The sequence below is a fragment of the Centropristis striata genome, chromosome 2 (genome assembly GCF_030273125.1).
Source record: "Centropristis striata isolate RG_2023a ecotype Rhode Island chromosome 2, C.striata_1.0, whole genome shotgun sequence".
Classification (NCBI taxonomy): domain Eukaryota; kingdom Metazoa; phylum Chordata; class Actinopteri; order Perciformes; family Serranidae; genus Centropristis; species Centropristis striata.
In genome coordinates, this window is record NC_081518.1 from 34,126,562 (window position 1) to 34,229,589 (window position 103,028).

A 103,028-nucleotide genomic window follows, 5' to 3' on the forward strand; every position below is an offset into this window, starting at 1 on the left:
GGAAATGTCTTAATTGTTTTATTTCTCTTCTACAAGAAGAACCACATGATGTTTTCCTGCAGTTTTGGTCGGGTGATTTTATGGACTGTCTGGCAAATTAAATAAGCTAGATGACTAAGTCATGTCTGTGTAAAGCTGAACTTCTACACAGATGCTGAAACTGTGAAGAGAAAACAGCTTACTGTGTGCAGCTGAACCTGCATGTGTCTAATGTATGATAGGTCATGCCAAAGCCAAACAACTGCATCAGGAGTATTTTCCAAGTTAGCACATCTGGTTCATCTCAAGGGAAACTTGTGGTTGTCTGCAGTTACATTTAGTTAAATAAAAAATACATTATTAAGTATTAAAAATACATTTAATCAGCAAAAAATTTTAACAAATTTAATTTTTCAAAGTCGAGGATAAGTAGGTTCAAGGTTTTAAAGATGATAACTGCTATACAGTCTGCACTTCATCTTGAATAGGAATCTTAAAACAGAGCATGAAGACAGGGCTGCTTTCTTGCTGAAAGATGAATACTGTATTTTAAGGACATAATTACTGTTTGAATACAATAAGCCATCAAACTACTGCTGTGATTGTCTAGCCAATGGTCTATTTGGGTGAAGAATAAGGCCTTTGAATCAAATTGTATGCTGTAAGTTTGTTCTGGTCTGCAGTCATATGAGTATATTTTTTGTAGTCTGGACTGATAAAGATTTTGACCAGATGGTGACGCAATGTAAAAATGAAGAGATCACCAATATTACAATTTATCCTAAATGGATCACAGATATGTGTATTTAAAAAATGACAATCCATCTGACCAATGTTAGATGAAAAAGCTTTTTAGTTAGTTATTTAAAAATATTTTATTTTCGCAAAAGTTGTGACCATCAAACAACTATGGAATTAGAAATTAGCATAAATATTGGCATTAGGCATAATCCCTTCCTTACTGATCTGATTGTCAGGACATTATTGATTCCATTTGTTCAATACATTTTATATGCTTACATACCATTTTATATGATTTATTCATTACTAATATTATTTAACAGTATTTCTGTTAACAAGTCCTCCAGATCATACGACCACATAGGCCGTTTGTTCCTACCTTCTTACGATGTTTGTGATGTTTGTTGTTATGTTTAGGAGAAGATCATTGTGTGGGTCAAAAAAGTATGACATTTTTTTTGTTTTGTTTTGTTTTGTTTTGTTTCTTTTTACCTTTGTCAATTCTGTATTTTATTGCACTTTTTGCACTTTTATGTGAAGCACTTTGGTGCGGCTCAGCCGTCTGTAAATGCGCTATATAAATAAATTTGACTTTGACTTGACTTAAACATACATAATGTTACTTCACCCACAATTTAACTTAAAATAACTGTGTTGACTCTTGGTTTCACATGGGACACAAACAGTGGTCTTGTGGGTCATAGTCTTCTGTTTGCCCCATCTATCTACCCCGACCGTGTGGACTTTTTCACTCTTTGTACTACATTACCTGATGTCGTCCTTTTCTATTGTCATCATTTCCACAGCTAGAAGGAATTTAAAGAGGAGTTGTTATCGCTGTTTATACAACATGGAGTCCTTTCTTCAGGGGAGGACAGTCTTATTTCTGTGCATTCACACAGAGACATCATATCATTCCATTTCTAGTTGCAGTCCCTCATAAGGTTCAGCTCAGTCTTGACCGCCTTGTAATTTTTTGCGCATTAAGTTAAATCGTCTCCCTGCAGATTAACAATGTTTCCAGCACTGGACACAGAGGAAATATGTTGTTTTGTATCCTGGGACTGAGACTGTTTATGGATGGACCCATGAAAATTGCCTAGTTTTGCCCCCCACCCCCACAGCAGAAAACCTAACGGAACAAGTAAACCTACAGAGGATTGAGGGGCTACAGAGCAGTGGCTTTTTCATGCCACTTGCGTGCTGGAGCATGAAAACTTTAACAGGGTGTAGAACAGCATGTCGAACACTGTGGTCAGTTTATTGGGCTGCTGGCGACACAGGACGGCCCAGGATGTCTGCCTTTGACTTGTTTTCCCCGCAGCTGCTTACAGTGACAGCATCCTGCTTAAAGCAAACTATTTTTGTCTCCCAGTGCAATTATCACCACCTGGTAATTTTGACAATGTTGACTGCTTCTGGTTTTACAAAGCCTCTAAATGTTAATGCTGTCCTTGTGTGACTGCTGGTGCAGCTGCAGCTGTGTCTGTAATTTAATCAAATGGAGATGATGGGGAGGAAAAACTTTGTTTTCCAATAATTTCATACTAAATTTAACAGGGGGGATTTTATCTGAACACTACAAGTCACCCCCTCATTACCTCCAGCCCTTTACCATACTAAATACTGACAGATGAACACATGATCACATGCAACTTAGCTATTCTGTTTGAGCCTACAACATGTGTGTGCATGTTTGACTATTAAGTATATGCTGTGGGATAATTATATAGATGTACTGTATAAGTAGTATTATAGAAATGCTACATTTAAATACTGTTGTGTTTGGGTTTGGCAGAAGATTTTTATTATTCAGCCCAAACAGGTGATCGATGATTCATGAAATCATAGAGTTGTGGGGTACATATGACGTGATGACAGGACAACCACCAGTAATCCTCCTCCAGCATTTGATTGGAGCATCTTCATGCATAGGCTTCACTGTTTGGAGCGTTTTTTTCCAAACGCTGATCATGAAGTGGTGGAGGCACTGATGTGTGGCAGTATAAACTTGGTGTGACAAGCTGGACGTATGGTGCATTCCTCTCTGTCTCATTTCACCGCTGTCATCCATCACACTGCCAGCGTCCTGCCTGTTGTCATGAATGATTGATGGGACTTGCTGATCCCGTCTTCTGCATCGTCTTAATGTCCCTCGTGTCCTGATTGTTAGAGCTAATTTTGACATGAGCCTGTGAAATTATGATGTGTTCCATGCAGTATTTCCAAAATACCATACATGTATTTTTCTTCTCTACTTGAAACCTTTATTTTATATGTAGAGCTATATTTGTCATTTCTTAACCAAGCTAATTTGTTATTTACTGACATTTTAAAGCATTTTACTTTGTTCTCAGAATTTTGATTTTTGTAAACCAATGAGCATTGAAAATGTTTTTAATGTTAACATTTCCTTTAAATTGGTGATAAATGATCTGCATATAAATGCAAAATCTGCAGGCAGGGGCCATATCTTTATATCGAAAGTGTTCTGGTTCCTGTTTGGAGTCAAAGCAGTATTGACCAATCATGTCTGAGGGGGCTTTGGTTGCATGCAGGCAATCAGTTCATGTGGAGAGCAAAGAGTGGAGCTCATTGGCCGAAATGCAATTTTAGACATCATCACCTATGATCGGAAAAATCAGCTAAATAATAGCCAAGCCTCTTTAGCTAAACTGGTTTGTTGTGAAAGAATCCAAGCGCAGAAGTTGCCACTCAACTCCAACTCTACGCTTGCTTCTCGACTTGCTTATCAGTCTATAAATAATAACCAGGATACAGAAGACAAACTCTCAGCCTGCTGGCTAGACCGGAACAACAGAAATATCGTCCCTTGCCTCCAGAGGCTAAAACGTTGTCAGATGATAGCCGATAGGGATGCTGGCAGCACTGATAATAATGATAATAATATGATAATAATAATAATTTATTTATAATTTTAAAATTGTGAAAAAAGTTTTGTTTTCACTGTAAATTGTTTATTTAAAGTACAACTTAAAAAGTTTTTATGATGGGCAGCTATCCAGGGTTAATCGTTTTTCAATGTTGCACACACAGAGGGCTACTGTGCATTATTGCATAGTTCTGAGTTGTCTAATTACTGGCGTAGGTCATGCTAGCTTTCTTTCCCAGTAATCAAGCTGTAGATACACACATATATGACCTCATGATGAAACAAAATACAAAAGTAACATACAACCTATTGTGAGTTCAATCTCTGCAAAGAGGTTTTCAAACTGTTATATATGCAGCTCTCATGAGTATCACCCTCTGTGTTATGTAACGCAGTGATTCTTTTCACCTGTGTCTTTGTCCTCCTCACACGGAACATAAAGCTCCCAACAATGTAAACAAGGTTTACAATCTTGAAAAGGAAAGGAAAGTGGGTTAATGTATTATATTGTTGGGAGAATTAGGACATGTTGCCATGAGATTTGGCTTTTCTGCTGCCAAAATAGAGATTGGCAGGTGAATTTGCTCACAGCCTGAAGGGAAAGAGTTATTGATGATATATAAGAATGTCTCTAACGTTCTCATACTTCAGTTTCATCATGTGAGATACTTGTTTTTTGTTGTTGTTTTGTTTTTGGCTTTTACAGTCCTTTCCTTTTCTTCTTATTACTGCCAAGACAAGAAAAATCACTGTTTATGACAAAAAAATATATACATTTTCACAATAAAAGTTTGGTGAGTCAGAAACACAAAGAGACTTTAGATTCCACCTGTTTCTTGCACTGATTAAAATAAAGGTGGAGGAGGGAGGTTTTGCTGTTTTTGAGGCGATGGAGTGACCTTCTCTCAGTATTTCCACTCCCTCTCTCACCTTATTTAGAGGCCATTTCATTTTAGTAGTCCCATTGTTTCACTTTTTATTGGAAGTCACACAGCCTTGCCTGAGGAGAAATAGTTGTTACAAAAGTTGATCAAAATGTATTCGGGGACAAAGAAGACACGTGAGCGTCAAGGTAATTTCTCCTGGAGTACAGATGTTGCACTGGTTGACCCCGTACCGTGGAAACACTAAGCATAAGCCAGCAGGGTGGAGATTAGGCTGGGTTGAATTTCACTGACAGGACTCTGGATGTACTGAAAGTACAAAGACAATTTCAGTCAGGTACATGAGAACAAAGTACTTATAACAACAGCAAAAAGCCAAAGAGCCCAATTTGCACCATACCAACCTGTCAGCTTGATACTGTCTGATTTAGCTGCAACACAATAATCATCAATATTTTGAATGGAGATGATTTTTGGTGTCTCTGTGAGTGGGCACCTTACCCTTTCACTCCTCGCTGTGAATCAGAGCTGTCACAAACACTGTGCCTACAATAGGAGCTGTGACACGAACTGAACATTGAGATATTGCCAGAAAAAGAATAACAAATTCAGTTTCCTCTGATGATTCACAAATCTGCATGTTAAAGTCAGATGGTTACACTGCTACGTTGCAGTGTGCAGCTGAATGTGACAACCTGTCCTTTGATACAGCTTAATTGAATGTTCTTTTACTTGGAGCAGAACAATAGCAGTCAACCAAGGAGTAAATGATGGCTTTATTTTTCTAAATTTGCACCAGACATACACTGTGTCTTCTTCTGTTTTTGTATCCTGGTTCACTTGTATCCTCTATTTCACAGCAGAAAACAAGATATTGGGCTAAATCAACTTTAAATTCAACAGGCTGTTGTTAAACAAGTCTTCACCATTGCTACTTTGCTTCTGTACAACATATTAAGCATTTGACTGAAAACAACAAAGCCTCCACATGAATCCATAATGCTTTTTTATAGATTTTCCTTGCTCACACTGTCAAAATGGGCGTCCGGCAAGACTGGTCTCATTAAGTTAATGAAATAAAATCATGACATTGTCCAGATGATGTGTTTTCAAATGGTTGCCAAGGTAACAGCCTTTTCTCTGCTAATGCATGATGTCCAGAATATAGGGAAGAAGACCTGATAACAATAGCTGGTGTGCTGGGTTATACCAAGTGCCTCTGACAAGGTTGCCTGCTCCAAATTTAAAATGATTTGGGAAATGGGATAATTGCACCACAGTGAACATTAATGTACACACACACACACACACACACACACACACACACACATCCTTAACTGTCAAAATACACATACAAACAAACATATTTGCTTGTACTTTTTAAGATTTTTCTGTTATCATCTCCATCTCTTCTGCCTCCTGCTGTGCTGAGCTCACTACCGTCTCCTGGCTGACTCATCTTGGTTGGTTCCAGCGACAGACGATCTAATTCAGCTCTGTCCTCGGCATTTAAAGTACAGAGAATTATTCCATCTCTGTGAAATCTCGAGACGAGGAGTGACGACTTACTGAAAATGCTCTGTACGCATTTGACGTGACTGATTCCACTCAGCTCATCAGTGTGTCTCTCACAACAATTTTCTATGACTGACACAGTGTTCAGTACATCCTGTACAACACATACTGGAAAGGATGTGATGTGACAGAAAGTAACATATAGGAAGACATAATAAAATGTGCTGTTCAGTGCAATATATGTCGCTACAGAAGCAGTGCAGGCTGAGCAGTGGAAGTGGAACTAGTACCAGGTAGCTCGAATTAAGGTAGAAACCTAGAATCCACAGGATAAATCATTATTCACTGGTAGATAAATTACCATGAAATTTTGTACAGATGTTCATGTAATGTGTGTTCAATTAATAAATCTCTATGACTGACGTGTTCCCCCCCATATTTCCTCTGGTGCCACTATGGCTTTGACTATTAGGATCTTTAGCTGCTCAACAACTATTCAATGATTGCTGTGACATTTGATCAATCATGTCAAAAAGGTTTGTTCAGGGTTATGACCATAGACTGTACAATAAAAGAGGACACAATCACCATGACACCATGACGCACTGGGAGCCAGAATGATGCTACATCATCAGCTAACGCTAGCACGCTTGGTTAGCAATCCTTCTTCTAAATGAACAGCCGACTTCTCAGAGTGTCTTTTAGTCCAACTGAGCACTGAAAAAGATATTTTTAAGTGACCAAAATGTTTAAAGTTAATTTATGATAAAACATTTTTTTAAAACACATTGTGAAAGGGTTAAAGTTCTAAGATGAAAACACAGTGCACTTTGATAGCAGCCTGTCAATTGGGTAGCTACGCCCTAAAGCATAGGCTACTCTGCATTGTCTTTTATTTTGCTCTAAACATCATTTACAAAATGAACATCATGCTGTAATGGAGAAGATTGAAGTCATAAAGCTCTGATTAACAAAATATTCTTTGTCTGTGATTACAGTTGACAGTTTTGTTTGGTTGTATTTAGTTTTAACAGCTAGCACCTGGGCGTTGTCCAATGAGCTCCAGGCACTGTGGGTTTTTTTATGTGTTCTGACACTTTCTCTCTCCCCATGACCTGCCAGAACAGCAACATGTCTGTGTTGTGGGACCTTCACTGAATATAAAACATAAGTTCTACCAGAGACAGACTGAAATGAAAATACCATTCCCAAGTCTCAAATTTTCTTTTTCTCTTTTTCATGTTTTTTTCTCCATAACCATCTTGCGACACCAAGGTCAAGAACCACTTCTTTATGTATCGTCCAAAATAACCCAGTACCAAGTGGTATCCAAACTTCTCTGTACCTGCATCCTATCCCTTTATTTATTTAGTTTTACCCCAAACTAGAATAAAATGACAATCACTGCAAATGTCCTTCAGTTTAATGCAACATGTGATTGGCCCATGACCACAGCAGCTACAACCCATACAGACTTTGGTGCGGTGAAGTTGAGTATGCCGTATTTAACGTAGTTGGCAGTTCACAGCATGTCATTTGGATGGGGAGGAGTTTTATGTGTTTTTACCCAACTGAATGCTTCAATTCACATGATGGGTGTTGAATTCATCGCAATGATTGTTTAAATATGTGGATAACGGTGCATATTTTTGGACAGTCTCTCCTGGAAGATTCTCCTATTAAAACACAGTGACAGAAGTAGTATTGTTAAACATAAAGGAGAGCTTGAAAGAAACACCCTATTTAGGCCAGTCACTGTTTGAGAGTTAAAGAAGCAACATGTTGTATTCTATTTCCATAATTTGTCTTAACGTCAATGCCTTTCTCTGTATGTATTAAGAAAATGTGGTTGATATGAAGGAAATCATGCAAACAAGAAATGGAAAGTTTCTACCTTTTCTCTATGCGCAAAATATAAATAAAATGCTCAGCTTTAACTCACCAGTGTTCCCAAAAGAGTGAGACTAAAAGTAGCATCCCATATGTGGGAGTCTCCTCCATGGCAACTCGCCTTTACCAGGCCTCAATTAGCTGAGTGGCAGGACACATGGGAACCCTTACCCATCTCGAGAGAGGACTCCTGAGACCAGAGCAGAGGGTGAAGTGAGTACAGCAGACGGGCTCTGTATGGTGAAGCCCATTATTGGCGGTGAGAGAAGTAACAAATATCCACAGCGCCTTTTCCCACAGAGGACAAGTGAGACAAATATTATGAAGGGTGGAATTAGACAGTAGCTTGCTCCTTTAGTCATGCTCCTGCTCCCAGCACTATCTAAAAGTGTGTATACTGTTGATAATGATGAATACTTAGCACAGTCTGTGTTGTGTGGGAGTTCATTATTTTTGTGCTATTTCAACCATCATCATTTGAATTCTTCAAAGCAGATGTAAAACATGAAAAGCTAATAGCATTTTAAGCATGTAAAGTGCATGTTGTTGTAAATTGTTTAAGGATAACTGCACATAGTAATTTTAACTGTGAACTTTAATCTGCAAACTCAAACTGCACACAAAACACTGACATATTATCACAGTTTAGTTGATAATGGTAATGTGAGTTTAATATGTAATACTCTCCTTTTAGCTCTGTTTTGGTCTTCACCAACTCCTAGGAAAAATATAATGCTCCTCTTTGTGCACCAGCGAGTTGTTAACTTGTTATATAATATATTGTAATAACACTGCAAGCCATAAAACTAAAACAATGAGCTGACGGGCAAAAACGCTCTGAAACGCTGAAACTCTAACAAATGTGTGTTTCAAGCTAAAACTATTAGATTTAAGCAGATCATATTATTATTTTAGTACTCTATGTCTACCAAAAAGGACAACTTTGCTGTTTACACGCTAACGTTAGCTATATGTTAGCAAGTTTAGGCACTTTATACTGCATAACTTTCTGAATTATCAACATTCTACTTGCCTAAAACTGACTTTGGATATGACTTAGTGACAAAATTCACTGCATACGTAAATAACGTTAAATATACTGAGTTTCAGGATCACACAGTTTTCCCCATTGTAACTGTTGATGTATCCACTTTTGCCCTGTTAAAAGTTCAGTTTTTCGGTTTGTCAGATTTTAAAAACTTAGTTCTCTCTTAGTTATCCTGTTGGTAGTGCATTTTACCACGTGTTTTGCTAACAGACAGAATCATCAAGGAGGAGACTCCTTCATTGAATACAAAGTCAATAGAGAGAAATGGATTGTTTTCCCCTCACTCTGTATTGGAGGGAGGGTGGAGTTGGAAGGGAGAAGTTATCTAATAACGCTAGTCAAAGCTAGCTACCTTAGTTATCATAAAATAAATAAAAAGGGTAAAAATTCTTGACAAACACACAGTGCACCGTGGTAGAGATCTACCACCTCTAAATGGGACCATACCTTATAAATGATCATGCTGTATTCCGGACTTGAAACTAGGGATTGAGTCCATAAACTCATCAGGAAAATGTTTATTAGGGAATAAATCAAGTAAGAAGTTGGGTCATTTTCTCATAGGCTTGCTGACTTTTTTTTGTATCTGGCGGTGACACTCCCCACTGGCAATTTGGAAGAATGTAGGTGTAAGTCATTTCCACATTTGCTTCACTTTTTAGACACAGAAATTGACCCTAAAGATGTATCATTTTAAACTTGAATCCTGACGTTACCATTCACTGTCTTCAGCTGAACTGATGTCAGTCTGAAATTGTAACTCATAAAAAGCAAGTTGACCTTAACTGATTCTGCTCATTTTTGTCCCAGACTGACAGGAAGAAAAGGTTGTTACTGTGCAGGATAATGTGTTCTCCATCCAGGCTCAAAAATGCACATTCAATCTATCCTTCTTCAGTCTCTCTCTCTCACTCCTTTCTGGAATTGTCGTGCAGCTGTGACAATATGAAGGCACCTGCCCTGAACAAGATGACGTCTGTGGCCCGAGTGAATCATCGAGACCCTAAAGAGCTGCAGGGAAACTATAGTGGGCTGAATGACTGTAACCCCCGCCCCCCTAAAGCTCAGGATGAGGCAGCTCCAATCATCAAGCTGAACAACAGTCACAGAGAAGAGTTAAACTCTGATATAAGACACTGCACAACTCTTTTGTATGTTTCTGGTCCTTTGACTTTCAAGTGTGATTACCTGGTTGTAATACATAATACAGCAGCTGTTGAGAAGGCAACGACTTTAATCAAGCTTCAAAGGGAACGGCATCATGTGGTGGGAACACACACATGCGCACACACACGCGCGCACACACACACACACAAGCACATTAGGAGCACACTGATCTGTTTTTTTCTTGTTCTTAAAAACACAGAAATGTGTGACTCAGAAGTTTTACATATTGACAGCCTTGTAACTGTTGGGAACCATGGAGTGCATTACCTACTAACGTGTATGTTAGCATCGTTATTATGAACCTGTTATTAGCACTTAGCTGTACAGCCTCACAGAGCTGTTTGATCCCAATCACAATGTGTACAAATAAGATTTAATTGTGGCTTAGACCAGTTCATTCATTCATCTGAGACAACTAATGCAGTGCAAGTTTGAAACATGTAGTTGCAATCACATGCATTCACACTCAAAATGACATTGTTGTGTCCCCTAACGATGCTAGAGTATACCTGTCATTTACTATAGGCTATTTGCGAGGGGAGGAAGATGGATCAAACAAACCGAGGACTTTGACCCAGGAGATCAGGTCTCATGTCCCATGTAAAACCAAAAGTCAGTGTTATTTAGAGTCAACCCGTGTAACTGCGTCCAGTAGTTAAGTGTGGTTGTGTTTATGCCCAACCCCGTTCTTTCACCCTAACTTTAGTCAAGTTTTATTGCACAAAGTAAACCGCCTCCTGTAAATCGGAAAGAGACACAACGTCCCCAACACAAGTTGAAAAAAACTGAAGCAAAGAGGTTCCATGTGCATCCAAATCACAAGCGTGATACACACACACAGAGGGCTGCGACAACAATACAAATGCCAAGTGCGAAAAATCAACGGTTGTTGAGAAAATTGAGGGACAAGGTCAAGCCATTTTAGTTAAATAAAATATCCAAAACAATATTGCAGAAGCCTTTAAAGTTACTTAACCTACACCCTAATTGGATTTAAAGGGCATTAGAGTGTAAAAGTCTGGCCACTACATTACCCCGCTCCGTCAAAACATAGTCTCAAAGACACAGCCCCTTCCTGGTCCCTTGATATAAATGCTTCACTAGTCTGCAGTCTGACTTTTATTGGATCGCTCTGTCACTGTGCCCCTGTGGTTATGGGAAATTGTCTCCTGCTCACAATTACCCAATCTTGTTCAAGTGGCAGGCGCCATTTATTGTTGTCTATTGTGGGTGGTGGCAGAGAGCTGGTTATACCAGACCAGACTGATATTTTAATCAGAAATTGTCCAATTATGCCAATTATGCTGTAAAGACACAGACATCAACCATCCCGCCACTTCTGAGATTTTGCTGTAAGCAAAGTGTGGTTGGTGTTCACTGCTGGAGCACTTGCGCAGAATTCTTTGAAGATGGGGAAGCAAACAAAAACAGAAGACATGAATTGGTAGATATTATGAATCTTAATATCTGTTTCATTTAAACCTAAGCAATTAACAATACCTTGATGCCAAATCATCTCTGATTACTTTAAAGACTTTATGGGCACACACAAAGTCTGCACAGCGCTGATGTTGTGAGGATGTTTTCCAACATAGAGCAGCTCTTGTTTGACTGCTGTCTCTTCTCATGCGTGAAATGATCAGTCACACCTGTACAGTCACAGTAAAAGTGGTGGTTGTAAAGGTCCTGTGATCTCAATAAAAACACCAAACACCTGGGTCTGCTTAGCAACGAGTGTATGTGCGTGAGTGATCACACAGTCACAGAGGTTTAAACACACACACACATTCAGAGGGAATGGAAAGCTGAAAGTCTGATTGTGTTTCTTTGTGGGAAAGTTTGCACCAACCTTCACTTCGAAGACAGTGAAAACAAATGTGCAAATCTCCGATGGGAACATAATCCACAGACTTTGCTGACTAAACCCATGCAGCTTTTGTCCTTGGACCTAAGATGAAGAAAACATAATACAAATTTTGTTATGCTTAACAGAGCAAAAGATAAGGTCTCATCACATTCCTTGAAGACGGTAACTTGTTCTTTGTAAATATGAAGCTGGAGCAAGCAGCTAGTTAGCTTAGCTTAGCATAAAGACAGTAAGATATGGGGAAACAGGCACAGTTGGGACATAACCTACGGTAAAACAAAAAATTGTTTTTCCACTATATTCTCTCCTTCTATATTAGGGATTATCGATAACCTTTAACCGTGCTTTTAATTGGAGTATCTTATTGGACAATTCTGAACACCTTGTACAAACCAAATATGTGAGAAATAAACAGTTAATGACACCAGACAGACAGATGCTTGCTAGGGATGCTAGCAAGTTGTGTTTAGGCTGTTTTAGCTGTGTCTATCTCAGTTTTCCATTGAAATCTCGGATACTCTGCTGAACTAGCATCCCTATTTTATACGTTAGCCTAAACAAGAAAGATATAATGATAATTGGTGAGATTTAGAGGCAGAACTGATAGGCGGATTTGTTTCCCTGTTTCCAATCTTTATGCTAAGCTCAGTTAGCCGCATGCGCTTTCATACATACTGTAGGCTACAGACATGCGTTTGCAGTCAGTTTTCTCATGTCGTGCTAAAAGCAAATATAGGTATTTTTCACAATGTCAACAATTCTTTCAAGATAACAGACATGATTCACTGTTTTCTTCCTGTTTGTTCTGTGGGCTTAACAGATCACACAGAGAGACATCTTGACTACTAGCTTTAGTGACATGGGCAAGTCTACTGCCAACATGCTTTGCAAGTAACACACAGCATTGAAATTCCTCTGAAACACAGAAGCCTTGAGTATGGCATTATGCAACAGTGTTAGGATTCCTTAGGGTACTATATAGTATTTGCATCTCGCACAGTCATCAGTCAGCTTTTTCTTGTTCAGCACAAAATTAATCATGAAACATTGATTTACAGGTTTTAGACTGTTTTCTTGTTTTGTTTTTATCTTAAACAAACATTTCACTTTGGGTGTCACCTTAGAGGGGAACATTCCTGTGCATGGGGACATGAAGAGTAAGCCAACAGTGTTAGCCAGTCTCATGACTCGTACCTACTGACAATTCCTGAAAACTCATGAAAAACTACTTCAATATGTAACATACATAACGTAGAAACACAACAAGACACATTGCTGACTCTGTTAAGCAAGTATTTGTATAGGTGAAGAGGTGCTATTAAAAGTAATCAGAGTAAATAGACTCTCAGAGATAAAGTTTTTGAAAATATTTGAACTACATCTTCACATCTTTGAAATAAATCACAACTTAAACCATTGGGCAAAACTTTTATGATATAAAGTTTATTCCACAAATAAAAAAAATTGATATGGCAGCAAACTTGATTATATAACTGGTTTTGAATACTGTGGACGATTGACTTAATGTCCCTCTGTGTAATTTGCTGAATGAAAGTTGGTGTTAAACACACCTTCCGAAAAAGGGTGTGTCATGTGTCTTGAAACAGTTAAAGTGTCTCAGCTAAACTTGGCTAGACAACATTTCAGTGGTTTGTATTGATAGTCAGATATGCCAAAGAGGTTGAGTGAGCCAGCAGGATCTGTCTTTTGAAGTATCAGAGTACACAATGATATTATCTATAATTTAGAGATCATGCTCATCACATGTACTGCTGGGAAAGGTCAATTAACTGATCTCTATTACAGACTCAGCCAGCATCTAGTTCTCTCACAGTGCATCCTTTTAAACCAGGGAGAACAAGCAAAAGTACATAATCATTTCATGACGTCTGTCAACTAAAGAGGCCATTAATTAATTATTTGCAGATGCTGAAGGTCACTATAATACAAATAATTTGTGAACTCATCTAATACCATCTAATGCGATGGTTGTATTGTTGAATTGTATAATTTCTAAATGTTATATTTATTGAAATGTTTTGATATTCTTATTTTGAATGCAATCAGTGTTGGTGTAACAAAATGTGTATTTTCTGGACTTTTGAAAGTTGGCCCTTGTATTGCCTAACTAAAAACAATTATTTCTTCTCTCAACAAAAAAAAATCTAAATCTTCAGCCTGTGAAAGTTTGACACCAGGCAAAGTGTTAGTCTCACACAAAAGGCGTTAGTGTGTCTAACCCGATACTTTTCCCAAATTCATAAGCACTTTCTCGCTCTGCCAGATACACCACCTCTGCCGGCTGAAATAACAATGTACGTGTGTGTGTGTGTGTGTGTGTGTGTGTGTGTGTGTGTGTGTGTGTGTGTATGTGTGTATACATGCACGCTGGAATACAAATGTGCACACACCCTCTCTAAGCCTCAGCCTTTGAGTCATTTGCACCGTCTTTGTGAAAATGTAACTGGATTTTCACAGTGAAATGTGCAGTGATGCCTGTTTGTGCATCTCTTTATGTGTATCATCAAATGCAGAAAAACATATGCCATATGTGTTTACATATGTGTGTGTGTGTGTGTGTGTGTGTGTGTGTGTGTGTGTGTGTGTGTGTGAAGGTAGCATATTCTATTCTACACAATCTAAGGTTACCCCTGTCAATGATACCTAACAGATGAAGCAAATTACTTCAGTAACTAGCTTTAACTTTAGTAACTAACTTTACCAGTCAAAATGGAGTAGACATACTGCAGATAAGCTGCAGATGTGTAATAGTAGTCTGTTAAACATTGGACAACTAACATGTAGATTCTGCAAAATGTGCTGATGTTCGACGTCTTAAAGCCCTGAATTCACACATCAAACTCTTTCCACAGGTCTTGAGTAGAACTTGTGTATGTGTGAAAAAAGTTGTATAACGCCTGGCACGAAGGTTGATCATTTGCCTCAAATAATGTCACTTGAGTCTGCATCAGTTGGAGCTAAAGACTTGATGAACAAACAAAAAAAGAACTAGGGGTGTGAAGTTACAAAAAAGTGAGTTTATAGTAGATCTTTGTTGCTCCTAATTTTTTTTTCAGGCTAGAGCCTTGAGGATAAATTAGCCGCTACGAGCATAACACACATGACTGAGCTGTTATCAATGGCACTGCATTGTGTTTAACCCTTAATAGGGCACTCATTGAAATACTTGCAAATTCCAAATTTCAACCCTAGAGAATATTGGACGATATTAAAAAGTTTACGAGATTAATGTGGCAAATCTACGAGAAAAAAAATGTGCAGATTTATGAGATTCAAAGCTCGTAGCTTTTTTACCCACTTTTTTCTCGTAAATCTGTGACTTTTTTCACGCAGATTTGCCACTTTAAATCTCTTAAATGTGCAACTTTTTTTCTTGTAGATTTGCCACTTTAATCTAGTAAATTTGCAACTTTTTTCTCGAAATATTACCTGAAGTTACCAAATATAGTTCTTTGCCCGATAAAGGGTTAATGAAGGCTCCAGGCTTTGACAATGAAGAAGTTCTTATGCCCTGAAAGGCATTATATCTCAATGTCACTGATGACTCAAACAGTACATGAGTACAGACGAAGCACACTGCTAAATGATGCAGATCCAACCTGGAGACACTGAGATGGGCTAAAAGTCAACATACTGAGTAATAAAAAGGGTTTCTATATGTACACTTATTATATATTCAATTGGCTCTGCATGTCTTAAAACTAATAATTTACTACACATTCTCCTCACATCTCAGTTACATATGTAGTCTTATGCACACTAAATGTCTCATTCTCTTTGCCAAATCACAACAGAACCATATGTATACACTTCATATCATCTTTCATTATCTCCTCATGAGGTTGTTATGTAATCTGTATATTTCAACCTGATATTATGCATGGATAACAGTTTTTTAACACACACTGCTCTGTACTACAAAATGAGAAACAGAACAATGTGAACAAGCTGCCTCTTACCAGTCACAGGTGTCCTGGGAGTCACTGACCTCAGGTGTGAAACGTCACTCCCAGGGGAGTGCATTAGCAGTTTCCCATGCAGCAGATGGCAAGCCACAGACAATGAGTGGATGAGACAGATGAGCCAGGTAAAGAAGAGGGAGGGGCTGTCATAGGTTAATCTTGCACTGCTTGGTTGTTGGAGGAGCGATTTCAAACCTACATGCATGGGTGTGGGGAAGACTGCTGTTTTGAACACCATTACACAGTGTGCAGTACTTCTGGAGCTGAATTTATATATATATATATATATATATATATATTTTTTTTTTTTTTTTTTTTATTTTATTTAATTTTTTTTTTGTTAGATTGTAAAACTACATGTTGTTCAGAAGCTAAAAGGTTTCTCCAAATCTCCAATTCATGGAAGTGCAAGACTTGAAGAATCAGCACCACCTGTTCTCTGTTGACCTGCAGTGACCCCTCCCCCTCCTGTTATGTACTTTCATTCAGCGAGTAGCTTAGCAATTTAGCTAAATAGGCTTACATGTCAGACTCATCTGCTTCGCCAACCTCCACGTTCACTTGTGCGCTTTCTCACAGTTATGCAAACACTTAAGTTGCTTAGATTTTATGTCATTCAGCTTGGTCATGTTTGTTGAGCTGTAAACCACATACATTCTACATGTGGATTATTTTCTAACAGATAACAAGCTTACTCAGGCGAGGACTCAGTATCTGTTTTAGGTACTCCTGTTTCTCTTGGTCTTCATCTAGCATGAGAAATTATAGTTGGACAGGCTGTCAAAAATTAAGATAACTAAGCCCATTACCTTCTCAGGATAAGCACCTTTGGTGTCCAGAGTTATTTGCAACCTGACCCACATTTTGATTTAATTTACATTTACATTTAGTCATTTAGCAGACACTTTTATCCAAAGTAACTTACAGGAAATTGACAGTTGATTTTTCTTTTTCTTATGCCACCACACAATTTACAATTTCATTGAAAAATTAAAAACAACATATATTGTGTACATTTGATTTAAACAGTTAACATGGCTGCCCCCAGTTAAATCTGTGCAAAAACCCCACATAATTAAACATTCATCACCAACAGTTTGTATCAGAGGTCATTGTTTTACAAGCCACGATTTAGTCTCAAGTCTTTACGCACAAGTCCCAAGAAAATGCAAATCTTGAGTCCTAAACTTTTATTTTCGAGTCCTAAACCTACAAATGTATGTTTGGGGATCAATGTAAAAACTAAATTAAACTTCTAATACTATTGATACTGGCTTTTAATAGTGTCTTTCTTTTCCTGGAAACATTTTATAAGGATTACAGTGTAGCTATGGCAGTAAATTCGCTTTACTGAGTAACTGATGACAACATATGCTCATGAACTGGTCCGTATGATTTCTTACAAAAACGTGTGTTATGTATGATATCCTCTGAAATATGAGCGGTCGCTGTTTTAAAAAGTTTCTCAATGTTTTGAAACAGAACGACTTGGTTGGATTTAGGCACCTAAAACTACTTGGTTATGGTTAGGGAAAAACAAAAACATGGTTAGGGTTAAAATAACTACTCCTGCACATGAACACTCATCACCTGGATAAAGGCCTGGAGTTTTGTTCTCACCAACAGGCCACATTTGAAAGTTAGCCTAGCCTTAATTTATAAATCATAATCCAATTATGTGTTGGCCTATATCATTAAACACTCAAGCTGGCACAATTATTCTAGTTGGCACATTTAACATGCACAACTATTGAGTAAACAAATGTTGATCAGCTTGTTAGGTTGCACCTAATCTAGTAGTCACTTCAAACCATGCAGTGTCTGCACAATGCATTACATTACATTTTCCAGTTTGCACAAGAAGAAGCTCAATATTTGATCTCCCTTTAGCTTTGTTTTAGTCTACTAAGTAAAAAATAAATGCTCCACTATATTCACCAGCCACTCTCTAGCCATTACCTTTGTCTGCCGGCTTTAAGCTCTTTTCAATTAAAAGCAGCTGCCTGCTGCTGCTGGATATGAGGTTAATGAGATTGGTGAGATAACACATTTCTGCCTCACTGCTGTGACATTAAAGTGAAGATGGAAATGTCTACATCATTTAAAACGCTCTGACAGAAAACAATAATTGTTAAATATAAAGTTTACTTGTACTGCATTGGTGGTTGAAGCTAACAACCTGATGTCATGTAAACGGGGTAATTTGAGTGACACTCCGCCACAGCCTAACATCATCTGAACAAAAGTCAACTTTGAGGAAGTTAACTTAACATACTTAACTTATGTCATGTACATATCATAGGCAACTGACACACAAAAGATACCTAACAAACATATTTTACCAAAAATCCGAAACCTAACCAAATTTTTTTGGTACCTAAACCTAACCAACTGCAGCCATTTCACAACATTAACCACTTGGTAAAAACTGCAACTGTTTCATGTGAGTGTGAACTTGTTGGTCTCATGGCACCAATAGAGATCAAACAAAATTGTGTATTTTTGTAGGCCAACCAGAAGTAGCATCGCCTATGGGATTTCTGCATTGGATTTTGGATCATTGCAGAAAATAAGCTCTGTGGCAAACACTGGTATCTGATGCTTATGTGTTTTATCCAGCAATTTATGATGTTTGAAGCATTAATGCAGCCGCAAAAGTAAAACGCTAACGATATGCTATCGCAAACTACACCATGGTCACATGATTAAAACGTCATAGCTGATATCCTCAAGAGGGTCTCTGACAAACTAACCAATGGTTTTGACAAGCTAGCGAATCTGTAGCTAATAAATTGTTTATTTACATAATTAACAATCTGCAAGAGTTTGCAAGAGCACTGAAAAACTAGAGGCTGGAGGCTGTAAGGCGGACTACTGATAGAGTTTGGCGTGATGACGTTTAATGTGCCCAACAATCACTGTAGTCTAATTTAGCCACTTGTTAGCAACCTCCTTTTTAAGGACACACAAAAACTTAAAAATTCACAAGTGGGGGTATTTGTTCACAAATTTTATATCGTACAACAAAACGCAAACATCTCTTGTGTTGACCACAGAACTCATCCTGTTGAGACATAAAGGAGCATGTATTTAGGAAACACTCATGTGTATTAGAGGAACAAACAACCTATGTGGTTGTAAAGAGACATAGCGCATTTCAGCCCTGCCCCCAATGGAGTGGAAAACAATCCATCTCTCTCCATTGACTTTGTATTGAATGAAGGCGCCTCCTTGTCAATTCAGTCTACTAGCAAACCACAGAAAAATGTCTAAAAGATGAAGTGTGGTGAAATGCACTACCAACAGGGTAAAGAACTCATAACTAAGTTTTTACAAGCTGACAAACTGAAAAAAAATTTTTTTTTAAGAGGACAAAAGTGGCTACAGACGGATACAGATGTGAAAAATGACAACTGTGCGATCCTGAAACTCAGTATACTTAACATTAACTTACATATGCAGTGCATTCTGTCGCTAAATCTTACATTCAAAGTCTGCTTGAGGCTAATTTCATTTTTCCATTTGCTCCATTGTATTAAAAAAATGGCGCTGCTTTAACATGAAAGAAGGTAAATATGAATCCTATATAACAATCCTAGAGACGACCGATGCCGGCTCTACGCAGGGGCAAGAGGGGGCCGAGCCCCCTTAAATAAATGTCTTGCCCCCTCAAATCAAAATTTTAGAAGTTGAGAAAGCACATTTTAATATACTCACAAAATTAATATACATTACAATTTGACAAAATTATCTGCAATAGCGGAAAAATCCGCCGAAAAAGGGACACACGATACACGATTGTTGGTTGAAATCTGAATGAAGGATGTTTTATTTTATTAATTTATTTTATTTTTTATTTTTCAGTTTCCCCCCCTGAGGGATTGCTACCTTATTGTGGTCAGGGGGTTTGCGTCCCTCAGTGACCTTAAGAGCTAAACCAGCAGGAGCTTAGTCTTCAGATGGGCATGATGTGTACACATGATGCCCCCTTCACATTTCTGACTGCCCCCTCATATATGCCTGCCTTTAGCTCTCAGTGCCACATACAGGGAGCAACCAAGAAACATATACAACATACAACATATATATATATATATATATATATATATATATATATATATATATATATATATTTAAGTAAGAATGTATTATCTGGACATTACATAGGCTATAACAATAATAAGAGTAAATCTCATGCAGGAACGTGCAGTCTCTGCTGTGCTCACATAGCCTTCAGTTCACGTTGCTGTTGTCGCCGTGGCTCCGCCCACACTGTGACGTCACAGGGAGAGAGTTGAGCCGAGAGAGGAAAGCAGCTTTAATTGCAGGGCAGAGAGAAAAGCCAGCGATGGCTTCGCTCAAGCAGGAGCACCACTACGGGCTCTCCTGTGGAAAAAACAACAAAAACAGCCCCAACAGGACGCTGTACCATGTCAAGCTCACGGACACGGCTATCAGAGCGCTGGAGGCTTACCAAAACCTTAAGGTACCTTTTCTTCCGCCAGTGTGTGTTTGTATGTGTGCGCGTGTGTTTGGATGAATTGTTAAAGTTGTCGGTCTGAGCTTTTTTTGTTTATCAAAATTGTTTTACCATCGCATATTGTTAAATTAGTTTATAATAACTTGTTTATTTTTAGAATTATGTGTCGTACGTTAATTTGCAGTACAAATTAAAAAAAAATGAGAGTTGCTCAAACTAGTTTACAGTCAGCTCTGAATCAGTTAGCTGGGTAGCATTTCCAGGACTGAAGCCTGTGATTGTCGGGAAAGAGGAGCCTGTCAGATGTTTGCTGGGAAAGCTTCCTTCTGCTTCAAAGTAACGCAAAGAGTCTGCCAAGTTATCTAATTGGCAACTAGGCTAATAATTATCTCCAGTGGAGGCCAATAACAGCACACAGGCATTATTGATTGTGCAACAGGACTAATTTAAATATGAATACAGAGCTACCTGAATATGTGCAAGTGTGTGCCAATATATGCTTCTGTCCTTCTCTCACTGCAGGGTTCTTTACCAAGTGAACCAGCAATTTGTTTTAAAGGAAACCAAGGGGTAAGTAGCATTTTTACAACTTTAGCTCATCATGCACAGTAAGTGCAATCTTGTTAAATCTAATCGAGCAATAAAGAACCAGCAGATTACTTTTGAACCCAGGTGATATTCATCTGCTTATACCAAGGCCTGAGCTCGGCTGTTTAAATGGATGATTTTGTTCAGGAGGTAACACATCACTGTGACATTTTTCTAACAGCAGAATCATGCCAAATCATTTCTTAAATTCTACGACCTCAAAGAAGCTTTTGTTAGTCACCTATTGCTGTTGACTCACACGTCCCACCGTACTGAGGCAGTGACCGCTCAGATGGGAGCTATTGCTGGACGTCTCCAGCAGATAGGAGCCATGCAGGTTACTGGGTCAAGCTGGTGACTGTGGAGAGGCTTTGTTAGGTCAGCGAGCAGTGCTGGGAAAATGACGGGAGGGTGGGAGGGAGAAGTGTACACACACACTAACAGAGTTCAGAGTCTGAAGTCAGGAGAGGAGTTGTCATAAGTCAAATAAGGAGCCTTCAGTTCTCATTTGGGAAAATTCATGTTAATTCTATATATGTGTGACGGTATATCCACTGTATATAATGTGCAACACTCAGTAATCACAGTAATAGTCTTGTGCTCTTGAAACTGAATCGTAATCTGCAGTGTGTAGCCTGAACTCCGTGTGTTTTGACTAAAGAGCAGCTGTGTCCTTGGGGAATACTTTACTTTTCAGTCTTTTCTAATTGCATGGGCTCTTTGGAAAGAGTTGCAACCCCCTTCCTGTCATGACAAGATGAGCTAAGTGGTGGTAAGTTTTGTAAGGGGGCAGGGGCTTGTGTGGTTAACAGACTGGATTGAACCTGCAAGTGTGTGTGGTGGTGGAATGTCTCAGTTGCAGCGTTTTAAAACAAAAACTATCTCTGTTCACACAAGCGTTTCAGCACCCTATCAGAAATAGTCCCTGTCTATATTATCATGCTTGAAAACGCATATCACATGACCATTCGCTTGCCAGTGTAAACAGGAAGCAGATTGTCTACTTTGAATTGGTTTGGCTGAAAAAATGCAACAGAACAGCAATAGCGCAAAGCAAGACCTTTGCTTGGACAGACGTCGAGGTGGAACTTTAACTGAATGTAACAAATTATTATAAGGCGGTTAAAGTATCAAACATAGATTGGGAGCCGTTACATAAGAAATAAGGAAACATATTTAAATGTTATTAGGATCTTTATCCATTGTCAGAGGAAGTCATGGCAATGGGATGTGCCCACACAAGAAGGATTAAATCACAAAAGTTATGTAGGCCTAGCTATAAGGCTTTGACACATTGTGACTGATAATGTGGGTGTCTGTGTCATTGTTTCCAAAAGTTTCAGTTTTGACCCATCAAGACTAAAACGCAACCCTGGGGTTTGGGAATGCCAGAGTAGTGATATAGATCTATTCATTTAACACTGAGGTATGTTTACAAGTTAGTTTTATCTGCTACGACAATCTGTTGCACAGAAATCTTTATCTTTCCTCAAGATATTGAGAGCAGTCAAATTCACTTTTTTTCCCCTGTCCATCATTTTTATGATGATGATCTGGTGGGTGGGGCTTTCTAATTATTCCAAATAGTTTCAGTTAAGTCTCCAAACTGGCTTCTGCACAAACTGTCACGATACCAGACCACAGCACAGGACTGTCTGTCTGAGAAGCAGTTCTCTTCTTGGGGTCAAGTGTTGGAGGTTAGAGGTCAGTTGATCAGCTGCTTGTTTTCTTCTCTCTCTATTGCTCTATGGATTCCAACTGCAAAGGCATGGGGCTTGGGCAGGAATATGTGTGGCTTTAAATTAGAAGAAAAGCTGCAAATCCAATCCACAGCTTCATGGCTCACACACTAAGCTGTGGGAGTGTATGCTAAGAAGTATTCAGCCATAAAACTTTGGATTCAGTCCCATTTTATCAAATAAATGAATGTACCTGGAGAATAAAGTGTTTTCAAATAGACCCATACAATAGAATTTACTGCACCCCATGCAAGAGTGAAATTAGAATCAAAAGAAAAGACATTTAACAGATGACGTTGATTATATGGTGTTTTTTTCTCAACAATATATAGCACAGGGCTATATTAAATACTGTATCTGAGGTTTTCAACGACAGTCCGTCTTTGCACCACTGCTGTCATCCTGATGGCTGAGGAACCACAGGGAATTTCACACCGCTCCCTGTATGTGGCACTGAGAGCTAAAGTTATTAGCCAAATGAATGTTTAGAGGTAATTACAGGAGCCATAATGCTTCTGATTACAGCGTGAGGCATCATGACTTCAGTTTGCATTAGCTTTTCCTGTCTGCCTGACTCAGACATTCATGAAAGTGTGTTTTTGTACGTGGAGTGTGTGTAGCGCTGACACACTTTTGCTGCAGTAATAGCAAGGCAGATGACATGAACTGTAACCTGCTAATTTTCCTGTCCCATTCCCAGGATGGAGTCCTACTTTTTCTCTGCGTGTGTGCAAGGAAAGAGAGTGTGCACACCATGCAGAAGTGGTGTGCACGTGCATGAGTGACGTACTGTATTCTGTGCACATATGTATACATTTTTATGCATAAAAACTTGCATTTGTTTGCTATAACGTGGGTGTGGCTTGTTGTTTTTGTATGTGTGTGTTTATTCTATGCCCTGTGTGGCCTAAAGGCATGATTTATTCATGTCCCACCTCCCTTTTTCCTGTCCGGCCCCCTCTGCCCATTGTGTGGCAGTCTTTAGCCTGGCAAGACCAGAGTGCATCCCCCAAGGACCCTGTGTGTGTGTGGTGTGTATTCGTTTGGTGTGTATGTGAGACAATTTTTGGCATTTGCTTTTCTATAAGTATCTGTGTATTTGACAGTAGAGTTTCTTTTGTCTGTGTGTTGACGCTGCCTTTGCTGAGATCCCCAGAGACCCCCTCTGATTGTGTGTTGTCTCCTCTGATTTGAATAAGAATGAGCAGGAGAATGCAGGCTGTGTGTTGTCAACCTCTCTAGATCACCCATATTGAATCGAGTACAGTCAGCCCAGATGTGTTCTGGCCTGCCCTCAGGGTTGTTTGTGCACGACATGATAGAAACTTCCCTGCTGTGAATCTAGTGGAGTGGGGACAACAATGGAGAACACTGTAAACATCTTCCATTGTAAACATATAGTTATTTACCCATGACCAAAGTTTGATGTCTAGACTTTCTTCTGACGTCTGTGGGGGGTTTTACCATGATAAACACTGATACTAGTTCCATTTCTGAATTTTTAAAGACATATGGATAGAAAGTGGCCTATTATCTACATGACTACATTATAAAGCGAAGTAAAGGTGCTCTTTTAAAAGTATAATATGCAACATTTCCACAATAAAATCCGTTGTTTGGATATTTTGTTTAGCTGCCTAGTTGCATTATCCAGAAAGTTTCAAATAATGTCAAACCTAAAGAAATGTATTTTAATCAAGGTAATGATCCGTGTCATGTGGTTGCCATCGGCAGTCAATGGCGTCATATACCATTTGCGCATCAGTCAAAGATGTGGCTGTCTGCCAGGAGCTGTTATAAGCCACTTTTCTATCCAGTGTTAAAAGTTGCTATAGATTACAATCAGAACATTTATTTTTATCATTGGTCCTGACCAAAAGAATTAAACCGCGCTCTCTTCGTCCAAGCTTCTCTGTTCTTTGTTGACAACAAACAACAACCACATTTATGTGGATGCATATGAGTCCCTGTGTGTGTCCCACTTGTCAACACTCTCCACTGCTCTTATGCAATGGTTATCGCTGGTAATGTCTTCCCGGCACCTGACCACCCGTTGGTTCCTCCCTTAGGATACACTAGACCCTTTCATAGTGCCGTTTCATGCCGGGACATTTATGGCTCTGTGACATCTCGCCTGCACTATGAATGTGGCAGAAGCGGATCCTGTTGGAAGCGGGACCATTATGAACGGGCCATCCCAGCAAGGCGGAATATTTGTCGTCGTACGTGACGTCTAACACACACCTCCCACTTGGTCCAACAGTCTTTGATCGCTAACTGTGCGCAGCGTCTGCCGCTGATCATAAACAAACAGGCATACTTACAGTGCACAGAGTGTCCGTCGCTGATTGTGAACAAACCAGCATCGCTAACTGTACACAAAGTGTCTGCAACTGATCGTAAACAAACCAGCATCATTAAAAGTGCACAGTGTCCAGTGCTTGTTGTAAACAAACGGAGATTGCTAACTGAACAAATACTGCTGCAGCAAATACACATTGTACTGCAACAGAGCGAACTGTGCAGCATATTAGCACTGTGCTACTGTGCAGCACTGCTGCTGCTCTGTCGCACGTCACTATGTCTCCTCCCACCTCGTTCCGCGACACCGGACTGCACACTGATAGCTCTGTCCCCACTATTTCTCGGCGCCTCCAGGCCACTGTTAGCGGCTAGGCGCCAGCTCGGCTACTGACTTGTTGCTGTATGCAGGCAATCTTTATGCTCTGAATTCCATTTACACCCTTGGAACCCTTTGACCGTTTTGATATATATTCATATTTAAACCGGGTTAAGGATTTTGCTCATTGGATACGATCTTAAGTTATCAGATAAACAAGCTGGGAAGACTTGGCCGCAGCTTGGCTCCAGTCCCTTAGCTAGTGTGCTGAATAGCATCTGAAACTGCTTTATTCAGTGTTTCTACCAGCCTAAATCCCCGGGTCAGTTTCTTATGGAGAGGAAGAGACCTTCTAAATCATGAACTCTGAAGGAATCCTAACCTGCAATGACGGCATTGCTCCATCTTTTGTTATTGTTTTGATTGAGACACTCCTAGCAGCATAAAATTACATATTGCACGTTTAAGTCACACATACATCATCTTGACATATACAATTAAAGAAGTAGTTAACATGTGGAAAAAATGTAGGGCAATTAAGAAAGTAAGCATTCTTTCACATCACAAAAGTGCTTTCACTGCATTTCAGCAATCTCTTTAGTGTACTGTATACGTACATGTGTGTTGTTTTCTCTCTGATCACATTAATCTTATGCCCACAAATGGCCAAACGGTTGAGGGATTATGATGTTTTAAACACTGGTGGTTATAACTTGCTCCTTTTTCTAAAAAAGCCAAGAATGAAAATCTTGTGCACCAGACGGATTACACATTTATTCAGCAAACTAGTGTGTGTGCAAGGCAAAGACAAGCAACCCTCTGAGGTCCAGCAGCAGAAAAATGTGCTCTCTGTCCGATTAAGCAGCTTGGAGATATGGAGCACATCTTGGCTCGCTGAGGAACGTGTCCCGTCTAATTCCCTCATGTGAAAATCCACACTGTGGGCTAATGAGGCATAAAAGGGCACTTGTCCCCCCACCCCTCACACGTGTGTCATGGTATGGCCCTGCATGTGTGGAAACATAGCACTATGTGGAAGAACCCACCTAGCTTTGGAGGAGAGAAGGAGGGGCTTTTTGTCAGACACAGTGACCCACAATTTGTTGAAGTTGACAGTTTGGCCCTCAGGCACCTGCCAGAGACGTATCGTTCTTGGCATCGGAGGGTTGAAACCTTGGGGGATGCTTGTGGCGCAGCACCCTTCCTCCCCTATCCTCCCTCCTCCTCCTTCATGCCCAACCTCCTCTCCCCCAAATACTGGAGCTTGCAGCACTGGTAGCAGCCCTGTCCCTCTGTGAAATTGCAAATGAAAAGAAATGGAAGGCGATTACAGGCTGGGGCTTGATTACATGCACTGTCTCCCACTCAAGGCAGCAACATTAATCACCCAGTGCCAGCATGTGGAACTCAGCTAGAGAGAAGACACTGCATAGCTCCAAGCATTGACTGATTGACTGTGGGATTGTAAACACACACATGAAAAAACGCAAAAAAAAATCTCTCTTTGTATGTGTTTTTCCTTCTCTTCTGCTCCCCCCTGTCCCTTGTTCCTCCACTCGGCCAGAGACACAGACACACATTGTGTATCGCTGTCCTCCATTGTGGAGGGGACTCTTCTTAAATGGCATGTGTCAACTTGTGGCCCTGGGAACGATTCGTCTCTTTTGTTTGTGATGAGATGATGAGAAGTAGTGTTTAGTGAGGATGAGGGTAGTGGCTGGCTGTCTGTCTGAGCGTGTGTGTGTGTGTGTGTGTGTGTGTGTGTGTGTGTGTCTCTAAGCCAGTGGCGGAGATGTTTGGCTGATAGCTAGACTTTGGCCTTTCTCCCTCCTCAGCCTCATGAGTGGCAGTAATGCTGATTACACCCCGGTGAGAGGAGCTGGAGCTGAGCCTCTTTGCTCACGCCGGCTTAACAGAAACACACACACGCACACACACACATGCACAGAGTTTGCATTAGAGTGACTTGCCTCCTGCTGATAACAGACAGCGGTGGTGGCGACAGGTTTCACTGCCTCCTCCTCCTGCACCTCCTCCCGCTCCTCCTATCAACCAGAAAGGGGAAGCAGTGCCATGGCATCCCACTCTGGAGCCGAGGAGGCCAGAACAAAAGACGGCCTGTTTTCAGAAGGCCATTACTCAGGCTGCAGAGGATGTGGAAACAATAGCCTGCATGAGATCTACACCCAGACCCCACATTCAACCAAAGCTAGCAGGAAACATAAGCCCTGTGCACCGACAGCAGTCTCTCACAGTTTTTGTTCAATTGACTTTATAGTTTGATAAAGCCAGGAAAATGAGCCTCTCCCGTCCTGCGTCTTCAACGTGTGGAGACATTTATGACTCATTAAGATACTGTCGCCACACATGCTGACACTCCTTTACTTTTATTATGTCAAAATGGTAGTTGCTCTAGAAATGGCAGGGGGGTTTTCTGTATAACGTTCTGTGGTATTTGTCAAATAGAAATGTCAAACTTAATGCAGGTCAATGGAGTAGTCTTGTGATTATTGACCACAGAAAGTCATATGTTGTCTTTACAGGCTTGTGTATCTGTGAAACAGTAATAATATATATTTTTTTTATTAAATGAGAAATAAAGACCGAAAATAGGATCAAAAGAAAACAATCCATCAAAACCAAAATGAAAGTTTTATGTAAAAGGATTTTTAAAATAAAATTAATTGTACAGGCCTACTGTTGAGAAAGACACTCTCGTCTTCTCTCACTTAGTGTGTGTATATTCAAAGTAATAATTAGATATGAACCATAAAAAAAGAGTAAAAACTTTCATGGGGTAAGAGTAATAAGTAATAAGGGTTATTTTTCAATTAAGTAGCCATAACCCACTTGACAATTTACCAACCAAGTGATTATTTGTCTTTCAAATGATTGTTGCACATTTAGGCTGCTTTCTGCTTTGTCTTGCTTTTATTAAATATAACAGAGGCCAAAGTGAGGCAGAAGCAAAGGCAATAGTTACATGATAATCATCAAAGATGAACTGAGATTTCCATATATATATATATATATATATATATATATATATATTTCATTAGTGTTGTTAACATGTGCAGTGATATGAATACCACATAAGTCCTTTTAGAAATTCTCAGATACACACCCACATGCAGGCACACAGCTGCAGAATTAAGTGTAAACAATCACAGTTATCACTGTACATACTAGTATTTCTGGTTTATGCAGAGAGGTACCTTTCAGAGCGGGAGGTAAAACTCACCCAACCTTTAACTGCTTCTGCTGTTGTCTTACATAAATTGGTGGGGTGAAAAGTTCACATTTCTTCATAGTTTTAATCTAACTAGATAAATATAGCAAGATAATGACTGAAAGGCCTGAGGTATTGAATGTGTGATTATTTATGCATGTGTGAAATGGAGGTAGCATCATTATCAGTTTAGTTCAGTCAGTATAGAGAGATAAGGAAGTTAAGAAAGTGACATTCAGGTGAACACTGTACATGAAAATTGCAGCCCATTTGTTATGGCAGGGCAGTATGGTTTTGTTTGGTTTGTAGTTGCCTCTGTGAACTGTGGATACTGAGAAACTTTGCTGATATTAAACCAGCTCTGTGTCACTGCAGCATTCTAGCTTAAAACAAAGGATAACATGTGTTAATAAGATTGTAATCACCGTCTATAGCATTAAACACGAGCAGCACAAATCTGTTGCAGTCGCGTTTGGATGCTAATATAGGCCTAGCCAGGAACAACTATTTTAAAGAGACAGTGTTGTTGTTTTTATAATGCTTTTGCAGAGCGGAGACGTTTCAGATGTATACAGTGATGTAATAACGTGGCTCTCTGTGGAAAAGCAAACAGGTTCTGAGACGGTTTGCCAGTTGAACCAACTGCAAACCAGCACCTACTCAGCCCAGCACTAGAACTAGGTTTGTGTTGGTCGAAAACGGGTAAGTGTCATCCAGGTGTAGCATGGAGGAATGACCAAGCTAACTAGCCTGTTGCAAATTAAGTAAAAGTTAACAAATGACTGCTTCAACTCCACACTCTTGTGACCGTGTTGTAAAGCACATTGCTATAGCCAGATAAGTGACAACTTTGTTTGTCTAATGTTCTGTAACCAGGGTAGCATTAAAAACCTGGGGGAAGTAGCAAGCTAGCTAACAAGCTAGCCATCTGCTAGTAAGTTTGGAAGACTACAGAGAGAGGAGAGTGGATGACACCTGCGGAGACAGACAGGTTTTTAGCTTGCTAAATGGCAAGTAGACCGTATCAACACAGCCACCAATGCTGCGTCGAGGCCTTTGACGCCGAAGTGGCCTTGGTTTCTTCAAGTGGTTTGGGAAAATAACACAGCATCTCACCATCAAAGAGGAATGTCTATTTTTGATGGTATTGAAAGTTACACTCAATACCCTGATTTACTGTGATACCACACATCTACAGATTAGGTGTCCTCACAGGACTGTATTTGATTGATTTGACATCTTTCTCCTGTAAGCTTGGTCACACCACCATTTCAAACTGTGAAATTTTAATTGCATCTATGTGATATGCTTGAATATTTATGTGCCCCACCAACATCTGCATATAGAAGTAGCCTTCAGATAATTTTCCTTTGCTCAAAATGCTGATGTTGATGGAAATTCCAAAACTTGAAAGGAACCTGTCAGACACTCTGAAACAAGTAAACAGCTGCATTGAAGCAAAAAGTTGTGGAGCTTGAAGACAGAGAAAACAGATGGACACACAGGCATACGCCAGGAGTAATGCCTCCTAGAGAGATTGATGGTACTGAATGTAGCACAGAACAAAATGGGAAAGGCTTGATATATTCTGTTGACGAAGGCAGAGGATGAAAAACAGAACAACCAGGAATGAAAATTGGGAATGTGAAGAGGTAGGTTCAGGGATAAAACTGTCATGTCTGTGGGTGAAATTATAAAATGATCAGGCACCAGAGACCATGGTTTGGGTTTAAAGAATGTATTGAAACACACATCCCAAGGTTCGCCTCTTTGCCTTTTGGTCCCATGAGGTCACTGAGCATTACAGAGGTCACAAGTCTATCTCAAGTTTATGGCAGTTTCTTGCTTGCAAGTGTTTTGGCTCTTAACCATCTCTTGATAACTTTATTTATGCTTGTTTTGTCTCTCCATTATATTTCTTGCTCCATTTAAGAATCACAAAGTTCAGAAACAACCCACGGATTCCCTGAATATTTCACTTGAAAGAAAGACAATAAATATTTCATTATTCATGGTCAGATGAATTCTTAAAGTGCCAAGCCTTTGTAAGAGTGCCTCTCTGTGTTTGAATTGCCATGTGTGCCTCTCAGAGAATGCACCGGGCTCTGTGCGGGCCCCAGCGGCTGGGAACGAGAGTGCTTGTTGTAGTTTGCACAGTGGGGGTCTTGAATTCCGCCCACAGAGGTCGTACGAGCAGCCACCACTGGATTAATGCCAGTCATGGCTCCTGAGTGCGTTGCATAACTGGGTATTTGTAACGGATTCTGTTACGGCAACCCAGTGAACACAGAGTCAATAAATTTGCAATTGTTGTTACTGTGGAGGAAGATGGAGGAATAATCCCCTCACTGACTGAGCGACACAGTATTTTCACCTAGAAGTGCTTTTCATATGCAGCTCTTCCAGGCATCCTCGATTAGGAATGTGTGAAAACTCACAGGTTTTCCAGCCCTGTCAAAAACGAATGTTGCTAAAAATAAAAAAAACTTTGAGTAAAGATTGGCTCCCATACTGTGCCTGTGAAATGGCAAGTGTCCAGATTATTCAACCATACTTAACCTTTCTGCTGTCCCAATACCTCCCAGGAAATGCTAATCACACTTAATGTGAAAGTTGGATTTCACTGGAATTGGAATTCACAACAAGCAAGCTTCATCATCTGTCTGGGTTGTTCAAAGTAAGCACTGCTGCATCTGCCAGCTGGACAGTGAACCTTTCATTTGGAAATTGTATTTTCTCAGTACAGCAGCCAAATGGACACTGACCTCAGCCTCATTCTCATTTGTCCTGCATCTAACAATTGTTATAATAGAATGATAAAGGTGCCATAAATTGGACCTCAGTCAGAGTCACCAAAAGCAATGCCATGATGGGGACTGTACATTTTACAAGATATTGGTCGATTGGAATGAAATCAGAAAAAAATTGCCAAATAGGCACTTTTTCTTTTCACTTTGACATATCATCTGTCATCATAATGTTGGTCCACTCTCCATCTAAACCAGGAACTTGATAAGTGAAGTTTGACTCCTAATACTGATTCCCGCGACTCACTGCTGCTGCACTACGGAGCATGTAGTATATAGGAGCTATCAGGCTGCGACGTGGCCTCCTGCACCTCTAGACAGGCAAAACGCTCCCAGTGTGGTATGAACAAAACCCAGCCAAAAAGCAGGGCAGTTGTACCCGGAGGAATCAATTATCAACTGAAAGTGTCTGCTCTGTACAGCAGTAGAGTCCCAATGCAGGGTAGCAGGAGTCAGATTTAACTGTGTTGGGTTCAGACGGAGAGTTGATAACATGCTTGTATTTTACAAATTAGAGTTTTTTATTTGGTCAAAGTGGGTGCAAATGCACAAAAAATAACTTAATTTGTTTAAATTTGATAACAGATTAAAATGTGTAGAACTGGTAACACAGGACTGCTGTGGTAAACCTAATCATCAACAGTCCAAAACCTAGAGATTGCAGTTTTATATTACATAGAAGGCAATACAATTTCACACATGAGAAGCTAGAATGAGTGACAGTTTGGCATTTTTGCTTTATAAACAACTCAAAGCTGTATTAAATATTTCTCTTGACCATCTCGGGGCAGCACAAAAGCTGTACAGGCAACATGGATATATGGCAAATGGTAGCCTACACATCGAGTGACATTAGCATTCAGTCGTATTTGAGTCCATTTGACTAATATAAGTTCAATATTCTCCCTCCTCTTAGTTTTGTTTTTTGTCTCTATGTTCTTGCTAATTTATAAGCACTGAACTGTAAAAGTAATCTAAAGCAGCTCAGGTGCTGTGCCTGGGCACATGCTTACAATGACAATATCCTGATGTTAAACCGGTTTGTTTATAATGTTCTCTGTGTTAGTCTGGCTTGTTAGCATGCTAACACTCTGCTGTCACTTCTATAGACTGCATAGAAGAACCCACAAGTACCTTAAACCTGAATACTTTCTAATGGCCACCAGCAGGAGGCGACTCCACCGGTTGCAGGAAGTTAATGAGGAAATAATCCCACTAAAAAATACAATAAAGTAGGAATGCTTTAGGGCCAGGCTACTGTGCAATTAAGAAGTGACTACTACGGTGACTTGTCAGTCAGGATAGAGGTACAGTGATGTGTATCCATAGCACTGTGTATAAGTAGCCATGAATATAGAAGTTAACTTTGTTAGCAGCGACTTAACAAGGTGCAGTCAGATTACTGGTGTGCATATGTCCTCAGGTTCTCAGTCAGAAACACTCTCTCGTCCAAATGTGGTGACTTATGGCACATAAAAAACAAGATGGCATTGGCCAAAATGCCAAACACTAGGCATTTAAACAGTTGTGTTGTTAAGCCAACTTTAGAGGTTACTAATTTAATTTTCTGGTGGATCAGCTTTTTGACTTATTGGCTAATCATTCTAGCACTTGTAGCAAATTGATTGTGTTAAACGTTAGTTTATTCAAACTGAAACTCTTGGTGCATGAAGCTCTCACTATCAGCTGGTTCTGTGGTTCCACAATCAGAGATAACTTTAACAAGTTTGTATGTGTAAGATGGCTTAGACTGATTAAAGAGGAGCAAGAAGTTTGCAGACATTTGTATATATAACAACATCTTTGTTTGTATCACCACCAACCAACTTTATTACAACGTAGTTAGTGGATATGACTAAGTGCTCATTAAGTGCTTTTATCATCCTGTAAAATGTTAACAAAATTGTCTCATTGTAATCCCTCTGGAGAGCTCTCCACTGTGATCACAACATGTTTTTTGACCTCTTACAAACAATGTATACCCAGTATCAGTCTCCAGGCTTTAAATGTACACTATGAAAGGGATACCCACAGGTAAATATTACATAACCTGAACTAGACATGTTGAAACATAAATTATGTCCAACAAAAAAAGTAAACTGGTCTGGTGTGTATCTTTCAGTGCTTTCAGTGCTCAGCTGTATGTAGTTTGTATAAATTCCTGTGGTGAAAGCTTACAGGTATCAACATGTGCAGCAGGGCTGATAAGAGAATAGAGCCAACGTCTGTGTTGCTTTGTTGCACACTTGCGTAAAAACATCTGATGTGACTTTTAAAGATAACAGGAGCAAAGGGCCACCCTGCTGAATGTGGGCTGTGCAGCCATCACTGAATCATTAGTTGAGATCGAGTTCACAGTCTTTTGAAACACTATTTGTAAGCAGAAATGGAATTCAACAACACCTCTAAAAGTAGCAACAAGTTTACCTGGCAAGGTAAATGAGAGCAGTTAACAAAGACATATTGATGATGGTAGAAAAGTCAGTGGTGATATTGATACTGCACATGGTATAAATAAATACCTTCCATTTTAGAGCCTTGTGCTTAATTTAAACTGCACTGTATTGAAAAAAACATCCTAATGTGTTTTAATTATTCAACTGTTTTACACTGAATATTAAATGTACTTTATGAAGTCAATTTGAGGTCATGTATGCCTGAATCACATATAGGTGGACTTGGTTGACTGAGTGGTTTGGCATCATGTGGGAGAAGAGGGACACAACAGGAGAAAGTAGAGGAAATCCCCCGTGATAACGCTTAAAGCTGCCACCAACCCCCAAAAAGATGGCACAGCTGCCCGCAGCATGAAGAATGGGATTGCTGGGAAACTGCTGACCTCACCGCCACAGTTAGGAGGCAGTGAAGAATACTTGTGATGACAGTGTGGATCTCCTCTTCACGGGGACCTTTTTACTTTTGAGATTTAACTCACTTACTCGATAAACTGCAGGTCCTCATGTGCCCCCAGAAACGCCTGTAGTGCCTCGGTAGTGTAGTGCTGCAAATTTCCCATAAAGCTAAATGAAAACACCAGAGAAGAAGTGCAGTATTTCAGAATTGTCCTTTCACAAGCGTGCAATTACATCTTTTTTAGTGGTCAAATCAGAGCAGATTCTTCCTTTTTTTTCTGATCCTCATTTTTCCTCATCTGTTATTATATGTCTCTGTGTGTGTTCGTGTGTGCATTTGTGTGCCCCGGAGGTTGCAGCCTTGGCTCTGCTGCGCTCCACTGAGTCTGCCAGGAGATCTCATGGACGCCTCAGTGGAGCGGACTCTTAAAAACACTGTTTACCCAAGGAGATTTATTTAAAGTTACAGAGCGGCACAAAGTCTCACTCTAGATCCTGTGTGTGTGTGTGTGTGTGTGTGTGTGTGTGTGTGTGTGTGTGTGTGTGTGTGTGTGTGTGTGTGTGTGTGTGTGTGTGTGTGTGTGTGTGTGTGTGTGTGTGTGTGTGTGTGTGTGTGTGTGTGTGTGTGTGTGTGTGTGTGTGTGTGTGTGTGTGTGTGTGTGTGTGTGTGTGTGTGTGTGTGTGTGTGTGTGTGTGTGTGTGTGTCGGTATTTACACCTGCAAGTCTGCGTTGATATGCGATGAAAACAAGATGCACAATGCTTGGATTGCCATTAGTTTTTTCCAACAAATGTATGAGATTTTATTGGAATATTTTCTACACAGTTCATACATTACAAACCAAGTGCTTTGTAGTCAAAACTGTGGTACTAAGTTCTAATTATTTCCCAGATTTTCTCCAGTGACAATGATCACATCATGTGTGTACTTCTTCCTGAACTCTGACAGAAGGCTCACATGCGTGTCATCTGGATTTAATATGCTTTTCCCGACCTCTGAGGAGCATTTATCAGACAGTGCTCGTCTTTGATTGATGAACAAACAATAAGGGGATTTTATGTTTTTTAAATGACGTAGAGTATAAATTACATGGCAGCACCGTGTCGAAAGTTCTCTTTAGGTTTTGTTCCTCAGCAAAAGGAGGCTAATGTGTTGGTGAAACCAACTTTCTCATATGTTACAGACCAGACCAAACTTTCCACCCAAGGAATCTCTACATATGATGATGATGTCAGATTGCTGTAGAAAAAATCACAGAGCACATCCATGCTCTGTAGAGATCTTTTTGGAAACTTCTCATAATCTACTTCTACAGTCATTGAATTTGTTGAGTACTTTTATGGAGGATAAATTAATTCAATTTTAATGGCCACATCATGTTTTTCTTTTCTTTTTTTTTACAAGCTACGTGTTTGAAAGCCCAACTATTGGTAGGGCTCTATACATTCAAATTTAAATTCAAAAACAAATGATCACGCAAACAAGCCAAACTTAAAATTTTAAGTTATCTCTTTGCAGTCTGTCCCATTCAACAGTGCAGCATCAAGTACTAGCAGGCTTTTAGATTTTTTGTGTTATTTTAGGATAAACTATTTATTTAGGACCTTTAAACTACATTTGTCTCTGCAGTGGGCTGTTAAGAAAAAAACTTTGAGTTGAATTATGTTGATTGCACAAACCTTGAGTTTGGATGGCCCTGTGCTCTTGGCACAATGCATTTGGCAGCAGAGTTTGACTCCTTAAATCTGCTGAGTAGATAATTGCTTTTCACGACAATAAGTTGACAGTTTGAAAGATAATAAAAGATCCATGAACTCAAGAGGTCTTATGAAAACACTGGCAAGTTAAAATAACTGTCTAGTACCAGGGCTGTGAAACAATATAACCATTATCTTCAGTGTGGACACATATACACACAACCTGATTATAGAGACAAGAGTCTTACAAACAGGAAAGCAGACAGGAAAACCTGGCATATGGCTTACTTTACTGTTTTTTTTTTTACAGATCATCTGCCTATATGTTTGTTGCCCTGTGTGTTTTTAGTGAAACTGACCATTTTCTGTTTTTCCGTGTAGTACGTCAAGATCCCAGCTCCCACACCAGAGTCACCTTCTGCTCTCCGCGTCTTCTCCTTCTACTTATCCAGTGACAGCAAAGACCAACCTCAAGCCAGCTTTGACTGCATCCATCAATATGTTTCAAGGTATGGAGTTAATCAGCATATCGTACTGTTGTAGCATACTTTATGACTTAAATTAAAGTGCAAATCAAGTAGCCTACTATTTAATTAGTTTCTTCTGAAAATGTTCCCCTACTTTTTCCTGATTCACAGTGCTGTCTTGAACAGTGGGTTTTCTTTCTGTAGCTTCCAAGTAGTGTTGCATAATCAAACATTCACATTTTGGTCAAAGTATGTATGTCGTAGCATTAAAATGCTATTTTTAAAAACTTTTTCTAAACTTACCGGATGTAGGTTTCTGGATGGTGACGTTGCTACATGTATATCTTATCCAGAACCAGTGTGTGGTGTACGGTATCAAATGCCTTCAGCATGCTACCAGTTTGGAGAAGGAGAGTCACGCTACTGGCTGGAAGCTGAGCACTGTACTGCTGTGGATGCCACGTTAACTCATATTCAAGGCTAAAAAAGTCACACAAGGACACAAACCAAATAACAGATCAAGGCAGCAGTATCAGTTTAATAAATGTGCTATTTTCACGTTATTCTTACTGATTTACTTTTAGGGTTACAAAGGGGCGGAACATTTCCAGTAAATTTCCAGGAATTTTAGAAATATTCCTTTTCATTAAACGACAAAAACATGAATGTTGAGTTAAACATTACACATGTTAAATGTCAAAATGTTAAATGAAAAGATACCCTCTCCATTTATTTACCCCACAATATCAGCAAAACTTACTTTACTTTCTGTAGTCCATGGGTTTAAATGTGTGGCTTCTATAGGGCGCCACAGGAATGAGTTCTGAAACCTGGAAGTAAGGTAGCATTTTAGTCTATCCTCTAAAACTCAGTGAGGATTTTTGAATTGTTTTTCTTGTGTAGATGCCCGAAATAAGGTTTGTGGTTAACACAAGCTGAAGAGGTGTTCGGGTTTTGTTGTAAGAGATGAAATACGTGAGCAAATACCCCCACTTGTGAATTTCTAAGTTTTTACATGTCCTTAAAAAGGCGGTTGCTAACAAACAGTGGTTGTCGGGGACATTAAACTTCATCACACCGGACATGGATGGGAACTCTCACTAGTTTGCCTCACAGCCTCTAGTCGTGTTTTTCAGTGCTCTTGCAAACTCTTGTAGATTGTAAATTATGTAAATAAACAATTTTATTATGCTATAAATTAGCTAGCTTGTCAAAACTGCTAGTTAGCTTGTCAGAGACCACGGCTGTGACGTTCAAGTCATGCGACCATAAAGCATAAGGTTAGCCTTTTACTTCTGTCAGCTGCATTAACACTTCAAATATAACATAAGTGGTGTTCATTTATGAAGATTATCCTGCTGAACAAAATGCATAAGCATCAGAAACATGTATTTGCCACAGAGCTTATTTTCTGCAACGATCCAAAATCCAATGAAAAAAATCAAAAAATCCCATAAGCTAATTCTCCATAGACCCCATAGAGATGCTACTTCCCTGGGTGGCCTAGAACAATACATAATTTTGTTTGCTCTCTTTAGTCTTGTGCTCTGGGCTCAAAAGTGTGGTCCAGGGTTCTCTTCCCATGTGATGGACGAATGTACAGTGCATGTGCGATCAGTGTGCTGTGTGCATGTGATTGAGGAATAGCAGATATTCAAGTGGACTTGCATAAAACTGGTTGTTTTAGTCAAGATTATTCTAAAATATATTTTCCCCAACTATATTTAAGTTCCCTGTTAAGAGGCCAACCTTCAATTTTGTAAATTCACTTCTATTCCCGTTTATACCCCAAAATTCCTGTTAATTCCCATAAATTCCTGTTAATTCCCGTGGAATGTTTCCAACTTTGACAACAAGGTAAAAGGGTTGCAAAATCCCGGAATTTTTTTTTCTTGACAGAACACAGGAGTTGCTGGTCCACTACTGATCTGATAGGTTACTATTGAGCCATCCACAACAGGATAATGCTTAGCTTCTGTGCCGTGATTTCTAAACTTGGCACAGGTAACACTGACTCAGCTAGTGCTCGTGTTCACATTATTCATCACCTTATTTATTAGCTTACTGTGGTATCCTACGTTACTGGCCTTGGCTAACGGATGAGTTGGCCTTTCCATTTGAAAAGGACGCAGATTGCGTTGGCTTTTAAGCTTCAGGGGAAACATCCAGAAATCTTTTTTTTCTCATAGATCTGCAAAGGCAAATATTTCCTGCAAACACCACGAGAATTTTAGAAGCAAGTGATCTAATCCACTGGTCTTGACACATGTGACCCCAGAAGATACTGTTTGTCATCCTCATAGGGCATCAGGCTTTTAGCTGTCTGTGTGCCCACGTCCCTGAAGGCATCGTGAGAAACAGTTAGCACACTGCTTGCTGTACACAGGATGGGGCAATTGTAATTTCCTGTATATGTCTGGACTGACCCTCTCATTACTGAGACCTGTGATGCCTTGTTTATGGAGTGGATATGCTTGGAAACTGAGGGTTATTCTCTGTTGCGGACTCCTGCTGCCAGATGGCTAACTGTGGTCTGAACTCAAAACTTGCTCTGGCTCCAGTCAGCTTCTGGAGCCAAGACAAACTGTGCAACAGTGTGAGGATAGGATCCTGCTCTCTCTGTCCTTTGTTTTTATTATTAAAGGATAAAGAGAAGAACTGATTTATTTACAGCTTTAATGCGGCCTAGGTTCATGTATTAAACTGCTTTACTTTTGTCCAAGATGAACTTGGTTTTGCAAGTGTGCTGGCAGGAGCCAAGCTAATCCTGGTGGTTTTCCACAGGCTCTGTCCTTCTTTGAACCAGGATATGTGTCTTTCTCACATGCATCAGACAGCAGAGCTATATCTAGCATGTGACATAACATACAGTAACCATAGACCTGTCTTAGCCAGCTTCCACCACAAAGCCACTTTATTCTGTATGGCGTCCATTATGGTATGCGACTCTAAGACAGCTTATAGGCCCATGTCTTTACAGTGTTTACTGTACAGCCAGCAGAAAGCCCTGTGGTTCAATGCTTCTGTGTTTTTGTTTTGCAGTGACGGCCGCGAGCAGCTGGAAGGTCAAGGCATCATCCAGGACAAGATAACAGTGTGTGCCACAGACGACTCCTACCAGATGACCCGTGAGAGGATGTCCCAGGTGGAGAAAGACAGCTGGAGTCGCTCTGCCATCGAGATCAAACCTGGAGCCACACATCCAAGTAAGAACAGACCAGAGGCCTGTATGGAGCAAAAACAGATGATCCAAGGATGATACATCTGCAGAGCTTCATGGGGAAAGGCCAGCTTTCAGCTTAGAGAGGGATCAGCAAATTGAATGTGAATACAATGATGGCATATAAAAACAAAAATAGAAATATAATAGTACCAATAAAAGTAATGGGAGCATTTGCGTCACATGAGAAAATATTGACGTATCCATTGCTTTAAGATGAAAAACAGATATTTTCCTATTTTAATGTGTAATGAAACCAGATGTGTGGCCCGCCTTTTCAGTTCACTTTTCACTTTTGTCACTCATTCTTATTATTTGTGTCTTATTTTTTATTATTTAGTACGTTTTTTTTAGTTTGTTGTTAAGTCCTATTAAGTCTGTCCTCTGACATCTGGCTTTTAAAAGAGGGTATGCCAAATGAAAGTTCAGTATTGGTCAAAGTCTTTAACCATCACATCAGAAGAGAAAAGCCATTTCAAAGATTCAAAGCCAGGTTCTTCCTATTTATACTGATGAAAAGTGAAGTATTTTGGAAGAAGTCATTGGGGCGAGGTGTCTCTAAAACTTGGCCCTCCATCGGGCTGTAGCTAGTTTATTTCTCCAGCCGCAACTTAATTCTCCTGCAGTGTGTGGTGACAAAAGTTTGTGCTGAAATGTCTCTGTTATTCTCTGTCAAGTCACAATATGTGTTAAAATATCTATCTGAATAAAGAATACTTATGCAGAAATTATCATTCCCTCCTATTAGGTGTTGGCATATTATTATTGTATCGATATCGTGATATGAAAATAGATAGTCTTTGATTTTGTATAGTATAATTAGGGCCGGGACTTTAATGCGTTAATTAAGATTAATGAATTACACAAAAATTAACGTGTTAAAAAAAATTGAGACACTTTAATCGCACTTATTTTTGCACCGCGGAACGTTTCTCACTGGATGAGTTTCAGGCGGACCGATTATACTGGAGCACCAACTAGCGTTCATGAGTTCAGAGAACAACAAACCACAGTGAACATGAAGGAAGAAGCTGATGAGACGCTTTGGTTGGCCCCGTGGATGATGGGACATTTTGTTACAAAAAACGAACGGATGGAAGCGTCGATAAGAGCATGGTTGTGTTGCTATGCAACAAGGAATTCACATATCACCGCAGCACATCGAGCCTCAAGTATCACCTCAATGCAAAACATATAGCAGCTAGCGGCTAGTGTGGTAGCTAGCGTGGATTGTGTTTTACTTAAAAACCAAAGTATTATAGTTTACAGAAGGTCTACCTACCTATAGGCTACCTGAATTTCTGAAATGTACTACATTTCTGAATATGCTATTGCTACACTTAATGGCAAAAATTCCACTGGCCTGTTGGACTTGAGCAAAAATAAACAATATTTTTGTTACAGAAGCTTATGTATTCAGTCATTATTCAATGGTCAAAAAAAATTACTTCTCACTATTCTGAGGTCAAATATTTATATGCGATTAAAATGCGATTAATTTCGATTAATTAATTACGAAGCCTCTAATTAGTTAGATTAATTTTTTTAATCGAGTCCCGGCCCTAAATATAATATAATGTTATCTTTTCCTGGTTTTAGAGGTTGCATTTCAGTAAAATCATATTTCTGAACTTGCCAGACCATCAGTTTTTTTTTAATTTGATTTCACTTACTGAGTCATTATATCAACATTACAAAATCTCATTTTGAAAATATTTCACAAATATTGCGATATTACCCTACCTCCCATGTTGTGAATTATTAAAATTGCAATTGCAATATCCATCAAAATAACCAAAATAATGATTTTTTTCCAAATCATGCAGCCCTACTTACCTGCAACTAACTGAAAAGCAGAAATTCACAGGTGACAAGTTGTTACTGAAAAGTATAAATGTTGACAACCATCAAATTTCATGTAGCGTTTGCCAGACTTTGTGTGTTGTGCATTTGTGTCTTCTCAGATCGTAATCAGCAGTTTTACCACAACATATAATTAATACAAAAAAAGGCATGAACTGGCAAGCTACTTTCTATTCTCTTTTCCCTCTTCTCCAACCTTTGCCGTCATTATGCAACATTACTTTGTGGTGTGATTCTGGGGCCCCGTGTCAGTGCTGGTGCTCTGGGTGGTTTAGACCAAATATAGACTGTGTGGATTGTGTAACATCAGGTCTTCAGGTGAAGATGACTGAGCAACATATTTACCCAAAAGGAAACCTTTAATAACTGCACGTTAAATTCTCCTCTCTGCCCCAGGGGGTGCTCATAAACACTGTGCATGCCTAAACCTATACACCAAGCATCTGACACCCCATGCATCACACACCATAATTATTACATAACTCAGTGTATTTTTATCAGGGTTAATAGCTGCTTATATAGTAATGAACGTCATGCAAAGAGTTATTATCACTTGGCAGGGCATACTTTGTGGTTGAAAGGAAAGCCTTCTTTTCATGTACCTCTGCCCCCACTCTGACCTTCAAAGCACAGATTAACCTGTAATGGGATTAGCACAGAGAGATGGCTTTCACTGCCCTGTCTGTCTGCAGCAGAGATGTAAGCAATGATCAATGGGGGGGCTAACATTTGAAGACAAATACCTGCAGGCAGACATGCACATGTGAGCTACAGATAAAGGTTAGCAGAGGAGATTTGAATGAAAGTAACCCCATTAGTCAACAAGTACTGTGTTGAGACAGTGCAGGCCAGAGGGCATGTACACATGTTGAACAGGTAAAAGCAGAGGTGAGAGTTGTAAAATCTGGCTGCCTCTAACTCTTGTTTGTTACATCTCTGCTTTTGTTTGATCTCCAACAAAAAATGTTATGCTTGCATGACATATTTCAGTGAAGTTGTGTTTACAAATCAACAAGAATTTAGGTCTCTCTAAATGTCAAAGCATTCCCAAGATTTAATTTCTTGTGACTTACTGAGACATATTTCAAAGAGAAGAATTGTTTTGAATGTAAAGGGCATCGCAGCAATTTCTTTTCCTGATTTGTGTGTTATTTACAACTAAGAATTACATTGCATAAATGAGTATTACTTACGCATAAATCTACTTTGTTGTGTGTTCAGGTAAATGTGTGAAGTTCCACAAGAAACCAGCCCCTCTTTCTGCATCAGACAGCAGCTTCTCTAAGCAGTCTACCAATAACCGAAGGAACGGCAGTATGGCCGCCCCGACCCAGAAGCCCTTGAGGGAGCGCATCATCCACCTCCTCGCTCTCAAACCCTACAGGAAACCAGAGCTGCTGCTGTGGCTGGAAAGAGAACGAGCCGGCCCCAAGGACAAGGCTGAGCTGGGTGCCATCCTGGAGGAGGTACACAAAAATAATTTGTGTGCATGCATTCATGCACATATATATATATATAAACGTATATAAACACTTACACACACTCATAATTGGTTTGCACACAGACGTGTCCTAAACACTCTTGTACATGTCTGAAAAAAACATTTTGCCTCGTGTTTGCACGCAAGCAAATTTGACCTAAACATTTTCCATTGTATATGACATAAATAAACACTTAAGTATTGCAGCCTGCCATTTACACATTGTAAAACGCATTTCACACAATTAAAAACACCTTTTTATTCAAAACAATGACCATAAAAAGGGGCTACCTTTTTGCATTTTATCAGGGTTGAATATGACTATTTTGTGACCCAGGAACTGAAAAGTAGAGATCTGTGTTCCAGCTAGCTAACATATAATTGTACACTGAAAGAAACCAGGAGCCAGCTGTGCTTTAATTCAACTTTTGATCTAATTTAGAAACATTTATTTTGTGACTTTCCTGTATACATTTTTGAGTAATTCCTAAATTATGTTTGCAGTCAGCATATGTGTGTGTTTGTGTGCGCCCGTCTGTGTATTTACTGCCCGTGTGCTTGTTGATGTGTGTGCACGCATGTGGGTTTTTTGTGTCCGTGCATGTATGTAATTAGGTCGATGCTGTAATTGTCTCTGCAGAGATTGTGTTTGCAGAGGGGCGGGCCGCTCTGTCAGGAGGCCCCAGAAAGATAGATGTCCTCTGAGAAAGTCAGTCTGATGAGATTAGAGAGGAGGTTAAAACCTGAGACTCTCAGATGGGAACAGAATCTCAGAAAAAGGCTTTTGCTTTTCAGGAATGTAGATGTGCCACTTTTAGCACATCCATAACTCCAGTTAGAAACAGTGTTTGACTCACTTATTACTGTTAACATTCTGTTGGTTTTTAAAAAAATAAATAAAGACAGAACTATGGTTTCTGTAATTGTGGCTGAATATTTATCCTGATACCACAAGTTTGGAACAAGGGGCAACCAAGCTAGAGCACGCTTGATTCAAATCATTCAATCACCTGAACTGTCTTCACTGAGTTGATTTGTTGGTCAGGTGTGCTCCTGCTTGGTATGAACAAAAACCTGCAGCCACATGGTCTGTCATCATTCAGTTTGACACTCCTGTTTCATAACATGGCTACCTTGCAATTGACAAGTCGCTACCAGTAGCAGTGTCCTCGAGTTCTCAGTTAGACCCATCCTTTGCTCCTTCCCAGTGCCACCCTCTGATCCAGATTTTGACAGATCCCAGGTTATTCTTCATAATTTAGGACATTAATTCACATCAAAGCAACAGATTTTAAATATTTCATCACACAAAGTGATGAAAAGTGATAAAAGCTTTTTATGGGACTACAAAGTAACATGTGATATATTGTATTTTAGGTAGCAAAAGTGAATCCTAAAGACAGCAGCTACCTGCTGAGGGATGACTTCTACAAACACGTGCAGAGGGACTGGCCCACCTACAGTGAGGAGGAGAGGCAGTCGATCAGCAGGCTGCTGGCCAGGTGAGTCAGGGATTCAAGCTGAACCAAACAGACATGTCTTCTCTGTTGTTACAGTAAACTGATCATTTAATGCCTCAGATCACACAGCCTATTTTTATTACTTTGGGTGCACAAACAAGTGCCTCTTTACTTTTTAGTATGTTCAGGTGTAATTTTTGGTGTTTATTGTTGCCAACAAAATCTTAATTGGACATAAAAACTTTTCTTTTTTTAAACTGCTTTTTAACAGGTTTTTTTCACAGCTCGAGGTACTTTTTTAAATCTGTCCTCTCTTTCTATCTTCCACGTCTCCTCCACTCAGTCCCACACATTTATGTACAAGTGCTAATCAACAATCTGTTTCATTTTCATGCTTAACTTTATTTGTTCACCTGGGATTCCAAATGACTGCAGTGATCAGTGATTCCAGTTAAAGTTTAATCTTTCTTAATACCACATTAGTATTTCATTTGTGTATGTATGAATGTATGTATGTGTGTATGTTTATATTGTCATTTCCTTCCTTTCTCTTAAACAGAAAGTTGCAGCCACACATTAACCACCAATCAAGAAATCTTCAGACCTTGAAGACCTCAGAGGATACAACATTACATCACAGCACAGCAAAAAATCCTGCAGTGGTAAATGAACATTATATTTATTGATACCATGCCATGTTCAAAGTCACTTAAATCACCTTTTTTCCACATTCTGATGCTCGCATTGAACTTCATCACCTCCTCTTCATGTCTACATGCTTAAATGCATTGAATTGCTGCTATGTGATTGGCTGATGAGATATATATTTTACTTATATATAACAAGCAGTTGCACAGGTGTACCTAATAAAGTGGCCGGTGAGGGTATATCAGTGTAGTACCTATTTTGGATGTTGCCATTTGTAACACATGCCCATTTAGAGCTGGGCAACGTTTAGTGTTGTTGAGAACTTTACTATGGCTGCTTGTGTTTTTGAGAAACTAATGCACACTCAGTAGTGCACTATTGCACAATCCTCTGAGATACACTTGATAAGTGGAAAGTCAATCAGATTACTTAAAATTCTGAGAAAGACAGTCATACATACCCAGAAAGACAGACACATTCCATCCTCTATTGTTTAGTTGCTGCTGCTGCAGGGCCACCTATTATCCAAATAGCAGGAAATTTGTCATGATCACTCATACATCATATCCTCAACTCCACCAATCGTGGTTGCATAAATGTATGGAACGTCAAAATTCGAACTGCTTTGGACACGTTTCAAAATGACATTGATAAATTTGAGTGGACCCACAAAATCCAGTAAAAAATGTTACTGACACTGAAAGTTCATAAATTTGGTTAAGACCAAAATGTAAAGCTTGCTGTTATAGCGCCACCATCTGGCAGAATTGCAACACATTCAACATTGTTGACCCTTCGGTCCCCAGAATAACAGCTATTTGACTCAATCACAGACACATATATTCCTTGCTTTATAGTTAAATATGGAAATTATATACAATAGAATAAGGATACAATATAATAAGATATTGAACACTATTTTGGCTCTTTGGATTTTGTTGATTGCTGACTCTGTAAAGATGAAGTCAGTTAATGTAAAGGGTATTTTAGATGTCATTTCACAGTCAGTTTGACATCAGATTAACAAATTAAGTTGCAGGTTGTTTTGTGGTTTTGTTCGAAAATATTGAGGTTTCTGTCTTTTTCTTCTTCCTTTCCCAGAAACGTCCCGTGCCTTTTGACTCGTTGGAAAGGCTCGCTGTTAAGAGACAGAAACTTGCGGACCAGAGGTTGCAGCAGCAGCCCACAGTAAACGGACTCTTAAATAATAAAGTTCATGACAGTGCAGCTCCTACCCTCAACCTCAATTTCCACACAAAGACTGAGTTTCAACGGACAAGTAACCATAGTGGTAACCAAAATGGCTTACCAGGGGGCCACAGTGGCTTTCCTCTAATGCACAAACTGTCTAGCACCTCTGACACACCTGTCTCAGAGAGCAGAGAGCAAGAACCCAAAGTAAGCAGCTGCCAGCCACCACAGGTTGACTCTGACTGCACTCACCAGCAGCTCACCAACAGCCAGCACAAGAAGAAGAAATCTAAAAAGCACAAAGACAAGGAGCGGGAGTGGTTAAAAGACAGCAAGGGCAGTGAATGGTTGGAAACCAGCCCTGATCTCAAGCAGAACATGGACAAACTTGATAGTAAGGCACTTTTTTGGTCAATATTTATCTATGATATATCTATGATATGGCAGGGGGCCTATCTCCAAAGCACTGTTGAACTGTTGTTTCTTCCTTACAGCTGCCTACAAAGTAACAGGTTAACCAGAGCGTCTGAGCTGATGACCAATGGTGTTTGTGTGTGAGGTCTCTCTGAGCCCACTGGTGCATTTATACAATATTATCTCATAAGCATGGCTGTGTTTGCTCCCTTAAGCCCATTCTCTTGAGTCCTCAGTGTGTTATGTGGCTGATGGACTCAACAACAGCCCAAGCAGTGCTTTGCGTCTCTAAGCTGACATGTCTCCTGATACCCACAAGCTCTTAGTTAGTCTGCACAGAGGCAGACACACACACACACACACACACACACACACACACTGCGATGTGTTTTGAAAAACAAAAACACATTGCTTAACATGACTGTTTTGACTCAACTGGCGCTAATGTTTTTTTCTCTATCCTGTGTTTTTATTCCAGATCCTGACATCACAAATGCTGTGGCCTCTGAGGAAAAGCCGGATTATGTGCTGTGAGTGTAAACATTTTTATTATAATTTTGTTTTGATAACCTGGCATAGTGTAATTTTGAATGCTTTATTTCTAATTGATCAGACAAAACGTGAACATAAGCTATTATCTATAGGAAATAAATAAACAAAATCAAAAATATTAAAAACTGACTGATGTGTTAAGCATACGGGGATAAACATAGGACTGACCTGCTGTAGTGTGTAAATTTTATAAATTCAGTCCAGGAAGACTAGTCCCATAGTGTAGTAATAAAAAATCTCTTAATGGAACCATTAAGAGTGCATCTGATTTTTTTCCGGCTTGATTTTGTGGATTACAACTTAGATCCAATCGTTGTGTAATGGAGGAGTTACATCCTTCTTTTTTAAATAGAATTTGGCATCGGAAGGAAAAGGAAATAATCTTTTTGTAAGTGAGTAAGGAGATAAGAATTATCTGTCAAATATACCAAAAATAGCAATTTTAGGAGATTGCATTATATTATAGCCATAATTCTTGGAAATTGTGTCAAAAAAGGGAAACGATTTGATCAAGACCACAACATACAGTAGATGGTCCCCGGGCCTGTTGTGACATATAGGGCTTAGGTTTGGGAATATTCTCCCAAGTTCAGCTTTTAAGAAGTGTAGCTGAGTTGGCACTGTATTAAGGCATGTTATAGAGAGTATAGAAAAGAAATTGAGTCTATAAAGAGCCCAACCCATTTCTCATCTGACAGCAGGGCCAATAGATAATTTTCCCATTGTTCTCAAATACATGATGGGGAGATTATGTCACTGTTTCACTTTTAACGCATTCTAGATACGTTTGCTATTAAAATATGTGATTGAAACAGACAGCTGGATGTTTGCTATCCACAAGAGGAATTATCTTCAGCTGTCAGAACTTATAGTGATCAGTCCTGTTACATGATAGCAGACTGACATTACTTGTCTTCTTTTTATTTATTGCTGTTGTAAACGTAAATAATTGATTCTACTAAAACATATAATATGTAATTGTCTCCAGTGGTGCTGAATAAGTATATTTATCCCCATCTGTATCCTTATGCTGCTCTCTTGTGTCCAAAAGAGGTACTACACAAAATAGAATTTGAGGAAATGGCCCTGTTATTTGTGAACATTAATAATGTAAATTAAAATGCAATGTCTTTGTGTGTCTTTGTAGCACATACAGCACCATTATGAGTTTGGAGCAGCGGAAGACATACCAGGAGGATTTCTGTGCAGAGTATGATGAATACAAGGACCTCCACTCCCGGATCGCCACTATTACTCACATGTTTGTTCAGCTAGGATCCAAGATCAAAAGCTTGTCCCCTGGCACACAAGAATATAAGGTACATACTGTACATTATATACAACCTGGTGTGATCTGATACATGGCATATGTGTAATAAATGCTACAGTATTGTTTTATGAAGCTAAATTAATATATTAAAACAAATTAATGATTTGTGTTCTGTATCATTTAGATAATGGAAGACCAAATTTTAGAAAAGTACAACAAGTATCGAAAGGTAAGTGAAGCATTTAAATGGTTATTTTGTTGGAATTAAAGAAATCAACAAGAAAACAACTTTTTTTTCATGCAGTCGCTCCATATCACATTTATGAAATGGTGGAACACATAACTTTTAAGATCCTAACTGTCAGTACAGTGCATGGTAAAAACAGCAAAATAAAATTTCAATGAATCGTAATCTTGCTGAACACAGATCTGATTGGTGCAGACTTTCTTTTTCATTGTCATGTGCGCCATGTAGCTGGAGCCTCACACAGCTCAGCGTATGTTGCGGTAGATCTACAGTCTGTTGTATTAGTAACTGGACTTTCAAGTTGCAGACAATGGACTTGAAAGAGGTCAAAGTAAATTCAAGGTAGTTTTATGAAAAGTAACCTTATGTAAAGTAGGCAGGTCCATCAAACTATTAAATATTCAGCTATACAAGCATGTTCAATTTAAGATAATCACAACATTATACAGTATACGTGACAATATAAGTGAAATCAGAATATTTGGACTAATATTGTGCGTTATGGCTGTGACGCTTTGTGGCAGGAGACCCGGCATAGACAGCAGCTTTGGAGTTCGAGACAATAACACAAATTCATGAAAACATAGAACAAATACATTAACATATCAAAAGGTTACAAATAGTATCAACCAAGTCATTCATCATAGTACTTTGTGCTTAAAACCAGGGAGGGGGACCAAGTCTCCAAGTTTCAAATCATGATCACGTAGCGCAATGTAGACCTTTTCTTTAAATTCTGCAATTGTCCTGAATTCAGATATTTCCTATCCTCCGGTCTTATCCACAACTGTTTTTTTGCTGGTTGAGAATAAAGACAAATTATTTTGCAAGTGTGAAAACATTTTTTTTTATAACGCTGTCTCCTCTCCACAGAAGTTCCCAGGTTACCGGGAAGAGAAGAAACGCTGCGAATATCTCCATGAGAAACTGTCCTATATCAAACAGCTCATCATAGACTACGACATCTCTCAGGCTTCCTCATAGCATCGGCTCTCCTCTTTGTCAATTTTGATCCCTTCTTTGCATAAACAACGTAGGTGTCAAACTGTCAAACAAAGCGTTTTTACATGAGAGTGATGAAACTGCAGTGATTGGCGGCCTGTGCTGGGACCACGGATGATGCTGTGAGCATTAATCGGTAGCATCTGTCACTCTTAAGTCTATTTGTTTTGAAGGTTTCATTTCTTAAGAGATGTTTTGTTGATGTGAAACGTTCAAGGGCGAGGCAAAAAATGTGATCTTAGAAAGCATCTGTGTACATCAAATTGCCATGACGGACAATTTCCAAAAAAGTTTTAGCCAGCCTTGTTGAAACCAGTGTCAGTTTAAGCCATTTTGATGGAAGGTTGCTATTATGAATTTAACTTATTCACTTTATTGATGACACTTGTTCAATCACACATTGCTCTAGGCAGGTTTCCCCTTTCCCTTTTCATGAATTTAACGACTTCAATATGCAGCGTACACTTCAATTCCACATCAAAGTTGCTTCATGATACATGATTGAAGTAGCTCAGGGAAATAAAAATTAAATGTTTGAAGTCATTTTATCTCAGATTCATCCTTCAGCTCTTATTATGTAAATGTTGTGAGATAATTCCACTTGTTCCCAGTGCAGTTTCCTTCAATGTTTCATTTGTCTTGAAGTGAGACTCGTTCAAAGCAGCTGCTGCATTAGCATCAGCTTGAAGTTTTTGGGGTTTTTTTTTTATTGGAAACAAGTGAAATAATCTCACCCCTTGGCGGAAAATAATATTTTTAGGATTATATATAAAGTGACGTATTAAAATGAACATGTGATTTTGCAATACTGCCAGTGAGGGGGTCTTGATGTTCACCTGGATTCATCTGATTGGCTTGTTTCCTAGGTGGTGCTTTTAAATACTGCTTACATTTTGAACGGAGCTGATTCCAATTAGTAAATACTATAAAATATTAAGAGGATTTGACATGGTAAAATAATAATGTTTTACCCTTAAAATGATAATTTGTATATTAATTACTCACCCGATGTTACCTTGAAGTCTCCACACTGATGAATCATCCAAAAACTGAGTGAAACAGTGATATTTTAAAGTTTAAAGGAGGCTTGCATAGAAATGGTCATTTTAAGGGTAAAATATTCCGTTGAGGAGGTTTATCCCCCAAATGCACTTGTGGTAAAGTATTTATTCACCTCCCCTTTCTTTTGAATGACTGGTAAAGGGACCAAAACGCTTGGCCTTGATGGCTGTTGCAATAATTTGTTGAGGAAGAACGATTTTCCTCCCCAAAGCCATTACTGACATTGTTAATCAGGAACAAAGTCTAATTTAAAGTATTCTAACCGACTGGAAAGAAATGTCTTTCTCTCTTTTTTTCTTCCTTAGAACTACTGATGTATTTATTTTAAGCCACCTTCCTCCATTCTGCGTTGTTTGTCTTCGTTTTATTTGAGGAGTCAGGTCTTGTTAGATCAAAGTGTTTGTTTGAAGCAGCTCGGAGAGGTTGTGAGCAGATGAAAGATACCTTAATCCATGTCTGTCTGACCTGACACAGTTGTGGTAACTGAATGGGTTACAGCTTCCCCCGAAGTCCTCTAAATTAGAGATGGGAATTGAAGATCTTATTGATACCAATGCCATTATTGATTATGCTTATCGCTCTGATCCTTTATCGATTCCTTTTTTGATTCCTGATCAAATTGGTGTGGGGAAAAAAATAGTCCTACACAGGTTTTCAGCATTATTGCTGGTCAATCTGTGTAGAAACAGAAGAGTACAGGCATTCATGTGAAAAAAATCACTAATAATATAACAAGATATTTATCCTCTGTGACAGACTGCTTGGTTGTGAAGCATTATTGCGTAAATTGCATTCTGGAATTCTAGCCAATGCTGATCCAAAAGATGTTTTCACATTTTCTAGTTTTTTCCACCCTTATTGTAAATGAACATTTTACAGATAACTTTTAATGTGCAACTGTCCGAAAAGCACGGCAGCATTGTTAAAAAGAGTTGATAAGCTTAATGGGCATTTGATTCTGATGATCAGACAATTTGGAACTGGTTCTCAACTGGAATGGGTTCTCGATTCCTATCCCTGATCTATATATTAATTCTGAAATGGAGATTAGCAGCCACTTCACCGATAACTCTTCAGCTGTGTCTAATATTGTTTCACTTATTTGTGGTAAAGAAAAAGTATTTAATTCATGTGTTGCATTCTTGGGTTATTTAATTATTCAGACTGCACCACACAAAATAGTGGACAACACTATATTGTGAACTTTGTAGTTTAAGGTGATTTATTTCAGCCCTAAATATTTGGTTTTCAGGAAAATGTGGAGCCATATTTAAAAAAAGGTGTGGATTTGCTACTTCATTACAAGTTGTGGTACTATTTAAACACTAGCCTGGAGGGTGATGTCCTCAGTCAGTGCCCATTCCATTTTGTTTGCACTAAACTAAAAAAAGATCACAGCAGGCTAGTAACATTTCTAATCAGATTGTTGTTCTTCATGGTTCAAGTTTTTGTACTGAATGTTCTCATACTGTCAATGACGTAGAAGCCTTAAGATGACACTTTTATAGGTTCAAATATTCAAACTGCCAGTTTCATCAAGGAGTCATTATCCACCCACATCTGTTATCTGCCTTATATTGTTGTTAGCTGTTACAAACCTGTCTGATCAAATGAATGCCAACAGTGGCTTTCTCACATGTTTCAATATTACTTTTTGAAGGAAATGTTTCATAATGTAATTTTTAAAAAGATGCACAGTTTGATGATGGCATAGCTTACTCACCAGTTGCATTTGTAGTAACTCTGGTACATCATTGTATATTTGTATTAGAAATACATTTTGGTGTATACTGAGTCTGATCTGTCTTAGCTCAGATTACCTTGACATTTCAAGCACAAAAAAATCTATTGTTAAAATAACAATATTCAATCACATGAAGGTAATTGGCAGTTATTTTTAGAAGGTTTCAGGGAGTGAAAGGTATAATTTCACCTAAGTGTTTTTTGATTGAAGACCATAATTATCAGTGGGTGATCAGAATATGACTACAGAATTATTGCTCTCAAAGACAGAACATTTCACTATCACAATATGAATTTTATTTATCTGTGCAAGTCTTAATCACAAGCTACAAACATGTTCATAAGGTGTTTTTGTGGGGTTTCTTTTGTGGCGCCGTGCTGAATATTTACAAGGCACGGCTACACAGTAGGTGTTTTTTATGTACTGCATACTGTACCAACTGAAGGCTAAGCTTCATCTTAGTCACAGATGATTCAGAGAAGTATGCATTATGAACTGCATTTTACAAATGTATAGTATACTTTCTCTTTTCCTGTTGTGCAAAAGATCAAAAGAATAAAAACATCAAAGTAATTTTTTGTGTTACAGACCTTGCTCTTTGGATTTGGATTTTGGATTTTCAGGTAATCTGCATCTTTCATTGATCATCATTATTCACGTTTTCTTTAGTAAATGCATTGTTCAGCTATGTCGTTGTTTGCAAATCTGCTTGACTCAAAAGAACATACATTATTGCATTAATTTGTAAACAAAATGGTACTGCTAATAAGTCACCATATAAGTCAAGAAGGGTTCGTACATTGTAAATAAAGACTTTAATAAGGGTTGGTACATCTCTTACTAATGCTTTATAGATCCGTTATTAGCCATTCACAAGAGCAACTTTTTGGTTGCCAGGTTGTGGGAAAAAAAATTATATCGTCACACTGTTAAAATAATTGCCTAAGTAATTTTTTGTCAAAATTGGGTTTTTTTTCCCTAAATCATCTCCACATGATGCAGGCCACCTATGGTAAAATCGCCTACATCCTCAGTTGATCAGATCATGTGATTTTACCCCTTTAAGATCATCACTTCTTTGACAATTTTGCCACATTCATAGGCATCAGATAAGAACCCAGCAAAGAAGAGCTGGAGGGAGATTGTTTAGTTATCAGTTTAGTTTATCAGTGTTTTATTTTTGACACTAATATTGGTAACACTTTACATAAGAGTGACATGAGCATGTCATAAACATGACATGGGATGTGTCATGAACATTAATGACACTTTGAAGTAACATTAATGCTCGTGATACTTGTCATGTTTCTGACAGGCTTGTGTGACTCTTATGTAGACACCTTCAAAATAAAGTGTTACCATATCTTGCTTAAGTCACAAAGGCATCTTCAAAAAAATGCCTAAGTCATTTATTTCTCTTAAGTTATATAATTTACACACAGTGTTATTACTATGCCAATAGCCATCCTGTGTTACATCCTTTTTGAGTAAAATGATCAATAAATGTCATATGTTACACTTTTGGTGAAGTTTTTTGTGTTTCCTGCAAAACTTGAAAAAATGAGTTAGGCGATTATTTTAACAGGGTGACGATATATAAACAACAGACGCCACTACGTATCAATTCCACTGAATTATAAGGGTTGCTATGTGAGAAAACAAAGCCTCAAATTGTATCTAAATTACATATCGATCTTGCAAGAAGATACGCAGCTGAGTTTTGACAGTTTCGACGTTCCGTGAAATAAGAAACGATTATGGAGAATGAAGAGTATGCTTTTCTTAAGAGGAACTGAAGACTGTTGATGGTAGCTGCTGACAGTTGTCATGACGACCGTGATACACTTAACGTTAGCATTCTCTGAGGTTTCCTGTGTGACAAATTAAGGTAAGAGCGCTGGTTTAGGAGGTGAAATGAAGTGACATTTCGAGGTGTTACAATTTAAAATTCACAGCTAACCAAAGGTCACTATGACCACTTATTTCCGTTCTCCTCTGTGGGTGCTGTAGCTATAATTAGCAATAGCTGGACCGGGTGTTAGCGCGAAATTGGCTAATAAGCCTACGTTAGCATGCCTCCTTGTCAACCAGGCTTAACGTTAGTTCGATATATTACGCCGTCATAAGTGTGTATGTATGGGTCAATGACGAGATCTAACCCAGTGTCAGTTGTTGTAACCAGTAATAAATATATATAATATAATAATATATATATATAATATATATATATATAATATATATATATATATATATATATATATATATATATATATATATATATTACATCTAAGCTACATCTGTTGTAACCTAAAGTTACTTACTTGGGTAAATTGGTATCAATTTAATGCTACTTTTAACTTCTTACTACGCTGAAGAGGCAGTTGTACTTTTTAATCCACTACATTCACAATATACTAAATACAAATAATTACTATGCAAATTCTCACTTTAGAAAATATTATGCATTGTGTCAAAATACACAATTAACTCATCTTTAATATCAAAATACTTCCTACACATTAATGCACCATTAGTAATAATTCAATATATAATCTAAGACTCTTAAAAGGGCAGTTCTGTATGCTGAAATGTTAAATTCGTTTGGATGATACTGACTCATTCTGTCTCTATGAATGCCGAGCCTTTACTAGTGACGGGGTATATTTTACCATGTGAGACTGATCCTTTACTGAACTAAAATATCAAAGTAGCCTTCTTCCACCACTACATGTACACTCACCGGCCACCTGTTGTGTAAACCCTTAGAGATGGTTGTGTGCGAAAATCCCTGTGGATCAGCAGTTTGTGAAATACTCAGATCAGCTCGTCTTGCACCAACAACCATGGCACGTTCAAATTCACTTAAATCTCCTTTGGTTTGAACTTCAGCAGCTAGTCTTCACCATGTCTACAGGTCTACATGCCTAAATGCACTGTGTTGCTGACATGTGTTTGGCTGATTAGATATTTGCGTTAAGGAGCAATGGACCAGGTGTACCTAATGAAGTGGCCAGTGACTGTAAATATATATGGTAAGACACAATTTGGAACAAAAGGAGAAAGTGTGCTAACTCTTTTCCAGCAATATTACAATAAAGACGGTATTACTGATAACACTTTTAGATGAACTACCCATGATCTCTTGTTAACCTATTATTAACGCATCAGGTTACAGAAAACATCAGGGGGAAAACAATAACTTTATTTATTTATTTTATTTGTATTATTATTCATAGGATAAACACCGGAGAAAGTACTCCAGACTGAGATATGGAAGCAGCTTACAAAACAGAGACTCTCAGAAAGAAGATACCGACTCTGGAACTGTCTGGTGAAACACAGGTACAGATGGGGAGTTTAAAGTTATTGGACTATTTCTGGAAATTAATTCATTTTAAATCTGACATACTTGACAAACCGTCAGCCAAAACCCTTCCTCCACTGTGTATTGATTGTGACCGTTAGATCAATAACAAATGTTCCTAAACCCCTTCTCAGGCGCACAGAGCCCTTTTCTGTTAATAAAAATAGATAGGTAATTTAAATAATAATAATAATAATAATTTAATAAAAAGATCAGTGTTTTTCAAAGGAAATGTGCATCTTAATTTTCTCTGTTGTGTCCCACCTGTTAGCTTCCAGAGAGTACCAATTGCATGGCATGTTCAGAAGATGGCAGGTACCTCAGCCTGGGTCATTCACAGGGCCTGTCTGTGTGGTGTGCATCTTCTCTGATCTGTATTGCAGAGTGGCTGCAGGACAGATTGGAAGTTACATCCATTCAAATAACCAGCATGGCTGAGAAAGTCTATCTGCTTGGCACTGTGGATGATATGGGTGAGTAGTATGCCTCCTGCATAATTGTGTAGATGGTTGGATTTTCACATACATACTGAGGCAATAAGAGCTGTAAATCAGAAGGACAGACAGGTTGTCAGACAGTATCGACATACTGACAGCAGCTGCTTTCATCTTCCACTGCAGGTGTTGCCAGAGTCTTTGCATATCACTGTGAACGCATTCACCTCCTCAGTGTTATTAACATCATGGTGGGTGGCAATGTCATTTCTTGAGAGATATACCCTGTATTTTGTTGTTACTTCCGGTTTTGTTTTATCTTGATAAGGGTACATATAGAATGTTGACGATAAATCAAGCTGTTTTTGTCTTTTTTTTAAATGATTGTTTCACAATATGTCCTGTATATTTATTGGATATAATTTTCTTTTTTTTTTTGTATTTATGTGATGCAGAAAAAATTCCATTAAAAATATTTTTTATTTTCAGGAAAACATCAACACAAGGATCATTTGCTTGACATTTGAACTGTCTGAAGGAGGCGGTTATGGAGCTGCATCATTTAGCTGTAAGTAAGGATTTCACTTTGTGTGAGCCATTTTTATTACATTAATATTAATATGGACATAGGCTCAACATAAAAATATTGATTCCCGGTGGCACACCTGGTAGAGCGCATACCACAGACCCGGGTTCAAATCTGACTCGAAGCCCTTTCCCGCATGTCTTCCCCTCTGTCTCCCCCTTTCACACTGTCTCTCAATAAAGCCTTAAAAATGTCTAAAAAAAACTAAAAAAAATATTGATTCACCACTTTTTTTTTCATCTCTATCAGGTAATGGTTCTGTCTGGCTCGAGGTCTGTCACTTCCCCTCAGAAGCATGGCTGAAAGAGTTAGAGATAGCCGAATCAAAAAAACAGGTATTGTACTGAAATTTAATTAGTAGCCTTCAAATATGATTGTGTATTAGGCTTCAGACAAGGCATGTCACTATTAGTGAAAATTGATTGTTGACTATGACTTAACTTAGTGACTTAGTGAACTTAGTCATTACATTTAAATTAAACACAGAGACAAAAAGGAGGCATTAAAATCTGAAAGAGTGAGACCATTCTAAATATGAGCACAAACACAGGCACATAATGGCATAAAGAACATAGAAAGGCTTGGACTCATGCCGCCTGAGGAAGAACCCCAACCTTAAAAAAGCCATTACCGTCCAGAGTGGCTGCCATTTGATATTTATTTATAAAGAGAAAAGTATGTAGCACAAACCAATGCCACACACGCACATTAATAGCTAAGTTAATTTGCAATGCCTATTCCAAGATGAGCCATTAAATAGGTAAACTGTACAAAACACAAACTCAGAAGTAGGGGCATGCATTAAAAACACAAAACTCAGAATTCAACAAGAAAATACAGACATAATAGACAATACAAGACACAAACTAGTACAATGCACCTTAACATTGTGCACATATATAGCACAATACACAATAATAATTGTTCTTCTCTGTTATTTCAGACATGGTGAGGAACACATTTTCCTCTTTTTTGGGGGGGGATTTCTAGTTTTAAATAGAACCTCGCTGAATGTCACTGTTTTAAGTTCAATATAATTTTAAAACAAAAAACAACATTTTTTTAATCCTCAGGAGCCAAACTCATCTGAAGATGTGGATGTGAACTGGTCTCCGGTTGCAGTTGTGATTAAAATCAAGCCACCTAGAATTCCAGGTATATCTAGAGCAACAGTCTATTACAACTATAATGTGTTATAATTAGAACATACATAAACATAAACAGAACAGAGATCCATTTTGTGCATTTGCGGGTGTGTTTAAGTGATGCTGTGAATGCAGAATGGTGTATGCCTGTACTTATGTGTCTCTGTTGGTGGTTATAAACTGTATGTTGTTTTAATGACTGACATGTCTTAACAGTTATAAGCATGAGCGCACATTCAAATTAAGCATCAGTATCCCAGCATGTTTCTGCTGTTTTGCAGGGACGACTCTGGATGACCCCCTTGAGGTGTTGCAGATGCCGGCCTTTTTTACAAACTGTTTGGCTCTGGATGTAATCACCAGCAGCAGTCATCAATGGGATGAACAGTCTTCTGATACAGATGTAGGAAAAACAAATGAAAGCCCAAGGTATGATAAACTAAACAAATACAATAGCTCTGTTGTAGATTGCATACATGTGGTACTTACATGGTCTTTGATTGAAGTATTATTTGATATTTGATGGTTGGCCTTAGAACCCCCTGACTTCATCCCCACTTCTAAAGCCAAAACTAATAATGGTGCCTGTAAATGCATGCCCAGTGCTCTTTTTGTCTCATATCAGTACTCTTTTTCAGACGTTGCACCCAGCACTTTCTTCTGCCTTGTGGTTTTATTAAACCAAATTCTCAACCAGGTTTGTATTGGAGGGGGGAGGGGAGAGTTAGCTTGCTTCTCCTGTGTTTGAAATGTGAGTGTTTAAATATGTGAATTTCTACGATTGGCTAGTAATATTTCAGAGCCCTTTCCACTGAAAACCTTTACCAAAAGTACACAGTCGCCCATAAAGTTGGAATAAAATATATTTTTCCTCTTTCCATGAAATGATTGTGACAATGTGATTTATTCTCGACAGATAAAGTGTATATCTTCTGAAAACTTTATTAATCAATCTCTTCCAAATATATCAGAATGAAAATGAAACCACAGTGAACAGAGGATTGTGTCTGAAAACAAAATTATTCCAACTTTATGGGCGACCGTGTAGTTGCCAGGTGATTAATCCCTATTGATTTCATCCCTCATATCCATTCACTCAAGCTATTTACACGTCTGCAGAGGCAGGCCTTGCTCCTATTAATGTCATCTTTAATCTCCGACCTTTTCAAAGCAGGATTTCCTATTGCTGTCGGTGTGTGGTGGAGTGGCAGCCATAATCTTTTTCAGTATTTGCTGCAAAAAAACCCAAAGAACAAAGCAGGTAGGATATAACTGTGCTGGGTTCTACCACATTTAAAACAACTCACCTGTTGCTAATAAGTCATGTCTTTTTCTATGTTCTATGGAGGGTCATAGGCATACATTTCTCGTTTTGAACCTTCTCTTTTTGAAGCAGATGTGGAGCCTGTACCAGATGTGTTGTGGCCAAATGCAAAGGAAATCCTCTGCTCTGCTGTTAGTAGATGCACCCGTTACGTAGCTCTTGGGCTCGAGGATGGTTTGGTGTGTGTGTGGGACAGACAGTCTGGTGAGCTTAAATTTGATCAAATATGACCCCAGTGCCATTAAGCTGTAGTAATACTGTATCAACAGTGTACAGCATCTACTGCAATATATTTATTAGATTTGTCTTAATATTGGAAACCCTTGATAGTTATTTTGTAGAAAACAGCCATATTAACATTTTTCTTTTCAAATAATCTGCAACCACCATATTCTTACTTAGTTTAGTATATATATATATATATATATATATATATATATGGAAGAAAACACAAATGTTTTAAATGTTTTTAGTTCCTTTTAGAACATAGGGTAATGATGCACTTCAGCCTCTTGTGGCTATTGTGCTATTACAATAACCAATACAAACAATTTTAAAAGCGAACATGAGGCTAAATTACTTTCTTTGTCACCTGTCTTGCCCTCAGCGTCTCCTTTGCCTGTTGTCTCAGTGTCAGCCGCAGACAGTGCCTTCTGCAGGATGCAGATTGTGGACTACTGCCCTAAATCTGCTGATGATTCTCAGACTTTTACTGCAGCAAAAGTCTCCCTTTTGGTGTTGTGCAAAAGTGGAGTAATTCATACAGTCACCACAGGACGAGGGGGACAGCCCTGCACAGCCCAGCTCAATGAAAGGTTACCTGACTTTTACATATTTCTATATTTGATGTATTAGTAACTTTTTTTTTCTTGTCGGTTAAAATGCAATCATATTGTATCAAACAAAAACATTTCCACACTTTTTTTCGTGTATCTCTACAGACCGAATGACAGCGGTGAACTCCAAACTGTCACTGCGTCAGTGCGGTTCCTGCAGAGTTTGGTAGAAACACTCAGTTGTGGATTAACAAAATTAATTTCTTCAGAACGGTGTTATATTTACTTTTGGTCCCGTTGTCTTATTTTTTTGCCTCAACTAGTTGCTTGTTGTGCAAAGAAATGGAAAAATTTTCCTCCAAGATGTCATCAAGAAAACCATTGTGTGCTTCTTGATTCTGCCAGCAACTCATCTGATCGCCTCTCCCTGCACTCCTGTTTATGTTCTCGACACCAAACAGCAAACTCTGTTCATAAAAGGTAAACCCTAAGCCAGACCTTTGTTACATTGTGAATTACACCATAGGAGTAGAAACGTTTAGGTCACTGGTGACATTCTAGAGAGAGATGATGACTTTCAGGTTGCATTAAATTTAGCTATTGTAAGTGAAGGCTTTCATGTCTTATGCAGGTGACCCAGAATTGAGCTGCAATGCATCTTCTAAAGGAGGAAGCCAGAGTCAGCTTTTCATCTTCCATTTCGGAGAGCCTGACATCTTCAAGAAGAATATAGTTTCGCTTCCAGACTCTCCAGGACAGCAAAACACACCAAGCTGTGCCACTTTAGAGGAATCCTGCAGCCTCTACCTCCAGCAAAGGTTGCATTCTTTGTGTCTTTATGCAGCTACAGTATAACCTGAATATATGGTATGCAACTGTATTTGAAAATGTACTCCAAGATAGTGATATGTGAATAAGGACAAAGAAGTTCTAGTTGAATGTTAAAGTGGAGTCTTGTGGTGTGTTTTCTGTTTTCATGTGAAGAGCACTGTCTGTGGATGAAAGGCACAAAGCTATAACACAGACATGGAAGCAGCTACAGGAAACAGCAGTGGCGGTCGAACAAAGACACAGCAGAGCTGCAGCCAGCTGAGGAACTGAGGCGAGTGATGTTTTGCAGAGGTACTTTCCCTGCACTATTCTTCTCCACATGCTGTGCTCATTTTTCTGTATCAAATTGCCACAATTAATATAATGTAGTATATATTCTGCATTTTTGTTTCTTGACCAAAAAATGTATGAAGTAAGTGAAAAGATGCAATTAAATGTGTCTGAATCATCTCAGGACATTGTTATGAAAATAATTTTGATATGCTTTTTTTAAATATTAGTTAAGAAAAATATATAAATTCAAGTTTCAGGCAGACCTATTTTCCAATAAACCATAGATGTTTTAGTGTTTGGAGTGGCATTCAACCCAGTAACTGATGTTTAATAAATGCTTATGAATAAATAAATGCTGGGTGGATTGCAGGTTGCAGGGTTTTGTCCATTATTTATAATTTGATTTGGAATAAGTTCTCACAGGTCCAAATATGACCATACATTACCATCAAAACTTAAGTTTCCTTTGCCTTTACGACAAATCAAACTGATTTGAGGCTTTGATCCTGATTTCATCCTGCCATACTAAAAGGATTGGCATTGTTTCCTGTGTTTAATTTGGTATTTTCTAATATCTGTGGTGCTGGAAGGCTGCCCCTGATATGAATTTTAAAAGGATGAGTGTATTCAGGCTGATTATGACTGGGTCCTATTCAGTCATGGCACGTAGGCTTTTTGTTGCCTTCAGGGTATTTGAATGTTTCATATGTCAAGTTTTTAATGTCAGAAGAGACAGAGTGCAGATAGTTTGCTGAATTCAATTAATTTTTTCAGTATTTTATAATTTGTCATGCAACAATCAACATTTAGGGCTTTGACTGTCTGTTGTGTGAAGGTTTAGTTTAGGTTCAGGCTTGAATAACAGAAGAGTTGTGTTCTTGTCCAGTAAACGGTCTCCTGCTACAGATTTAATTGGATTGAAAGAGAAAAAATGTTCAATTCAATTCAGATTTAAAGACAGAAAGAATCATGCAGACATAAGATAAATAGAGAGTAGGTGGCAGCAATCATAGTTTTATTCATCATTCAATTTGAAAGAATCATAAACAGCAACTAAATACTGTCCATATTTATGGAGGCTGAGGGTAACATCAAAAAGGTAAGATGGGCTCACAGAGTAAACACTAAGATCTTAATCTGTCAGAGAAAATATTGTTGTCTATAACCAATCAGGTGTGACTGTTTGAGTTATTCCTGATTGGCTTTCTGTTTGAGTTTAGATTGACAGCAGATCAATAATGGGAATTATCGTGCCAGAATATACCCGTGGTGTTTATTTGACCGAGCTCTTTTTGGATCATTTGCATGACGTCCATCTTATTGTTGACATGGAGATGTGGCATCATTTGTACTCCATTTTCAGCAGTCATATCAGATCATACTGTGGTGTCTCTTTGTGAAAAAAGATTTAAATATATTCACTTGAAGGGCTCATTTGAATTTCTAAAAAGTTGATGGCAAAGGGCCAAACGTCATTGTGAGCCTAATGAAAGCGCAGGTGCTCTATTCAAAGAGCCTGCATTGTTTTTGTTGACATTAGATTTGTACCGGGAGGAATAAAAGTCTGACGGTAAAAAAAACATGCAGCAAAGGCCTCTAAAATTAAACTAAGCGTTGAAGTTTCTCAATCATTCTTGGTTCTGAACAAAAGAAAAATCCATGTTTTTTTTCCATAGATCTGAAGATTCTGTTCAAATGTATCTGCCACATATCAATGTTTTAAGATTAGAGGGTAGAAATGAGCTTTCCCTTTGGACACTGTGACTCATCACTGTTGAGCAGCAGCCATCCCCTCAGGGATCCTACTGCTACACATCACTACAGACATACAACGTGTTTGCATGAGACATCTGCCCTGAAATTTCATGGCGTTGCTGTGCAACAGGAATTTGTGTGCTTGCGTTTTCAGCTTTGAGAATTCTTTCTCTCTGCACATGTTGTTATAATTTTACCTCTGAAAACATTTCCTACAGCAATGGATTTACAGTAGACACTCCAATTCCCAGAAAATACATTTATTTCAAGATGACCACAAGTTACACTGTACAGAGCACTAAACATTCATTTTTAACAGAAGCTTGTTACTGTAGGTTAGTGTGCTGTGATTTATGTAATCATTTTGTCAAGCTTTCCCCATTAAAGGAAAGATAAAGTTCCATCCAATGGCAGTTTTGATTTTTGTCCTTTGTGGTTTATCCAGAATCATGTTACAATTTGTGTAGTAAATCAAACTGACGCATAGTATTCAAGGAATACAGGACCCCACACATTAGACACTGAAAAAATCAGAATAAATAAATAAAACAGCAGTACATTTGTCATATGAAGCTCTCTGGGCTGGACTGATTTGGATCTCTCTCTGCATCATTGTCTGCTGTTAAAAAGCTGCTTCTTGGTGACATTGACTCATCTCTGCTGTGGTCATAGATGCACAACATAAACCTCTCCTGGCTCGCTGGGCTGACCTCTCTTTTCAGTGGCAAAGAGTTGGCAGCACAAATGAAAGACCCAGTTAAAACCGTGTTATTCTCCAGGTCAGGCTGCGTGGTGGTGGAATCGCAGCAAAACCTCCGGAGCCCCTTTCTGAAGTGAATGGTGAACAGGCCATAGATGACCGGGTCCAGGCAGGCGTTGAAGAGCCCAAAGACGAACAGCATGTGGGTCAGTGAGTGGGAGACCTTCCCCTCCAGGTCATCAGGGAAGAACCAGTACCACAGGCCCAGTAGGTAGTACGGAGTCCAGCAGATGATGAAAGACGAGACGATCACAATACTCATTTTTAGAGTTTTCATCCGGGCTCTGGGGATGTTATTCTTCGAACACCTTAAATGCACTTCATTGGAGGGCACTGGGAGCAGAACAGATGAGACACTTGAATGCACACAAATAGTAAATATGCTGTTTCAAATATGCAAACTGCAGTGCTAGTATTAGTGTACTTTAGTAAGCTTATCATTTTTAACAGTTAGGGGTGGTTCACTTAAAGACAAATGCGGCAGAGAAAAGACAGTGGTACAACTAGCTGCATGATATCAGGTTTAAGTATAGGACAAATAATGCGTAATTTTGTGTAATGTAAAAGTTTTATTCACCCATATTACAAGTTTCTCAGTCATTTTAGTTTTTTTGGGTCAGGTTTTAAGGCATTATGAAATTGAGTATTAAAAATGACCTTCAAACAACAACAAGACTGCTAGTCCACTGTCACACGAGCAACACTTTGATCTAAATGCTAACAATCTCTCAATTTCAATTTCAATTGTCACATGCAAATGTTCAGCAGGTGCACAATGTGTTGGCATGCTAAATTTGGCCTATGAGCACTAAACACAAAGTACAGCTGTAGCAGAGAGGAAAATCAGTCAGAAATTAAGTATAATATATGTTAAGGGACCAGCAGTGTTATAGAATCATGCTCCGACCCATGTGGATATCTGCACCAAATGTCATATCAACTAATCCGAATGTAGTTAAGATTTGCCACTAAAAACCCAAAAGTGTAAACCTCATGGTGACACTAGATGAAAAGTCAGGGGATCATCCTCTGGGGATCATGAATTTAAATGCAAACCATCAGACAGTTATTTAGCTATTTCAGTCTGGACCAAAGTGGTGGACCTACTTCCTTCCTACATTAGAAAGCATTTCTGAGCTGTTGTCCCTGGAACTCTGAATACCCCACAGAATACAGTGTTAACATCTAAATTTAACCACTGCTTCCCGGCTTAACAAATGTGCCAGTAAACCCCAGATTCACTCCCTGTTTGGAATAAGCCTTAATTGACTGGTGTTTTGCCTCACTACATTTGCACTGTTTCTGTCTATTTTCAAAGCTTTGTGTCCAAAGGGTGACACCAAGAAATATCTCAAACACAGTGAGGAAAGGACCAAAGGAAAGGAGAAAACACCAAAAACACAATCCAGCTTTGATCAGTGTGCTTCTACTAATAAAACCCAACCTAACTGCAGTAGCAGTTACATTATATAAGATCTCACAAATGCAGTGAACTAATCCACAAAGTTTCAGTCTCCATTTGAACTCACAGTTGTCCTTGTTCAGTCGTTTGGAAATCTCACAGAAGATCCTGGTGTAGCAGGTGATCATGATGACCAGCGGCAGCAGGAACAGGCAAGAAAATGTGAACATGTTGTAGGCCGTTTCATGCCAGTGAGTGATGAAACTTCCACGCGTGGTACACTGAGTGAAGTCCTCGGGATGGATGATGGTCACATTGTGAAAAAGGAACAGCTAAGGAGGGAAAGGAATATTAAGGGAATTATTAGTAGGTCATGGAGATAACAGCCATGTGTTTGGTGGCCATATCATTCCGTGGTGACTTTGCATGCTCTTGTTGATCTGCTTTGAAGAGGCTGTCTCAGGACATAAAATATAGTATGCAGTCTGATTTTCCAGGTTTACATATCTGATTCTGATATTGGTTAGGAAGGTTCAGGTGTAGATCTGTTTGTTGGCTGCACTACAAAATATGTCCAAAAATCTATTGATCATTAATAAATCAATAGATGTCAGTCTAAATAATCCAGCCTAGTGTGCTCGTTATCATTCTGCTATAAGGGAAAAATGCTCCAGCTTATTTGTATTTCTTTAAACCAATCACAATCATCTTGGGCAACACTTGGCTCAGGATGCAGCAACAGTTCAAAATAGAAAGTTGATAGCAAATGAGATTAAATACATGGCCAAAGACTCAGACTGTCTTTATGGTAAATGTGCGACAGATGGCGCACAGATAATAAACTACCGGCCATGCTCGTTGGAATGAAGTAAAAAGTAACCAAAAAACATTTGGATAACAAACCATAGAGGCACGAGCTATATCACACTGTGGTTGCACATAGCAATAGCTTTTAACAGGATACGTTCATTGTTGCTTGTATTTTTTACATTTTTTTTGTGGAATCTGATCACAATAATAAACAGATTATTTAATGTCTGTATGGGCCTATATATTCACAGGAAATGGCAATGGCAAAGAATTCCAATATGTTATTTCTGTGACCTCGGAAAGTATAATAATTTCAATATTTATGAGCATGTGCTACTCTCTCTCAAAGCCAGAAGCTAGAGAAGTAAGTCTCAAAATGTCATACTAACAAAACATTTCATCATTTATTTCAGAGTGACGTTGGGTTGGCAACAGGCAGCCACTGATGTGATATCTTTTCAGAGTTCTGGTTAAAAATGATTATTATGGAACATCAACATCATGTGCCTTAGTGTATGTAAACGCAGCTACTTTTTTGGATAGGACATATTTCTATTTAACTTGTTCTCATGACCTCAGCTGGCACACCTGACCTTACCTGAGGGACTGACAGCACAACACTCATGCCCCACGCCACAGTCAGCATGACTCTGTTCCTCTTCCTGGCTTTACTGATGGCCAGAGGGTTAAGAATGGCTGACTGTCTATCCAGACTGATCACCACTGTGACAAAGGCGCAGGAGTACATCGCCTGCAGCTTAAGAAACATCAGTAGTCTGCAGGCAAAGTCCCCCGCAAGCCACTGGACTGTGATGTTCCACACGGCGTCCACAGGCATCACGATGAAGGTCACCAGCAGATCAGCCACCGTCAGGTTGATTATCAGCACCCTGACGTGGGATTTGCGTTTCCCATCGCTGTGCGCCGCCCACAGCACTGCCAGGTTGCAAAAGGCAGAGATGCCACAGAGAATGCAGGTAATAATCACTCTGACTTTGGCTGCTGTGGTGAAGGTGGGCAGCTGCAGGCCATCATCCCCCACCGTCCAGTTGGAAGAGGGCGAGGAGAAGTTGCAGCTGGCGTTCAGTTGGCAGTCTGTCGTCAGGTGGTACATGGTCGCTGAAGAGTCACACTGAGTGGTGTTCATTTTCTGACAATTGCAGAGGAAGCACCATTCTGCTCATCCACCATGAAGATCAGTGCTGGTAACAAGTGGAGAGAAAAAGAGGTCATCAATGTTCCAGATGGATGAGTCATGGGCCATGAAGTGGGCGTAGGTTATCTAAACACATTTATAGTAACTTTACATCAACGAATCATACAGCTCCAATACATCTTACAAAAAGGAAAGATAAAAAGTGTCATTTGCATTGTAAATCAGTCAGAGGTCACAAACTGATGGAAAACTTGTGATACAGTTTATTTAGCTTACATTACAGTATAAACTTCACAAGTACATGTTTCCCTACAGTGCAATAGTGCTAATGTACAAGTACCATTTACAAATGGCATGTACTGTTCAGAATCACTTAGCATTGATTAAAAAAAACATGGGAACTGTATTTATTATGTATATATTTATATTTATATTGTATATTTTATTTTCATTTAATAAACAAATCATTATAACAACAATATGCATTTCTCAAGCAGCAATATGGAAACTAAAAACATCAAAGCTTTAGGTGTTTGTTTTGTGATTTGAATCCTCTGGGCCTCTCAGTGTAGCAGCTGGTGCATTTAATAAGTGTCACTGTGTTATCACTGAGAATATGTGGCACCCACGCCACAGCAGCAACACAGCTGCATCACAGACATCACATTGATGCTGTGAATACTAAAACCACAAGTGTTTCAGATTGATTCCTACTGAAAGAAAAAGAAAACTTACAACCATTTTGAAACAAAAAAAACATAGGATCATGAACTTCCATTTTTATTGGCCTATAAAATGCCACAAATAGTCGAAAAATGTCCAACGTGACGTCTCTAAATGTCTTGTTTTGACAGTCAAAACATTAAAATATATTCAGTTTAATATCATAAGTTATAAAACTGAGAATCGATGAAAATCTCTCATCTGAGAGTGTGAAAAATGATATAATCGCTTATTAAAATAGCTAGAGATTATTTTTTGTCAACTAATCGTTGCAGGTCTGATTATGAATGTGATGTCTGTCCTAAATCAGAGTGATTGTTTACAACAATGGGACTGTTTTATTATTTTTATTATTTAATTATTATTCATACAGAGGAGCAATGCTCATATACAATGAATGACATGTTGATAGAATAGGTTACACATAACGTAAATAATTAAAACATAATTACGCGCTCTCTCTCCCTCTCTTTCCTGTTACTATCGAGGTGAAAAAAATATTTTCTGTTAAAAATCTAGCCCAAGAAATGGTTACCACTTTCATACTGATATTTAGCCTAAATGTAACAAATATGTGGATAACTTGTGTCAGAATCTGAATCACTGAAGACACATGATGCTGAATATCACAACTCACTACTTAAAAACATTTTGACTCTGAATTATTTAAAATAAAATAATGAATTCAATATAATATATGTTGTTGTCTGAGAAAATAAAAAGTAAAAAAATAATCTTTAATTAAAATGTGTGAATACTGCGCGCAGATCCCCCCTCACATTTGACATGAAGTGCAAGTTTAGCCTAAAACCACATTAAAAACAAAAACACTTCATGCCCCCTCTCTATGAAAACTCAAACTACAAGAAGCTCAATGCAAACTTACGTGCTTCTGCAGCGAGGAGAGGACCACAAATATATGATAATCACAGCAGGACGGAAGCCTTTAGTCTCGGTTAGTGCGCGTTTGTTTTCCATATGCTGGAAGTTCACTGACAGCCACTCCAGCTGCCCAGCTCCGCTCAGATCCGCTGCGGCCACTGCGCTTCAGCCGCTCCACCTTTATATCACAGATGTGCAACACAAACCCCGGGGTGTGGCCAGAATTGGTTGGAAATAAAAAAAAATAATGATTAAAAAAACCCTTTAACGATTCAATTACTCAAGGCAAACAAAAAAAAAACGCACCAACAACCATTTAAATAAAAGCAGGAAGAAATAAGACATCATATTTTGGTGTAAAATGTGTCTGTGCTGTGTGAAATCATCCAGTAAAATGTATACTCTTATATAAGAAGTGATTCACGAGAGGACACAGGCAGCTGAGACTCTGCTGCTTTCAAATACAATATTCTCTTTAAGAAACATGTCAGCAAATAAGTTTCTCTTTTGATTTACAAAGACCATAAATCAAAGATAATCATCATCACAACCAGCAAGGGGGTGGGTCCTACAGGCTACTCAGAAAAATGACATTCCAAGCTGGTCATGAGACTGCAGTGACAGGCAAGTTTTCACACAAATGTCCACATTTGCACATGGACAGTATTTTGATGGACACTATTTGCACATACTGTACATGTTTACATTCATACATATGCTGCTGTTTGTGTTGCTGCTTTGTAGATATATATATAAATATTTATTTTTTACCTTTAGTATCTTAGTCTATTTATGGTAAATGGACCTGCACTTATATAGCGCTTTTCTAGTCGCTTTGCGACCACTCAAAGCGCTTTACACTACAGACTGTGCTCATTCACCCTTTCACACACATTCATACTGGTGGCAGAGGCTACCCTAAACGGTGCCATCTGCCACCATTGGGAATTCATTCACACATCGAACACAGCATCGGGAGCAATTTGGGGTTCAGTATCTTGCTCAAGGATACTTCGGCATGTAGGCTGCGACGGTCAGGGATCGAACCATTTGATTTTATTGCTCTTTAGCTTTTATTATATTTTATATTTGGGCTTAGCCGGGACCTGAATACGAATATTCATTTCCATGCCATGTAACATGTGATGGTAATGACAATAAACACTCCTTGAACCTTGATTTGAACATATAAACATGAATATAAACATACTGTTTCTTTTGGGACATTATCATTTTTGTTTATTATTTATATCTGCAACATGTTGGTTGGTTGTATTATAATTAAACTGAAGCATGTCATTGCTGTGACCTCTTGCTTTTAGGGGTCAGCTTCCTGTTTGATGCTGGAGGAAGGCATTATATCATGTGATCAGGGCCATCGAAGCACATGACAGAAGTTAACCTGCAGAGCTTTCCTCCAGAAATCTGGTTAGTTTTAGGCAACAAAAATATTGCTTTAGGAAAAAGAGCATTGCACAAAATTGGACCGTGAAGGCATTCTCTGTGGGCTCCCGTCACATGAGAGACCATTTCCTGTTCAGATGTAAGAGTAGCGTCTAACTTTAAGCAAGAAAGCCTGTTTTCCAGCTTAAACTATTGAAACTATTGTTACTAAAACTATTGCTTTAACAATTTCAAACTTTAGTTGCAAAATAATATAATAATAATAAGTGATGAAACAATGTCAAACTTTAGAGATCTTAATGGAAAAATAGAAGAAAAAAACAAACCCTTAAACCAGTATTTTGTAGTGTTGTAGTCAAGTCACTGATTCTCAAGTCTGAGTCCGTCTAGAGTCCCCAGTGGCTCCAAAATCCATACAATCTGAAAAGACCAAAGTCAACTTTTTTAAATTGTGGCTGTTCCATTTCTTTAAATGCATTGTTAATGAAGTAATTTTTATTAAATCTGCTCGAGTCCAAGTCTGTGTCATCGTGCACCAGAATGCACGAGATCACGTCGTCAGACTGCGAGTTTGAGTCGGGTTCTGTTCTCACCTCTGTTTCTATGGTAATATCTCACTGAAAGTGGAGCACAGGTCAAGCCAAGGAATAGAGGTGACAGGGATTAATTAAAGCACATTCCCCTTCTGCATTTATTCCAGTTTAAAAACTGTATATGGTGCTCACATAGGCATGTGTCTCGTATTATTGTTTGGTAAATTCCTTAAAATTGTAACAATCACCAAATGAATGTCAGTGTTTGCAGTTGGATGGAAACAAACATTTTATTTTTCTTTGTACACAAAAGCAGGACAATCTTCAAATCTCACTTTAATCTAGAAGCCACATTTAATCATAATAGAGCATTTTCCTCTGTGTGTGTGTGTGTGTGTGTGTGTGTGCGTGTGTGTGTGTGTGTGTGTGTGTGTGAAAGAACTGGATTGTGATCTCATTTGGATGAGTAATTGGTTATTTTCCCTGAGGCTGGGTGGTGTGCATATTAACGTGAATTATGTCTGCAGTCATATGGCAAATTTCTGTTATTTATTTCCATTTTATCAAACTTTGAAGTACCAGATTAAGTCAACACTCGGTCCAATCAGTAATACATTTTGTAGTGCCCCTCAAGGACCTATTCATTTTATTTTAAGTGGTCTAATGGAATAATGATATAATATAGGTTTGTAAAAATGTTGTCAAATTGCAATCAGTGGCATCTGAGATAAACATACCCACCCTGATTTTAATCTTAGTGCAGTGTTATTATCTCTGATTGATATGACGCAATAGTGATTAAAAAATGTGAGCACTTAAGAAATTAGTATAGGAGATTAGGAAAAATAAACATACCTTTATGGTGTATAAATGTATTTTTCTGCTTCCGTTCTCTATTAATCAGCTCATGACCCCTCACTGTTATACAACATGACTAATAACTAGTATGTAATGTATGACTACACTGCTCTATCCACTCAGTTTCTCAGTCTTGAATATAGCTTGAGTTATTGCATTTTTCACATTGAGTATTTGTCCTGAGATTTATAGATTATGGGCATAAATCCCAGCATGAGTCATTTACAGATAAGACTATCTCTGGTTATCAGCAACAGCCAGGTGCTAACAGTTTTACAGAAGTGTAAAACATTGTTTTATTACACCTTGTGTGCCTATTCACACCTGCGGAGCACACTAGTTTTAGTAAAGCTACATTGTTTTGTACTTAAGGGTGACATTCAGACAGACATACAGTATTTACCTACAAAGAACTGGCACATCAATATATCGTCCACTTCCTGTGATGTCCTTGTGTCCATGCTGTAGGATTTGTTTTGATTTATTGAGATGGATTAATTTCCCTGGTTCCAATTAGGAAACGATTTGGTTATGTGGTGGTAAACTCTCGGCCAGGAAGGAAGGGAACATGCTGACCCAAAACATGTTTTTATATGTCACCATAGTCTTCCGGCTCCTTTCATCACAAGCCCTTGAAGAGAAAGAGAATCAAACAACAAAACTCTCAATTTACACTCAAAAGAAAGAAAGAAAGACTAGAAAAAGAGAATAGAGGCAAGAAACTGTTTATTAAACTAAACATGGAACTTTGAATTCTGTTTATAAAGTTTTTAATATCCAGCGAAGCCAAACAGGCACTGTTGCCTCCCGCAACTTTCTTTCCTCTCTTTTTTTTTCTTTTACCAGATATTGATGCAAACCCCCTCAAAGAGCAGCAGTTGTGCTTTTACGTCATCAACCTAAAATCAGCAACTCATTTAAAGTCTTTCATGACATATAGAGGGATAATAGGCTTCGTGCAAGAACGTTAAGAATTTAACCTATTTTTTTACTGTAGAATATATAATATAAATAGGATTTTCAAACTACTGAAATATACAATCCACGAGAGGAAGAACTGCACATGACTACTAAAGCACTCTTACATTTTGTTTTGCCTAAGAGAAAATTCTAATTCATTGCATAAGACCCAATATGATGAGAGATGATTACACTTTTTTTTGGTTCACCTGAGGAGATACATTGATTTTCAGCTAAGTTTGACTGTAATGGAACATTTGCTGTATCAAACTAGGGCACATTTTAGCATTTCATGTTCCTGTTCTGTGCAATTGCAATTTTGTCTGCCCTTGTGCCCATGCACCACATTGTGTTGGTAATGGCTTTCAGTCTCAAGTGGAAACTGCTTTCAGTCTCACAAGGGCTCAGGTGTTGGTTGATTAGCCATTAACTCTGGAAAGTTTGTTTCTTCTGACTTTTAATTAATTCGAACCTCTTGAAAGGTTTCTGTATATATTCCCTTTTGCAACACAATGTAACAGCTTGTGTCATGAACAGCTCAATTTTAACCTTACAATCATCGGGATGGATAGAGACAGACTTTACAGACTTGTTCAATCCTGTTGAGTATCTAAAACTATTGTGGGATTATGATGAGCCTTCAAACTCATAGATGTCTCAGTTCCTTGGGAGCACAAACTGTGGTGATCTGAAGTTTATGATAACACAACAAAGTTGACCTTAGGAAAGCTGTGTCCCATATCAGGGACTGCCTCTTTTATGGTCTTCATTTCAAGACTTCAAGAAAACGTCATAATGGTCCAACAAAATGTGGCCAGGTACGGTTTACTTTCTTTTCATTTACAACTCTAACATCAGTGCGTCCAAATCCACTATACTTGCCATGCCACCTGACATTCAAATTGTTTTAATTTGGTACTGATACCCGTTAAGCAAAGTATTTCCATTAGGGTAATAAGTGGCTGCTGGAAAAGTCTCAGGCCACGCCATCTCAAATGTCCGCTCATTCGGCGTGTCTCCATTACAAAAAAAAGGACCCAGAGGGATTTACAAGACTCCGGAGGTGACTTATGGTTTTCGATAATCGCATAATCGATTAGCGACAATTTCGACCACATGGGTCATGCGACGGATTTAACATGGGAGACGCGACGACGCCAAATGTAAACAATAATGAAGGAGACACTGAGATGGAAGGAGCAGCGCTTGCTGTGTTTCTTGTCGCTTTGTTCACGCTCATGGCGGCGATCATCATGGACGAGAGGAGGCGAATCCTCTCACGTGTTGTTGTGGCATCGGGTACGTCACATCCGCTTAGTGGTCTATCCAATCAGCAACCAGGCTTTTTTCAGGGGAGAAAAATGGCCCTGCTCTTTGACAGGGCCAAAAAACAGCCGGTCAAATGGCCGGTCGGGACGGCACACAATTAAATTAGGGGCGTTTCGGCAAGGGAGACCCACCTCATTCCGGGTATTCGACTATCGTGGAAACGCACCTATATATAGGTTTGTAAGGCTGTCAAGCCTCTGATGCTCTACTATAATGAGTCATTATGTGAGTTGACTCACAGGAAGCTCTGTTTCTCCTGTTAACCTCTAGAGGGAAGAGATTTAAGCAATAGCTCATAATTATCAGGCTCTAAAGTGACACTTAAAAGCCCTCTCAACAGCTTGATTGAACTGATATCACACTGACTGAAAGGCAAATCGGTTGACTAACACATGCAGTTCCCTCAGCTTGAAATTCCTGTCCTTTGTCCTTATGTTGAAAGCACACAGCAGAGAAAGGTTTGATTATCAGCCTCGAAGGAACATTTATTCTATTCTTCCTCAGTGGAGAGTTATACACAAGTGAGAAAGGTCTGGTAGGCATCCATTTCTGGCCAACAGGGACATAATGTTCCCTGTGTATGTTATATAGAGCTGTCTGTGGGTAAACTGCCTCTCATACTGTTTTGTGTCTCCAAGTGACACACTGACAAATCATGAGCTTTATTACAAGCACACTTTTTATTTCCATTGCACCAGCTACCAGCCGCCCACAGTCCTACGACACTGAAGGTAAAAGCATCATTTCACAAGATTCCAGTGTTCCTATGTTGACATTCATTGAAAATAAAACTTTAAAATGGGATTTAATTTTTTTCTTTCTCAAATCTTAACAACACCAGCCTCTGAATTTTAAATCTGATGTTTATATTCTGTTTTTATTCAGATTTTACAACAGCATCACAACTTTTTGGGGAATTGGGGCAGTGTGACAGAGAAACAGTTAGACAAATCATCACCAGTGAAATAGCAAATTGTTTTTTTTTACAAGTCAGTTTTTGTAGGACTAAACAAATAAGATATAATGTGACAACTGGTGCTGGCAGTAGCTTCATATTTAACAGATGAGCATGAGAGTGGTATCAATCTTCTCATCTAGTGGCTGAAAAAAAAGCAAAGGTCTTTCCTTTGGCTGCACCGATCTATCAACTGAACATCAGTATCGGCCAATATTTGTCCCTCTTCACTGCAATCAGCTTAGACACAAATAAGAAGACATTCAGTGGCAGTGGCCGATGTTTATCTGAGGTGTCCCATCAAGTTTTCGCTGATACTAAGTGTTGGTTATTAGGGGTGGGACTTGGACAAAACAGTCCTTGAAAACAGGTTATATTTTAGGATAAAAATGTCTTTGTTTCCATAGCACCAGAGGGGTAATGAACAACAACAAAAGCAAAATAAACAATAGCAACAACAATAAAATTGGCATCAGTCAAATATTTATTTTAAACATCTATAAAGGTATTGGCCTGCTTCCATAATATTTCCAATGAACAATTACTGTGCAAGTAAATTTCCTTTTTTAAATTATATTTTCACTGATAAAGTTAATCTTCAAGCAATAGCACTCTCTCTATTTTTTTTGTTTTGTTTTATGATGTTTTCCTGCTTGTTTTGTGTTTGTAGTTGTTTTTTTTATTTTCAAAAATCAAATCAAATCAAATAAAAATTGTCACCATCTCTAAAAGCTGCCGTCTTCTCATTGAGGATTGCCTTTAAATCACTAGTAATCCAAGGTTTGTTATTATGTAAACAGTGTACAGTCCTAGTGGGTATGACTGTGTCTCTACAGAAGTTGATGTAATCAGTAAAGCAGTCAACCTGTCTGTCAATGTCCATACTGTTCTCCAGCAACACATTCCAGTCTGTACATTCAAAGCAGTCCTTTAGAGCCTCAGTTGCCTCTGGTGTCCATTTCCTGACTGTGAGTTTAGTTGGAGGCTGCCTCCACACACAGGGTTTGTAACAAGTCTACAGAAGAACTAAGTTGTGGTCCGATCGTCCTATTGGGGGCATGGCAGTAGCTCTGTAAGCTTGTTTGAAATTAGCATACAGCAGATCAAGGGTTTTATTTTCTTTGGTGGGACAATTCACGAACTGTGCCCTAGCAACGAGTTCATGTAGAACTTCACATGGAACTTTAGCAGTTGCCTTGGGTGGAATGTACACAAGTATTGTTATGATATGACTGAACTCTCTTGGTATATAATATGGTATCATACTAACTGCCAATAATTCAATGTCTGGACAGCACATCTTCTCCTTGACAGTAACATGTGCAGGACTACACCATCCTGGTTCACAAATATAGCCAAGCCCCCACCTTTCTTCTTGCCACTAGCTTTAGCATCTCTGTCTGATCTTATGAGAGTGAAGCCAGGTAGATCCACATTGGAGTCTGAGATGTTTTGATTCAACCATGTTTCCGTAAAACCCAAGAGACTACACTCACGGTATTCTTTCTGAGTCTTCACCAGTATCTCCAGTTCATCAGTCCTGGACAGATAGTTGACATTCCCCATGATGACTGACGGCAGAAAAGGCTTATATTTCCATTTCCATTACCTCTTCAACTCAGCTGGAATAGGGTGGTCCTCCAGACTTGCTCCATTTTAATGAAAAAAACTCCTCTCTTGAATAAACTCTTCTCTCCACAGAAGTATCCATCAAAAATATTATAAAAATACATAAAAACTTGGCAAATTTGTGCAAAATCAGAGAGCTACCAAACAATGCTGCTCCTCCATGAAGCGCATTCCAGAACAAAGTGTTGCAAGTGAAGTGAATTTTACTTCTGTAGGTCATTTATATTGTGTAGGAGTTAATTTGTCAGTTTAAAGTTACTATGAATTGCTTAGAAGTCACACAAAAATGATTACTGAACTCATGTGCTCTTTGCAGAAAATTATTTAGGAGAAAATGTAATACATTTTACATTTTCTCAGTTTCAGCTGTTTGTCTTTAGTAAAAATTTCAAATGATTGTTCGTTTGGTGAATAACTAGGCACACAGAGTCACGGTGAATGGCGTTTTCATCATGGTAACATTAAATTCATGTGTGTGTGTCAGAGATTTGCATACAAATTGACAACAGGAAATGTATTGTCGATCTACAGCTGAGTTTAATAGATTCCAGGGAAATATTTATTCATGAATCAGTAGATATTTGTGTTGTGACTACTTTAACCTGAAATATTGTATACTCAAAATGCATTGAAAACAATGTGGATGCCATCATCTAAAGCGGCAGTTAGTGTGTGACAGCCTAGACAGCTTCAGTGAAACGGCAGATTTTAAAGTGGCTCATTGAATGTAAAAACCCAGAGCCATAGTTACCGCCGGGTTCTCAGGTCAGGGTTACAAGAGGCGAGGCAGCTGCTATGTTTATCTGTGTTTGTCTTGGTGCTGTGGAGCTTCAGGGCCGAGTCTCCATGTATGCTTGAAAATCACCATATGGTTAGTTTTAGCGTCTAAGCCATGTAGTGATGCTTGTCGAGTCCACATGTATCCATCCATTAGTCCATCCATTACGGATGACGTACTGCTTGCTAATTTGTGTAAAGATGTGGGAAAACTGAAAAAGATATGAATAACATTCAAATCAATATGTATGTATAAGAGGAAATGTAAATTAATTGCATTCAGTGGTGCATATCCACATACATTTTTATTGGTATGGTTACAGCGGTAACAAACTTCCTAATTAACACTACCATAATATATATCCTGAGCCAAATTATCTCTTTATAGAGAATCTTGCAGCACTGTCAGTAATGGTCAAAGTTATCTGCACTTGAAGTTATTGTCCATCTATTTTGAGAACTGGTAATATTTTTGTGTTTCTGTGAAACAGATTCATTTGAAATATAAGTTCAGCATCTACATCTTGGATGAGCAAGCAGACTGCTGTTAGCTAATTGGTGCTGACAGCATACTGACAAAAGGATCACCAAGAACAACATGACCGCATCTTCACCCATGGTCATGGTAAACTGAATGGGCCTTTTGCATGAGTCAGAAAGGCCATTCAAGCAAAGCTAACAGGACAAAGGGTCGATTATGGACTATTCAGTGAGAGATCATAAGCAGTGACAAGTGAACAGTGTGAATAACAAGTCTCGCAAAGATAAAAATACTCTGCAAAACACTGCAATCCTATGTCAAGTGATTCATATAATCACATCATATTTCATGCTATTAGAGCCTCAAAACAACACCAAAAATAACTCTATATTGGAAACTGAATTGTTATTCTTTGGATTTTTCATTCGTTCTTTCAGGAAAACAAACACAAATAATGAAGAGAACATTGGCAATGTATTAGAGAAGAAAAAAATGGGTACCAGCAGATAAACAATGTGAGTGATTTTCAGTAAAACAACATGGTTAGCTTAGCATGTTGTTTTGTTAGTTAGCATGTTGTTAGCTGGTGATGATATGAAGGGGATTCTCTGTCTCTGCAATCACAAAGCTTCCAGCTCCCAATCCTTTCTGCGTGTGCTGGCTGCAAAAAATCAACATGGGGACAGCCAAAAGCCAAAATGTATTAGAATAAAACAGTGGCTCTCAACATTAGCTTCCAAAGTGAACAAAAGTGGATTATTTTTCAAAGGAAATCATACAAACTGTTCATAAGAACGACCTGAAAGCCAATATGGCGATAGCCACAATGACCTAATTGAGGCTTTAAAACAGGACACCACAAACAAAGTTAAACATTTTTTAATGTTATATTTCAATTATTCAAGTAAATAAACATCTCAGGAATATTCAGAGCTGAGCTTATTTATTTTAATTTTAAAATCGGCTAATTTATAATAAACTGGACGTATGTACTTGTGTAGACAGCTCTATGACGGGGACAGAGAGGATTCTTAATAGAATCATTGAGGTAGATTCAGACATCTTTCAGAGGATGAGGGTCCAGTGAGTGAGCAGGAGACAGGAGAAGGTGAAAGCTCAGATGAGGAGGACCAAGACGCAGAGCCAGCTGAAGTGTGCCGTCGTCCTCTGTGGGCCAAAACCAACGCTTAGGGTTCTAAGGTTTTTAATCAGGGTGTTAGAGATGAATAAAATTAGCAATAATCTGAATTATGACCTTTAGTAAAATGCTGCTTAGAAATGTATTCAGCAAAGCATAAAACACACGTTTTATATGCTAGGCACAGCACACAGAAATGAGGAATATCAACTGAAAGGACATACTGATAACGCTTTGCACATAACCACATATTTGAGGGCAAGCAGATGAAACACTGAAGCACTCTTGGTGCTACAATTCTAGGTCATGAGCCCAGGTGGAGGTAGCCACTGATGAACACTAGACAAGATACAGAAGTGTGCTGTTAGCTTTTTGTCTTCCACGGGGCGGTGTCCGGAAGCTGAAGCACCAAGAGGCTAGGGCCGAGTCTAAACCATGGTGCTGCCCAAACAGTTTTGACCAATCAGATAGTCGCACATTCACATAATAAAACTCTATGTAAAAGTAAGAATAGGCATCCTTTTCTGGGAGGTGGTTACAGCTAACTGCTTAGCAGCCTGTGATTTCTGAACGGAGAAGGTCGATGTACATCACTCACTCTTTCATTATTGTCTTAAATAATCAAAAGGATACTACTATCCTCTCATCTGTTCTGCAAAAAAACAAATTAACAAGGGCAAAAATGGAAGGATAACCTACAGAGATGTGCTCTAGGAAATAGATCCCAACAGTTTATTTTTGAATCTAAGTGTAATCTAAAGTGTTCTCAAGTGAACTATGCCTTTTATATTTTTAAAATATGTTAATTGTGCTTAGTGAGTGTGTTTTGACTTTCTCTTAAGGCTCTCTTAAGCTGTATAGACTGGAGCCCACTGCAGTACTTCCAGCAGTACATTGATAAGCAACTAATTCAGGATATTTCTGTCTTCACCAACCAGTGAGGGTAAAGGATTCAGGCTGCAGCTTGAACACAACACCAGAAGAGATCAAGACCTTTTTAGGAATCTCATTTCTTGGATATCCAAGAATAAAAATGTCTTGAGCCGCCAAAAGTGAGAGTCAGAGATTATAACTGAATCCATGACACAATAGCTACACAACTCTCCATTTACATTAGGAAGTAGTTCTTCTACAATAAAGGCTCCATAATTGCAATCCAAATCTTCCCTATAAATAGATATGAGTCACCTAATGTGGTGAAAGGTTGCACAGTGCACTGAGCATTGAGTAACCATGGCATCATTGCTAAAAATGCCTTATATATTGGGTTACAAAACAAGAATCACCAGTTGCATAAAGTATTCTCCAGCCCCTCAATAAGCATTTCAGAATTCATGAACATGAATTTCCCGACAGAATTTATTTTATTCTTTTTAATTTGCACAATGCATACGACTGAATAAAACCTAGTTAATGAATATTAAAAATGTGTAAGGCTTATACAACAAAAATAAATGAACACAACGAAATGACAAGAATCACAATCAGTAGACAATACAATAAAAACAAATAAATACATTTAAAACAATACACGAGATAAAAGAAAAAGAAGAAAATTTACTTTCAGCAAAACAGATTGGATGGGGATGCATTGGCTACAACAATATTTCTATAAATTAGAAGGGATAAATCATGGAATAATAGAGTTATTGAACCACCTCAAGTCTTGCTCACTCCATTAGCAGTGACTCAGAGTGTGGGTCAACATCACCCCGGCTCTCATGAAGCACAGGGACTTCCTGTAAGCACAACAGGTCATGTAATGGCCTTGTGTAACTCAGTGGAGCTTGTCAACAGTGTGAGCACTGCTTGAACCAACAGCATCCATCAGATGTTGTGCCCATGTTTCTTCTGCAATGCTGTCGTGAATGAAGCTTTGAGCAGAACGTCTTTGGAGTCCTTGTATGGAGCTCTTTATGAAATGCATTTGTGTTGAGGCTCCGTGTCTTTTTGTATTGAAAATATCCATTTTTACTCGGTATTCTTCCATGGTGTATATGATGTGTGAGTGAAAGCAATAAAACTTGATATTAAATGTTCAAACCAATTCATAATTTTGGTTTGATAAAGTACCTTGTCTCGCCAACGTCTACTGTTTGCTGGGAATTGAAAGGTGATATAATACTGCTAGACATACAGAGTTGTATATTTTAAGATAAACAAACAGGGCAAATATTAGAAGATTGTGTAGTTTTCAACTTCTTTCACATTGTTGCAGTGACAATGTTTTATCACTTTTAGCCATTAACTGCTTTCCATTTATTGTCATGTCCCCTGCCCATTTTAAACATGTCACAGTTTCTCTGTTTTGGGCAATTTTAAACCCATCGCTGCTGTGTAATCCTCTGCTCAATAGGTTTCTTCTTTTGGAAAGATTTAAATGTTTTTTGCTCTCTCCACAGCACTGAGACTGTGCATTATGGATTTTATGTTTGTCAAAGTTTAATGGTTTTAAGAGTCTAGAGTTACCAACTTATTTATATCAACATGATATATACATTATTGTATACACACCCAAATATTCAAAATAACGATAATAATAATACAAGTTAAACTATAACAGTAATGCTTCAAATCATAATAAATAAATAAAAACACAAAATGATAACATCGATAGTATTTATTTTATTTTGAAATGTCATAAATTGTATTGTATGACATGATTTCTGAATTATATATGCAAGATTATGATACTGTTTATAAGAAATATTTAGAACGTTTGTCTTACATTTACTGTATTGATCTATTTCAGAGATATACATAAAATGCATACAGTACATTAAGAGCTGTATTTGATATGGAAAATCAAAAACAGAAATGTTTGTGATATTTTCCATTTAGTCTCAATTGTCCTCCTCAGACCTTCAGACATATAAAATGTTATAATGTATGCAACAATTAACTATCAATACAACATGAATTATTTAATTAATAATTAGTAAACAAGAAAAATTATTTCCTTTTTTGTTTAGAGTTTAAAAAAAAAAGAATCAGTCTACCATTTAGTTACCATTTGTACAAAAAGTCAACTCTGGTCAGAACTGTTTAAAACTGCTCCCCATTATAGACAGCCCACCACATGTGGGTTAGGGTTAGGGTAACTGTAATTAATTTGCACTACTGCAGATTGCACTCATTTTCTATTATCATCATTATGTATATCAAATCAAATCAGAATATATTTATTTGTCCCCGAGGGGAAATTCAGTTAGTCTGGTAGAATGAGACAGCCTGATGGCTGTAGGAGCGAAGGATCTTTTGAATCTCTCCGTCCTGCAACGGAGAGAGAGGAGCCGTCTACTGCTGTTTTTTGGTCCATAAAGGTTTTGTGTAGCGGATGATCTGGGTATTTCAGGATGGCCTCGAACATCTTGACAGGTCATCTCTCCACCACCTCCTCCAGTGTGTCCAGCCTGGCTCCAACCACAGAGCCAGCTCTTTTGACCAGTGTGTCCAACCGCCTTGCATCTCTGTGTCTGATGCTGCCTCCCCAGCAGACTGCAGCATAAAACAACACACTTTCCACAACAGACTGAAAAAACATCTGCAGCATCTTACTACAGATGTCAAAAGATCTGAGCTTCCTTAAGAAAAAGAGTCGGCTTTGCCCCTTTTTGTAGAGAGCGTCTGTGTTTAGGGACCAGTCCAACTTATTATCCACGTATATACTGAAACTAAAGCGTTTTTTGTTGTATTTTAACTCTATTTCATTATATATTTTTACATTTTAAATCTTTTTATTCAATATCCCTGTGTCTTATGTTGCTGTCACCTTCTTTTACATTTTGTCACACTGCTAAAATAATCGCCTATGTCATTTTTTGTCAAAATTGTGTTATTTTGCCTAAATCATCTCCTCATGACGCCGGCCACCCATGGTAAAATCGCCTACATCCTCAGTTGATCAGATCATGTGATTTTACCCCTTTAAGATCATCACTTCTTTGACAATTTGCCACATTCATAGGCATCAGATAAGAACCCAGCAAAGAAAAGCTAGAGGGAGATTGTTTAGTTATCAGTTTAGTTTATCAGTGTTTTAGTGTTGACACTAATATTGGTAACACTTTACTCTAAGGTGTCTACATAAAAGTGACATGAGCGTGTCATAAACATGACATAACATGATACCTGTCATACCATGTTTCTGACAGGCTTGTGTGACTCTTATGTAGACACCTTCAAAATAAAGTGTTACCATATCTTGCTTAAGTCAAAAAAGGCATGTTAAAAAAATTGCCTAAGTCATTTATTTCTCTTAAGTTACATAATTACACACAGTGTTATTACTATGCCAACAGCCATCCTTTGTTACATTCTTTTCCGAGAGTTGTGTTTCCTGCAAAACTTGAAAAATGAGTTAGACGATTATTTTAACAGGGTTACGATTTTCAGTGTATGACTACTTTTTATTTGATTTTGTTATGATTATTATTTTAACACTGTGCAAGGCTACTGTTAATTTATATTATTTTAACTCATGAATAAAGTGAGTGTTTGAGCTGTTGAGACGCTGCGAGGTGAAACAGAAACCAGTGGGTCAGCGTGTCATACGTCAGCAGCCACTACAGGAAGTACCTGGCAGCTACAACACAAGCAATGAAGATACGAGTAACTTAGCGGATAAAGAGTCTCAGTGTCACTTTAGAAGTCAATTAATGTGGATGCCATCGCATTCCGTAAAAAAACGTATGTTGCCAAAATGGAAAGAGCTGTCAGACTCATCATTTTTTCGCTCATCTTCTTGGCATCGCAGGTAAGTTGATTGACGATAATAACAGAAACTAAACCGGGTGAGCGTTAGCCACTGACGGGCCTTATAGCTGGACGTACCGTCGACAAACACACCCGCAACGACTACTGTTAACTCTCTAGATCATTTTATTAGTTTGTTGTCAACACTCTGTGGCAACATGCGTAGCAGAAGTACAGTGTTGTGTGGTACATGACGAGACAAATGAGTGCTGTCGGTGAGCTAACGTTAGCTCGGACCTTTGGGATAGTTAGCCTCAGCTATTATTGTTCCAGCTGAAACTGAGATTTTTTGCTGCACATGTTCAACATTATGAGGAAGACGTAAATGTTGGCAACACTTAACATAACTGCAGTTAAATTACACCCCACTAGTTGACCGTTAAAATGTAATGTAGCTAATTTATTTAGAAGTATAACTTGAGGTTTGGCGGAGGGTGATTTCCCGACGTCATCTATCACATGATACACTTCCCACATAAGGAAGTATTTGCTTAATTTCCTTCAAGAGGACATGTCTATTGATCACTTTATGACCACAGTGCAGTATTTGTCACAGCTTGGTTACCACTTGGAAATTACACTATCATAGGAAAAAAACAGAGTAGGGAAGTATTTGCATAATTTCCTTGAAGAGGATAGATCAACAAATTCTACAAAATATGGCGGCCCTTCTTGGTATTTCATGAGAAACCCTCAACAATAATTTCTGAGTACCCCCCCCCCCCCCCCCCCTAAAATTGTATTTTATTTTTTTTATTAGTGTTATTATTTTCTACTATTTACTTACTAATTTATTTTCTTCCATCTTTTTCTTTCTTCCATGTATTTCATCCTTTTGGTTATTAATCCTTTTTTAAAATGTGTATATATATATATATATATATATATATTATTTTTTTATTATTTTTATTTTTTTTACTCTGTCCATTTACATTTTTTTGTCAGTGGCTGTATATGTATGTCTACATTTGGATGTTTGGGCAGTTGTTTGTGTTGTATCATGGGTGGATGTTGTACAAAAAATTGTCTTCCTGTACAGTCATTTACATTTACATGCAACGTCTATTTGTAACGCACCTTCACACTTTGTCTCATTGCGGAGCTATAACTGGTTTAGTCATCAACATATCTTTGTCCTTCCTCAATTGGTTTAATTTGAATGATTTTTAAACACAAAGCACAAAATACATGCCTACTGGGATGCAACATACATTAGCTGCATGTCAGGTTAACTGCAATTAATCTGCTTGTCTGCCCACTCATTTATACACCAGAGTATGTTAGTCTGTATGTCAATTTGTCTCACACGGCTGGGTTGTGTTTAGAATTTTATTCAATATTTTTATTTGTGTTGGACTTAAAAGAACATTTCTTTCCGAACAGGTAAACTGCCAAGAGGCGATCTTGCACGTTTCAAATGAAGGTATAGAAAAGGAATACTGCATTGTCCACAATCACTCCTGGACCCCCCTGTCACAAACCCTTGATGCTGCTGTAAGTTTTTCAAACATTTTTAGGTGCTATTTCATTGTGACTTATTAGCGTTAGGACAGAAAAGTAACTCATACATTTTTTTTACATATATTCTGTGACATCAGAAAGGAAACAGACAATGTAGTGAAAGAGTAGACACATTTGCGATTAACTAAAAATGGTATAAATGCTTTCCCACCGCCTTGTCTGTATTTACAACCTTGCTGGTGATGGGTTTTAACCAGAAATATTTACAGCTAAGAAATCATGATGATGACTTTAGATGAAATTACTTTGTTGTATTTATTGTAACAGCCATAATTGTGGGACTTTTCCTATGTTTCCCAAAGTTAAGAAGGGAAACATTTAGGAAACTTTCCTCCTGTTTGAATCGTTAAATCACTTATTGTCTTAACATTTACAGTTGCAGTATCCACTGGTGAATTTGACCTCCACTGTGCTGTGTAACGCCTCTGGGGTCAGTCCAGCTCTTGTAAAGGGCAATGCATTGGTGGTGATGAGGGGAGGCTGTGATTTCAGCCAGAAAGCTTTGGTTGCTCAAAGTCTTGGAGCTACAACTTTGCTCATTGCCAGCAACACATTATTGGTAGGACATTTACTTTTATCTGTATTTTTCAGTGGACTAATCATATAGGGATGTAATTTGATATTTTCCTTAAGATTTCAGATTTTTTAATTAAAAACTAGCCCTTATATTTTGGGTTTTTTTGTCCATATGTGATCATAATAGTAATGTCAGGATGTGCAAATGTGCCATGTAAGCTGCACATTCAGAGATGATTCAGAAATAAGGAAGTGGTATGCTAGTGGCCTAGATTTGGGGATTTCCATCAAACTATAAATATTTTCTATAGAAAACAGATTTTCTTGTTTCCCGTCATCATAACTAGTTTTACTGTGTCCCCTTTTAGAAACTAATTTGACAATATACCGTGCATAAAATGGCTTGATAAGGTATTGTAGCCAACTGCATTTATAAAATCTCTTCTGGCTCTTCAGATCACTCCATCAGCCAATGACACAGAGTATGCAAAGGTCCACATTCCTCTGGCTCTCATGAGGTACAGGGACTTCCTTGAAGCACAGAAGGTCAGACAGCGTTTACTTTTTTCTGCTGCTACTAAATTTTGTCTTGTTACCACCCCTTTAATAGAGGTAGAACTCAAAGTTTCTTATTAAATGTTTAATCTTCGTGTATGTCCAGGTGTTTGGTGAAGGGATGCATGTGAAGCTTTATGCTCCACCTCACTCAAAGATTGATGCAAGCATTGCAGTCATGCTACTGATTGCCATTGTCACGGTCGCTTTGGGCGGCTACTGGAGCGGCACATGTGAGAGGTGAGATGTTAAAGGTTTTACATACAGAGCATTATCTATTCATTTGAATTAAATTGGAATAGAGCACATCAGGGCTGAAACTAACAATTATTTTCATTATCTATTAATAATTTGGTCTATGATCATTTAGATGATGTCTTTATATGTCCTGTATTGTCACTCCAAAACCAGAGGATATTCAGTTAAATTCAGGAAATTTCCATATTTGAGAGGCTGAAAACATGTTTGCATGAAACATGACTTGAACAAATTATTAATTATGATAATAGTTTGCACTTAATTGTCTCTCAATCCACTTACTGATTACTTGATCAGTTCAACATATAGTAGATGGCATCATTAACAAGCAATACATACTTTCCTAAAAAGTACTATTATGTCAGATTACATCAATTTCTATGGACCACCCTCTGTGTATGAATAATAAAATGTTTTTCTCTTTTTTTGCAGAGACCGGTTGAACAGTGGTGTGGCAGGGGGAGAGGGCAAAGCAGACAGTGGAGAGCTCTTCTTGTACTCTCCTCTAAAAGTGGTCTTCTTTGTTGCCCTAATGTGTGGGATGTTGGTCCTCATGTACTTCTTTTACAACATTCTTGGTGAGTGGGGGAAAACAGCTGTTGTGTACTGAGGTGGAGTACTAATATCAGGGGTTTGGTTGATGTTATCTGTGTTTCTTTTTCTCCCCCAGTATACGTCATTATTGCTATATTCTGCCTGGCCTCTGCCTCTGCACTGTTCAGCTGTCTCGATGCAGTGATGGAAAAAATTGGTTGTGCCACGGGGAGGTAGGAGCATCACTCTTCTCAAAGTTTATATGCCCACTAAGCAATTAATGGTATTCACACTGACATGACAATGTTTCCCCTGTGAGTTTCGCGTGCACACACACTGCCCTACACTTCAAGGGACACATGCAAATAAGAGTAGACGTAGAAAACAACTTTTAAAATGCCAGGTCATTTGCAAGCTTTGAAAATGTGTGAAAAGGCCAGGTTCATCGCTGTCGCTGAGGGCAGACAGGTGTTGGAGATGGCAGCAGAGGGTCTGTGTTCTTCCCGACCATGGTCTGGAAGTGAAACTAAGAACGGTCAACAACATTGTTATGACAAGGCTTTGAGTTTAATAGTTTAAGAGTGGTGGAGCCAAAGTCAGTGTGCTCTTTGGTTTGTGTAATTGTTACTAGTTTTGACTGGAGATCAGTAAAATTCATGTTTATGTTAATATATTGATGTTCACACCTCGTCGGTTGTTTTTTCAGTGCTTTATTTTTTAATCATGAGGCGCGTTCCCATTTGGTACTTTTCCCTCTAGTGAGCCGCAATGGGTGTGGCTTGGGAGAGAGGATTCTCCCAAGATCCACCTAACTTCACCGGTTAGCGGCTCAGGTAGCGGCTCAGAAAGTACCTGCCTCGGGTAGGTACTTTCTGAGCTGCTACTAACTAGTCGATGCTGGTTGGATACGGTTGAGGAGCCGATTTCGTCCATGGATAATTAATTTGCAGACTGGTGCAAACTGGATGCTGAGGGGTTAACAGCTCCTTCTCTGCTGACTGCAGTTGGGAGAGACTGCTGCGGGAGGACTGGGCCGCTTGTGAGTGCTTTCGGACGGCGCCTGCTGCTCGTTAAGAAGAGTAGGAACAAGTCTCCAAAAGTCGATTTTCTGAAGAAGTCGCTAGAGGGGTCTGAATAGTTGCTAAGTTGGCAATTATGCTTGCTGCGTTGGTCTGTTGTCACATTTGAACTTTGTTGGTGAGCCGCTACAAAAGTACCTGTATGGGAACAGAGGCAGAGGGGAACTAACTAGCGGGCGTAGCCAAAACACTCAGCCGCTCTCCAAAAAGTACTCAGTGGAAACACGCCTATGATGATTATATTACACGTGTTGTCACCTCACACAAATTAATTACATTGAAATCACAATTTCAGCCAGAACAGTTGTGTATCACTACTACCTGCTTAGCAGCGCAGTATACATGGATATGTGTGAATGTTTTCTCCTTTCCCTGGTTCCTCTAAAAATACGGTAGTAACCTTTATGCCAGACACTGTGGTGACGGTGGTAAGACAGAAAGCAGAACTCTGTGTGTTAACATGTCTGTCTCTAAATCACTCTGCGGCAGGCTTCAACTGCTATAAAGTCTTTGTTTATTCGATTGTCTGTGTCTTTTTCTAGCTTCTCTGTCCGAAACTGCAACTGCTCAGTGAGGTCTCTCATACTGGCTGCTGTGTGCATCACCATCGCTGTGCTCTGGGGAGTCTACAGGAATGAAGACAGGTACTGTTAGGGGACACATGTACACAAAATTGCACAATCACAATCCTTCTGCCACCACCACAGGGAACTGTTTTGGTGGTTGAAGCAGGAAATGCTTATTGGCTAAAATTATCTGGTAAACACCCACACTGCAGCAGCAGCGTTTTTAACACTGCATCACCCAAGTCAGTGTTATTTGTTTAGTATTACATTTTGTAGTCAATTATAGACTCACCAGAAAGGTGACTGTAGGGATTTTAACTCCATAACCATGGTTAGAGAACCATAATATCTTGGCACATACTTTTTTCAAAATGTATGTATTTATTTGAGAACATTCATCAATAATTTATTTTTTCTTACTCTCAAGAACCATCACTGCTTCTCGTCTTGAAAATTCATCATCAATTTCCAAGAACACAAAACATTTAAAAGTTACATTATTACAACATACAAATTATTAAGAGATAAAATAAATTAACTGGACTGTTTATCAATTCCACTTTTTTTTTTTTTTTACAACACCTTTAATGTATTGTTACATTTGAACAGAACTGATCAAATCTAGTTACATGCTCTATTGCATGGTAGGGGCAGTGTGCTACTATTAAAAAAATAAGCTTAATTTTGCACATCTGATAATTTAATCTATTGATAACTAAAATACCCAGTAATAGTTCATTTGAAATTGTTAAAACTAGTGACTGTGAATGTTGGGTAAAACCATGGAGAAAGATGTGCATGTTACTGTGGGAACTAAAACATTGATGAAAAATATGTTTTCATAACAAATTGATTATTTTTTAAAGATACAGAGTAAATAGGTGCTCTATGACGGAGTGATGACTTAAGTTTTCGTATGCATTATATATTAATTAGCTTACATAATTACGCCTTCACATAGACTGTGATAATTATGTTGGCAGGGTTATTGCAGCTCAAGTGTCTCATTATATTTGAAGGTTGGTCAGTTTTCCCAGAATAGCTGATGATATTTGAAGCCGGCTTGTCATAGTATCCTTAATATGACTTGTTTGTGTTTCTGTCATGATCTTATTCAGATAGCTTAGTTGTAAGTTTATAAGTGTGAAAGACAAACATCAGAAGCCAAATTCTCTTAGTAAATTTTCAAAAAGATGGATTCAAAATTAATTTTCATACATTCATGTTGCTCTCTGCTTTATGTCATTATTTTTTAACAGAATTTCCTTTAGCAGGATGTTATTACTAATAGTGTGAGCTTTTTGTGTCCCTGTAGATGGATCTGGATCTTGCAGGATCTCCTTGGCATTGCTTTCTGCCTCAACTTCATGAAAACCATTTCACTGTCCAACTTCAAGGTACCTCCCTTCTTTCATCATTTTATCAATGGTTAATCATTTCTTTTGTACTTAACTACAATTCTACAATGTAATTTAGATATAATGTGTCCTTTCCCCCCTTCTACTCTGATTGTAATATTCAGGGGTATAGATTTTTATATTGTCCTCTGCCATTTATACATCACACACTGTCCCATTGACCCAGATATACTTGTCTTTGAGATCAGTGAGTGAGATAGACTGAACCCTTGCCATCACATTCAATTGATGCTATCCTGATAAAATGATATGTTAAATATATTTTTTTTCCTCAGTTCTGACATCAACCTGTGATTGTATTCCCCTATAATTTCACAGATCTGTGTGATTCTGCTGAGCCTCCTGCTTGTGTACGATGTCTTCTTCGTTTTCATCACTCCTTTCTTCACAAAGGTATGAGTATATTTATTTGTTTTGTTTGTTTTCCTCAGGGCTGGAGCGGTAGAGTTTTTCATATCCTCAACTGCTAGTGGTTTCACATTTTTTCCTCAGTATGTCCTGAGGAAAAATGCTTTTAATACTTTTAGGACAACCCCCTTGTTCCCCAAAAGTGTTTTGGCATCCAGCTAATATAATCCACTGGTGCACAAAAGCTTAAATTTAGTGGAGAAAGTGATGCTTTGCAAACGGAACTGTACATACAACTACACACACACACACACACACACACCCCTAGTATCAGATGTTTTTGCAGCCTTTGTGTTTCAGTGTGATGCACAGTGGTTTCAAAAAGAGACGGGTAATATAATATGAATGCTTGGCTTCTTTTTTTGTGTCAACAGAATGGAGTTAGCATCATGGTGCAGGTTGCCCTGGGCCCCGATGCGTCAGGAGAGAAGGTAAGTCCCCTCTGCATTGTTTCCTACCTTGAAGGGGAACTCCTCCAAATTGTCTTTTTAGGGATTTTCAAAATATTTGTAAAAATATCAAATTACACATTCAGTCTTTTTTTACTAATTGTAATGAGTTATATGATTCTGAATGGTTGAAAAAAATATAGAGATTATTTTTAGTATTAGTTTTAATATCTAGAATTATGAAAAAAAATATTAAGGCTTTATATTTGAGGAACATCAGACTTTTCTTTGAGCCAACTCAGGCATCTGATATTGCCCTGAAAAATCATTCTTTGAATAATGAAATTGGTTGAGTAAATTTGTGTTGAAGAAGGGCATTGTGCAGAGTTTTGTCACTTAAGTAGCAAGCTAAAATCTGAGATTGGTGGAATTCCCCTTTAACTTTGTACTGGCTTTATTAACATCCTTGCTGATCTGCACTGCTTGTTGTTTATGGCCCAAGATAGACTCATTGACTAACTGTGCGTTGGGGTTGGGTGGGCTCTGTCGTAGACACAAGGTAACATGGTGGAGGTCCCCGCTGAACCCCAGGCTGCCTCTGAGAAAGTAAGGCTTGACCTGTTAACCACCCACTCCTTTTCTTAATGCTACATCCTGAGGCGGGTGGGAAGGGAATGGGGTTGTAGATGTTTCACATAGATTCTCATGACCAGGATCCCACTTTTTATAAAGGGCTCTCAAACTTTGTGATTTAAAAATATGATGAGTAATGGTATGTATATGTATATGTAGTGGTCCTTTCTTTAGTTTTATAAGTTATTCCATAAAGATACATATGGACTGCCCAGAAACATTCAAACTAATTGTTAAAACAGTTGAGATCATTAAAAAAAAGCAAGGACAAAAATGCCTTTCTTTGGTAGTGATTAAAATGGATTCTTTCAATAAAAATATATAGAAAAGTGTATTTATATATATATATATATATATATATATACATATGCAGTGTTTCCCCTACCATTATATTGGGGGGCGGCCCCCAACGGCACCATCCGCCCCCCCTGACGATCAAGTTAATTTAATTTTTTATATAGCGCCAGATCACAACATAAGTCATTTAAGGTTACCTTTCCTATATACCTTGTCCTTTTATTTAACAAACTAAATAAGCTTATGTTATTTATCCTATTTACACAACGGCATGTCATTTCTGTCTCTACATGGTTGCGCATTTACAATTCTCATCTGCTCTCTGTATTGCGCGGTGGAGTTCCGCCCTGATGCGCGTACACAAACACACATACGGTGCGCCAGGGTTTCCCATTAATTACCAAGACTGTGGTGGCCTCCTTCGAGACGTCCACGCGCATTCACATGCACTGAATTTACCGAGCTGCCCACTCGATTTCTCCGGTGCAAAACAATTCCAGCATGAAAGAGAGATGCCTAAATGCCTACCTGTCTGTATCAGTCCTGCCCTACATCATCTCTCCTTGTGCGCGCTGAACTAAATATCATCAACCTGTACCGGCCGGTCAGATCCAAACCCATCCAAACACACTGTTGCATACGCCATTCGGTTAGCATTAGCTTAAAATTAAAGTTGTTTTAATCACAAAAGGCTAAACTGTGCCTAACTGTCCGAATTACTTCCTCTCGCTAAACACATGTTGCTTTCAAAATAAGAGCACAGTGTGTTAACAGAATCCACCACAGAATGTACAAGAAGACTGTCAAAATCTGATGCCTTCAATAAAACATACAAGAACCTTTATTCTCCTTTACATGAATTAGTTAAAATATGCAATAATTAAGATCAGTGTATATAATGGAATAGTGGCATTAGAATCTGAGAGAGGCCACTAAATTTGGGCTTTTTATAGAAAAACAAAATTCCCCATGCCCCTGAGCACCGTAACAAGTAGGTAGTAGCAAGTAGATAACAAAGATTCTATAAAATGGTACCTCCTAACTGTGAAAATGTAATGTGAGGTGTTTCCTCTCATTTAGCTCTCAAAGTGCACAAGATCGGTGAATTTTACTTAAAATTGTACAACATTTTCTCCTGGGGGGGCATGCACATTGCAGCTTTTAACCTAGGGGAAACACTGATATGTATGTGTATGTACTGGACCAGTTGTGTGTACCCACAGGTTTTCTCAATGCCCATCCTGTTCATGTGTATCTATGTTGTTAAGCTTCCCTATGAAAACAGGGTAATTGTGGGATAAATGTGTAGTAGAGATTTCAGTTTTTCATTTTTATTACATTTTCAAAAAAATTCTAAAAAAACCTTTCATTTGATTTAAAGCCATTATAAATTATTGAGGGTAGACTCTTGGGCAAAAATGGCAATGTTATTTATTTAAAATAACATCTAAAACCCAATTAAATATGAAAAAGCATACTGTCTGAAGCCACTTATACCTTTCACAAAAGTGAACTGTGAAGCAAGGGGAAGAAACACACTCGTAGACTCTCGCATGATTATCAGGTGGTATGTGCTGATAAGTCACTTGAGTTGTATATATTATAAACATCAGCTCTACTTAAGCTGAGTTGATTTATTAGCAGTGTTTCATAGTTAGGTAGTGAATTTAGCTTTCAGGGGATTCCATTTTTTTGGTTTCTTTATAGATTTTTTTCTGTATTCATATTCCATCAGAGTAAAACATTGTCTTGGCATGAAGCATGTGGGTGTTTTGCTCCTCAGTTCGAGGTACCCAGAGGTTTCAGTAAGGAATGTTAAGCCATTGCTGGAAAGCTGAAGTGGTGTTTCTCTCACGATTCATCCTGAACTAATGTTTTGAAAGTTTAGTTTTCTCTGGGAAATCTTACATTGAAAGCACACACCTGTGTACTCAGAGCAAAGGTCTGTGAAAGTTTGTATATTAATATGTTTGTGAGCATTTATCCAAACAGCTGTTTGTTATTGATTTAGATTTACGCTTTAAACAAAAAAGTCTGTGTTTGCTTAAACTTGGCTTACTGTAATAAAAAATTAATGAGCAGCCAAATAAAATGAAAACACAGTCTCAGGTAACAAGTAAAGTAAAATGTGTTGACTAAGAACAAAAAAAATGCAGGTAAACGCTCCTCAAGAATAGCACCCAGTTTACAGTTAGTGTAACTGTTGTTTACTGACAACCTAACTGGAAAAAATATAATAATATTAATTGTATGAACATACATATTACATCAAACTGAAAATGCTTCAAGAGATTTTAAAGTAATGTACGTGAATATAAAGACTCAGACTGAGTCAGTGTAACAATGTACAGATCACTGTATTTGGCTGCATACAACACAGTAATCTGCTGTCATACCATGTCATTTTAAACATATGAAATGTTTTATGTTCAGCTGCCAGTGGTGATGCGTGTCCCACGGTTCTCAGCCTGGGCTCAGAACCTGTGTGGGATGCAGTTCTCCATTCTGGGATATGGAGATATCATCGTTCCAGGTGAGGTGTCAGTGAAGTGTCATTTCAGTGTTCAAACTGTCCCTATTACATATTTTGAATAGAGACAACAGATATGTCTGTTTTCCAGTCAGTTTAACTTCAGATTATAAACAAAAGAGCCCACAGACAAACTAGAAGGAAAACCTAAATACATTATGTGTTCAGTTCAGTTTTGTAAAAAAAACAAAGCTTATTTAGTTAGTTATGAAACATACTCATCTGATTTTCATGAATGGAGAGTTATTAGTAAGGAATGTTTTTGGAAGAAGTGGATGCAAACACAATTATTACACTGTTCATGTTGAAAGAAGGTGTTGGTATACTGTCACTATCTTAATAAAATCTGTCCCAATTTTTCTATTACATTGAAGCCAAAAGACAAAAACAGAAAAAATTGCTGTCCAATAAAGGCAAAAACAAAAGTGCTATCAGGAAAATTAAAAACACACCGCTCGATTTCTGGATAATAGCATCAAACTGTTTATTATTTTATGAATTATAATACATGTTTCCAATATTTATACACCTCAATGAGATGTTCAACTCTAAATAAACTATTTGAAATAATCATTGATATTGAAAAAACAACTTAACATCAAAATCAAGTTAATATCTTGTTTAGGCTTAATTTGTAGCACCAATCTGCAATACTGCCAGATTTGATTTTGGGAGATTGCTGGAGATGCGCTTACCACATCTGCCATCCAAAGGTTACAGTCATATTGTGGTCGGCCAGGTCTTGGACTGTCCGCAAAGATTTAATGCCAATATTTTTCTCTTGCAGACATATAACAATCAAATGGTTATCACCAAATCCTCTGAACACGACCCAGCCTGTTAAGCCTGTTATGAATTGCTTTCTTTTTGCTTTAGAAGTGCCAAAAACAACTGTTTACAACTGTTTTAACAGAAAGCAGAAATACCAACGGAAGCACTGCTTCTGACATAAGAAAGAATAAATAAAGTGAAATGTTTTAAGTGTGATGTATTACTCAACCTCTGCATCACAATCGGTCCAACAGGTCTCCTGGTTGCCTACTGCAGCAGATTTGATGTTTGGATCAACAGCGGAAAGAAGATCTACTTCATCAGCTGCTGCATAGGTACATCACAGCTCAACTGTACATTATATGCTATACATACATCTTATCCAGTAAACTGTTGGACTACAGTCCTCAGGTTTTACAGTATTGTTGATAATGTTAGAATATGTTTACAATATGTCACCATCATAGTATAGAATACATGTGGAAATATTTGGTATATGAATGTGTATCAGAAAACATTTTTTTGATACTTCTGCTTTGTGAAATGCTGATACAGTTTTTTGTGACCACAAGGTGTCTCACCCCCCCTGTTAATCAGTTAACTGATTGGATAAGTTTGTGTGATGCACGTTTCAGGTTTACCTCATCTCTCTCCCTCTGCGATTGTATTTGTCTGTCTCTCATTCCTTGCAGCCTATCTGCTGGGAATGATCACAACATTTGCTGTGATGCTGCTGTCAGGGATGGGCCAGCCCGCCCTGCTCTACCTGGTGCCATTCACCCTGATAACCTCTGCCGTGGTGGCTGGGTGCAGGGGAGAGATGAGGCAGTTCTGGGCGGGAACCACCTATGAGGTAAGAGGACCAAAGACAGTTCACAGTGAGTCTATACAGTTTAGACTCAGAAGTGGTACTGCGGTTTCAGTGTATTTCTGAAAAGCTTCGCTTTTTAACCACAAATTTTAATGAACTTGTGATGAAAAAACACATGTTAACACAGTACTTTTTTCAAAGACTGTACTACTGCTGAGATGTACAGTCATGGAAAAAACTATTAGACCATCCTTGTTTTCTACAATTTCTTGTTCATTTTAATGCCTGGTAAAACTAAAAGTACATTTGTTATGAGAAATATAATGATAACAACAAAAATAGCTCATAAGAGTTTAATTGAGGAGCTGATATCTAGTCATTTTCCATGGTTTTCTTGATAATGATTTTGTTTATTATCAAGAAAACCATGGAAAATGGCTAGATATCAGCTCCTCAATTAAACTCTTATGAGCTTTTTTGTTGTTATCATTATATTTGTCTAAACAAATGTACCATTAGTTGTACCAGGCATTAAAATGAACAAGAAATTGAAGAAAAAGGGTGGTCTAATCATTTTTTCCATGACTGTATGCTCACTGGTTCTCAATAGTAGGATATTGTAAATATTTACTATGGCTTCTGTGCTTTAGTACCAAACTCTGTGCGTAACATCCATTTTTGTCCAGTTCTGCTTCATTTTTGAAGACTTTCCTGCAGAGCAAGTTTTTCTTGGTCTGCTACTGTTTTAAATAAAACAGTAAAAAACCTTACAACTGATTTTAACCCAGGTGTAACTTGTTAAGTTAAAATCTTAGATGCTGTTGTCTTTTATTGACTGCAATTTCCACAGCATTAATCAGATATTGTAAGTTATACGAGGTAGAATAGAGTCAGCCGTTTTTAATGAAAATTTTAGTTTCTGACTTTTATGACTAGACCTTAGGTTGTGTTTGAAACCCCATTTGAAACTAAGCTTTATTTAACATCCCTCTGCTCTCTGAAGCTCGAGGTACTGAGTAAACACTATAAACATCACTTCACTGTCATTGCATTTAATTCAGGCTTACATTTCAGAAATGGCTGAGAGTCAACAACTTGTTGTATGTTGACCAACTCTATTCTAGGAAGCTGTGTTGTTTTTCAAGAACTGAATGCACATCAATAGAAAGACATCTGGCGCCTCATGTATCAAAGAGTGCTTAGCTTTCATACTGAAAGCTGGCGTACTCCCAAAACTAGAAAAGTACGTATGCAAACTCACCTCCACATGTATCAAACTGTGTTTACGCCAGGTTCATCGCACCTTTCCTTGATACATCCCAACTAGCGTCGAACTGAGTGCACATGCACGAGCCACGAGCCACCAGCCACCAGCCACCAGCCACCAGCCACGCCCCGGCCCCTCCCGAAAATGAATACGCAAATGACATGCAAATGACTATAAATCGCCGGCATGCCCGCTGATTATCGACAAAACAACGGCAAATCTACTTACTGCCACTGCACGTGAGGTGGACGTGATGATCTTCGGGGTGGAGGGAGGAAAAATTAGCTATTTGTTGCCTCAGGTCTGGGATCAGCAAGAAGGTGTCACTGTGGCTGTTAACGCATCCAGATCAGAGACCTGCACCATGACAGAAAGGTCCCTCAACACACGCTCCTTCTAAACACCACCCTTATTGAATTTAGTCAGAGCCGTTAGAGCGGCCAGTGCGTAATGCGTGCCAAAATAATTTTTACGCATCAATTTATAAGCCACACTTAACTTGTTGTCCCAATTAAACATCACATACGGGATCAAATATGCACCACACCTGACTTATTCTGAAAGGATTTCCAACACACGTTTTTTTTCCGGAGAGAGGGATCTGTGTGTCATGGATCGATGTTAACCTGCAGTGTTAACATCTCCTTGTTAAACCAAAAGGGAAAACGGTCGGCGATCGGCATTTTGACACAGTAATTAAGGCAGGTTATCTGTGAAAAATGTGTGCGCTCCATAATCAGAATCACAAGTACTTTTTTGATCCCCGGAAGGAAATTCGGTATATATAAAAAATAGTGGAAATAGCAGAATATATAGACAGAAAATATACAATTTTAACATCAAAACATATAGACTTCAACATACTATCATTGCACAAGTAAGCAGCAGTACGCAGGTGAAGTCTAAAATATGATAATAGATTTTAAAAAAAAAATCATCTATCCCCTCATATTTAGAATGCGTTATTGATGGTGGAAAACGGCATTTTCCCTCCATTTTCCGAGAGCTATAAACTATAATAAATAATGCCAGTTGTGTGTAGTGTGAGTTTAGAAACACGTTTTAAATAGAGCATAAAGATCTGATCTCACGGCAAGTTCACTTTTCATACATGTGGCGTGTGCGTGTGTACAGTGTACGCAATGTTTTTGTGCGTACGCACCTTTGATACATGAGGCCCCAGGTATCTACATACTCCGTAGCCCAGCATGTGTTATTACTATTTTGTGATGTCTCCCACAATGAGCTAAGGGCATGTTTTCCAAGATTAAATGCATCTTTGCTCATATACATTAAGTCACAATTAGGATATGGACCCATCATAGGCCAGTGTGCACTTTTTTTGGGAATCTATCCCATGTTTATGTACTTTTCTTGTTTTTTACTTCTAAGGGAAATAAAAAATGTCAAACGGTATCAACAACTATCCATACAGTATGTGGACATGTTGACATAAATGCACACATACAAACCTGGAATTGGGGAAAAACGCAAACAACACAAAGTCATTCAAATATGCTAAAAAGCAGTAACTTTTTTGAGTTTGTGTTAGGACCATAAATTCAGCTGCCAATTATGAAACAAGGTAGATAAACCCAGCAACTGTTGGGCTTGTTTACTACAAATGTATGTTTTTCTCAAGCCATTCTTTAAGTCTCTGCATCACTTTTATACACTCCAATCAGCCATTAATAGTAGTTGCTGCTTTTACATTATGAAAAATTTACTTTGTGTGAATTGAAATGTCTCTTCTGTTGTGTTATTGTACTGTTTCTGTACTGAGAATCTAATATATGTAGTATGTTTGTGGTTGATGTACAGCAAAAATAATGCAAAAACACCTCAATGTTCCTAACATGTCTCAGTCCTTGATTAATTGAGACATTCTGAGACATAAGGTTGCATGGATGTGTGGATATACTTGTTTTTGTATGTGAGTGACAAAAAAAAGAGCTGGTAAGAGATACAATTCTGACCTGGCTTCATCTTCACCAGGTCTTGGACTCATCCAGGGAACCTTTGTTGCCAGGTGTGCTTCCCTCTGAACCAGACCTCTCCCCTGCATCTCTCCTGCCATGTTATAGTGTTGCTTACTGCAGTGCCTTATCTCTCCTCACCAGCTTATTTTTTGTCCCTTTTCTTTTGACATTTTAACTTTAACCCCCGATTTCCAGGGTCAATGTGATATCCAAAGTGTTAGACATTTCAAATACAAGATCTCAGATGGAGGACCTACATTTGGACAGTACAGTGTTTTGCATTAACTGACCACTAGGTGTCTCTAGTTGATTGAAAATAATCTCATGTCTGAAGAGCTTCTCAGCCTCACTCATTGTGTTGAAGCCATGGCCCTGGAATACCATTAACTTCATCTCTTTATTTCTGCAGTTTGTTTTATCATTCTCTTTCTCCACTCATCCATCTTTTTCCAACAAATGGGGTATAATACCTGCATCATCAACGTGTCCGTGTTTCCCTCTGCATGTTGTTGCTTGCAGTTATTGGGATTGGGATGTGTTAACTCTGTGGTTTGGTATATGTAGAATGTACTCCCGTCTGCTGTTGTATGCAGTATGCATTACAACTTGCAATCACATATGTGTCTGTTCTTTGTCTTTGGTCTACTAAGATATTAAATAAAAAATAATAAACATTCCCTTTTCTCTTTTCTTTAGAGGGAAGAACTGACTGTTCCGTAGACCCGGAGAGATGCTGACTTACAGTTTTGAGAATGGACCCTACTGCTGGATGCTTTTTTTTTACAATTTAATATTACATTTGCAAAGCAAGGGAACACATGTTATTGATCAACAGAATTAAAATTGTATGGGTTCATTTGACTGCTGTGAATGGCTAGAAGAAGGCTAATACATTTTGTGTAGGCTTGTTTAGTGCCTCAAAACTCTGTTAGGTTCATGTTCAGAAAACTGTAATGACTTTGCCTTGGTGATGATTCTTGCATACAACAAAATGAGAAAGCACTTTATGATATCCAGCTTGACAGTTGTTTCATCAGGGGTGGGGTGGGTTTTAAATTAATTGTAGCCACAATATGGTACATTTTTGATAACTGTTTTTGGGGTTTCTGTGTAACCTGTTTGTATGATTTCTGTCATTGCCTTATATTAAAATGAAGCTATATTTAATGTTTTTATGTCTTTTTTGCTTCTTGTTGAAACTATTTCAGGGGAAAAAAATATTCCTGTCGATAAGATATTGTTCTGCCTGGTGGGGAGAAGAAAAAAAATAAAAAAAATCCTACTAAACTGAGAGAAGAGATGTTAAAATAACTTATGGGGGGTTTTATGTTCTGTGAGGTAGCCAGGGACCAGACAGTGCCCAATATTAATCAATAAGTGTTTGGCAAAGTGGTTACCAGTGTGAAGAGGCTAAAACAGTTTGTCCAGTGCCTTTATGTTCCTGGGGAGAAGTACAATCCCTCCAAAGAGCACTCATAACAGTCATTCTTCTGAAGTCTTTAAGGTATACAGTCCCCATTAGTGAGTTTATAATGCACATAAACTGGCGGCTATGAATTCTGTATGGATTTACTCTCCTTGCTAAGTGCTTGCTTGGTTATTATATATTTGATGATATCAGTTATGAACAATCAATGCTCAAGGTCTTTACTTTCAAACAAATCCTCAAATATGCAGTTGTAAATGTTAAGTTATCAGTAAAGGGTGTTTTATAATAATAATAACAAGCAGTACTGAACGGGCCCTCGCAGTACACGCATCCCTTTAATCCTCATACAGTTTCTGAAGGAGGACTCTTAACTGATATTTATAAGTCAGAAGAGGCAGGTAGCAATGGTGGAAAGTAACTATGTAAATTTACTCAAGTACTGGACTTAAAGTAAAATTTTGAGGTACATTTTATGTAACTTTCTACTTCTACTCCACTACATTTTGAGACATATATTGTACTTTTTATTCCTCTACATTTAGCTGACAGCTTTAGTTACTTTTCAGGTCAAGATTTAAAATGAAAAGCATGATACATTTAAAATGATTACCCATTTTTATAAATTAAACCACTTAAAAGTTTATTAGGTAGTTAAAATGAGTGGAGTGGAGTCATTTCACAGTGTGGTATTAGTACTTTTACTGAAGTAAAGGATCTGAACACTTCTTCCACCACTGTCTTTTTTTACTTCTTTACTTTTTTTTTTTACTTTAAAAAAAAATTGTTTTCTTTATTTAATTAAATTTTTTTATATACATTTTTATCATTATTATTTTTTTTTTTTATTTTATTTTATTTTTTATTTTTTTTTATTATTTAGATTTTTTTCTGCGTTTCTGCGCATGCGCGGTCTTTTTCGCTTCTGCGCATGCGCTGCTTTTCCGGCACTTCTGCGCATGCGCTGCTTTTCCGGCACTTCTGCGCATGCGCGGCCTTTCCGGCGCTTCTGCGCATGCGCGGCCTTTCCGCGCTACTGCGCATGCGCGGCTTTGAGGCTGTTCTACGCATGCGCGTTTTTTGCGCAGAAGCGAAAAAGCCGCGCATGCGCAGAAGCGGGAAAAGCCGCGCATGCGCAGAAGCGCCGGGAAATAATAATAAAAAAAGAAAAGAAAAAATAAATGTAGAAAAAAGTTAAAAAAAAAAAAAAAAAGAAGTAAAAAAGACAGTGGTGGAAGAAGTGTTCAGATCCTTCAATTCAGTAAAAGTACTAATACCACACTGTGAAATGACTCCACTCCGCTCATTTTAACTACCTAATAAACTTTTAAGTGGTTTAATTTATAAAAATGGGTAATAATTTGTATTGTAATTGTATCATGTTTTTCATTTTAAACCTTGACCTGAAAAGTAAGTAAAGCTGTCAGCTAAATGTAGAGGAATGTTGAATGTATTATTCAGAGTGTGAAAGTCTAAGAAGTTAAGACCACCCTTATCATATGAATTCATTATTACTGATTTTTTTTTAACCTTTAAAGTCCAGGATATTTTGGTTCAAATTTGTCAACTTCCTATGCATTAATTTCTGTCTCTGTTTAGCATCTTTCAGTCTGTCCTTACATCATATGCATGGCTCCTTTTTTTCAACACAAACTTGGCTATCAGTCAGATTTTTCATTTTATTTTAATTAGCAAAGTATAAAGCTGCCAGGAACCTAAAATACAAACAAAAGACACAGGTGTCTTTGGAAATGTACCATTTTTTATACACACAAAAACAACAGAAAAAATAATAAATAATAAAACTAAAAACAGTCTATTTGCATGTAAATTAAAAATAGTAATAGTTTTCATTTAGAAAGAAAATTCCCATTTTAAAAATCGTCTAGAAACATAAATGGCACACTGTGAAAGCTCCTATGATTGCACTTTCAACTGGCTTTCTCAGCTTGTCTACATAACCACATAAATACATAAAACTACATAATCTACAAATCAAATCAATAATCTACATAAATCAGTATTTTAAGATTATTTTTAAATGTTTAAATAATCATGTGTCAACACTGTTTTCTGAAGTGGCCATCAGGCGTCAGAGCTCTCACAGAGCCACCACACGAGCATCCACTTGTGGTGATTGTCTCATTCCACAATGAAGAGTGGAAAAGACTTTTTCTGTTAGTCTGCTCTCTCTGTAAAGGGGGCCAAACTTTTGAACTCTCTACCCACTGAGTTAAAATTAGAGACCAATAATAAAGCTTTTAACAAAGGACTCAAACAGTGGCGAAAATCTAATCAACAGTGCACAAATGAATAGTTCTTAACTGGTTTACTGCCTCATCATATTGCCTTTGCTCTGTTGCCTTTCTACGTTCTTTATCGAAAATTGCTTATACTTCTTTGACTTCTTTTTCCCCATTGTTTTTTTTCT

At 38.3% G+C, this 103,028-nt stretch overlaps 4 protein-coding genes across 10 annotated transcripts; 3 read left to right on the top strand and 1 right to left on the bottom strand.

The window, feature by feature from the left end:
- The first annotated feature begins 20,315 nt into the window (after positions 1–20,315).
- Positions 20,316–52,364, top strand: LOC131992497 (RNA polymerase II elongation factor ELL2-like). The gene is made up of 12 exons (XM_059358103.1): positions 20,316–20,453; positions 20,970–21,017; positions 36,361–36,488; positions 39,489–39,652; positions 42,751–42,995; positions 44,387–44,511; positions 45,029–45,131; positions 46,219–46,702; positions 47,201–47,252; positions 48,422–48,593; positions 48,729–48,773; positions 49,665–52,364. The coding sequence occupies exons 1-12, from the start codon at positions 20,316–20,318 to the stop codon at positions 49,773–49,775; spliced, it is 1,815 nt and encodes a 604-aa protein (XP_059214086.1). The 3' UTR covers positions 49,776–52,364.
- Positions 52,365–54,272: 1,908 nt separating this feature from the next.
- On the top strand, positions 54,273–61,701 carry wdr93 (WD repeat domain 93). 5 transcript variants are annotated; one of them, XM_059357224.1, is made up of 16 exons: positions 54,273–54,487; positions 55,836–55,941; positions 56,235–56,436; positions 56,584–56,648; positions 56,887–56,965; positions 57,233–57,318; positions 58,057–58,138; positions 58,410–58,557; positions 58,767–58,825; positions 59,300–59,389; positions 59,525–59,656; positions 60,060–60,267; positions 60,394–60,454; positions 60,552–60,708; positions 60,860–61,046; positions 61,213–61,701. In XM_059357224.1, the coding sequence occupies exons 2-16, from the start codon at positions 55,870–55,872 to the stop codon at positions 61,319–61,321; spliced, it is 1,737 nt and encodes a 578-aa protein (XP_059213207.1). In that variant the 5' UTR covers positions 54,273–54,487; positions 55,836–55,869; the 3' UTR covers positions 61,322–61,701. The 5 variants fall into 5 exon arrangements, with proteins under 5 accessions (XP_059213207.1, XP_059213219.1, XP_059213220.1 ...); XM_059357236.1 differs by having other exon boundaries at positions 59,303–59,389; XM_059357237.1 differs by having other exon boundaries at positions 60,860–61,095; positions 61,213–61,303.
- A 1,629-nt stretch (positions 61,702–63,330) lies between these two features.
- Positions 63,331–67,206, bottom strand: LOC131991762 (putative gonadotropin-releasing hormone II receptor). The gene is made up of 3 exons (XM_059357239.1): positions 66,658–67,206; positions 65,377–65,581; positions 63,331–64,180 (listed from the first exon to the last, which is right to left on the bottom strand). The coding sequence occupies exons 1-3, from the start codon at positions 67,204–67,206 to the stop codon at positions 63,651–63,653; spliced, it is 1,284 nt and encodes a 427-aa protein (XP_059213222.1). The 3' UTR covers positions 63,331–63,650.
- A 16,227-nt stretch (positions 67,207–83,433) lies between these two features.
- zgc:123258 (uncharacterized protein LOC641502 homolog) lies at positions 83,434–100,342 on the top strand. Of its 3 annotated transcripts, XM_059354775.1 has the most exons (17): positions 83,434–83,640; positions 85,023–85,133; positions 85,537–85,719; positions 86,133–86,222; positions 86,338–86,471; positions 86,922–87,067; positions 87,160–87,256; positions 88,645–88,746; positions 89,984–90,065; positions 90,405–90,479; positions 90,869–90,925; positions 91,436–91,489; positions 94,247–94,346; positions 95,369–95,449; positions 95,807–95,967; positions 99,188–99,221; positions 99,868–100,342. In XM_059354775.1, exons 1-17 carry the CDS (start codon positions 83,587–83,589, stop codon positions 99,906–99,908), a joined length of 1,602 nt encoding a protein of 533 aa, XP_059210758.1. In that variant the 5' UTR covers positions 83,434–83,586; the 3' UTR covers positions 99,909–100,342. The 3 variants fall into 3 exon arrangements, with proteins under 3 accessions (XP_059210758.1, XP_059210764.1, XP_059210772.1); XM_059354781.1 differs by lacking the exon at positions 99,188–99,221; XM_059354789.1 differs by lacking the exon at positions 91,436–91,489.
- The last annotated feature ends 2,686 nt before the right edge of the window (positions 100,343–103,028 follow it).

Coding starts and splice junctions, on each gene's coding strand:
- LOC131992497 (XM_059358103.1), top strand. CDS start 20,316: ATGGCTTCGCTCAAGCAGGAGCACCACTACGGGCTCTCCTGTGGAAAA. Junction 45,132..46,218: donor CAGCAAAAAATCCTGCAGTG/GTAAATGAACAT, acceptor TTCCTTTCCCAG/AAACGTCCCGTGCCTTTTGA. Junction 46,703..47,200: donor GAACATGGACAAACTTGATA/GTAAGGCACTTT, acceptor TTTTTATTCCAG/ATCCTGACATCACAAATGCT.
- wdr93 (XM_059357224.1), top strand. CDS start 55,870: ATGGAAGCAGCTTACAAAACAGAGACTCTCAGAAAGAAGATACCGACT. Junction 58,139..58,409: donor CAAGCCACCTAGAATTCCAG/GTATATCTAGAG, acceptor GCTGTTTTGCAG/GGACGACTCTGGATGACCCC. Junction 60,268..60,393: donor ACAGCCCAGCTCAATGAAAG/GTTACCTGACTT, acceptor GTATCTCTACAG/ACCGAATGACAGCGGTGAAC.
- LOC131991762 (XM_059357239.1), bottom strand. CDS start 67,206: ATGAACACCACTCAGTGTGACTCTTCAGCGACCATGTACCACCTGACG. Junction 65,582..66,657: donor TTGTGCTGTCAGTCCCTCAG/GTAAGGTCAGGT, acceptor TTCCCTCCTTAG/CTGTTCCTTTTTCACAATGT. Junction 64,181..65,376: donor ACGACTGAACAAGGACAACT/GTGAGTTCAAAT, acceptor TTCTGCTCCCAG/TGCCCTCCAATGAAGTGCAT.
- zgc:123258 (XM_059354775.1), top strand. CDS start 83,587: ATGGAAAGAGCTGTCAGACTCATCATTTTTTCGCTCATCTTCTTGGCA. Junction 85,720..86,132: donor TTGCCAGCAACACATTATTG/GTAGGACATTTA, acceptor CTGGCTCTTCAG/ATCACTCCATCAGCCAATGA. Junction 86,223..86,337: donor ACTTCCTTGAAGCACAGAAG/GTCAGACAGCGT, acceptor GTGTATGTCCAG/GTGTTTGGTGAAGGGATGCA.